General features: G+C 44.4%; 3 protein-coding genes and 2 pseudogenes across 8 annotated transcripts; 3 read left to right on the forward strand and 2 right to left on the reverse strand.

Annotated features, from left to right (window-relative positions):
• The first annotated feature begins 248 nt into the window (after nt 1-248).
• PTMA (prothymosin alpha) lies at nt 249-4,982 on the forward strand. 2 transcript variants are annotated; one of them, XM_036254688.1, is made up of 5 exons: nt 249-471; nt 3,113-3,184; nt 3,408-3,504; nt 3,992-4,065; nt 4,227-4,982. In XM_036254688.1, exons 1-5 carry the CDS (start codon nt 427-429, stop codon nt 4,272-4,274), a joined length of 336 nt encoding a protein of 111 aa, XP_036110581.1. In that variant the 5' UTR covers nt 249-426; the 3' UTR covers nt 4,275-4,982. The 2 variants fall into 2 exon arrangements, with proteins under 2 accessions (XP_036110581.1, XP_036110580.1); XM_036254687.1 differs by having other exon boundaries at nt 3,405-3,504; nt 4,227-4,329.
• A 14,927-nt stretch (nt 4,983-19,909) lies between these two features.
• Nucleotides 19,910-69,153, reverse strand: PDE6D (phosphodiesterase 6D). 3 transcript variants are annotated; one of them, XM_036254852.1, is made up of 7 exons: nt 64,420-64,483; nt 64,200-64,306; nt 61,512-61,796; nt 24,316-24,404; nt 23,626-23,751; nt 22,582-22,687; nt 19,910-20,523 (listed from the first exon to the last, which is right to left on the reverse strand). In XM_036254852.1, exons 4-7 carry the CDS (start codon nt 24,395-24,397, stop codon nt 20,442-20,444), a joined length of 396 nt encoding a protein of 131 aa, XP_036110745.1. In that variant the 5' UTR covers nt 24,398-24,404; nt 61,512-61,796; nt 64,200-64,306; nt 64,420-64,483; the 3' UTR covers nt 19,910-20,441. The 3 variants fall into 3 exon arrangements, with proteins under 3 accessions (XP_036110745.1, XP_036110744.1, XP_036110746.1); XM_036254851.1 differs by lacking the exons at nt 61,512-61,796; nt 64,200-64,306; nt 64,420-64,483 and adding an exon at nt 68,941-69,153; XM_036254853.1 differs by lacking the exons at nt 61,512-61,796; nt 64,200-64,306; nt 64,420-64,483 and adding an exon at nt 68,853-68,869.
• LOC118625734 lies at nt 57,954-58,444 on the reverse strand (annotated as a pseudogene).
• Nucleotides 69,154-69,532: 379 nt separating the features above from the next.
• COPS7B (COP9 signalosome subunit 7B) lies at nt 69,533-99,132 on the forward strand. 3 transcript variants are annotated; one of them, XM_036254674.1, is made up of 9 exons: nt 69,560-69,746; nt 75,576-75,721; nt 75,867-76,147; nt 78,024-78,201; nt 81,344-81,419; nt 84,359-84,447; nt 86,450-86,652; nt 89,025-89,130; nt 96,712-97,920. In XM_036254674.1, the coding sequence occupies exons 4-9, from the start codon at nt 78,040-78,042 to the stop codon at nt 96,868-96,870; spliced, it is 795 nt and encodes a 264-aa protein (XP_036110567.1). In that variant the 5' UTR covers nt 69,560-69,746; nt 75,576-75,721; nt 75,867-76,147; nt 78,024-78,039; the 3' UTR covers nt 96,871-97,920. The 3 variants fall into 3 exon arrangements, with proteins under 3 accessions (XP_036110568.1, XP_036110567.1, XP_036110566.1); XM_036254673.1 differs by lacking the exon at nt 75,867-76,147 and having other exon boundaries at nt 96,712-99,131; XM_036254675.1 differs by lacking the exons at nt 75,576-75,721; nt 75,867-76,147 and having other exon boundaries at nt 69,533-69,746; nt 96,712-99,132.
• Nucleotides 99,133-120,152: 21,020 nt separating this feature from the next.
• On the forward strand, nt 120,153-120,944 carry LOC118625065 (annotated as a pseudogene).
• Nucleotides 120,945-123,814: the final 2,870 nt, after the last annotated feature.

Genomic DNA, 123,814 nt, shown 5'->3' on the forward strand with positions numbered 1-123,814 from the left:
CTCCCCCCTTGGTGTCGGCGCCGCTGAGACCCGGCAAACTAAGGCTCTGAATGACAGTGCGGCCGGCGACTGCGCAACGCGGGACGCTCCAAGGCACTGCCGCTTTAAGCACGCTTGCCCATTGTTCGGATTGGAGCCAATGAGCGAGCGCCCGCTCCCTGCGCTCAGCCAATTGCACTTGGGTAAGGGAGGCCGGGCACCGCCCACTAATCTATATTAAAGGTTCTGGCGCCGCGTGAGTTCCCCACTGGCTGTTCTGAAAAGCCATCTTTGCATTGTTCCTGTGGCCGCCTCTCCGCTCGCTGCAGCCGCCTCCGCCGCGCGCCTCCTCCGCCGCCGCGGATTCCGGCAGCTTCTTCGCCAGAGTCTTCGAACTCTCCCTCTTCTTTTAAAAATCCGCTGCATCGGATCACCGGCGTGCCCACCATGTCAGACGCGGCCGTGGACACCAGCTCCGAGATCACCACCAAGGTGAGCTGGACGCCGCCCGCCCCTTCGGGGTCCGCGCGCTGTTGTCGCCGGAGCGGTGTTTGGCGCGCGGCGGCTGAGCTTGCCTGAGCGCACTGTTGCTCTCTCCCGCGGGGAGCCCGGCCTAGGCCTTAAGGCAGCCCACTCTTTGTGTGTGCGGGGGAGGGGGTGGGAATCGCCGCGGGCAGACGTGATGCCCGTCGTGGAGTGGGCCGGCACCCTCGGGGACCGGGGGGAGGGCGCGTGTGGAGGCTGAGGGGCTCGAGGGAAGACTGCTTCTCGGCTCCGGAAACTTGTTTGCGACTCGCCTGAGCGGCGGCGGGAGGACAGGGGCCCGACTACGGGGTCGTCGGCCCGCGGAGCGCACGGAAATAACTTTGAAACTCGAGCGCGTTTGGAATCGGAAGTGTTGGGGGGGCGCGTATGCGGGCCGGCTGCGGGAAGTGGCAGCTCCGTGGCGAGGGCCCGCCGGCGGCGCTGCTCTTTGTTTGGCGCTAGGCTGCCTCGTTTCGCGCCTTACAGTGAGTCCGAGGTTTATCTGCACTGAGCTCTGATAAGGTGGAGTGGGCGGCGGGCCGGCCGCGACGTCGATTTTCTACGCAGAGGTGTGAAGGTCTCCTTCTCCCTAGGTGCTTGGGGCGGCGGGGGTGGGCTTCCCTCTCGCGGGGAGTGCTCTGGCAGCAGCCGCCCAGCTTCAATAATTCATCAGCGGAGCCGGGCTAGGCTGAGGAGAGAGCCCACGCGCCGGAGGGGAGGAAACGGAAAGTGAAGGAGCGGCGCGCCGGGGCGACGATGGGCGCCCCCCGCGGCTGTCTGGGAGGATCGTGTGCGCAGACCCTCCGGGAGCGACGCGGGCGAACAAAAGCTGCGGCCGCGGTTGGCCCGTTGCGGGGTAGTACTAAGCGCTGGGGTTTTCGGGATCCTCTGCTGCGGGTTCATTGCCGCCCTCGGTTTTGAGGTCCTGCGTGTTTGGCGCAGCTCCGCTTCTGCGCGCCGCGTCGGTCCTGCTGCCCGCCCCGGGAGCGTCTCCGCCCTCGGCAGGAGCGCGACACTTTAAAGTGGACCAGCTTTTTTACCCTTAGGCCCTTGTCTCTCTGACGGGCACGAGTCACCTTGGCGTCTCCTTAACCCCAGTGCCCCTGGCGTCACCTCTGGCTCTCTCCCAGGGGCGACTCCCCCCGGCGGCGCAGAGCTTGGGATCCGGCTTTCCGAAGAGGCTCCCGCCGACCCCCTCTTGGGCCCAGCCGGGGACTAGTTTGGGTAGGAGGATTGGCCCTCCCCAGTGCAGGCGTCCGTGCTTGCTTTCCTCCAAGGTGATTTCCCGCTAGGGGCAATAAATAACCGCGTGGAGCGCGTCCCCGACGGCCTCGGGCTGTGATACCGAAAAAGCCCGGACTTCGAGGCGGCCTCCCTCGGGACTTTGCCCGCCAAATGCAAAGACGCAAACCCGCAAATCCGGGCCTGTGGGTTGGGGAGGGCGCGGGGGCGTCAGGAGCCCAGGAAGATTGGTGCACACCTCTCGTGCCCCGAAGGGCCTTCGCAGCCCTCGACTACGGGTCTCCAGGGTCAGGGGCTCACTCAGCGGCTCCGGGCCACGTGCTCTGCGCGCGCGGTGCGTGCCTAGGCCCGCGCGCAAAGCTCGCCTGGCGGGGGCTGCGCGCCTGCGCAGTGCGACCTCCCCGCCCCCACCCGCTCCCTGGGGCTTCAGCCGCCAGGGGGCGGGAGTGGGCAGCGCCTGCGTCCGCGTTGGGTGGGTCGGGGCAAATCGGGCAGACAGGTGCCCCGAGGCCGCTTTCTGGACGGCGCCCGGGGCCGCTCGATGCCTGTCTGTTGGCGGCTGGCCCAGCCGCACCATGTGGAAAAAGTTACGGGGCTTCAGGGCGCCCGCAGCTGCACTGCCCTTTGGAATGCCAGCCGTGTAGGCTTTGTGAGGTGTGTGGGAGGATTAGAGGCCTGGAGGGGGGTGGTGAGGCACTTGAGGCCTAGGCACTGGTTACCTTAGCCCGCACCCATTTCCACGAAACGGCCCGCGGCCCCCTGGGACGGTTTTCAGATATGGAGAGGTTGGCGGGTTTGGTTTTTCCCCCCAAAGGCTCGAGCTTGTCAGGTCCCAGACTATCAATGGCTTGGGCTTGGGCTTGGGGCTGGAGCGGAGCTTCGAGGACTGTGGTTGGAGAGCTGGCCTCCCCAGTTCTGCCTGTTAGCTCCCTCCCTTCCCCGGCTAGTCCACCCACGGGAGTTCTCCCGCAGTCGGGGTCCTCCCTCCGTTGCCTTACTTGTTTATGGCACATACCTGCTGCTTCCCAGAAAGGCTTGAGGGGCGGAGCTCCCTCTGCTTGGAAACTGGTCTGATGAGTGCGCGCGAGAGTGAAATGTTCCCGGGCCCGTCTGCCCAGTCAGACGGGTTTGGGACTGTGGTGCCACATGGCCTTTTTAATGTTTCTCTAAGGGCTGAGAAATCGAGCGACAACCTGACCACAGACTCTCCGTATCTGAGGCCTTTTTTCCCACTGGTTCAACGTGTTAAATGCGGCGCTTTTAACTTTGGACATCCAATGGGCACTACATAGTACCTGGAGTTCTGGGCTCCGTCACCAGCCCTGGGTTGCTTAAAGACTTACTGGTTCCTCCTTCCTTTTTGAAGGACTTAAAGGAGAAGAAGGAAGTTGTGGAGGAGGCAGAGAATGGAAGAGACGCACCTGCTAATGGGAACGCTGTGAGTGTCCACCTTGCCCCCTAGCAGCTCCTGGCCAAGTTCTTCCGATGATTTTGGCCTTAGTCCAGGGTGGGGGAGGGGGCTGGGCACTTCTGTGTCAAGGTCTGGTGGCACTTAAGGGGTCTGAGTTTGTAAGGCTATTGGGCAGGGTTTGGGGCAAGGGATGGGGGCAAAAGTGATGCTCTGTGATTGGCAATAACCTGGTATGTTTTCTGTTGAGGAGAATGAGGAAAATGGGGAGCAGGAGGCTGACAATGAGGTAGATGAAGAAGAGGAAGAAGGAGGGGAGGAGGAGGAGGAGGAAGAGGAGGAAGGTGATGGTGAGTAGCCTTGTGTGTCTCCCCTTTTGGGGGGTATCTTTCCCTGGCCTCTGGCACAGGGGGAGGAGTTGGGCGGCTCCCAGGATGGGGACCAGCAGACCACATATAGCTGGGCTTGTACCTGTAGAGTCAGGGCCTTCCTCATTTTAGGCTAATGGAAAGTTCTGCTATCACACCAGCTGGAGAGCTCCCTCCACCCACTGATCTGTGGGTCTGGCCTCTCTAGGTGCAGCTGCTTAGGCCTCTGGGTTCTCTTCTCCCATTTGAAGACAAATGCCTGCATGGGTGGTGTGGGTACCCCAACTGCCCTTTGTCAAGCAGTGGAGACAGATGCCTGGGACATTCCACCCTGGCAAATCTGTCCAGTTCTCCCTCCCTTCCCTCCTCTAGTTCTGGCTGCTACTGGGTGGGAAGGGGAACCAAGATCGCTCTCCCTGGTTGGCTGATTCCTGAAGGGTGTGCTTTACCCCTGGGTATGATTCTCTAGGTGAGGAAGAGGATGGAGATGAAGATGAGGAGGCTGAAGCAGCTACGGGCAAACGGGCAGCTGAAGATGATGAGGTGGGTTCTGGCTTTTGAGGGGTTGGGGTTGAGGGGGGCTCAACTGTATTTGGGGTGCTGGGTATCTCTGAGTTACTCTGGAGCTGCCAGCAGGAGCTGAGGCAGTTGGTGGGTAGGCCCAGTGGGTTGGAACAGGCTTTGACAATACTTTCCTTGCCTAGGATGACGATGTTGACACCAAGAAGCAGAAGACTGATGAGGATGACTAGACAGCAAAAAAAGGAAAAGTTAAACTTAAAAAAAAAAAGGCCGCCGTGACCTATTCACCCTCCACTTCCCGTCTCAGAATCTAAACGTGGTCACCTTCGAGTAGAGAGTCCCGCCCGCCTGCCTGCCCACTGCGGGCGGTGCCACCCGCAGATGACACGCACTCGCCACCACCCAACCAAAACCACAACGTGAATTTGCAACAGGGGAGGGAAAAAGAACCAAAACTTCCAAGGCCCTGCTTTTTTTCTTAAAAGTACTTTAAAAAGGAAAATTTGTTTGTATTTTTTATTTACATTTTATATTTTTGTACATATTGTTAGGGGTCAGCCATTTTTAATGATCTCGGGATGACCAAACCAGCCTTTGGAGCGTTCTCTGTCCTACTTCTGACTTTACTTGTGGTGTGACCATGTTCATTATAATCTCAAAGGAGAAAAAAAACCTTGTAAAAAAAGCAAAAACAACAACAAAAAAAAACAATCTTATTCCGAGCATTCCAGTAACTTTTTGTGTATGTACTTAGCTGTACTATAAGTAGTTGGTTTGTATGAGATGGTTAAAAAGGCCAAAGATAAAAAGGTTTCTTTTTTTTCCTTTTTTTGTCTATGAAGTTGCTGTTTATTTTTTTTGGCCTGTTTGATGTATGTGTGAAACAATGTTGTCCAACAATAAACAGGAATTTTATTTTGCTGAGTTGTTCTAACAAAGCTGTCTCAAGCCTGTTTTTTTTTGTTTGTTTGTTTTGTTTTGTTTTTTTAAAACCTGGGGAGGGGGCAAAGTGATAAAGGATGATCTTGAAACCAGCCCTAGCTCTTTATTGGGTAGGTACTGGACTGAAGATAACCAGTTTGGGAGGGGATGGCACAATGGGTGTTCCCTTTGGGCGGCAGGGTCTGGTGGGGGCTGAAGGGACCAAACTTACTGGATGCCAAGTGAACCTGGGTGCCCTGGAAGGTGTCTCTCCGTAGCCTGGGGCACTGGTGGAATGGGCCAGGTGTGTCCCTGCACAGACCTCACTGGATTAGCTGGTCTATGAGTGGCTCCCCCTGGTGGTGGTACATGGCACCCCATCCCTTAGGACTTAAATTTCCAAGACAGTGATACAGCCTTGTCCTCATTCTCCAGCCTCTGGCCTGGAGAAGCAAGTACTTTTGTCTGGCAGGCCACCCTGACCCTTGAGCATAGTTGGGAAATAATAGGTGGGTCCTTTTGACTATTGGGAGGAAGTATGACCTCAAGCTCCTGACCTGAGGGAGATGATGGTACAGCCCACTAAGAACCTGGGGTTTGTTTCCTAGGCTGGGATCCATAGGTGAGCTTTATGGGCAGAAGCCCCCTACAATCATCCATGGTCTGAGAGGACTGACAACCCAGCTGAGGTGCAGGGCTGATACGAAGGTGGAGAGGTTGCAGGGAGACCTAAAGATGTGGATCCTGCCACTTGTGCTACTGGTTGGGTGACCCTGGGCCTCCTTGGTCTCCTCAATAGTCTTAAAATACATCTCTGAGCCCTGATCAGTCTGGCTCAGCAGTAGAGCCTCTGCCCGAGGACCAATGAATCATGGGTTTTATTCCAGCCAAAGGCAGGTACCTTGGTTGCTGTTTGTCCCCAGGTTCGTCCCCAGCGTTGCTGGGGTCGTGTGGGAGGCAACCAGTCAATGTATCCCTCTCACATCGATGTCTCCCTCCCTCCCACTCTATCTGAAGATAAATAGAAAAATATCCTTGCGTGAGGATTAAAAGACGTCTCTGGTATCATGGGGTAAAAGTGAGATACATGGATGCAAGGAAAGTGGGGGACACAGACTCCCTCAGGAAGGACACTCCTCAGCCTGGAGTTCTTTGTAAAGATGGTTGTGGACAAAGACGGGGTTGGAGACTGAAAAGCCATGCACCCTCCCTACCCACCCTGCCTCTACAACACTGGCCAAGTGGGGGTTCTTTTTCTTATCTTGGAGCTAACTGGGGTGGGAGCACTGCTTTATTATAAGAAAGAGCCCCTGGGACCCCAGCCCCTCCTGATAGAACACATAGTGGGGTATTTCATCTAGAACAATCTATGTCCTGGACCACAGACCCAAGAATCTGACAGCAGGGGGGCTCCCCTGGGGAAGGCATTGGGGCTGGGACTAGAAGGGCCAGGAGTATGTAAGGAGATGGGAGGGGTTGGGGGGAGGAACGGGACGAGGGTAGGCCTAATGTAGGAGGGAGCAGAGGGCTCCGAGGGCACATGGGCAAAGGGGTTCAGTTATTGAGGTAGGATTAGGGGGAGCCATGGAGGGAATTTAAACAGGATAAGACCCTGGAAAGCACTGAAGTGACATCCACAGAAGCCACGGGGCCTAGGTTAAGGGAAGATGCTGGGAGGGAGAGAAGTGGGCACGTTTAAGACATCACATAGGGTAAAGCATCAAGACTCAGAGATGTGTTGGATGTTGGAGGCATTTCCCATCGAGGATCCCCCAGGCTCTGTCCTGAGCCCGTGAGCACAAGAAGGAATCATTTACCACAGGGAAGGGGAGATGGTCTGGAGCTGAATGGCAGCCTCACTGCAATTCAGGTGAACTGTCAGCAGCTGTTGAGTGCACAGGTCTGAAGGGCCGGAGAGAAGCCTGGGCTGCACCAGAGTCACCGAGGCCGAGGTGGGATAAGGTGAGCCAGGCCGAGGGCATAGCAAGAAGAGACAAGTCTCAAGTCACACCAGGGACCATACCAAGCTGGGCACTGTCCTTCCCAGTAAAGAAAAGCTCTGAGACCAGGGCTCCCTGTCACTCGGCCTACTCTGTGCCTCACCTCCCTTGCTCACCAGCCACATCAACCTCATGTCCACAGCAAGCCTCGTCCTCCCTCAGGGCCTTTGAACTTGCTGTTCCTGCCACAGGAATGTCTGTCAGACTTCTCATGACTCGCTCCATGTTAGGTCCCAGTGCCAATGTCATCTTCCCAGATGTCTTTCCTGGGTCCCCAGTCTAAAAAGGCCCTCCCCAGTCTAGCCCCCACTGCAGAGCAGTTCTCACAATGTGAGCTTGTATGCTTAACTGCTTGTGTGTGTTTGGTCTCCCACTGAGGTCAGGGGCCACTTATTAAATGCGTTTCCCTGCACCTGGTAAGTATCCTGTCCATTCTATTCATTCACTCATTAGGTCACATATGTACTGAAAGCTTTTTCTGTGCCTGATGCTGTTACAGGCTCAAGAGGTACAGAAAAGAACAAGAGAGACAAGGCCCCTCATGCTGACATGGCTGGTGGGACATTATGCACGGCCATTCCACACCTGTCTCCATCACATTTGTGGTTTCTGCCAGATGGCCACATTGTGGGAGGGCCTCGCTCTTCACAGGGGCTAGAGCTTAGCTGACCTCAGTGGGCCACTCAGGCCCCAGGATGCCTGTCCCCCATTTAGCTGTCCTCAAACTGCTGCCAGGGTCAGGATTAGATAAAGGCTTTGGTAGGAGGGACCCTCTGAACCTGTGTGACCACCTTACAACTCTGCATAGGCTGGGCTTCTGGCTTCTAGAGGTAAGACTGGCTGGCTGCTCTCTGTCCTGCTGCCCAGGGAAGCACAGTCTTGCTGATGTTCCCAAGGCCTGGAGCCCAGGGGCACCCTAAAGTAGAAGAAGGGTGCTAGGAAGGCCACATAGCAAGCAACACATGGAGCTGGGATCAGGTCTAACCCAGCTCCTTCAGGCTGTGGCCCTGCTCTGAACTACTACCCTCCAACCCCCCAGATAAGAGGTGAGAAACCACCCCATACACAGACATGGCACTTAATATGGGGCAAATAACGATCTTGCTGAGCCTTAATCTCTTCCTCTGCACAATGAGAACAATAGCATGAGGCATGAGTCAGGGCCCAAGGTTTCCTCTCTTGGGGTCCTACATCTGCACTGAGTTTGATGCACCCTCTGTGCAAGCTGTACCCCCTCACTCCACCAAAAGTTTGGCCTGGAATAGCCCTTGCTGCCTTCGGCAGAACCTACTTTTCTCTAGTCCTGAGCCTGGTACAAAATTAACCACAGCCTGGGGGCCTGTCTTCATCCTACCTACTCCCAAATTTTCCTCCAAGTGCTAGGACAGGGACACCCAGGGAACCCAAGTTGGAAGATTTATAAGAGATTGGCGCCCTCTGGTGGCCACAAAGGAACTGCAGGGGGCTCCCCTGGGTTCTGCTCAGTCCAGGACAAAGCCCTTCAGTGGGCCCCTGGCACAGGGACAGTATAAGCCACACCCCACAACAAGATCTTCCTTCGTCTCTGTTGCTGGAACCTCAGTCAGACATGACAGTCAGTGGTCATTTCCCAATCCTTTCCTCTGGGCAGCTGATGGCCCAACAAGGGGCTGTTCTTTTCCTGGGAGACCCCAGGTCTCTTCAGAGCTAAGGCCAGGGTTGGCTCCTCCAAGGTCACTGGTCATCCCTGGGTTTGATCCCCTGGGCTCTTCTTGTTTAACTTCATTAAATTGCTTGGTGTGCACAGCACCCTTCTAGCACCCTAACCCTAACCCACCTCTTGGTCGTCTCTGGGCCCTGTTATAGGACGCCTCACAGTGGCCGCTGCCCTGATTACAACCCTAGGCTCCTAGGCTGCTTGGAATTGGGGTTTGGCGGCCAGAGGCACCCAGCTGCACTCCCTGGCATTCTCTGAGCACCCTGACAGGCTACCCCAGGCCTCAGAGCCAGGGATCTGGTGTCGCCGCTCCACTGTGGGCGCTGGCACAGGGTCCAAAGGCCTCCTTTATGCTAGTCCTCCCAAGATCCTGATGCCCAGCCTGCTTCTGCCAGGCATTTATTGTGGCCTCCTGTGGCCTGGATGCAGGCCAATCCTGCTGCCTCAGGCCTCTGGCCACTCCATGGTCCCTTCCTGTGGAAGCTGCTTCATGGGGTTGGAAACCTGGTCCCAGCTTTACTTGGGGTCATCCAATTTTGCAGTGTGGCTGCTTATCCTCCCCCAAACCCAAGCCAGGCCAGCCAAGGAAAGGCAGGGTTGTTCCCAGGCCCTCCCCTGTAGAGACCTCAGCCTATGCTCACAGGGTCTGATATGAACTCAGAGGTGATGGAAGCTCAAATTAGGAAACAGTCTAAGATCACCTGGGACACTGATCTTATGTACTGGGTGAATGATATGCATTATTTATGGAGAAGGCCTGGCAGCCAGTTGCTGGTATGAGTTCTGTGAAGTCCTGAGTACAGTCAATGGACCCAGCTTGGAAGGTGCATGCCTTCATGGGCTCTCTGTCAAGTCTGCTGCCCGTAGCAACAAGAAGTGCCAGGCGGTCACTTGAGACTTCATTTCACATGCACCCATACACCCTTGCAGGAAGGAGCTGCTGGTGAGGATTCCAGAAGGTACCAGGGCACAGCTGTTGTTTTTTTTTTTTTTTTAATCCTCACCCGAGGACATTTTTCCATTTTTTGTTCAGATAGAGTGGGAGAGAGAGAGAGAGAGAAACATCGATGTGAAAGAGACACATCTAGTGGTTGCCCCCGCATGACCCAACCAGGGCCGGGGACAAACTGTAACTGAGGTATGTGCCCTTTGTGGGAACCAAACCCGAGTGTCTCTGGACCGCAGGCCGATGCTCTAACCGCTGAGCAAAACTGGCCAGGGGTGGGTCTTTGACATAGCAAGGCTCTTTAATACACCAAGGAGTTTCCAAGAGGAGGGTTTAACATGCAGCTTGTCCCAAATTTATTAGACCTGGATTTTTTTTTTTTTTTTTTACAGAAAACCTCATAATATATTGAAGGATATTAGTACCAAGAACAAACTGATCTGGCTCAAGGACCCTCACCAGGGCTCAGGGAATATTTGCTGAACTAAACAGATGATGGGAAAGCAATCCGTTGGGAACCAGTTCCACAGTCTGGCTCTTGGAACCCTGCATGGGCCTCATGCAGCCTTCCTCAGCTGCAAGTGATTTGGGGCCCTGTTTTCCCAGTGGTTCCCCTTGTCAACACATCCCAGGTATTAGTAGGTGAGGGGACAGCAAAGGGTGGAAACATACAAATCTTTCTGGAATAACCCTATATATCAAAATCCAAAATATATGCACTTTTTTGACCTAGAAATTCATCTGCAACTTATTTTAAGTAAACTTCTACCTTTCATACATAATTATTCTCTGAGTCTCTCTCCAATCTCCCAAAAATGTCCCAAGTCCAACTCTTATGGTTTCCACTGGAGCCCAGGGCCGTGGCCTGCTGGATAGGGATGCTGGGTAGCCACCTAGTCCCTTTTTTTTTTTTATCCTCACCCAAGGACATTTTTCCATTTTTGTTCAGATAGAGTGGGAGGGAGAGAGAGAAAGAGAGAGAGAGAAACATCGACGTGAAAGGTACACATCGAGTGGCTGCTTCCTGCACAACCCCAACCGGGGCCCGGGGACAAACTGCAACTGAGGTACGTGCCCTTAGCGGGAACCAAACCCAGGTCTCTCTGGACTGCGGGCCGACGCTCTAATCACTGAGCCAAACCAGCCAGGGCACTTTCAGTCTTGAAAGTGCTGAGGAAGGATGGGTTCCAGTCCCTTGGGGGAGGTGACAGTGGGTTCTACAATTCTGATCTTTCATCAACATTGTCTCTGGAGAGCTTTGAGGCTCCTTTACTAGTCAACCTCTCGGTAAGCATCTCTCCCCAGGAGCCACTCACTCCTTTCCTTGGAGATATGGTTTCAATCCATTTTAAAAAGAGAACATTGCCCTGGCCAGTTTGGTTCAGCGGTTAGAGCATCGGCCTGCAGTCCGGAGAGACCCAGGTTCGGTTCCCGCTAAGGGCACGTACTTCGGTTGCAGTTTGTCCCTGGCCCTAGTTGGTCGTGCGGGTGGCAGCCACTCAATGTGTCCCTTCACATCGATGTTTCTCTCTCTCTCCCCCCTCCTCTCTCTCCCTCTCACTCTATCTGTACAAAAAATGGAAGAATATCCTCGGGTAAGGATTAAAAAAATAATAATAAAATAAAATAAAAAGAGAACATTTACTGACCTTAGCATCAAATGGGTCCCATTATTAGGTGGGTGGGCTTTTTATTAATTTCCTGCTTTGCTTAGGGGTCTGCCCAAAACAGAAACATGAACATTTTTCAGATGTGGCATCCCCAGCGGCTACATGCCTCTCCAGGGAAACCATGGGTGGAGGCACAGTTTTCCTCAGCAAGATTGTTCGCTTCCTCCCAAACCCACAGCTGAGGTCCCAGAATTCTGTGTCATAACAATATTATTTTGGCCTGGGAAGGTTTGAGGATCACTATGGTCATAAAACCATTTCAATATCATAAAAAGCCTAATTTTAAGTGAATGTAAGTCCTCCAAGAAAAACTGGTTGTGACCTTAGCCTAACTGTACCAAATAAACCGGAGCTTGTTGCTGAATATAAACCAATTAGAAGTTGGCAGATATCTACTGGAAGAGATTTGGATTTCAATCCTTACTCAAGGCTGGGCCCTGAGAAAATATGTACAGCCAACAATGCACCATGAAAGAAAATAAGTGACCATTGTCAACCTCTTTAATAACATAAAACAGTAAAAGAACACTCCAAGTTCTCCAACTAGTTAGACTGATTGAACATGTACAGTGCCATTCTATAGTGTCTTGTGCACCATAACATATTAGATAGCATGTTGTTTAGCTCGAAAATACATGTGTTAGCCTAAAATAAAAGTAGTAATTAATACAAATTTAAAATTCAAGTGACAATAATTTTGCTTATCCTCTTATAATTCAGAAGAGCTATTTGGGATGTGTGTGTGTGTGTGTGTGTGTGATCTGAATAAATCAAGTCACTGAATAAACCGTTCTAAGAAATCTGAATAAATGTCTTCTTTTTTCTTTGAATATCTTCCCTTTAATAAGTACAAGAATTCAAAAGTATTCCATGAACCAAGAGTTGCCTAGAGTTCAGAAGTGGGTGGTCAAGACCTGTTTGTTGTGGCTAGAATGGTGATGTATGTTTCTAATCCTCTGAAAGGCATATTTTAAAACTAAGGGCTTACCCGAGGTCTCTGTTCACTATATCCTTAGTGTCTCAGTAATTTTTTCAGTTACTTATTTAAGGAAAACTAACTAATAATTCCCTTTATTAATAGTTAAGTCCAAATGACTTGTTAAGTATTTATGTACTAACAGTGGCTGTCATATTTTTTTTGCGGGGGGGGGGGGGGAAGACCATATAAATTGAGATACAAATATTTTTATTTCATTTATAATCACAATGACCTCCTAATGGGGTGCATGCCTGTTGGGCATGACACAGCTTCATAAACCTTGACATGAGGTTGGACACCATTATCTTCATTTCCTATTCACATTGATTTTTGAGGGGAGTTGCTTCTTATCACCAAAACCTTAAAAAACCTGGTTTCCCAAAGATGCCTCATCAAAAAGAATGTAGTGCATTCTACTGTTGAAACTGAACTATCTCGAGCTAATAGTTTGAACAGTGTATAACAGATGATCTGTATCACTCACTGTATTTCCTTGGGAAATTAAAAGATCCTACAGGACCCCTACGTGTTTGCTGCAGAGCCCTGGGGTGCCTTGGTGTACAGTTTCAGAATCAAATGTATTCACCAAATCTCTGCTTCACACTCCACTTCATTCCGCCCCTAAGTTTATTCAAAGCAATAGTTGAAGCTGCTGTTTCAGACCAAATAAAAGCACCAAAAGAACGGCAAAGCTAGATGATGTCTTCACTTTGAGGACCATTTTAACAGGGCATTTTATTTTTTTTGTTTTAATTTTTTCTCACTTTATTGATTTTAGAGAGAGAGGAAGTGAGAGGAAGAGAGAGATAGAAACATCGATGAGAGAGAACATTGATTGGCTACCTCCTGCATGCTCCCCACTAGAGATCAGGCCCAAAACCTGGGCAGGTGTCCTGACTGGGAATTGAACCAGCGACTTCTTGGTGCATGGGTCAATGCTCAACCACTGAGCCACACCTGCCAGATTTAACACGGCATTTTTTTTTTTTTTTTTATCCTCGCCTGAGGACATTTTTTTGTTTTTTGTTCAGATAGAGTGGGAGGAAGAGAGAGAGAGGGAGAAACATCGACGTGAAAGAGACACATGGAGTGGTTGCCACCCGCATGACCAGCCAGGGCCGGGGACAAACTGCAACTGAAGTATGTGCCCTTAGCGGGAACTGAACCCAAGCCTCTCTGGACTGCAGGCTGAAGCTCCAATCGCTGAGCCAAACAGGCCAGGGCTAACACAGCATTTTGAAAGGCACAAAACAATGACTAGGTCACTAAGCCAGAAGTTCTAAAAATAAACTTGGTAACACACAGGGGTCAGTTGACAAACGCACATCTTGCGGCTCTCAGATTGTGAAGAATGAATCAGAAGGGGAAGCGATGCCGTCAGTTGGACCAGCCCCAGATGGCCATAGGAACTGTGGAGGGGGCAGCTGGGATGGAGGACAGTAGGGGAGGTGTTGATGAAGCTAAGTCAATAGGCCTCAACCTACTGTATTGTGGGGCAGCCCATTCTTCCCCCCTAACTTGCTGAATTTCTACTCTTTCCCCCACACCTGGGCAGATGTTTCTATCCATCCCTCCCATCCAAGGAAATGTCACCTCTTTGTCCTGCTTCCTCCTCATTTCCCCTTTTCATCCTATACCAGGCTGGAAGGGGCAGGCTTCCCTGCCTCCTACAAGGCAGAGCCTTTCCTATCATATCCCAAGTTCTTGGTGGGAAACTTGACAACCAAGTGTGCACACCTGGTTCCTGCTTTGCTGATGATGGTTTAAGGGATTCTTTTCTTCCCAGTAGAGCTGGCTTTTCAGGCTGCTGGTTTGCTGAGGACACGTCAACCCTGTTTTGGTGGTTAAAGCTGAACACTGACTTCTTTCTGTTTCTTCATCTGCTCACTCTTGACTGATGCTGCCATTGTCCTGCCCTATTTTCTTCAGAGCACTGGTTATTATCTAAAATTACCTGCTTTCTGTCTTCTTTTATTAGAATCTAATGGTAGGGACTTCACTCATCTTGTCCAGTAAAGATCTCCATTTAGAACAGTGTCTGGTACATAAGAAGTGCTCAATAAAAATGTGTGGAGTGAATGTATAACACTTAAAGAATGCACACAGTCTTGGCTGGTTTTGCTCAGCGGTTAGAGCATTGGCCTGAGGACCAAAAGTTGCAGGTTTGATTCTGGTCAAGGGCAAGTACCTCGGCTATGGTTTGGTCCCGGACCTGGTTCGGCCGTGCAGGAGGCAACTGGTTGATGTGTTTCTCTCACATCGATGTTTCTCTCTCTCCCTCCCACTCTATCTGAAGATAAATGCAAAAGTATCTTTGGGTGAGGATTTAAAAAAAAGAAAAAAGAATGCACACATAAAGCCCTGGCCGGGTAGCTCAGTTGGTTAGAGTGTCATCACGATATGCCAAGGCTGTGGGTTCGATCCCCAGTCAGGGCACATATGAGAATCAACTAAACAATGAACGCATAAGTAAGTGGAACAATGCCCGGACAGTGTGGCGTAGTGGATTGAGCTGTTGTCCCATGAACTGAGAGGTCCTGGGTCGATTCCTGGTTGGGGCACATGCCTGGGTTGTGGGCTTGATCCCCAGTGGGGGGCATTAGGGAGGAAACCGATTGATATTTCTCTCACATCAGTTTCTCTCTCTCTAAAAAAAAATCAATAAAAACATATTTAAAAAAATAAGTGGGACAACAAATTGATGTTTCTCTTTCTCCCTCTCTCTAAAGTCAATAATTTAAAAACAAGGATGAACACACAGCATGTCCTCAATATATAATAGCTAAAAAATATATCCAAAAAACCACCAACAAACATTTTAGGGACAAGGTAGCTGTAAGAAAATGAAGAGCCTCAAAGGAACAAGGGGCAGGACACCCAGGGAAAGGGCTTCAAGAATCATAGAAGAGCCCTGGCTGGATTGGCTCAGTGGTTAGAGCATCAGCCTGCAGTCTGGAGAGACCTGGGTTCGGTTGCCGCTAAGGGCATGTACCTTGGTTGCAGTTTGACCCTGGCACTGGTTGGGTCGTGCAAGTGGCAACCACTCGATGTGTCCCTTTCACGTCGATGTTTTTTTCTCTCTCTCTCTCTCTCTCCCTCCCTCCCACTCTATCTGAACAAAATATGAAAAAATGTCCTCGGGTGAGGATAAAAAAAAAAAAAGAATCATAGAAGAGAATTTCCAGATGTCAGAAAAAGTAAAAAAAATGCCATGGAGCAGATAAAGCAAGAAGACTGGAATGGGCAGTGAGTCAGGGGCGTTCATCGATGCATCGAAGGAGAGGAGGCCACTGGCTGGAGCGTCTGGGTTGAGGAGAAACAGAGGTAGGGGGTGGAAAGAATAAGTGAAGAAATTCTAAGAAGTTTGGATCTGTAGGAAAAGAGAAAGATGGAGCAGGAGCTGAAGGTGATGTAGGATCGATGAAAAGCCTTAAAATTTTTATTTGGGGGGAATGACTGAAATATGTTTTGTAGGCTGAGAATTGAAAGAGCCAGAGAAGAGCCCTGGCTGGTTGCTCAGTGGTTAGAGCATCAGCCCACAAACCAGAGATGCCTGGGTGTGGTTCCCGCTAAGGGCACATACCTTGGTTGCAGTTTGTCCCCACCCTGGTTGGGGTTGTGTGGGTGGCAACCAGTTGATGTTTCTCTCTCTCTCTCCTGCTCTATCTGAAGATAAATGCAAAAATGTCCTCAGGTGAGGATAAAAAAAAAAAAAAGCCAGAGAAGAGAGAGGGCTTTCCTGATTATTCTGAATTGTGTATAATCTCTTTTTCTTTTAAATTACCGTATGACAGGCATTTATAATTACTTGTCATATCCCTCTAGAGACAAAGCTCAGTAGAGGCAGTCCTGTGCTTCGCATGACATCTTTATTGATACATATAATAGGCCTATAAGTGTGGCCTGAATGTGGCTATATCCCCTTTGGTAGACTTGGCTTCCTCTAACCACCCCCCATGCCCAACTAGCCAGACTCAGTGCTTCACCACATGCCCCATCACTGGAGACCAGTACTCTAAACATTGGCAAGTAACACAGATGGGGAGATGGATGAGAGGGTTTACTGCACACCACAGAGTAAACCTTAACCAAAATTCTCTAAATAGAAATCTATGCTCCAAAGGGTCTCTAAGTTCTCCCAAGTCTTTTCCAAGGCATGCCGCCTGGGATTCTCCTGTCCTCTCCTCCCCACAGACTCTGAAGTTCCTACTGATTGCCCAGAGCAAATGAACGCTTCCGCTCAGCCTGAACAGATTAGACTGAGACCACCCTTGCTCCTCAGCATGCTGCTTGGAGACCTCAGTTTACCTTACAGCCACCCGTGTACACATGTATGTCTCATATCCATTAAATGCCTCTCCAGTATTTCTCCAACTGTGGTCCACACACCCCCTGCATCAGTCACCTGGGCGCTTTAACAGGCAGATTTCTGGGCCCCACAACTACTAACTCAGATCTCTGGGGGTGGGATAGGTACCCATAAATGTCTGAGAACCAGTGACTGTACACTGTGCCAGGGCTGGTCTGCATGAGTCTCCTTGCGATGATATTCAGTGGCCTTTAATGTATCCACAAAAACCCAAGATCTCCAGGTATTTGGATGTACACCCACCCTACAAAAACTGACCTTGACCTACCAAGGGCCCTAGTCCTGTGATTCCCAGGTCCCCTCCTTTCGCTTGTGTTCACCCTTAGCCACTATCACTCCCCTTCTCCTTCACCATTCAGCATCCAGCCATCTTCCTGGCCAGCTCCAATCCCACCTGCACAGCTTGGAACCCCTGGATCAGCATTGTAACTTAATTGTTTCATGCTAAAATGATAAATATTTCCTGAGCATATATATCGTTACCCAAAGAGATGGTAAGCTTCTATGAATGACTAGGCTATAATTCTTTTTTTCCCTCAGAGCAGCTAGCAAAGAAGGGTGTCCCCGACAGTTCTAGCTGGATGAGCAACTGGAGGGCAGTGAAGGCTCCAAGCAGGTGGAAAAGCATTCTGGGAAGTCCTTTCTCTACTGGAATGTGTCCAGGCCCCTGACAGTTCTCCCTGATGAAATTCTGGGGAGCAAACATGGTTCAGGAAAAGGAAAGGAGATGGGTTCATTCTAAGAACAGATGGTATTTTCAGAAAGTTAAAGGAAACCTTCACTAATTTTTACCTCGTTGTTTTATCCAATCTTTGGTAATTAAAAATTAACTTTTAAAGCCCTGGCCGGTTTGGCTCAGCGGTTAGAGCACCCGCCTGCGGTCCGGAGAGACCCGGGTTCGGTTCCCGCTAAGGGCATGTACCTTGGTTGCAGTTTGTCCCCGGCCCTGGTCGGTCATGCGGGTGGCAGCCACTCGATGTGTCCCTTTCACATCGATGTTTCTCACTCTCTCTCTTCCTCTCTCTCCCTCCCACTCTGTCTGTACAAAAAAAAAAGGAAAAATGTGCTCGGGTGAGGATAAAAAAAAAAAAATTAACTTTTAAAGACCACAGATCTGCCCTGGCCAGTTTGGCTCAGCGGTTAGAGCATCGGCCTGCGGTCCAGAGAGACCCAGGTTCAGTTCCTGCAAAGGGCGCGTAACTTGGTTGCAGTTTGTCCCCGGCCTTGGTTGGTTGTGCGGGTGGCAGCCGCTCAATGTGTCCTTTTCATGACGATGTTTCTCTCTCTCTCTCTTCCTCTCTTTCCTTCCCACTCTACCTGAACAAAAAATGGAAAAATGTCCTCGGGTGAGGATAAAATAAAATAAAATAAAGACCGCAGATCTACTGTGAGGAACAGGACCATCACTGAAAGATGGGGATAATATACTAAAAATGTATGGCTCATCACCCACCCCCCTGCCCAGATGCAAACAGCCTCTTCGGCAAAAGAGAGAGAGCAGGGACTGGGAGCAGGGGCTATGCCAAAGAGGGCCCATTTCTCAGTGTACTCTCCTCTCCTCTGGCCTCAGACCTTACTACTCTGGGAACTGGAAAACTTTTAGTTGTTGTTATTTTATATTTACTGATTGTTTTTCTTTCTTTCTTTCTTTTCTTTTTTTATCCTCACCTGAGGACATTTTTCCATTTTTTTGTTCAGATAGAGCGGGAGGGAGAGAGAGGAAGAGAGAGAGAGAGAGAAACATCGATGTGAAGGGACACATCGAGTGGCTGCCACCCGCACGACCAACCAGGGCCGGGGACAAACTGCAACCGAGGTACATGCCCTTAGCGGGAACCGAACCCGGGTCTCTCTGTACCGCAGGCCGATGCTCCAACCGCTGAGCCAAACCGGCCAGGGCTCTTTCTTTCTTTTTTAAGAGAGAGAGAGGAAGAGAGAAAGCGAACAAGAGAAACATCAATTTGTTGTTCCACTTATTCATGTATTTATTGGTTGATTCTTACATGTGTCCTGATCAGGGATTGAACCCACAACCTTGGAATATTGGGATGATGCTCTAACCAACTGAACTACCTGGCCAGGGCCTAACTTTTGGTATTTTTTTTTATCCTCACCCGAGGATATTTTTTCCATTTTTGGTACAGATAGAATGGGAGGGAGAGAGAGGAAGGGAGAGAGAGTGAGAAACATCGACGTGAAGGGACACATCGAGTGGCTGCCACCCGCACGACCAACCAGGGCCGGGGACAAACTGCAACCAAGGTACATGCCCTTAGCGGGAACCGAACCCGGGTCTCTCCAGACTGCAGGCCGACGCTCTAACCGCTGAGCCAAACCGGCCAGGGCTAACTTTTGGTATTTTATAAAGAACAGTGAAGGCTACTGGTAGCTCAGAGGTAAGTTCCTTAAAAACACACACACACACACACACACACACACACACACACACACCCTTTTAAATGTTCTCTCCTACACCAGACTGGAAAGCACTGCAGAAAAAAGCATCATTCTCTCCCACACTGGCTTTCTCTGACCATGGTTTTGTTATTTTTTTAAATTTATTTTTTTATCCTCACCTGAGGACATTTTTTCGTTTTTTGTTCAGATAGAGTGGGAGGGAGAGAGAGGAAGAGAGAGAGAAACATCGATGTGAAAGGGACACATCGAGTGGTTGCCACCCGCATGACCAACCAGGGCCAGGGACAAACTGCAACCAAGGTACATGCCCTTAGCAGGAACTGAACCCGGGTCTCTCCGGACCGCAGGCCAATGCTCTAACCACTGAGAAAACCGGCCAGGGTTCTGACTGTGGTTTTTAAGGCCTCTCAGCAACCCACCCCATCTCAGGTGCTTTCCCAGTGTTCTCCAGTCAAATTCAGGGAGATCTTTTCTTCATTTTGTAACTTATTCTCTCACTTAGGAATATGAGTCTCTACTCTACCAACTTAGAACATGTACCCTTTCTGGAAACCTCTTAAACAAATGAACAGTATAAAGGAATAGAAAAAGTTAAAAACAACAACAAACCAACAAAGACAGAGTGTATGCATGTTGTGAAAGAGAACCACTAAATATCATGTCTAAAAGACAAGTGTTAAGGTCATAGGTCTTGTTCCGGTACGTTTCATATTCTTGGAAAGCTGGCACTGAAGCACTCAGGAACCGCCAGATCTATCAGCCGATCTCTGGAGTAAAACAGAGTTGTGACCCTACAGTTTGATAAATGTCTTTCTTCTCATCATGGAGCCAGGTTCGTGTTCCAGAAAAAGGAGAGATGAGAGCAGTGCCATGCTAAAGACTGTAGGAATATTTTAATTCATATGTTTCAATTCATTACATAATAATATCACAGTCTATTTTACAAGTTAAATGTACGAGAATGTATGAAATAGAAACGGTAGGAAAAGACTAAACATAGGTCAAGAACATGAATTTTTCCAAAGCCAGGGGCCAAAGGAAGATGTGTCCCCTGCAGGACCCAAGGAGGAGGCAGGGAGGGTGACAGGAACAGCATCAGCTCCTGCAGTGGCTCCTGGTGTGTGTTTGTCCCAGTTTACCCTGGGAAAGAGTCGAGGCACGCCCTCTGCCCTGGTCTGAGGTGGGGAGTTAGTCTGGTCAGTGGAAGATGGCTGCTTGAGGGAAAAAAGCCATCTGGTTACCTATACAGAGCTGGTCCCCTTGTGGCTGCAGGTGGGTTTTGTCGTAGAGAGCATTAGGGGCGGAAGTGTCAAAAATCAAATGTGTGGAGAAAAAAAGTAAACAGTTTCCTCCTTCCCCCCAAAACACAAATTCTTGAAATGCACATACATTCTTCTCTTAAACGTAGAAAAGTCTCACTCTGGATGTGCTTACGAGAAGATCGTCGTCAAAAAACTTTGTCTCTATGATAACATTCCCACTGTGAGTAAGAAGAGACAGCAAGAGAGTAATGTGTTAGGCAACAGATTTCTTTCCCACAAAATGGTTTCAATCTGGGTCTGCTTGGTCCATAAACATACATCCACCTAGAACCTTGGCTTGAGGACACTAAAATCTGTGTTTATATGGGGTTATAAGTCTAATATGACACTGAACTTATGTGACTAGGTTTGTCTTCCTCAAGTTCAGAAGTCAGAAGAGAGAACATGTCCTTAAGATCCTTAGTAGAGTGCTCTGCCCAGGGGAGCTTATAAATATGACTGACTTCTTGACACACATGGAAACCTGCAGACTGCAAGGGTGATATCTGTCCCTACAACACTGTTGTGGGTTGGCCTATCCTTCATCTGTTCTCCTCACTTTGGGTGATAGCACTCTGCTCTTCTTTTGGGGAATCACCCATCTCCAGTCCATTGAATGGCCCCTTCCTCACCTGACAAAGGGGTGGACACAGGATGTAATTTAGGCAAATCAGACTGTCTCCCCTGAGCAGGATCCTTCCCTATGGTTGCTCTTTGAGGAAACCATCCACAGATTCCTGCCATCTGCATCTTTTAAGCTGCCCAGAGCTTAGCCCTTTCAACTCTGTCATGTTAGCCAGGGTCAGTTTCTATGGTTTGCAATCAAAGAACCCCAAACAATATACCTGATTGGGTGGTCAGAGTAGAATTTCATTTTTCTTGGTGGATATCTCAGTGTTTTGAAACCAAACCACTTTTGAACTGAGTTAAGGGCAACAGAGGTACTGTTTTGGGGTTCTAAAATGTAATATATGACTTTAATAACCTAAATATATTTTCATAGATTTACTGGTTTTAGTACCTAAAAGAAATCAGGCCTGGCCAAGAAGTCAAATTAAGGTAAATAAAATCTAAAAAAATGCCCTTCTAGCCCTGGCCAGATTGGCTCAGCTGTTAAAGCCTGAGAACCAAATAGTCTCGGGTTTGATTCCCAGTCGAGGGCACGTACCTGGGCTGCAGGTTCAATCCCTGGCCCCTGTTGGGGTCCTGTGGGAGGCAAGCTATTGATGTATCTCTCTCACATAGATGTTTCTCTCTCTCTCTCTCTCTCTCTTTCTTCCTCTCTCCCTCCCTCCCTTCCACTCTATCTAAAAATCAATGGAAAAATATCCTCAGGTGAGGATTAAAAATAAATAAATAAATAAAAAATACCCTACTATATACTATGCTGTACTTTCCCAGGGTAATCAATAGCCAGCAGATAGAATATAAAAACACCTGCTGTTATAATTAAAAATCTATGAAAAACTTATAATCACTATTTACAAATTCAACATGGCTTTCATAAAGGACCTGTTTAGAGAGATGATCTAACATCACACAGTTATCTGTGTGAATAACTCATCACTAGGCGCTATTACTAAAAAATCTAAAAGACTATTATCTTTTCCAGAGAGAAAATGGTGGGTGGGCAGTTATTGATGGTGTTTTTAGACAAAGGACAAACTAATATTCTTTGAGCGGGAAGCACAGCTATTAAAATGGTAAGCTAGTCTCTGAAAAACTACAACCAAACATTATCCTCTAAAATAGAATTAGTACATTGCCAGATTCTGCTAAAGGCCATCAAACAAAGTACAGAGTACTTGAAGTTTGGTAGTTAGGAAAGAGAGAAAATGAGCATGGGTTAAATATAACATATAGTATGCCAGTTTCCTTCCATGTCATCTCACTTTATTCTCACTACACCTCTGTGAGACAGAATTATTAATTCTATGTTTAGAGAGAAGAATAAGGCCCAGAGAGGTAATGTAGATTGTCTGAGATTACATAGCTAGTCAGGTTTAATCAGGAATTTGTCTAAAGGTCTAATCTAAAGTTTTCTATCCTTTCAATTCTATCACACTGTCTTTTTCATATGACAAAAGTCAGTAACCTGTAAACTCAGATACCCCTGGATACTCTTTTACCCTCATTTTCAATGTAGGTTGCCTGCTCGCTGAAGGAGACCATGAGTCCCACCTGCTCGAATGCCTGCTTCTAGCACACTCCACAATTCCTGCAACCTGCTCACTCACGTTAGCACACTGGCAGGCATCATCTGGGACTCAGGCGCTGCCTCTATCAGGGATTGCCAGGTATTTGTGGAGTTAGGGATCACAAAGCCAAACTCGAAGAACCATTCTGAAGGAAGAAAGAAAAGCAGGTTAGTGGGCATCCCAGGTAGTTTCAGGGCTCCCTGTCCCCCTCCTTTAGAGAAAGCCTCTTTTTACCCAGAGAAACACCAATGAAGCCATCAGAAATCTCCCAGGGCATAGGTGTAAACACCAATGAAGCCATCAGAAATCTCCCAGGGCATAGGTGTAAAAAAGGACCCCTTTAGGCTGTTCTCTATGCTCTGGGGTCTAAAGGACTAGGACCAGTGGGCGAGTATAGTGTAAGCAAAGTTTTCTTAGAAGTAGGCTGTATGTAAATTATACAGAAATACAGAATAGGCCTTTTCACTTGGAATGTTAGCTGTAAGACACATATGTGCACTCTTACACTTCATGGTGAAAGCTCAATGTGGAGTGGCCTTGCTGGTCAAATCTGTATGAGACTCTATGGAGAGTACTGTACCAGGCTCTAATCAGCAGCTTCCTTGTGACCATGTTACGATACCATATCAATGACAAAGCAGGCACCAACACCTGGCCCACAGTGTCAGAAACCCTTGCAGTGCCAGCTTTGCTTCTGTTTGTTCTTATTAGGGGTCCCCAATCCTGCAGGGTGTTGGAATCCTGTCACAAACTGAATTGCACAATGAATGTTATTGCCCAGCCAGTGTGGCTCAGTGGTTGAGCGTTGACCCATGCACCAAGAGGTCACGGGTTCAATTCCCAGTCAGGGCACATGCCCAGATTGTGGGCTAAATCCCCAGTGGGGGCATGCAGGAGGTGGCCGATCGATGTTCTCTCTCATCAATGTTTCTATCTCTCTCTCCCTCTCCCTTCCTCTTTCTCTACAATCAATAAAGGAAAAAAAAAAGAATGTTACCAAAGCAGTGCTTTATAGTTCACTGGTTTTTGCCTTTTGTCCCTGTCACCCTAAGCCTGGATTTCAGGCATGGAGCAGCAGAATACCTTCTAGGCATTGTCCTTTGAAGTAAACTTTTTGTTCCAGGCGGAATTTTTCCATTTGCTCTGCTGAAGAGAAGTTCAATTCTCGAGATACTGCCTTGCATTTGAGAATTTTCTTGGGAACACGGGCTAGTAAAGAAAAAGAAATATTGAAGCCATTCTAAATTAAAACCACATCATTATGATGCTTCAAGTTTCTGGAAGCTGATTTAGAGAACCCATTGGTAATAGAATTACACTTTTTAATTAAAGAGGTCCCCAATTGGTCAAGTGTATTTGACTGAAAGATCATCAAGGCACATCAGATTTAGTGTATTTAAGGGCCTTACCTAGCTACTCTCATCAGGAAAGGGGCTGAATGGGCACCTACTCTGTTCTGTTGGTTTGAACGCCTTAGTTTTTCTTTTATTTCAGAAAGATAAAAATGCAGATTTTATTTTGGAAAAAAAAAGCTGAGATCTTAGTTTATATCTTTGGGTATGTTCTAATGCTAACATTTTAACACAAAGTGGGTTTTGGGAAGTGGGAGACAAAAACTTAAGAAGAAACTAGAAATCTCAATAACACATGGATTAACATGCTGTGCTTCCAGGGCTCACTCTTCTGTTAGGTCTGCATTGACTTAACTCCCTGATGCTTAGGCCCTGTGCACCAGTCATCACAGACCTGTACAGACAAAGGTTTAGAAAGTACCTTCATGCTCCACTCCAGGGACTGACAGGTCTTCTGTTCCTTGCCAGAGTATCTTCCCTGTTTCAGCATCCCGCAGGTTCATCCAATTTCTGATCAAATATATTGAGGAAAAATAAGGCACTGAAAGTGACTCCTTCTTTGTACTTGGCCTAACTGCTGAGTGCTATGCAAGCAAATAAGATTATATAGGAGAGTCCATAAGACATGTAAAGGAAGAAGCATAAAACCCGGAGGAGATATTTTCATCTACAACACAAGAACCCAAAGACTGTACACACCCAAAGAAAGAGGTAAAAAATGAACAGTGCAAATTAAAAATTTTCCAATCGAATCTTACCAGCCAAGATAAAAGATCTAAAGCAACAGATATGAGAAGTATCCCGGGAAACGGGATATCACCATACAGTGGAGATCTCAGTCCATAGGTTCTACTCACAAGTCCAGAGCTCTCAGGTAGCTTTTTAGTGGCCTGCTCTTTAATATGAGAAGTGAGCCAAGGATCACCAGAAACTCAAGAAAGCATTGACTATGAAGACAGACCAAAACAAAGAGAAAAAAGCAACTTAGAGGAAAAAGAGACTACAAAGGAAGATATAAATTTTTTAAATGGAGCATTAAAAACAAATAAACAGCCCTGGCCAGTTTGGCTCAGCAGTTAGAGCATCAGCCCATGGACCAAAGGATCTCAGGTTCAATTCTGGTCAAGGGCACATACCTGAGTCGCAGATTCAATCCCTGGCCCTGGTCGAGGTTGTGCAGGAGGCAACCAATCGATGTGTCTCTCTCACAGCGATGTGTTTTTTTCTCTTTCTCCCTATCTCCCTCCCTCCCTCTCTTTCACTCTATCTAAAAAAGTCAACGGAAAAATATCCTTGGGTAAGGATTAACAACAACAACAAAGATGAAATTCATAGAATGTGCTTCTATGGAAAGTAGAATTATACAATTAGGGGAAACGTGGGGGTTAAATTAGTGAGAAATACAGAAAATCTAAGCAAATAAGTAAAAATCAAGACATCAGGGTAAAAAGTCAAAGGCAGTACTGGAAGTAAGCAGTGGTCACGGTAACCTACGTGGCTTCACTGCAAAGGGTGTTGACATAGTCATAATAATAAAAGCAGACTACAGATCCAATACAGAGATCCTGGGAGGCTAGAGGAAAAAGAGTAAGTGTGGTCAGGTGTAAACTGTTGAGAAAGAACATAGTGGGAAGTCAATAACGCCTAGAGCAAGAATATTAAGATATAGCCACAATGTGCTATTTAAAAACATCAAGATAAATACCAAATAAATCAGCTAGAAAGAGTTGAAAATAGTTTTCTCTGGGGAGTAGAAAATAGGAGTGGGAGGACATGGAATGCTGCTCTTCATCAGAAACCGGGGAGAACCATGACTCACAATAATGTACACATCAAACTTTGATAAAAATAAAGATTAAATTTAAAAAAGATAGACCCAAGTTTTTTTTTTGTTGTTGTTTGCTTATTTTAAACACAATGGAGAAATCATTAAAAGAAAAGAAAATTAATATTATCCATGCACGGAGGCTAAGTATGAGAAAGATGGTTAATATTTGTAAAGAGACTTAGCTTCAGATAAGTACAGTTGATATAGCTCATGTTTTTTTTTTTTTTTCCTGTCTGGCAACCAAATCCTCTTCCCAACAGCATGTTGCAGCTTCCTTTCCCCAGTTGGGAGGCAATGACTGCTTTGCACTATGGCAACTAGAATATCCAGAATCATCTTTCCTGGCCCTGGTGTAGCTGGAGGCAAGCCCATGACCTAGGCTTGGACACCTGGGTACCTAGTTCTGGGGCTCTGAAACTGTAGTCACATAGGCCTTGAGGAAAAGCCAGCAGTTCAGGGTGCGGCAGCAGGTGGTGCCAACTTGACCTTTCCTGCAGTGTGGCCATTGTTGCAGGCCCTGGTTCTCCACTGCCAGTCAGTTTTCAAAGCCCCAGAGAGCCTTTGAACCTTTCCCATTGTTTGGGTAGCTTACAGTGGAGCCCTGAACAACACAGTTCTTTAGAATCATTATGCATGTAATAGTACTACATTTAACCCTCTGGAGAGATTCTTTCTGTATTCTGCTGCTATATAAGAAAAGTCACAAAAGATAACCAAAGGTTATCCAGCAGAGTGCCTTGAATGTGATGGGTACACTGGCTTCCTGTGCCCTCAACCTGCTTGTGCACTGTTCCCCCACTTAAGCTTCCCACTGCTTTGAAGTTGTGTTGGCTGTGCTACTCTCTGCCTGTGTGTACAATCCTAAAAAACTCTCTTCTGTGCGTATTATATTGCTGGTACTACTGCTCTTCTACACCTAGGTGGTTTTCTCTCCTCTGCTTCATATTTCTAAGCTCCACTTTTCTAAAACAACTAAATTCAAAAGCAAGTCAAAAGTACACATATTTGCTTAGCTCATGTCTTACAATCAAATTACTACAAATATGCTTACCCATTTTGGGGTCTCCATGTTAAGAGAAAGCTTCCCCAACTGGAGAAATAAGATAATAGATATTACTACTCTAGCAAGTCCACTCTGAGCTCAGATCTAAACACAACAGCCTTAGATATTTAAGCCCAAGGTTTTCAGAAGACACAATACTCACTTGACCTCCTCTGTATATGCTTTTCATTCTTTCTCTACAGACAGTCTCTTATATACCAACACAGCCACAATGGCACCAGCCTTTCTTTCTTTTTCTTTTTTATTAACCCTCACCTGAGGATATTTTTTCATTGATTTTTCTTTTACATAGAGTGGGAAGGAAGGAAGGAGGGAGAGGAAGGGAGTGAGGGAGTGAGAGGGAGAGAGGAGAGAGGGGAGAGAGAGAGAGAAACACTGATGTGAGAGAGACACATCAATTGGTCAATTGGTTACCTACCACATGACCCTGACCAAGCCGGGGATCGAACCCACAACTGAGGTACATGCCCTTGACCAGGAATTGAACCTGAGATTCTTTGGTCTGTGGGCTGATGCTCTTCCACTGAGCAAAGCTAGCCAGGGCAACATCAGACTTTCTTAAATGACAAAATTAAAATTACTTCTAAAATTCCAGACTCACACCAAGTGGGGCATTCCAGCAAAACTACTACAATTAAAGCCTTGGAGAAGGGGCTCCCCTGACAAAACAACAGCTGGATCAGACCTAGCAGCTTTCAGAAAAACATTACTGCCACTGGCCCAGGTTAGCAAAGAAAAGCCTCAATAAATAATTCAAAATTAAAGAAATAAAAACAGAGCTCCATCCAACGGTGATGGGACAGAGACTACTTAGAGCCCCTCCAAGTTCTATAATTTTAGGGGTGAAAAGGAAGGCTCTTAGTTCATGGTGGAGATGTAGCCATTTGGGAACAGCTTTATAAATCACAAAAATACAAATCCATGATAGCCTATTAGTAAAAAGAAATAAAAATTATTGAGGTAGGTGTCTTAAAATAATAGTAAGAAAAGCTGGTCCTCTAAAGAGGAAGCATATTTGGCTCAAAATGTTGGAAATGAAAAGTAAGCTTTGATGGTTGGTCATCATCTGGTTAAAAACATTTTTGTTTTAATAGCCTTTTGCCAATGAGATTTTTCAGAGAAAAAAAGCCCGAGTTTTAAGACTCAAAGGTCAAGTCACTTCCAATCTTGAGAGAGGAGAGGATTAGGTGGACAAGCTTTAAGAAGAGGGCTGGAGGACTATTTATAAATATTACCTTCTGGGTCAGTCAGGTCTTACATGACCAGACTACCTGGCGTCCATCACCCAGAATGCCTGACCAACAGATAAGCATCTAGGACGAACTAAGAATGCAGAACTGATTAGTTTCAAGGATGTGACTTTACTATAAGAACTTGTAACTTTCCTTTCTTCTTCAGAACACTTCTGGGTTTTTGCTTAATTGTATTTCCAAACTCTAAGACCTTTGAATAAATCTTTGTTTATTTCTTTAAAAAAAAAAAAGCTCCCTTGTGATTTATGCACAGTACAAGCACAAAGGCACACTCCTTGACTGTGGGATGCCTCAGATCAGAGGAGAGCTGTCCTTGGTGGCCTCTTATTTGCAACCAAGCAGACAAAAGAAGCACTCTCATATGTAAAAATAAGAACATTTTATAAATACACTTCAGAGCTGAAACAATAAACTCCAGAGCAAAATCAATAGTTTGTAAACTGTCAAGCCTTAGGATAGATTTTAAAAAAGAAAGCAGATGAAGATAAACATTATGGAAGAATAAGAGGCACTTGGCTCACCACGGAAGGTTACATAAGTCCTCTTATGTTTTAAACAATAGATGTGATCTGGTTCAGTCCAGGGCAGGAGCTGGGGACAGACCTGCAGCAGAGAAGGCATTCATGGAGGAGGTGGTGGTGGTGAAGTGGAAAGAGAAGATTTGGGGTATGGAAGAAACCAGTTAGATGAATGGGGTACTAGGTAAATTTCTTCTAGAGATGTGAATGCAGGAATTGGAATACGGATTTAAAATATTTTGTGCCACCTAGAAGCATTTTGGAATGAGCACACTGGCTCTTGGAGTCTTAATTAGTTTTAGATGGAAATGGTCAACATCAATTCTTTTGTGAGGATATTCCTTCCACTGATTTTTTTAGGGAGAGAGGGGGAGAGAAAGAGAGACATCGATGTGAGAGAGGTACACTGATTGCCTCCCACATGTGCCTGACAGGGCTGGGGATTGAACCTGCAACCCAGGTATGAACCCCTGACCGGGAATCGAACCTGAGACCTTTCAGTGCACAGGCCGATGCTCCAACCACAGATCCTTATTGTCCAGGGCAACATCACTTTTTTTTTTTTTAATCCTCATCTGAGGACACTTTTCCATTGATTTTCAGACAGAGTGGGAGGGGAGAGAGGGAGAGAAACATTGATGTGATAGACACATCGATTGATTGCCCCCCCATGACTCCAACCAGGGCCGGAGATGGAACTGCAACTGAGGCCCGTGCTCTTGACTGGAATTGAACCCAAGACCCTTTGGTCCATGGGCAACGCTCTAACTGCTGAGCCAAACCAGCCAGGGCAACATCAATTTTTATATATTAAACAGAACAGATCCACTTTGCATGCCTGTTACCTCAATGGCCAGTTGAGGGAGGAGGAAAGAATGAAGGAGATTAGGGGAGGGGAAGAATGTAGAGAGAGGGAACGTGGAAGGCAAAGATGGGAAAGAGGAAAGAAACACAGAACACACACAGACGGAGAGAGAGAAAGACATAAGGGAGGGAGTGAAAGAAAAAAAAGATATTCAGGAAAAGAGACAAAGAGAACCAAGAGACAGGAAAGAAGGGAACAAAAAGGAAGAGCTCGGGAAGTTTAGAGATCAGATTCCAGTTTTTCCTACTTTAATACTGGATTATAAGAGTTTTCTTGGTTACTGGTTTTCATTGAATGGTTTGGAATTGATGGGAAGAGGAGGAAGACTGTGCACAACTGTTTAGTCCCTCTGAAAATGCTAACTGGCTGATTCATAGTTTCCTTAATTTATCATTTAAACTGTGGTACTTTTGAGAATGAAAGAGGGTGCTAACTGGACAGCACACTTAAATGAGTTGGTTCATATAAAGTGTCTAGAACAGTGCCTGGGTATTGAGTAAGCAGTGTGTTAGCTATTATTTTTTATTTTTAATCCTCATCTGAGAACATTTTTTCATTTTTTTTTTTTTGTTGTTGTTGTTCAGTTAGAGTGGGAGGGAGAAAGAGGCAGAGAGAGAGAGAGAGAGAGAGAGAGAGAAACATCGACATGAAAGGGACACATCGAGTGGCTGCCACCCGCATGACCCAACCAGGGCCGGGGACAAACTGCAGCTGAGATACGTGCCCTTAGCGGGAACCGAACCCGGGTCTCTCTGGACCGCAGGCTGACGCTCTTAACCGCTGAGCCAAACCGGCCAGGGCTGTTAGCTATTATTATTATTATTATTATTTCTTTATCATCTTTCTATCAGCTTCCTGATGGTTTTCCTTGCTTCTGTTTTTGCCTCCTCCTCCAATCCATTCTCCTCACAGAAGGAAGTGGTTTCTTTAAACTGTAAATTAGATGCCAACCTCCATTTTCCTTTGCACTTAAAAAAAATTGAGTTCCTTCCACAGTTCACAAGTCCCCCCAGTCAAAATGCTCTAGCCACAATGGACTCCTTTCTTTCTCCAACACACTAGAGTCTCTCCTGCCTCAGATGCCAGCCCAAGTGCTTTTGCCTTTAACTCTTCACACCCTCAGATCCTGCCTGTGGCACCTTCTCAGAGACTCTTGAGACCACTAGGTCTACAGTGGTCTCTGAATCCTGATCTGCCTGACTCCTCAGAAAATCACTAGAAAACAATGATTCACTCCCCCTTCTTCACCACTGGCACTTGCTATTAAGATAGCTCTCTTAAGGTATTCTCTCTCTTTTATACTGTTGATACGGTAATCTCACAACTAATTTCTCTCCTTCAATCTCTAGTCCATTGTTTTATAAGTGTGGTGTGATGATCTTGTTAAAAATGTTGTTTCTAAGGCTTCATCTCAGACCTATTTAATTAGAATCTCACCAGGGGCCTGGGAATGCTCATTTTGAAAAGCAACTCTTATGTGCAATAATGTTGAAGAATCACTTGTCTAGTCTTTTTTTTTATTTTTTTATTCTCACCAAGGACACTTTTCCACTTTTTGTTCAGATAGAGTAGGAGGGAGAGAGAAGAAGAGAGAGAGAGAGAAACATCGACGTGAAAGGGACACATCAAGTGGCTGCCCCCCACACAACCCAACCAGGGCCAGGGACAAACTGCAACTGTGGTACATGCCCTTAGCGGGAACCAAACCCAGGTCTCTCTGGACCACAGGCTGATGCTCCAACCGCTGAGCAAACCAGCCAGCGCCACTTGTCTAGTCTTTATAATCTAATACATTATGTCTAGAATTACATTCCTAAAATACAAACTGGATCATAACATCACTTAGAAAACCCTCAAAAGATTTTCATTGTTCAGAGAAAACTTTCTAACTTCTTAGCTTAGCACTTAAAGTTCTTCATATTGTGTCACAAACATCTCTCCCATCTCCCTTTCCGCTTCACACCCCTTGTTATACCTCACTCTCATCTAGGCACAGTGACTTCACCATGCCCTCATGCTCCTCTGTGTGCTCTGGGCAACTCGGACACTTGTCTGAAGTCTCTCACTAGAAGAGTCAGCAAAATCAAAAGAGTTGATTTGCCTTTTGGAGACCCAATCAAATGTTATGATCACCACACAAGGCCACACCAGACAAGCTGATAGATGGAGGTGGGAAGAAACTTTACTTTAGAGGACCCCTGTGGGGACAACTGTAACAGAGGAAAAGTAACACAGACACGGTAATTATCACAGGCAGAGGTTGGCTACAGTTTCTCCAGATGTGCCAACTGCAGAGCAAAGCCATCTATATCATCTCAAGAAAATCTCTCTAAAATACATCAAGTGTGACTAGTCCACTTCCACCACTGAGAGAAGGAAACACGCTTTGTCTTTTTTATATAATGCCATAAACTCTGCGCAGCAAAACTTGTTCCAACAAATAGCAGTTTCTCATTGTATGATGGGACTAAGAGAAAAGCAATAATGCAGAAATGTTAAGTGCCCTAAAAAGTTACAAAGCTGAGAAGTAACAGCCCAGGATTTGGACTGCTGGTCAGACTGTGAAGCTCAAACTTCTCCCTCTGTCTCCTGCTGCCTCCTGCCCCATGATAAGGAAAAAGCAACAGTAAAACAACCACCCTGTTCTTCCTGCTCTGCCTTCATCCTTCTTATCCTTTCCTCCAAAGATTAAAGTTCACCCTTGTTTCTAGTATACATTTTAAAATTACCGTGTGTTTTTCTTAATGAAATAAATTATTTGTAAAGAGACCCAGAAAAACTAAGTCTGAAACATGTCTATAGACACCCAACTGCTCAAACCAATGGCAACTCTGATTTCAGTCATAGGTCCATGAAAGTGATTCACAGGGAAAATATAGCTTTTAATCCTTTCAGCCATTAGCAGTTCTGTCTCCCTTAGTTTGCTCATTCTTATATATCCTGAGTTTTATGGTCATTGGATGGTGTAGAGTTGAAGACAAATATTAGGTAATGGAAGAGGAATATAAGTTTTTAACAACAGATTAAAAGAAAACTTTTGTATTCAGGGAAGAAAATCAGTCAAAAAATGTGCAAGGAGAAATAAATGTGCTATGTGTCAGGTAAGCCATGATTCATGCTTACTAGAAACACAAACACTAGAAGCATTCTTTTTAAAGTCAGAAGTAGTACAGAGAACACATTATTCTGGAGGTACTAGGCAATATAACTATAAGAGAAAGAAATAAGAAATATAAAAATTGGAAAAGAGAAAGTAAATTATCATTATTTGCAACAAGCGACACGATGCCTGGAAAACCCAGAAGAAATGAAAAGCTGTAAATAATAAAGAAGTAAGATTGATGGGCTCAAAATTAATATACAAAAGGTAATATGTCGCCCTGGCCGGTTTGGCTCAGCAGTTAGAGTATCGGCCTGTGGACCAAGGAATCCCAGGTTCGAGTCTGGCCAAGGGCATGTACCTTTGGTTGCGGTTTGTCCCCGGCCCTGGATGGGGTCATGCGGGTGGCAACCACTTGATGTGTCTCTCTCAGATCAATGTTTCTCTCTCTCCCCCGCCCACTCTGTCTGAAGATAAGTGTAAAAATATCCTCGGGTGAGGATTAAAAAAAAAAAAGTAATATGTCTTGTATATTAGAAATATCAGAAAATGTAGTAAAATAAAAAAATTCATTTGCAAAAGCAACAAAAAAGTTAAACACTTAGCCCTGGCCGGTTTGTATCAGCAGTTAGAGCGTCAGCCTGTGGTCCCGAGAGACCTGGGTTCGGTTCCCGTTAAGGGCATGTACCTCGGTTGCAGTTTGTCCCCGGCCCTGGTTGGGTCATACGGGTGGCAGCTACTCGATGTGTCCCTTTCATGTCGATGTTTCTCTTTCTCTCTCTCTCTCTCTCTCTCACTCTATCTGAACAAAAAAATGGAAAAGTGTCCTCGGGTGAGGATGAAAAAAAAAGTTAAACACTTAGAAATAAACGTATATAAGTTGTAAGCTCTATCAGAAAAACTTTAAATGCTACTGAGAGACACACAAAAAAACTTAAATAAATGGAAAGGTACATCCTAATTCTGAATAGAAAAAAAATAATGTCATACTCCATAAATTAATGCAATGTAAAATTGTAAAAAATGTAAATTTAATGCAATCCAAATAAATGTAACTATAGAATTTTTTGAAAACCTGATAAACTGATTCTAAAGTACATATAGAAAGTATGAGAATCATCAGGGAAATTCTGAAAAAAAAAAAAAAGAGTAACAAGAAATAAGTTAACAAATATATACTTCCAGATATTAAAACTTACAAAGGCATAGTAATTAAAATAGTGTGTAATGATGAATGTGATGAGACAGATCAATAGAAGAGAATATAAAGTTCACCTAGAAAACAAAATCATAGGGAATTTAGTACATGTTAATAGGGACAATTTAAATCTGTGGCATAAAGATGAACTATTAATTAAATAGTGTTGAAAAAAAAGGGTAGCCATCTAGAGAAATTAAATTAAATCTCTACCTCACTCCTCCCATTAAAATGTATTTCAGCTAGATCAGATTTTAAAAAGGAAGAATGGAAGGGAGGGTGGGAGAGAAGGAGGGAGAGAGAGAAGATGGGAGGGAGGGAGAGGAAGGCAGGTGGGATAGAGGAGAAAATTACTAAGGGAAAATGTAAGAATCTTTCTCATAATCTGGGAATGGGAAAGGTCTAATGACAAAAAATCCAGAAGTCTTTAGTTTAGAGGAAGTCTCTTCCTTCTCTGACCAAACTTGCAGAATGCAGAAGTCTTACTTCAGTGCTACTGTGACATTGTCGTATTCCTTCCACTTAAAGCCTGCAGAGGCTCCCTACTTCTTTTAGTATATAATTTATTCCTCCCTCTGATTAAAACAAAACAAAACATTACTCTAGTTTTTAAACTGGAAAAATTTTTTGGCCGAGGGAGACTTAGTTTTCACTGCATAACCTTTAAAAAAAATTTTTTTTCTTTATTGATATGAGTGAGAGAAAAACATCGATGAGAGAGAACATCGATTGGTTGCCTCCTGCACGCCCTCCACTGGGGATCGGGCCCACAACCTGGGCATGTGCCCTGACCAGGAATCAAACTGGTGACCTCTTGGTGCATGGGTCAATGCTCAAGCACTGAGCCACACTGGCTCGGCTGTATAACCTTTTATAGTGTTCGAAAAAACTTTAAATCTGTCCATTAACTTAAAATAAAAGCATAAATAACTGATAAAGATTATTTCTTAATTATTAACTGAAGACAGGCCTACGTTTTCATATCCCAGGTCACTTAAATTTCTTTCTCTCATCGGAAGCTTTTTAGGGATGATTCGATCTTGGGTTCCTTATTACTCTAATATACAGTAAACCCTCTTCCTGCAGGAGAGGATTCCAGCAATGTCTGTTGAATTTGATTAGATTAATCTTTGTGGCAGCTTCCGCCATGCTAACTTGGGCGTCACTGGTTTTATTTCACAGCAGACAGAGGCGTGAGTCTTTTTTAAACAGAGGCAGAATTACCAGGCCACATATTTGAACCTCCTGGCTAAAACAGACAATATAATCCTACCTCCAAAAACGATTCAACAATTAAAAATCAATGTCCACTTGCCAAATGGCCCCTCCCCAATGCCTATTTCTTATCTTTTTCCTCTGTTTGATTTTTTAGTACTGCTCCTCTAACACTTCCCTTTATTCTGAACTCTCATAGTGCTTTTAGCAGGCATTCTGTGTACTAGTTACTGACTCCCTAATGTGATTATAGACTTCTTGAGGGCAGAGGTGTTTCCTCTCATTAAATTGATAGCAAAAGCAAGAAATCTTTGGCTGTAAGTTTCTGGCATTTGGTCATGTCAATCAGTAACTTTTCCACTGTACCAAAAGTATTTAGCAAAAATTTTCCTTTTTCTTTTGGGTAATATGGCTAAGAAGGATGAACAATTATTAGAAATTATTAGATTTGAGATGCTCTATATAGGACAGTCAATATTATTATTTTTTTCTTTTTTATCCTCACCTGAGGACATTTTTTTTGCATTTATCTTCAAATAGAGTGGGAGGGAGAGGAGGAGGAAGAGAGAGAGAGAGAAACATCGATGTGAGAGAGACACATCGACTGGTTGCCACCCACATGACCCCAACCGGGGCCAGGGACGAACTGCAACCGAGGTACGTGCCCTTAGCGGGAAATGAACCTGGGACCAAACCGGCCAGGGCAATATTAATTTTTTATAGGGTATATTTTCTTAGGAAGAATTTTCATTTTAGAATTGTTTGAATTAAGGCAAAAAAGACAAATTTTTAATTGGTATTTTATTTTTTATTCTACTTTGTAAAGTCCCAATTAATTTACATCTTTTTCATGGCTCTTATTAAGAGGTATCTTAGAGCAGCGATTTTCAGTGTGTTGAAAGAATTTTTATCCTGTATTTTATTTTACTTTTTTTTCCCCACAAGAATTTTTAAACATGCTATACCTGACTATTTAGTCAGGGACAGTGACCTCTTTTTCCTAGATTATCAAATAAAAAATGACAACAGCCAACACAACAATAGCCATCTGGTGTGAACGAATTAATATTATACCTGTTTTTTTTTTGTCAGATCAGCAAAAAAATATATTTTTTGGTGTGCTGCAGAATCTAGTAATTAGCTTGTATGTGCCATGAGATCAAAAAGGTTGAAAATTGCTATCTTATAGTTATTGTACAGTTCTTATTTATCTAGCACTTGATTCTTATTTTCAGTCTATTTAAAAAATAATCAGATTTGAGAAATATCCTTTCCTGTCATTTTAAGAACAGTTTAGAATTATAAACTTTGGCAAATGGAAATCACTTAAAGATGCTTCAAAGTCGTCCTGGCTGGTTTGGCTCAGGGGTTAGAGCATCGGCTCGCGGACAACCACTCGATGCGTCTCTCTCATATTGATGTTTTCTTTCTTTCTCTTCCTCCCTCTCTCCCACCCACTCTATCTGAAGATAGATGCAAAAATGTCCTCAGGTGAGGATGAAAAAAAAAAAGATGCTACAAAGTCAAAACGGGGGCACATTCCTAAAGCTGTGCCAGAGAAGCCAAGATCATCAGCTCTGTTATCACGAAACTTGACCAGATGCAAAAGAATCATTTTTAAATGGGATATTATTATAAATAAATAGCAGAGCCAGGCTCGTTTATATTTTCTCCTACTTTTAGGGATTTGCTAGTTTTAAAACATAACTGAGTACATCTATTTGCTGGTCATCTGAATGTACACATTTAGCTAGAAAAAGGTACATCTAAGATTCTGTTAAGAGCCCAGAGAGAGAATGCTTTTTTTATGCAGGTGAATTTAATTTTAGCAATTTAAAACAGTCATGTGAAAATACAGTTTTTTTTTTTGGTAAATTAAATGATTTACAAAGCTCTGCAGGAATTTACTGTTTTAAAGGTACCAAATGAGTTATCTAATAAATGGAAAAACTTTTCTCTAATATTAACATTTGAAGTCCTAATTTTAGAGTTGTAAGTGAATTTCTGTAACTGTGATTTCTTAAGGCTGGGCGTAGCCACGATAAGTCTTCATTGTGATAGGGAAGAAGAATTCCAGTCATGTTAGATGATAGCAACTTCTAAAAATTATATACCATTTAGACACATTCACATTACAGATACCAAACCCCCTAAAAAGCCATAACTCAATTAGTCACACCACTGTAATATCTTTCCCTACCAAACAAGACCTCTCTCTTAAAAAATCTTTTGAGGCCTGTGGTCCAGAGAGACCCGGGTTCGGTTCCCGCTAAGGGCACGTACCTTGGTTGCAGTTTGTCCCTGGCCCTGGTTGGGTCGTGTGGGTGGCAACCACTTGATGTTTCCCTTTCACATTGATGTTTCTTTCTCTCTCTCTCCCTCCCACTCTACCTGAACAAAAATATCGAAAAATGTCCTCAGGTGAGGATAAAAAAAAAAAAAAAAAAATTCGCCCTGGCCAGTTTGGCTCAGCGGTTAGAGCGTTGGCCTGCGGTCCTGAGAGACCTGGGTTCGGTTCCCACTAAGGGCGCGTACCTCGGTTGCAGTTTGTCCCTAGCCCTGGTCGGTTGTGCGGGTGGCAGCCACTCGATGTGTTCCTTTCACATCGATGTTTCTCTCTCTCTCTCTGTTCCTCTCTCTCCCTCCCATTCTACCTGAACAAAAAAATGGAAAAATGTCCTCGGGTGAGGATAAAAAAAAAAAAAAAATCTTTTGATGTCTTCATAAAGTTATCTTTTTTCCTTTTTTTAAAGCCAAAGACTCTGAAATGCATCACTGTCATATCACTGGCACATTATAATAAGTATACACTTTCAATATTACCTCAAGCAAGGGCCAAGATCTACCGGAAACAACTTCTAAGGCATCACTAACTTTATTTGATTAAGAGAATCTGAAATTCTATGCTATATTAATAATTGCTGGCAGAGATGGCTGCTGTCAATTTGCTCCTGATACATTATTTTCCTTTGTCTCAGTCAGAGCCACAGGGGATGGTGACAGGGTTTGCTATTGACTTGTAACAACAGCAGAGGTTATGGATTCCCTCCCCTGCCTAATCTGACTCCTGGGTCTTCCCCTGGAAACCATAAAACTGGAGACAGAACATACCAAACAGGACGAGTAATCTGCTATTCCACGAAACTCTCAGTTGGCTACTTGGGGAACATGGAAATATCAGTCAGAAGGAACAAAAGGAAATTTTGTAGAGCTGGCTTTTGTAAGAAAGTTCACTAGCTTCCTTGTTATCTTTTGCTCTTTGCTCAACATATCATTTCTTTTAATACAGATCTACTGAGTCTGATCATAAATAATATAACTGAAAATAGCTGACTGGTTACCTGACTGTTTTGCATGGTTATGCGCCAAATGAACTCTCAGGGTAATGCTAGAACATATGTTATCCAGGTAGAACAGTAGTTATTGGTATTGTATCAATGTCCATTTCTGATTTTGATAATATACTATGGCCATATAAGATGTTATTATTGAAGGACAATGGATGAAGAACACATGGGAACTCACTGTACCATTTTACAACTACTTATGACCTAAAATTATTTCAAAATGAAGTTTAAAAATTAAAAAACAGACAAAGACACCCATATGTACATCTACACTACTAGTTTCTAAGACAACATTTAGGACCGTAAAGCTACGCTTTTCTTTATGGCCTTCAAAATCCCATCGTTGTTTTACTTATGTTTAAACCTTATCATTTAGGTTTTTCCTTCATAATATCAGAATAAAAGATATTCCAGTAATAAAATAAAATTGTCAATAGGGAAATTAGGCAAACAGAGGTCAGGAGGGGGTTTCTTGTCCTCTTTTGACTGAGAGTTTATTTCTCACCCTGAAAATTACAAGAATTACAAGGTTTCAAGGTGGGGAGAAGATGCTGAAGAGTTCATAGTTGTGGAGACAGCTGCTGAGTTACAAATAGGCAGTGGTGGTTTTGAACCAGAGTAACTAGAAAAATAATGGTATTTTATAAAAAATTAAGAAATTTAGAGAGAAAATTAATTCTATTTTAGAGAGGAGAGGAAAAGTATTGATAACAGTCTGGTGAAGGAGGATGCTAACTGGGAGGCCCTTCAAGAACCTTAAGGATAAAATTAAAAATAAATAAAAATAAATAAAAAAGAAGTTAATATAGAACATGCAGATGGCAGAGGTGGAAAGTACACTAAAGTATACTTCAGACTACAATAATCAGTGTGGCCCTGGCTGGTTTGGTTCAGTGGTTAGAGTGTCAGCCTGCGGGCCAGAGAGTCCCGGGTTTGGTTTGCAGACTGATACACTAGCAGACCTAGCAGTAACCCCAGCATATATTAAGACTTTAATATATGCTAAATTCCAAATCAGTGAAAAAAAAAAGATTATTTCATGTTCCTTACTATAATATACTCCAATTAGCCTCAAGAGTTAGAATATAAATAAAATACAGGTGAATATTTATATGAACTACTAATGAGGAAGGCCTCTTTAAGCAGAAAAGCAAAAGAAGAAATCATAAAAAGAATAAAGCACATATAATTTCATAGAAGAAGTTCAAATCTGAGTGGTTTTAGCAGAGAGGGAGGACACTAGGGTTGGGAACAGAGATAAAAAGAGACTGGTTTTGCCCTGGCTGATTTGGCTCAGCGGTTAGAGCACTGGCCTGCTCTAACCTGGGTTTGGTTCCTGCTAAGGGCATGTTACCTCAGTTGTAGTTTGTCCCCGGCCCTGGCTGGGTCCTGCGGGTGGCAGCCACTCAATGTGTCCCTTTCATGTCGATGTTTCTCTCTCTCTTTCTCTCTCTCTCTTCCTCTCTCTCCCTCCCACTCTATCTGAACAAAAAAACGAACAAATGTCCTTGGGTGAGGATAAAAAAAAAAGAGAGACTGGTTTATTCAAATGGTTTTAAATTTTTACAAGAAGAATATATTTGTACATTACCTGAATTAATTAAATTTAATTTAAAAATATTTCAGAAAATAAAAACACGCCCGGCCAGTGTGGCTCAGTGGATTGAGCGTCCTCCTGTGGACTGAGAGATCCTGATTTGATTTCCGGTCAGTCAGGGCACAGGTCTGGGTTTCAGGCTGGATTTCCAGTAGGGAGTGTGCAGGAGGCAGCTGATTGATGTTTCTATCTCTCCCTTCCTCTCTCGCTAAAAAAAAAAAAAAATTAAAAAAAAAAGAAAAACACAGAATACCTTCTATATTTCAAAGTCATACAGTTAAACCACATGAAAAACTAGAAAAATATTTATAATACAACAAGCAAAAAGGCAAGGTCTTTACTATATAAGGAACACTTACATAAGAAAAAGATAAACCGGTTCAAAAGAACACTACCCAAAACATAGGGGTAACACAAATTATCACCTAAGTGGCCCCCTGAGCCTGGCCCTTACGGTAGGTAAGGAAGAAAGAGCTGCTCTCCCCAGGGTTCCTAGAGAAACCTGGTCTCGTTGGGGGTGAGTCAGGTTTCAGTGAGGGAGGCAGATGGAAGGGAGGCTCAGTGAAAAGCTCCAGGAGGAAGGGAATTTTGTTTAGAATGAAAAGGGGCTTTCAGCCCTGGCCGGTTTGGTTCAGCGGTTAGAGGATCGGCCTGTGGTCCGTAAGACCCGGGTTCAGTTCCTGCTAAGGGCACATACCTCGGTTGCAGTTTGTCCCCGGCCCTGGTTGGTTGTGCGGGTGGCAACCACTCGATGTGTCCCTTTCACGTCGATGTTTCTCTCTCTCTCTCTCTCTCTCTCTCTCTGTTCCTCTCTCTCCCTCCCACTCTACCTGAACAAAAGGTGGAAAAATGTCCTCGGGTGAGGATGATAAAAAAAAAAAAAAAAGGAGCTTTCTGACAGGGTGGTCCTGGGGAGAATTGGGTGGAGTAAAATGCAAGGAGAGAACATCAGAAAGGACTAGTGCCTAGAGGAGCCTGCATTTTGGGAAGTACAGGAAATTCACAGAAATGAGAATCATGGAGTCACTTATAGCCTATTCTCATGGTTTCCAATTTTGGCAAAATTATTTTGGTGCCAAAATTGCTTGAGGGCTTTGTCTCTTTGGGCATTGACCTTCATGACTACCCCCTACCTTCCTTTCCAGTCAGTCACCAAGTCCTGCTATTTCTTCCATTGAAATGCATTTTCACGTTGTTGTTTTTTTGCCAATCCAATCTGCAAACTACTGCCAAACTATTGTTTCTAAAATATCAGTTGGATCATGTCACCTTCCTGCTCAAACACCTCTCAATGCTTTCTACAGTCACAGGATCAAGTGCAGATACAAACCATTGTCTGACACCCTTAACTATGAGGTGTCTTCAGTTCACCTCAAAAACCACCTGCTCCAGCCATAGTGGTTCAATCACTGACCTGTCCTTATAAAAAAGTGACACTGTCCCTTGAAACCTTACTTTATGATTTTCCTAAGCCTGATGCACACCTGAAACATCCTTTCCTTTTTGCTTCTCCATATTCTAGCATTTTTCATATTAAGTTTCAGTCCATTTCCTCCTGCTGGTAACCAGTATACAATGTGGTTAAAGCACAGGCCTGGAGTTTCACAGCCCTGATTATAATTATGGCTCTGCCATTTAATAGTTTCGTGACCTTGGGCTTAGTTTAAGGCTTAGTTTGTAACTCCAAATTGTAATAAATACTTATATGATTTTTTAAAAAATCGTCACCCGAGGATATTTGTCCATTTATCTTTAGATAGAGTGAGAGGGAGGGAGGGAGGGAGGGAGGGAGGGAGGGAGGGAGGGAGGAAGGAAGGAAGGAAGGAAGGAAGGAAGGAAGGAAGGAAGGAAGGAAGGAAGGAAGGAAAGGAAGGAAGGAAGGAAGGAAGGAAGGAAGGAAGGAAGGAAAGGAAGAAAGGAAGAAAGGAAGAAAGGAAGAAAGGAAGAAAGGAAGAAAGGAAGAAAGAAAGAAAGAAAGAAAGAAAGAAAGAAGCATTGACATGAGAGAGACGCATCAATTGGTTGCCTTCCACACGACCCTGACCAGGGCCGGGGACGAACCACAACCAAGGTACATCCCTTGACTGGAATCGAAACCACAACTCTTTAGTCCACGGGCCGATGCTCTAACCACTGAGCAAAATGGCCAGGGCTACTTATATGATTTTTGTGAAGATTCTACGAGAATTAATGTATGCAAAACTATACATACACAGTAAGTACTTACTAGATTAATATTAATATTATTGTCAAAATCACTCTTTTCTCTGAGTGTAAAGTCTTTCTTGTGTGCACTGCTATTTTCTTACATTTAAACTTTTTTTTTAAATCCTCACCCGAGGATATTTTTCCATTTATCATCATATAGAGTGTGAGGAAGAGAGAGAGGGAGGGACATCGATGTGAGAGACACACTGACTGATTGCCTCCTACATGACCCCAACTAGGGCCAGGGACCAAACCGAAACCTAGGTATGTGCCCTTGACCAGAACCGAATCAGCGACTCTTTGATCTGAGGGCTGACACTCCAACCGCTGAGTCAAACCAGCCAAGGCACATTTGATCTTTTTATATTTAGGACTCGTTTCCTAGTACTTTATACATTTCATCTCATTAACATTTGGTGTGCCAAAGCCCTGTATATGGTGCTTTATATACACAAAACCCCATGAGTTAGGCATTGTTACCTTTATTACATTACTTTCTGGGTGGGAAAATTAAGTTTTTCAGATATTAAAAACTTAACCTAATATTAAACAGCTAGTTAACAGTGGGATGAAGATGCAGGTGAATTTCTGATCGACTAAGTTTTAAGATTGAAATTGCCTGGGATTTCTATGGATGATCACTGAGCAGCCCTAGTGAGCCAGTTCTGTCATCCTTCGCTTACCTGGAGAGCTCCCTCAGGGAGAACTGATCACTGTCACTAGATCTGGCTTCAACATCACTCTCCAAACAGCCAGAGCCCATGCTTTCCTCCAGGGAGTGCCATGACTTTCAGAAAGAAAGCACACTAGAAGCCCCATGCTTTGTTACAAGAGAGAAGAAGATCATGTCCAAAGTGAGAATTCATGCCATCAGGCTTCAAAAACAAAAAACAGGTTTCCATCAGCAAAAAGCATTCTTTATATTCCTTTAGTTTTCTGAGGAAAAGACAAAGAGAGGCTCTTAATAGAAAGAGCCAAGCCTCTGAGTACAAAAGAGGCCAACTTTTCCCAAAGGTAACATTTAAAAGAGTGTGAATCTTAAGAGTCAGAAAGACAAAACCCAAAAGGGCATGGGAAGGACAGACCCCACAACTATTTATTCTTTACTCTGATCTATTTATTCCATGAGAGTACAACAACACACAACTAAAATTTTTTTGTAAATTTGAACACAAAAATGAGCCACTCTATTAACAGATACTGCAATTATGTTTACATACTGATTTCTTGCGGCATCATCACACCTTAGGCCTCTTTATAAATCTATAGTTTCCCAACTAAAAAATCATGGCCTCTGAGCTAAACCCACAAATTTTATCTTGCTAACTCTCATACTGATTTGGCTGATAAAGTTTAAACAACTACTCCAAAACAGCCAAACAAACAAACAAAAAACTAACAGCCATAAAACAAAACAACAAAAAGCAAACTTCTCATGTCCGAGAGAGTTAAAGGCTTAAAGGGTAAAAAACAACAGGATTATCTACTTAGGAAATAAACATGCCTCCCCTGCTCTACTGTCTCTAACCACCTAGGATGCTTTGGAGGTCAGAGGAGTGTAATATACATCCCCATCAGCAGGGGACAGCCCACTGTCTGCCTTTGGAAAATCTGGCTGTGCATTCTCTAAGGCTCAGTATATGAAATTCCCTCAGCTGGGAGGCTGGGATTCTGAGGTTTTCCCTTTGTTCATCCATATGGAGTTTCCTCAAAAAATTAAAAATTGAACTGCCATTTGCCCCAGTGATCCCACTTCTAGGAATATATCCTAAGAAGCCTGAAACACCAATCAGAAAGAATATATGTACCCCTATGTTGTGTGTCACAGTAGCACTATTTACAATTATTAAGATCTGAAAACAGCCCAAGTGTCCATCAATAGATGAGTGGATAAAAAAGCTGTGGTACATATATACAACGGAACATTATGCAGCTATAACAAAGAAAGATCTCATATCCTTTGAGATGACATGGAGTGACCTGGAGAGTATTATGCTAAGCGAAATAAGCCAATCAGAGAAAGACAAATACCACATGATCTCTCTTATTTGTGGAATATATAATGAACAAAAAAAGCTGATGAACAAAACAGACCTGGAGACTTAGAAAAGAGTATGTATGGTTCAGACTGACAAACCTCAGAGGAGAGAGGCAGCAGGGAGGGATGAGATAAACCAAAGAACTTATATGCATGTATGGATAACCAATGGACACAGACAACAATGCTTGATGGGGGGCGGGATAGGGAGGAGGGTATCTTCAGGGAAAAAGGAGAAACATCTGTAACAAAAATAAATTAATAAAAAAAAATAACTAAAAAAATATTCCAACACTTTTTGTTATTCTCTCCTACAGGTCAAAAACAGATTACATGAATCAGACTAATTAATATTGTTAAGATGTCAATACTTCCCAAACTGACTTACAGATTCAACTTAAGCCTTATCAAAATCCCAGCTGGCTTTTTTGCAGAAATTGACAAACCGATTCTAAAACTCATATGGAAATCAAGGGACTCAGAATAGCCAAAAAATCTTAAGAGAACAGAATTGGATGACTCATACCTCCTGATTTCAAAACTTACTAGCTCTGGCTGGGTGGCTCAGTTGGTTGGAGCATTGTCCCATATACCAAAAGGTTGCAGGTTCCATTACCAATCAGGGTACATAACTAGGTTGCAGGTTCGATCCCCAGTTGGGAGGCAACCAATCTCTCTCTCTCTCTTCTTCTCTCTAAACATATCCTCAGATGAGAATTTTTAAAAACTTACTACAAAGCTATGATAATTAAGTCCGGCCGGTGTGGCTCAGTGGTTGAGTGTCAACCCATGCACCAAGAGGTCACCAGTTCGATTCCAAGTTGGAACACATGCCCAGGTTGTGGCCCTGGTCCCCAGTTGGGGGCATGCAGGAGACGGCCAATCGATGTTCTCTCTCATTGATGTTTCTATCTTTCTCTCCCTTTCCCTTCCTCTCTCTTTGAAATCAATAAAGGGGAAAAATTTAATAAAAAAAAAAGATAGTGTGGTACTGGCATACATATATATATATATATATATATATATTCAATGAAACAGAATTCAGAGTCCATAAATAAACCTTACATTATGGTTAACTGATTTTCGACAAGGGTGCCAAGACAATTCAGTGGGAGAAAGAATAGTCTTTTTTGAACAAAAGATGCTGGAACAACCAATATCTACATGCAAAAAATAAAGCTGGACCCCCAACTCTCACACTATACATAAAAGTTAGCTCAAAAAAGGATCATAGATACAAATATAAGTGCAAAAATTATAAAACTCTTAGGGAAAAAATAGGAGTAACTCTTTGTGACCTTCTGTTAGGCAAAGTTTTTTTAAGATATGATAGACAATGAAAACACAAATGACAAAGGAGAAAATAAATTGGACTTCATCAAAATAAAAAAAAACTCTTTATGCTTTAAAGGACACCATCAAGAAAGTGGAAAGACAAACCACAGAATGGAGATATTTTAAAATCATACATCTGATAAGGGAATTGTATCCAGACTATACAAAGAACTCTTACAACTTAATAATAAAACAATCCAAATAAAGAATGGGCAAGAATCTGGACAGACATTTCTCCAAAGATATACAAATAGTTAATAAACACACGAAAAGATGCTCAAATCATTAGTTGTCAGGGAAATGCAAAACCACAAGAGAAGGTACCACTTTACATCCTCTAGAATGGGTATTGTCAAAAAGACACAATAAAATATGTTGAAAATGTAGAGAAACTGGAACCTTCATACACTGCTGGTGGAGATGTAAAACGGTGCAGCCACTTTGGAAGAGTCTGCAGCACCTCATAAGATTTAAACACAGAGTGACCATACGACCCTGTTATTTCACTCCAAGGTATATGCCCAAGAGAAATGAAAACATGTTCACACAAAAATTTGTACATAAATGTACATATCAGTATTACTCAAAATATCCCAAAAATGTAGAAACAACCCAAATGCTCATCAACTAATGAATGAATAAATAAAATGTGGTATTATCCACACAATGGACTATTATTTGGAATTAAAAAGGAATTAGGTACTGATATATGCTACGACATAGATAAACCCTGAAAATACTATCTCAAGTGAAAGGAGCCAGTCACAAAAGACCACATATTCTATGATTCCATTTATATAAAATATCCAGAATAGACAAATCTATAGAGACAGAAGTTAGATTAATGACTTCCCAGGGCTGGGGTGGAAGGGTAGGGGAAATGGGGAATAATTGCTAGTGGATCTAAGGTTTCTTTTTGGGGTGATGAAATGCCCTAAAAGACTGTGTTGATGGTTGCAGAACATTGTGCATATAGTGAAAACCAATGAATTGTACATTTCAAATGGGTGAACTGTATGGTATGGTGGATTATATTTCAATAAAACTGTTATATACATTTATTTATTTTTAAATTGTCAGCTTATAGATGGTATTTAAAAAAATTTTTTTCTTTATTGATTTTACAGAGAGAGGAAGGGAGAGGGAGCAAGAGATAGAAACATCAATGAGAGAGAACACTGATTACCCGCCTCCTGCATGATCCTCACTGGGGATTGGGCCCACAACCTGGGTATGTGCCCTGACCAGGAATTGAACCAGTGACCTCTTTTGTGCATGGGTCGATGCTCAACCACTGAGCCATACCGGCCGGGCTGTTATATGTTATATAAATTCAAAAAGAATTATAGAGATATCAAGAAAAGTGCTTCAAAATTAACAAAAGGGTCATAAAATATTTCAAAAGGCAAAAATTTAATAAAAATCAGAGAGACAATTACTAAGCATGTGAAAAGGGAGTCTGTAAGAATACAGAGGATCTAGCCCAAAGATAAAATGTATTCTTGGTCTGGATCTATTCTAAAAACCAAAACCCAAAAACACATTATATGCCAATTATACCTCAATAAAACTGAAAAACAAGAATAAAAACAGCATGCTAGAGTGAATCTAACACAACCTGTTTCACCTTTTTTGCAGTTTTATTTTGTAAATGACAAAAAAAGTCTGGTCTGCATATGGACTCTGTAGATATATGAAAGCTTAATAGTAGTTATTTTTCATGCCCAAATACACCTTCCACTCTAATGTTTTCTAAACCACTGCTTTAATAATAATAATAAAGAAACAGAATTAGGCTATCAAATCTATTACAGCTATCAGTGAAATCCATCATTCATTTGTATAGTATCTTAAAGTTTATAAATCACTTTTACACTATTATCTCAGCTGACCCACTTGGAGCAGGTATCATTTGTCCTTTTAAAAATGAAGAAACACCCTCAGAGATATTAACAGACTTATTTAAAGCCTCATAACTAGTGAGAGGTAGAGATAGATTAAAACCCAGGCCATGCTCTACTAAGCCACCTTCTAAGTTTATGAAGAAATCCCTCTTTTGTATAGAGTATTCCTTTATTTTAATTTTTTCTTGGTGAATTTTCTCTCATATATATATATATATATATATATATATATATATATATATTTAATCCTCACTTGAGGATATGTTTTCCATTGATTTTTTTTTTAAGAGAGAGTAGAAGGGAGAGAAGGTGGGGGTGGAGAGAGAGAGGAAAAGCATGTGAGAGAGATACATCAATTGGTTGCCTCCCACATGTGCTCCAAGTAGGGCCGGGGATCAAACCTGCAACCCAGGTTTATGCCCTTTACCGGGAATCAAACCCAAGACCCTTTGGTCCTCTTAACTACCGACCCACATGGGCCAGGGCACATATATTTTCTGAAACAAATTTTAATAATTTTTGAGGATAATTTTCCTAAAGAATTTTTTTTCTTTATTGATTTTTAGAGAGGGGGGGAGAGAGAGAGAGAGAGAGAGAGAGAGAGAGAGAGAGAGAGAGAGAGAGAGAAACATCGATGAGAGAGAACATTGATTGGCCACCTCCTGCATGGCCCCCACTGGGGATTTGGCCCACAACCTGAGCATGTCACTGACCAGGAATCGAACCTCTTGGTGCATGGTTGATGCTCAACCACTGAGCCACACTGGCTGGGCCAATTTTAATAATTTAAAAAAATGTTTTCATTGATTTTTAAGAGAGAGAGGAAGGGAGAGAGATATTGAAACATCGATGTTAGAAAGATACATCCATCAGCTGCCTCCTGCATGACCCCTACTGGAGATTGAGCCTGCAACCCAGGCATGTGCCCTGACCAGGAATTGAACTGAGACCTCTTAGTCCATGGGATGATGATGCTCAATCTACTGAGCCACACCAGCAAGGCTGAAACAAATTTTAAATAGCAATTTGGTTTATATTGAAACATAGTTTAATATATAGTATACAATATATATTCTACACTAATCTCAATCATGTATTTCATTTTTTAAAAATAAAAATTTTTATATAATTTTAAATAGGTTTAATAATTATGTCCCTTCTAGAAAGTGCAGAATAATCATCTAAGTTGTTAAACACTGGTGTTAAGTAGTGATCAACTTTTAATTAGTTTTTTAAAAAGAGAAAAGAAAAAAATCAAGTTAACTCAGATTTGAATAAGACCAAACAGTTGTGGATTATAACAAGGCTGAATTGGACACTTCATTTGTGCAATATTTACTGAACATTTATGAGTGTTAGGCTCAGGGCTAGGATATACTATGATCAATAAGACACGCTCCCTGGAGTTCTCCTCCAGATAGGAAAAACCACCAGGTAAAAGAATAATTACAATGCAATGTGAGAAGGACTATCTAGAATGAAGGCTTGTACAAAGTACCGTTTGGCTTGCTTGTGATCTGGTCTTGTGAGATAAGATAAATATCAGTGTCTAAAACATGCCTCCAAAGCTGAATATACACTCACGAAACTGTATCACCTTTCAATACTGTGCCATGCCCAGGAGTCTGGTCTCTTCCTGATTTGCATATCCAGGTAAGATAGCCAAGGTCGATAGCACTACTGTCTCAAGTTAAGGCACAAACTCAGATCAAACACTACTCAAAGGAAACATATATCCCTAGTCAACACTTACAGCTACTGAAGTCTTTACGTTGTGAAGTGCCTTGGAATCTTTCTCTTCGGAATGCTAAGTTTAAAAGACCTGTTAGTCAGAACTATAATTTTGAACCTTTTATATACAAATTCTGGTGGAGAAAAGGTTAAATGAGGAAAAAAGGTGACAAATAATTTTTCTCCTGAAGAGTAAGCTACTTTGCACCTTTAAAAAGGTTCACCAACTGCATGCAGAATGTATCTCCTTTCTTCTGCTTGTAAAGGGATCATTAACAAAATTATTCTCTTTCTATATAATGCAACTTAACTGGGTTAAGGACAAAACAAAAGTTTTTAACTTTTTTTTTTATCCTCACCCAAGGACATTTTTGCATTCACCTTCAGATAACGCAGGAGGGAGAAAGGGAGGAGGAGAGAGAAAAACATCGATGTGAGAGAGAACCACGATCCCAACCGGGGCCAGGGACAAACTTCAACCAAGGTACGTGCCCTTAGTGGGAACTGAACCCAGGCCTCTCTGGTCCGTGGGCTGACGCTCTAACCACTGCGCAAAATGGGCCAGGGCAGACATTTTTTATTTTAAGTTATAGGACTGGTATTTATTCCCAAAGTTTGGGAAATAGGATGTACTTAATTTTCTTTGATTACAATGTAACTTGGTCAACTACACACCATTGGGGTTCTCTAAAGATTTTCCAGCTTTCCACATTATAATGTACATATTAATGCAGAGGATACAGTAAGAGATATTAGTTGTCTTGAAACACAATTCCAACTAAACCAAAAAGGATTTGAAGAGGAAGTTTAGAAATATAATTCCACCCAGCAGGACACATAGGTTGCAATTCAAACATCATTAGAAACTCTCCTGAGGCAGTATCTTCTGGGACAGTGAACTTCTATGTGTTAGGTTTAAGAGCTCAAACAAATGCTGGTACTCAATTGACAATAGTCGGAAAAACTCTGGGAAGATCTGATCTGACCTTGCTGCAGTTTTGACATCTCCCTCTGAACATCTCCCCTTCTGTGGACAAGAAAAGCTTCAAACACTAAAGGTTTCCAAGAGTTAATCAATCAGTCTCTCAAAGACCCCAGTCAGTATGTAAACATACTTTTTAAGGTAAAAATCCAATCCTCTTGAGCCAGGATTCACTTTAAGCAATATTAAAGCCTGTGTAAATGATGTTTAATAGCATGAGGAAATATTTGTAATATACTGATGTGTGAAAATAAAAAAAAAATTAAAAAGTAGTTCACAAAACACATAGAATCTGATCACATTTACTAAAAAGTATATATACACATATGAAGATTCTTAACCAAAAGAATTCATGGCTATTATAGAAAGTCTGGAAAATAGAGGACAAAAAACCCCAAACAGCTATAATTCTATAACCCAGAGATTACCATTTACTATTTTGGGATCTATATTTCCAATATTTTTCTATACATATATACATCCTCCCAATAAATGTAATTGCAAAAAAATACAGTTTCTTTTAGTCATTAGTCTTGCCTTGATTTATACATAATGATATCCTAAGAAATCAGGGAAAATTATAAATTCATGCACAAGAGTGGTTCTCAACCATGGCTGCATATTAGAATCACTTGGGGAACGTTGGAAACTCCCAATGCCTGGACCACCCCCCAGACCAATTAAATCAGAATCTCTGGAGATGGAACCCAGCATCTCTCTTTTTCAAAGTTCCCCAGGTGATTATGCTGAACAGCCAGGGTTGAGAACCACTACTTGATAGTCCCCCCCCCCGCTTTGATCCAAACAGGGTTTACAGCAGTACTTTCTTACACTTTCATGTGCATACAAATCACATTCGGATCTTGTAAAAATGTAGATTCCGGCTCAGTAGGTCTGGGGTAGGACCTGAGATTCTGCATTTCTAACTGGCTACTGGTCCAAGACCAGACTTTGAGTAGCTTTCAGGTTCTGGAAAGAAACCCTTTTATAGAACAGAAAAAAAAAAAATTCTAAACACTGAAGCCCATATTTTATACCACCAGACAGGGGGAGGGGTTTACAGTGGATAAACAAAGAATTGATACTGGGAGTTAAAAGATTTTTCTAGGAAATAAGTTCTTATAAAACTAAAAGTTTGAAATAACACATTTTTAAGGGAAAACAGTCATTGAAGCTTAAATATTTTGTGTTCATAAAGGAGAGAAGGCGAGCATGGGGGAGAAGAGAGGTGGGCAGTGAGGGAAAAAGATCAAATGTTTAAAAAACTGTTGTGGAAAACAAAATAACCCTTGGCTACAGTGCTGGAAAGGGTTAGATAAAACACTATAAGGGGACTTGCAGAATTTATTTCTCTGCCAAAAACATGTTTGGGAACCAGTACAGCTAATAAACTGAAGTTGGTGCACAGTAATAACCACCTTCCATCAACTCCCTCCTGGGGACATAAGAGACCTCAGGAGTATAAGTCTCCCCTGGCAGTGCTTTAGGAACCAACAACAAACAGTGGACTATTTGCCCAAATGTGACTTTTTGTGTGCAGAGAGAACAACAAGAAGCTCAAAGATGGGGTCTCTTTGTAGCTTTTTGGCAATACCCTTCTTCAAATTTCTAAACATCATAACAAAGTAAAAAAGGAAAAGATGTTTTTTCCTTGAGGGTTTTCCCATAGAAATTGAAATGGTTTAGCTTATTTTTAGACTGACAAAGTAAATATTTTAAAATACTCATCAATTCCCACCAAGTCATTATTCCTCCAAAATAATTTCTCAAAACAATAAAATAGGAAAACTTTCATAATAAAATTATCTGGAGTAATTATATGAATCAGCTTGTACACTTTATCAGACAAAGTGAATTTCTATTTAAATGAACAGAAGAAACTAAAGGGGAAGATTTTACCATGAAATGGAAATAATTCTGTTGTTAGATGATTCATGTTACATATCTCTTGGGTATAAGAAATCTTTGGCAGTAATATATACAATAGTAACTGTATCACTGATCTTTATATTCAGGGCTTATTTACTGTAAAATGATGATGGCTAACATGTACTGAGTGCCAGATACTGGCTAAATGCTTTATCCAGCTCTAAATTAATCCTTACAAACCTATGAAATAGGCAGTATTATTAAAGCCCTTATAAGTATGAGGAATCTGCAGTTTGGGAATGACAAGTAACTTGCTCAAAGGTCACAAAGCCAATAAATCATATAGTTGGTTTTCAACTGCCTAATTTCAACATCCATTCTCTTGACATTCATATGACATGAAACAGCTATCCTATATACCCAGTCTATACCAAGCAGAGACTATACTCAAGACCCGGGGATAGAAGATGAGTAAGTCATGATCCCTAAGCTCATGGTAGAGGCCAAGCAGTCCCTCCAGGACTTGAGGCTAGAAAGGCACTTCCAAATACTGTAGAACACAGGATGCCTTTTGGTGTTGTGGAATGCCAGCTCAGATTATGCTGTTAGTGTATTCCACAGGTCAGAACTCATTCACTTTTGGGGTCCTTGATTCTTGGTCTTTTATTATATATCCTTGATTGGTAAAAGACACATTTACAGCCCGGCCAGTGTGGCTCAGTGGACTGAGTGTTGTCCCATGGACTGAAAAGTCCCAGTTTGATTCCCAGTCAGGGCACATGCCCAGGTTGCGGGCTTGATCCCCAGTGAGGGGTGTGCAGGAGGCAGCCGATAGATGTTTATCTCTCAACATCGATGTTTCTATCTCTTTCTCCCTTCTTCTCTTTCTCAAAAATCAATAAAAACATATTTAAAAAAAAACATTTACAAAGAGGACATGTTGCATGACTAGCGACACTATTTTCTTTAAAAAAATTTTTTTTTTCCTTTTTTGATTTTAGAAAGAGAGGGAGAGAAAGATAGAAACATCAATGAGAGAGAACATCAAATGGCCGCTTCCTGCATGCCACCTCACTAGGGATCGGGCACACAAGCTGGGCATGTGTCCTGACCAGGAATTGAACCGGCAACCTCTTGGTGCATGGGTCGACGCTCAACCACTGAGCCATACCGGCCGGACCAGAGACACTATTTTCTAGCTTAGGCAAGCTGTCCAGAAATTATGGAACCACATCAAATTGTGTAAGATCAATAGCCACAACAATGTTCAGGTAACGGATCTAATACCAGTTGGGGAGTTGGTCTCTTCCACATTCAGATGGCAAGGGATACTGACAGATAATCCGTCCAGTCAGGATTAGGAGAACAAGTATTAGCCCAAGACTGAGGTTCTGATCTCTCTTCTGAGTTTCTATAAAAATCTCCAAAGGCTAAGGGAAATCCCACTGATTGCTTTAGCCTAACAATGGCTATAAAGTTCAATAATTCTTAACCTATGCTTCATTACCAATGTAGACAGATAAAGTCCTAATTCTTGCATTTCTCAGAGTTGGCTTCCTAACAGTCTTTTTGAACTTGACCATTGTAGACAATATAAGGCCAGGGAAAAGGTGAATGTATTTCCAGCCTTATCTGGCACCTGGCTAATTAATTGCTTAAAGTTAGTCCTCAAAGGAAGAGAAGGCAATGTAAAAAAACCCTGAATATTTCAGTACCTAAATTCAAGACATATGCCAAGTGCTATACTAAGAGTCCCTCTTTTCTATTTTTCTTCTTTTTTTTTTTTCATCCTCACCTGAGGACATTTTTGCATTTATCTTTAGATAGAGCAGGAGGGAGGGAGGAAGAGACAGAGAGAAACATCGATGTGAGAGAGATGCATAGACTGGTTGCCACGCACACAACCCCAACTGGGCTGGGGACAAACTGCAACCGAGGTATGTGCCCTTAGCAGGAACCAAACCCAGGTCTCTCTGGTCCATGGGTCGACGCTCTAACCGCTGAGCAAAACTAGCCAGGGTCTTCTTTTCTATTTTTCAATCTTGTCATTTAATACTGACACACACATGAAACAGTGGTGCTCTCAGAAGTTGAATACCTTTCTCAGGAACTCACAGCTAGTAAATAACATAGCTAGCATTCAAAGGTCTGAGAAATATATAAAGTTTAGGCTTTGTAAATAGGTTTGTGAAATGTTGATTTTTTTAAAAAAGGGTTATAAGTTAATAGAGATGGGTGAGATAGGAAGACAGTGTCAAGTAGAAAGAGCAATTTGATACAGAACAGGAAATCAACAGGCTACTGGGAGGGCAGCAGGTATAATAAATTACTGTAAGCCTGGGGTAAAGAAGTCAAGAGGGTAAATAAAAGTTTATTGGAGGGAGAAAAACAGTCTGGTCTCTGCTATTCGGTTCATTCTTCAGAGTTACCTCTTATGTCAGCCCCTAGATGCACCTTATCCTTCAGTCATGCCTAACTGCTGTACTTCCTAAAGACATTATATTCTTGTGCTTCAGCGCTTAGCATACACTGCTCCACTCTGCTTAGAACAAGCATCCATCCCTCCAGTATGCACCTTAATGACCCAGTGCTATGTCAACCTCCTCTCTGATTATGGTGCCTGATACACTCTGAGGCAAAGCTATTTGATCCTTCCTCTGTGCACCTGCACACTTGTTTACACCTGCATCATGGTACTTATCAGAATGCACTGCACATATAAGTTTGCAAGTCAAATTCCATTGGCACTGTATTATTTATCCTTCCTTCTTAGTGCTCAGCACACAATCGGCACTCGAATATGTGTTGAACCACACTGAGTATCAGAGGGCAAGTCAGAGGGGTTGATTAGAATTCTCTTTCTGGCTGAGCAACCAGAAAGCAAGGCTCACTAAAGAGTGTTTAGAAGCTAAACCAGGAGAGCTACTCATTCAGGGCTCTGCCGACTGTAGAAAGGGCAACTTAGAAATGGAGCTCAGCAAAACACAAAACCAAAACAACCAACGAACTGAAAAACAAACAAATAAACCATTCTCCCTAAGAACAGCGTAGTCAGTCAATGGAATTGCAGGCTAAAACCACAGAATTTAAAAGCTCATTCTACATTAAGTTGAATTCATGACTTGGCAGAGTACCTGTAACTTATATATGGGCATGTGGTTCATTACCTATTGTCTGAGGAACTTCAAGGTAAGTAGAATTTTCAGGAAAAGTGGCTGACTAAGCATATAATGGTGTATGCTAATGTCTACTATAGCAGGCTAGAGCAATATGAGGCAAAGCTTTAATCTAAGGTCACAGGCTTAAAGAAAAACCTCTCCTTTCTCATTCCCCTGGGGTGGAAGCAGCTATGACTAGCAGGAAAACAAAGGGAGTTTCTATTTAGAGGTATCCTGAGCATTTTCATCATAGGAATGCCTTTTTTTCTTTGCTTTCCTATTTTTTGTTGTGGCTTTTTTCTTCTTGTTCTTTTAACACACTGCCTTTATGATCTCTCCCCTCTGAAACCCTCTCCTTCTTGCTCACTTTCTGAACTCATTTCCTTTTCTTACCCTTACCTTCATGAATTTTTAAATATCACTTCTGTCAAAGCCCTTCTTCTAGGCTTCTTCTGCACAAGCATTGGTTATACAGAGCATCCTGTCTTTTAGTACATTCTTAAGCACCAATTCTAATTCATGGACATTTAAACATCTGTCTCCAACAAAAATTTCCATGATTTTCCTTGTGGTGTTTTACTTATTTATGGGGGACAAGGTGAGAAAATATAAATGGTTTCTCTGAGAAACCAGGTTTCAGTATCCTTGAAACATTATATGCAGCACAGTAATCAGTGGTGAGATCCCTGTGAAATAATACTGTGGTCCTGGCAAAGGTACTATGCTTGGAAAGCATACAATCAAAATTCAAACTGGCCTGGGAAACAGTGGAGGTAAGTAGTGAGAAAAAGATCACTATTTGAAACATAACACAGTCTTTTCACTAACAAAGTCAAACAATGAAACAAACCTTTCTTTCTCTAGTAGGTTTATTATTCTACTGATATGTGCTGTTATGTACCTGAAACTGGTCAGAAACAAGCTAGAGTGGATATATCCAAAGAGATTCTTAGAGACTCCCTTTGCATTTGTATTTGCTTCCCAGAATCTCCTGATTGAAGAAGAGATAATACAAGGGCAAATTCCCAAAAGGATCAGCCATTGTTTCCTTTTTTTTGATCAGTGACTTTGTTTTTAATTATCTTAAGCCTTATGATCACACAATCTACAATTTTATTTTTTAAATAGGGTTTTATTGATTTTTTTTTTAGAGAGGAAGGGAGGGAGATCGAAACATCGATGTGAGAAACATCAATTGGCTGCTTCCTGCACGCCCCCTGCTGCTTTCTGCAGTCCCCTACTGGGGATCCAGCCCAAAATCCAGGCATGTGCCTTGACCAGGACCTCTCAGTCCATGGGCCGATGCTCATGCCACTGAACCACACCAGCCAGGGATAATTTATAATTTTATGTTGATGGTCTGTTCTCCTCTACCTGAATCCTTCTCGAGAGCTGGCAAAAGCACCATTACCAATAATACACATATACAGTAATTCTACAGTTATTTTTGAATAGCTGTTCAAGACAATCCTAAATTATAATTTGTCTGACTTAAAGAATTCACAAAGCCCTGGCCGGTTTGGCTCAGTGGTTAGAGTGTCAGCCTGCAGACCAATGAGTCGTGGGTTTGATTCCCATCAAGGGAACATATTTCCGTTGCGGTTCATCCCCGGCCCTGGTTGGGTCGTTTGGGAGGCAACCAGTCGATGTGGCTCTATCACATCAGTGTTTCTCTCTGTCTCTCTCTCTCCCTCCCACTCTATCTGATGATAAATGGAACAATGTCCTTGGGTGAGAAAAAAAGAATTCACAAAGTTTCCTACTGTACCTAGTCATGCTAAAGTTTTTTTTTTATCCTTACCCGAGGACATTTTTCCATTTCTTGTTCAGATAGAGGGGGGGGGGGGGGAGAAGCATCGACGTGAAAGGGACACATTGAGTGGCTGCCACCCGCACGACCAACCAGGGCTGGGGACAAACTGCAACCGAGGTAAGCGCCCTTAGTGGGAACTGAACCTGGGTCTCTCTGGACCGCAGGCCAATGCTCTAACTGCTGAGCCAAACTGGCCAGGGCTAGTCATGCTAAATTTTAAAAGCATTTGACCTTATAGATCATCTATAAAATGTGAGAAGTATTAAATGTTCTTTATTTGGTATTATACACACACCACACTAAAACACATTTCATTTAGTAAAAAATAACAGTTTAGATACAGGGACTTTTAATTAAATTGGCACAGTTAGAACAAAAAGATAAAATGGGCACTGCCAGTTCATCTCCAGCCCTTGCCTTTTTTTTTTTTTATCTTCACCCGAGGACATCTTTTCATTTTTTGTTCAGATAGAGTGGGAGGGAGAGAGAGGGAAAGAGAGAGGGAGAGAGAGAGAGAGAGAGAGAAACATCAATGTGAGAGAGACACATCGAGTGGCTGCCACCCACACAACCCAACCAGGACCGGGGACAAACTGCAACTGAGGTACGTGCCCTTAGTGGGAACTGAACCCAGGTCTCTCTGGACCGCAGGCCGACGCTCTAACCACTGAGCAAAACCGGCCAGGGCCAGCCCTTGCCTTTTAACATGCTAATGAACACAATTTGAAACAGAAGTGAGTCTTGCTGGTCTAAGATACAGTAAAGGAATGCCCTCAATATTTAAATTAATACAACCAGTTATATAAATCTAAATATAAAACCAATCTCCTAACAGGTTTTGAGATGGTACTCACCATCTCTGTGAAAAGCTGAACATTATGAATCAAGTCCAAGCATATTTTTAGAAAGGAAAAAGAGTGACAGCACTTGCTGAACCAAAATTACCATCAAAGTAAAAAAGGTGACCATATTCATTTAACCACAAGCCAATCTTATTTAAATCAGGGTAGCCCCCAAAAGAAATATTCTGTCAGCCATTCATGATCTGAATTCTGGTGTATGAGATCAATTTAAATATGGTACACATAAAAAAAGCCATGAGACATTTTTAATAAATAAGGCAGTGGCCAACTATTACTCATTAGTAGCTTTTTTGAGATAAGCTATCAAGCCTGCCCTTTCCGCTCTCTTCTTAATGTCAGTGAAGATCATTTTTTGTTCCAGGGGTGTACCTCTTGGGATTCTCCAAATACTCCATCAGTGTAGCCTCTCCCCAGGTTATGCCTTTTGTTCTTGTTGGCATCTGTTTAAGAAAATCCAGGGGCCTGACCTGTCTTTCACCCAGACCATGGAAATTTGGCCGTATTGTGCTTGCCTCCCTTTTCCACAGTATGGCACATTTTTAACAAAAATCTTCTTGCCTTTCTCAACATTACCCATTTCTAAACTGCTCTTTTATCTCACGCAACACTGAGACTCCCACACACAAGCTGGATGTCCCGCTCTCCCAGCCATTGTTTCTTATATGTTATTTGGAGGCACAGGAATATTCCCTTGAATTCTATCAAAATTCAGTAAGAGATCCTTCAATTTTACCTAGTTTTAGTTATCATTATTATTATTATTATTATGTAAATCCTCACCTGAGGACATGCTTAAGGAGAAAGGAGAGAGAAAAACATTGATGTGAGAGGGAAACATCAATTGATTGCCTTATATATGTGCCCCAACCAGGGATTGAACCCGCAAACCAGGTATGTGCTCTGACAGGTAATCGAAACGGCAACCCTTTGGTGCACAGGATGACGTTCAACCAACTGAGCCACTCCGGCCCAGCAGAATTTTACTTACTTTAAAAAAAATGCTACACTATTGAGAGGGAAATCAACTTCCTCAAGTTATAACGCTCCTAATAAAAGCAAAGCCAAAGATGATTTTTGGCTTTCAAATGGGACATATGTGTCATGTAGGGGGCTTCGTTTGCTATCACTCCAACAGCCATAGTTACTTCCCAGACTGGTGAAAAAAGGCTTCAGATGTTTAAGCTGGAATAAAAAAACAATCACTAAGATTCTGGCTTTATCAACATCCTGAAACATGTCACCTACAGATTTGCAAAATAGAAAGCAACACTGAACTTAAAGCAAAGAGAAATAAAAGTTAACAATGTAATAATAAGCATAATACATTTGTAGAGCTATGGTTTTTAAAGTGAGTTGGCATAGCCCTGGCCGTTGAAACGTCCAGGCTCAGCGGTTGGAATGTCAGCCTGAAGACTGAAGGGTCTTGGATTCAATTCTGTTCAAGGATGCATACCTGGGTTGCAGGTTCGATCCCTAGCCCCTGTTGGGGTCGTGTAGGAGGCAACCAATTGATGTGTCTCTCTCATATTGATGTTTCTCTCTATATATATCTCTCCCCATTCCCTTCCACTCTATCTAAAAATCAGTGGAGCCTGGCTGGTGTAGCTCAGTGGTTGAGCGTCAAACCATGCACTAAGAGGTCACCGGTTCAATTCCCAGTCAGGGCACATGCCCAGGTTGTGGGGGCCATGCAGAAGGTGGCCAATCGATGTTTTCCCTTATCGATGTTTCTAGCTCTCCCTCTCCCTTCTTTTTCTCTAAAACCAATAAAGAAAAAATAAAAATCAATGGAAAAATATCCTCAGATGAGGATTAACAAAAAAAAAAAAAAAAAAAAGTGAGCCCTGGCCGGTTTGGCTCAGCAGTTGGAGCGTCGGCCTGCTAACCAGAGAGTCCTAGGTTAGGTTCCCGCTAGGGGCACGTACCAAAAAAAAAAATAAATAAAAATAAAGTGAGTTGGCATATATTATTTCACAACATCTCTGTAAGGCCTATGGAGCAAGCATTGTCCCTCTTTAATAGATGTTAAGCATCTTGCACAAAGTCAGATAGTTTAAATAAGTGATTTCCATTCTTAATGTTTTTTTTTTTTTTAATCCTCACCCGAGGACATTTTTCCATTTCTTTGCACAGATAGAGTGGGAGGGAGAGAGAGGAAGAGAGAGAGAGAGAAACATTGACGTGAAAGAGACACATCGAGTGGCCGCCATCCGCACGACCAACCAGGGCCGGGGACAAACTGCAACCAAGGTACATGCCCTTAGCGGGAACCGAACCCGGGTCTCTCCGGACCGCAGGCCGACACTCCAACCGCTGAGCCAAACCGGCCAGGGCCTTAATGTTTTTTTCATTGAGTTTTTAGAGAGAGAGGAAGGGAGAGGGAGAGACAGAAACATCAGTGAGAGAGAGAAGCATCAACATCAATCTGCTGCCTCCTTCATGGTCCCTACCGGAAATCGAGCCTCCAACCCAGGCATGTGCCCTGACTGAGAATCAAACCAGCAACCTTTTGGTACATAGGCCGATGCTCAACCACAGAGCCACACCAGCCGGGCATGATTTCTATTCTTTTTTTTTTTTTTATCCTCACCCGAGGACATTTTTCCATTTTTTGTACAGATAGAGTGGGAGGGAGAGAGAGGAAGGGAGAGAGAGAGAGAAACATCGATGTGAAGGGACACATCGAGTGGCTGCCACCCGCACGACCAACCAGGGCCGGGGACAAACTGCAACCAAAGTACATGCCCTTAGCGGGAACCGAACCCGGGTCTCTGCGGACCGCAGGCCGACGCTCTAACCGCTGAGCCAAACTGGCCAGGGCATGATTTCTATTCTTTAATAAAATCTTTCCACCTACTCAAGCTACTTCCTTAATCTCTGCTTTCCTAAATCACCCGATTTCTTGAAAAGAATAATTTATTCTTGGTTACTTTATTTCTTATCCATTTTCTAATTTTGGCAGATTATAGTTTGTTTCCTCAAATATCTACTATTCTTAAAAAGACCACCAATGACCTATAAGGTATCATGGGACTCTCAGTAAAATTTCAAATATTCTTTGAATGAATAAAATTTCCAGTAATTCCAATAACCCTTTTTTCAATTTTCATTTTTTTCCATCACCTTTTATCCTCTCTATGCTCTCTACCACCTCCACCCACCACCCTCCACTCCCACAACCATACTATTGTCCATGTCCATGAGTTCTCTTTCTTTTTTGCTCCATCTCCCACCCACCCACCCACACACCAAGGACTTGTTTTTGATTCTCATTCTTGATCTCATCTCCCTTCTAAAACCTTCTTTCCTCATTTTTCATGCCTTCACTTTCCTTTGTCTGCTACTCTCCAGTATCTGAAAAATTAAACTGTTCAACACTTACTCATCTTTCAAGATCCCAAATGCCAATTCTGAAGTCTTCCACAATGCCTCCAGCAGGAGTCATTCTTTCCCTGAGGTTCAACAGTACTTTATACTACTAGGCACTTATCACATTGTATTCTGATCATTAATTTCTCTTTTTCTTTCCCTTATACAAGTTCTTTGAATAGGAAAACTGGTTTATCATTCTGTATCTCTTGTGTTCAGCAGATTACCTGGCACTTAAAGACCCTGCTAACAAATGTGTGAATGAACCGCCAGTAAGTGGTAGCACCACAGCCAGAGCTCTCTGACTTCGCTCTTCCCGCAGAAGATGGATCAAAAGCAAAGGCTTACAGTTCAATTTCTCACCTCTTATTCCACGAAAGTTATCAGGCTAGAGTCCCAAATTAGGCCTTTTAAAAAAATCTTCCATTTAGCTGCAATCTGTTCATGAACCATCATTTCCAAATAGAGCTGTCACCCAAATAGTGGTGCCACACATGGTAATAGTCTGAGTTTCCTGTGATTTGCCTGTCCACTTCTTCTCCACCATGTGAGAGGTGGAGAAAGTGGCCATCTGCAAGCCAGGAAGTGAGCCCCTACCAGGAACCAAATCAGCTAGCACCTTGATCTTGGACCTTCCAGCTTCCAGACCTGTTGAGAAATCCATGTCTGTTGTTTAAGGCACACAGTGTATGGTATTTTATTTTAGCAGCTCTAGCTGACTAATATATGTTGTTTAAATACTTTCTGGAAAATGTCTTTTTTTTCCAGGTAACTCTAATAGTTAGAAAATTCTTCCTTTTCCCAGGCTAAATCTTGCCCTTTGTATCTGAGAGTTGAGGGAAAACAAAGAAAATAGGGAATATGACAATGGAAGAGAATAATTTTCAAGTGAAAAATAAACCTGTGACTTAAACACTGAGGAAAAATTTTAAACTCGAAATCAGTAATACAGCAAAAAAAATTATTTCTCTTGAGAAGCATTATGGTATATCATAGAAAACAGCAGTTTCTAGAAAGACAAACCAAGGTTTCAATTAAGGTTCTGCCGTCATCTGGTTATCCTCATCAATCCTTAATTTTCTATTTATGAAGTAAGAATAATAAGGTATAGAGTTGTTGTGATAATGTATCAAAGTGCTCTGAAAAACTGAAAAAGACTATAGGAATGTAAGATATTGTTAGGTTATCCCCTTTCTTCTTGTGGCTATATTTATAGTATTATTTATATTAGAGCAATTTATATTTAGTTCTGTACACTTTATCTAAATTCAGAGGCAATGATTGCTCTCTGTGACTGAATCAGTGGATCTATAATGCATTAAATAAAATACTTCATCAATAGTATCTTAGAGTAGTCTGAAAAACAAAAAGGAAATAGCTTGCCTTAATAAATTCAAATCACAAAAATGTTTTGCCTATTTTAAGTGTAGTACATATCTTAATAGAAATACTTGAAGAAAAGAGTTCTTGTTAACCAAGAAACATTGTCACCAAATCAAAGAATTGCAGTGTTGGAAATGATTTGAATCCTCTGAAGATCATCCGCTCTAATACCTTATTTGATACACTCATAATTTCCCTCTGCAATACTCTTGATGGACAGGCATCCATCTACTGCTTAAAATACTTTCTAAAAAATGTAGGGTTTTTGCAGGTAACTTTAATTGTTAGAAAGTGGACTAAATACACTCTGTCCCCTGTAACTGCTATCCTTGAGTCTTGTTTTTCTGAGAGCCACCCAGAACACATTTAATTATTTTTCTTTAGAATCGTTTTTTAAACTTTAAAGGATTTAAAAAAATTGATTTTAGAGAGAGGAAGGGGGAGGCCCTGGCCAGTTTGGCTCAGTAGTTGAGTGTCGGCCTGCGGACCAGAGAGTCCCGGGTTCGATTCCCACTAGGGGCATGTACCACCAAAAAAAAAGATAGAGAGAGGAAGGGGGAGAGAGGGAGAGAGAGAGAAACATCAATGTGAGAAACATGGATTGGTTGCCTCCTCCATGCACCCTGACTAGGGGTCGAACCACAAGCTGGGTATGTGCCCTGACCAGAAATCGAACCTGCCACCTTTTGTTGTACAGGACAACGCTCCAAACAACTGAGCCACAATGGCCAGGGCTAGTTTTTTAAACTTTAGAAGAGAGCCCTGGCTGGTTTGGCTTAGAGGTTAGAGTGTTGGCCTGCGGACCAAAGAGTTGCGGGTTCAATTCCGGCCAATAGCATGTACCTCGGTTTCGGTTTGTCCCCGGTCCTGGATGGGGTAGTGCAGGAGGCAGCCAATTAATGTGTCTCTCTCGCATCGATGTTTTTCTCTGTCTCTCTCCCCTTCCTGCTCTATCTGAAGATATTTGAAAAAATATCCTCAGGTGAGGATCAAAAAAAAGATAAAAACACTTTAGAAGAGAATACTCATGGCCCAACTCTTCATCTTCAGGTTAAAACTTCTCAGTTCTCCAATTACTGAACATATGGCACACTTCAAGTCACTCTCCTCTGGAGCAGGTCCACTTAGCTGTGTGACCCCTCACTGTACACTAAACAAATTCCTCATATGTGCCCTGGACAGTGGTTAGAGCTTTGGCCTGTGGACTGAAGAGTTACAGGTTCGATTCCTGGTTAAGGGCATGTACTTTGGTTGTGGGTTTGATCCCTGGCCCTGGTCAGGGTCATGTGGGAGGCAACCAGATGATGTGTTTGTTTCTCTCTCTCTCCCTCCTTTCCTTCCTCCCACTCTATCTAAAAAAAAAAAATCAATGGAAAAATATCCTCGGGTGAGGATTAAAAAAAAATCCTCATGTGTGTTCTTACAGTGAGACTATCACCTTCTTTGTCATAAACAGTGTGCTTCTTGAGTCTAATCCACTGAGATCTTTATGGAGACTGGACTGTGTGTAGAAAAAATATATATGCTTTTCCTCTCAACTCCAAAATTACCAGCAGGTCAAAAGCAAAAAAAGAATACTGTTTTTAAAATCTTGACACTTTGGAATTTTAAGCATTCAAGCAATGGTTGGAACAGTCATATTACTAGATAAGATGGCCGTTAAAATACCTTCCAATGATGCTAAAGCTCAGGAATAAGGACAGATCTATACATTCCGAAGTCAGGTCCTTCTTTATCATGGGGATTTGTTGATGTAGAGTGCTGGCAAAGGAGGCCTGTGAGGCGAAAGTGAGGTTAAACCTAATAAGGACATAGAGCTGTCAAACCTCAGCTAGCACTTTATCAAATACAGTGATGATATAACCAGAATTTTCCATGAGAGTCTTACCATGTTCTAGTCTATTTCTTCAGTAGTTACTATAATGTTTTACTGTAAAACATGCACAATCCTGGAAAGAAATTAAGAAGGTCTGAAGAAGACTGTAAATATCTAATTATACTTCAAGTTCCTCCCCAAAAATGTGAAAGCAGGAATGCCTGTTTAAAAAATTCTAAATAAGCCCTGGCCAGTTTTGCTCAGTGGTTACAGCGTTGGCCCACAGATCAAAGAGTTCTGGGTTCGATCCCAGCCAAGGGCACGTAGCTTGGTTGTGGTTATCCCCAGCCCCAGTTGGGGTTATGCAGGAAGCAACCAAATGATGTGTCTCTCACATCGATGTTTATCTCTCTCTCCCCCTCCCACAGTCTGAAAATAAATGAAAAAATATCCTCGAGTGAGGATTAAAAAAATAAAAATTCTAAATAACATGATCAATAATAGGACATTATATTCACTAATCCATTCAGGGTAACAGTAACAACTTCTCAGAGTCCATTCATGAGTGTGCTGGAAAACAAACTACCAATCACAATCTACATTAAGTCCATGACTAGACAATCCATGATCAACAGTGCTTACTGACTGTATGGGTAGTATGTTTTGGTTGCTTTCCCAGAACTTGGGCTGAGGGACAAAAACTATATTTTAGGAAATCATAAGTCTTAAACTCATTTTTAACACTTGGCCAAGGCACCTATTAGGCAATACCGACATTCAAGAAAAGTTTGACAGTCCACTATTCTTAATAAGGAAATCTAAGTGAAAAGAAGACATAAAACCAACTATTTTGATTGGAAGTAAAGTCAAAGATCAAATGACAAAGAAGATATGGGGGATCCAGTACCAAACTATAGAAAAGAAATGCAAGAACACAAGTGAAAGGTACTTTTAGAAACCTTCTGAGCCAAACTAGTTCTTTTTTGGCCATAAGTTGGAATGTGATTAATTCCTAGAAAACAAGATAAACACTAGGTATACATCAATGCATATTAATTGAACCACTTCTTTAAAGAGGCAAAACAGAAATATAGTTTTTCTCAGTAAGAAAAGAGAATAGCATGAAGACATTGGTTATATCTCAGAAAAGTAAGTGGCTTTACAGTAATTTTATCTCTCATTATTAATAATAATTAATAAAACAAGTAATAACAGCAGTTAACATTTATTACTTACTTACTATGTACCAGACACTGTACTAAGCATTTTATATACAGTCTCATTTAATCCTCATAACAACCCTCTGAGGAAACGATATGAATACTGTGAGTTTCATAGTTTGAGTGCTCTTCGTAGGGTCACAACAACCCTATGAGATAGGTACCATTTTTATCCCCATTTACAGATGAGGAAGTTGAGGTAGCAGTTAAAGTTGCTCAGGGACACAAAACCAGGAGTCTAGGGCTGGGATTCCAATGCAGGCAGCGTAGCTCTATAGTCCAGCATAGCTCTTAACCACTAGGCTATATTTATTACCTCTCCAGGGATCTAGGGATTGAGGGAAATACAAACTAAAACAAGATATCATTTGTTGTCCAAACTGGCCAAAATTAAAAAAACCAACATAGTCAATGTGAGAAATGAGTACTGTCAACACTGTTGGTAGGAGAATATAATGGCAATTTTTTTTGGTAGTAAAAACTCTTACAGAAACAGACACTCTAAAATAAAATTCAGAAAACAATTTGCCCAATACAAGGTGGACAATAGTCGGGTAGTTGTTTTTTTTTTTTTTTTTAGAGAGAGAGGAAGGGAGAGGGATCGCCTGCAACCTGGGCATGTGCCCTGACTGGGAATCACTGTCAACCTTTCAGTGCACAAGATAACGCTCAACCAACTGAGTTACACAGGCCAGGGCTCAGGTAGTTTCTTAAAGAAACAATTTTATTTTTCTTGAAGGTAGTATCAAATCCTAGAACTCCTTCCCTCTTTTTTTTTTTAATTCTCACCCGAAGATATTTTTTTTCCATTGATTTTTAAAGAAAGTGGAAGGGAGGGAGGGAGAAGGAGAGAGACAGAGAGAAACATCAGTGTGAGAGAGACACATCAATGCCTGACTGGGGCCCTGAAACAAACCTGCAACTCATGCCCTGGCTGGTTTGGCTCATTTGTAGAGTATCGGCCTGAAGACCTCTAGGACTCCAAAGGGTTTGATTCCTGGCCCTGGTCAGGGTCATGCAGGAGGCAACCAAATGATGTGTCTTTCTCACATCAATGTTTCTCTCTCCCCCCTCCCTCCCTCTCACTCTATCTAAAAATTAATGGAAAAATATCCTTGGGTGAGGATTATAATAACAAACCTGCAACCCAGGTATAGTGACTTTGACCAGCATGTGTGGGCAGACACTCTAACCACTGAGCAACACCAGCCAGGGCTCCTCTTCTTTCTTAATTCTCAGATGCCAATAAAAGTTACCGGAGGATGAGCATTCCACTGCTCCCATGCTAACTTTTAAAATATGGCTGGCCCCCTTGTGATATAATCATCCCAGATCAAACTTTCCCTGAAAGTCTGTTTCTTGACTCATTAAAGCCATCACTGACTTGGTTAATTCACCTTCCCTTCTAGTGGGCCAACACAGGTTTTTCTTTCTTTTTTTTTAATCCTCACCTGAGGATACTTTTCCATTGTTTTTTAGAGAGGGAGGCGGGGAGAGAGAGAGAGAGAGAGAGAGAAAAACTTTGATGTGAGAGAGACACATCGATTGGTTGCCTCCTGAACAACCCTGACTGGGGCTAGGGATCGAACCTGCAACTGAGGCATGTGACTTTGGGAATAGAAACCAAGACTCTTTGGTCCGTGGGCTGACACTCTAACCGCTAAGCCAAACCGGCCAGGGCCAGATATTTCTCTTTCTATTGTTTTCCATATTTGTCCTTTAGCCTCCTTCTCAATAGATTCAAGAACCAAGACTGAAGGTGAAAAGCTCAAACTTTCTATTTCTGCCGTGTTCAAAAGCCATCAAAAAGACCCTTCCCTATTTTTAGCAATATGTTAATTCCAATTCGGGGGGAAAATATTGCTTCTGAAATATCACAGTTCCCTACAGTCTCTGGTTTACTGTCTACAGTATACATGTTAAATAACAATGTAAATTACTTAAGGGAAAAACAAAACCCGTGTCATAGCTTTTCTAACACTTCAGTCGTCCTATTCTACTTATCGGTGCCATTGTGAAGAGAAACACAGAAAGGCCCGTGGAGCTGTAGAAGAGGCTGTTACTAAACTTCACTACATACAGGTCCTGAAAGTTTATCACGAATGGCGGTATGAAAAGGTGGTGATGCCTTCCATTCTTCTAAAACACGCATCGCAGGTCAGCTCCCCCTGCGAACCTTTCATCTGTACCCCCCAAACGCCCCGTAACTTCTTTGCACGTGTGTGCTACCAACTTGCTTCCCGATGGCGGCAAAGCCACTAGAATCTGCAGGGCTGACACGGGCATCGTGAACAGCGCCTTACTGCGCCTCCACCTCCGGGGAGGAGCCCAGAAGTGGCGACTACGTTTTCACTGAGGGGAACTGAAGAATGTTCCACGACCTGTGCCTGGGGTGCAAGAAGAGATCAAGGTCGGCAGGCAAGCGAGACTGCCCATCTGTCGTCCGCCCTGCATGGTTACAGACGACCGCGCCATTCAAGCACAAAGCTTCCTCGCCGTATTGAGATGAGGTTGCGCCGACGGCTGCCCAACAGGCCCGAGGCGATGATTTCCACCCCGACGCGGCACGTCCTACCGGGTCGCCAACGCAGCCGTCACTGCTGGACAGCTCCGCCGAGTCGGCGGGGTCACCGCACACAGGCGGGCGAGCCGGGACTCGCCGGGGCCCCGGTGCAAACGCTCACGGCTCTCCTCCCGCCGGAGGGAAAACGAGGGGCCGAGGGAGAAGCAGCACAGTCCAATGCTCAAAGGGCCCAGACGGAGTGGAGATGAGGGCGGTCTCGGACCGCTCCTCCCCCTGCCCCTGCTCCAGCCGAGGAGCCACAAGTGAGGAGGAGAAGTTGTGGACACGAGACGGGGGTGGCGTGGGGACGGGGAACCCGAGCGTTTAACGCAGGCGCTGGCATCTGCCCCACACAAGGTCCCTCGCTCCGAGTCACGGTTCCCTGCCCCTCCGGGGGCTTCCCGCCAAAGCGGCTGCTGGGCTCCGAGGCCAGCCCGCCGCGCCCCCTGGCCCTTCCCCGCGGGCCGCAGCCCGCAGCCCCTTCCCGGCCGCGGGGGGCGGGCCGGGGCTCGGACCCAAGCTGGCTCCCCGACACCCGTTTCCGACGTCCGGCGCCTCTCCCGGCCCAATTCCAGAGCTCCTCTGCCTCCCCCACCCGGGGCTCCCGCCAACCTCCCCGTCCTCCCTCAGGGCGCCCCTTCCCCGCCTCAGCGCCCGGTCCCGTCGGGGGCGCGGGATGCCGTTCCTTTCCTCTCCGCCGCCGCCTCTCCTCAGGTGCCCACCTGGCGCGGCCCCCGTCCCTGGCCCGTCTCCTCAGCGAGCGGCCACCTCCCAAGTCCTCCCGGCCCCGCCCCGCTCCCGGGCGGATACAGTTTGAAGCCCCTCAGGATCTCCCTGGCACGCTCGTCCTTGGCTGACATGATGCGGCAGCCGCCGCCCGCGGCTTCCTCACGCTGGCCCGACGCAGCGTCGCAGACGATGCCCCGGTGCCGAGGACTGAGCCGCAGTCCGGCCTGGAGACCTCGGGCGAGCAGCGGCAGCGGCCAGACTCCGACCGGCCTCTCCCTCCCCTCGGCTCCCGCTCCTGATCCCTTCTCCTTCCCCTAGCCTCGGAGTGCCCGCCCCAGAGCCAATAGAAAGCCCGCCCCGGCGATTGGCATCCTGATGAGCCAATAGAAACACTCAGCGGCTTCGCAGGGGGACGAAGAGCGTTGATGCAAAGGGCCCTCCCCAGGAAGTCCCGTAGGACAAATTTTTCAGTCGTTGTTGTTGCCTGGAGTTGGCCCCAGCGTGTGGTTGGCTTCAGATCTGCAGAGGCTCCAGGGGCTTGCTCCCGCCGCTGGGCGCTGAGATGACGGTACGTTGCTCTGTGCGATGTGGCAAAGACTACATTTCCCAGCATTCCAGGGGCACACAGGGGAACCACAGATCCCAGAGCGCAAAGAGGCTCAGGGACTACAAATCCCAGCATTCCATAAACCCTGTTCCTCTGTAACTTAGACTCCAGTGTGCCGCGCAGTGTGCGCAAATTCATAAACCCTCCTTCAGCTTTGGTGGTTTCTGAATCCCGAGAGTTGAAACCCAGCGGGAAGACCCTCTTCACTCTCAAAAAGATGACAACCCACAGAGAGGTAACTTCTGTTTACATGGAACTCAGAAGTCTCCTGCAAATCATGGTAAGGCTGCAAACAAACAAAAACACTGAGTAAACCATGAAAGATAATGTAACAAAATTGACTCCTTCAAATCATGCTGGTTTGTTGGTCTCGGGGGCCTTTTACGTGTTTTGTGGAGGTTTCTATTGTGCTCCTGTGTTGGACTGGGAGAGAGTGATTGTATTCCCAGAACAGCGATGCAGGAAGGGACTTGAGAGAATTTGCTAATCCGACCCCTGTTGTTTTACATATGAGGAAACTGAGGCCCACAGAAAGGAAGAGATTGTCCACCGGTCACAGCAAGTTGGGGCAGAGTTAGAATTAGGCCCGAAGTCTGGGCTCTTTGCACACTAGGCTGGGGATATTTTTAGCAGCATGGCTATGTGATTATTATTCTCCTTGGTGAAATTTCCCCATCCAGGTTGAAACACCCAGAGGTTAGGTAAGCATTTATTTGGTGGATTTCCTGTAAGTGTGATGTTTGTTTATCTTAAGTCTGTGTAGGACTTGGTGTTTTGATGAATTCTTTGTTGCTCAAGGTGACATTTAATGAGATTTCAGGAAGTAGGGAGAATTGTAGTGTAAGCTAAGGTTTCCTTGGAGATCTCCTATTTATTTTCCTAGGCCTTCCTTCCTCTTTTTTCCCCTTTCACCCATATGGGCACCCACCCAATTTTGTCTTGCATGTAATTCAACAAACAGCTTTCTCAGCTTTCTTTATTTGCCAGGCCCTCTGTCAGTAAAAGGTGAAAGACATGGTCACTGCCACCAGAAAGATAGTCATCTAGGTAGGGAAATAAGGAGAGTCCACTGGGATTCGAGATGGACTGTGATAAATGGCATTTAAAAAAAGGACATCATGCCCTGGCTGGTTTGGCTCAGCAGTTAGAGCATCGGCCTGTGGTCCAGAGAGACCCTGGTTCGGTTCCCGGGGCATGTACCTCGGTTGATGTTTGTCCCTGGCCCTGGTTGGTCTTGAGGGTGGCAGCCACTCGATGTATCCCTTTCACATTGATGTTTCTCTTTCTCTCTCTTCCTCTCTCTCCCTCCCATTCTACTTGAACAAAAAATGAAAAATGTCCTCGGGCGAGGATAAAAAAAAGAAAGAAAGGACATCAGAATACTACAGAGGCTCTAATGAAGAGATATATTCCAGCTGACAAAACTTGATAGAGGAGGTGGCATTTGAACTTGAAGGATGAGTAGGATATTTTTTTCTCTGTTAAAAAAATTTATTTTTATTTTTATTTTTCCTTTATTGATTTTAGAGAGAGAGGAAGTGAGAGGGAGAGAGAGAAACATTGATGAGAGAGAACATTGATCGGCCGCCTCCTGCACGCCCCCCTCTGGGGATTGGGCCCACAACCTGGGCATGTCTCCTGACCAGGAATCGAGCCGGCCACCTCTTGGTACGTGGGTTGATGCTCAACCACTGAGCCATACTGGCCCGACTCTCTGTTAAAAAATTTTATCTTTAGATTTTTAACATACAGTAAGGGCACAATTTTTGCATATGTGTACACCTGTTTCACCCCTCCCCCCAAGTCAAAGTATTCCAGCACTCCTTGTGCCTCTTCCCAGTTAGTCCTGTATTCTCCCATCCCAATAACCACTCTTCTGACTTCTGTTATCATAGATCAGTTTTGCCTATTCTTGAATATAATTTAAATATAATACAATATGTGTCTTTTTTCATTCATCAGTATTTTTGTGACATTCATCCATATGTATGTAACAGCTTTTTTTTTTTTTAATCCTCGACATTTTTCCATCTTTTGTTCAGATAGAGTGGGAGGGAGAGAGAGAGAGAAACATCGATGTGAAAGGGACACATCGAGTGATTGCCACCCGCTCAACCCAACCAGGACCAGGGACAAACTGCAACCAAGGTACGTGCCCCTAGCGGGAACCGAACCTGGGTCTCTCCAGACTGCAGGCCGACACTCTATAACTGCTGAGCCAAACTGGCCAGGGCTTGATTGTTTTTTTTAAAATTGATTGTTGAGAGAGGAACATCAATTTGTTTCACCTATTCACCAATTCATTGGTTGATTCTTGTATGTGCTCTGACCTGGGATCGAAACTGCAACTTTTGGTATAGCCAGTTGATGCTCTAACCAACCGAACTACTAGGCCAGGGGTTGTAATAGCATTTTTATGTTTCTTTTTCTCAACTTGTGCATTCATTTCTAGGAGAGGAGTTGCTGGCTTGTATGGTGATCAGCAATAGTAGATATTGTCAGTTTTGCAAGTGTTTGTACCAATTTTCACCTTCTCCAGCAATGTAAGAGTTCTAGTTGAAATAGAAAAAATATATATAAAAAAATAAAATAATGCATGATTATTATTTTTTTTTAAAGTTGTAGTTGACTCTTATCTTTGTCAATACAAGGTGTTGTCATTCTTTTATTTTTAGACATTTTGGTTAAATGTGGCATTTCATAACATACAGTTCTTATTTACAATGTCTGGTGTTGAGGGCCTTTCCATGTCCTTATTGGCTATTTATTTTATTTTATTTTTGTTTGTTTGGTTTTTTATCCTCACCCAAGGACATTTTTTCCATTTTTCATTCAGATAGAGTGGGAGGGAGAGAGAGAAACATCGATGCGAAAGGGACACATCGAGTGGTTGCCACCCGCATGACCCAACCAGGGCCAGGGACAAACTGCAACCGAGGTACGTGCCCTTAGCGGGAACCGAACCCAGGTCTCTCCGGACCACAGGCCGACACTCTTAACCGCTGAGCCAAACTGGCCAGGGCCTTATTGGCTATTTAAATGTCATCTTCTGTGAAATACTTGTTCACATCTTTTGTGTACTTTTTTTTACTGGGCTGTTTGTCTTCTTATTGACTTATAGTTCTTTATACAGTCCAGATGTGAAGTTCTTTGTCTGATATAGGCTTGCAAATATCTTTTCAAGTTTGTAGCTTGTCTTTTCACTCTCCTTACTGGTGTCTATTGATGCATAGAAATTCTTAATTCTAGTGCAATCGTTCAGTGTTTACTTTTACGATTAATGCTTTTTACAAAAAGTTTAAGAAATCTTTGTGTACAGTGTTGGTAGGATTTTATTAAAAACATTTCTTAACCATAGATATGAAAGGATTCAGAGGTGTTGAGCAAAGGTCATGGTCAGGAGTGTGGAGTCCACGCTGGGCCGTCTTCAGTGGTACTCTTCAGTCGCTGCTCACATTTGAGTTCCTTGTAAGAAGAGCAGTAGTGGAAAAGCACTGAAGCTGCCAGCACCATAGAAACCCCAGGGACAAGTTGCCAGTACCATAGAAACCCCAGCTATGCTCCCTTTCTTGATATTGATATACTTGTAATATCGTAGTAACCTCTTTGAAATTCTTCAGCAGTGCCTTTAGGGGTGGAGTCCCGCATCAGTATCCAGCTTGGCAGCTCCCCTATTTTGACATCCCTGAGTTTCTTCTCCTTAGTGGTACTACTGATGCCATCTTTGACTCTGGGGTGTTGTTGGTAGGATTTTAACGGGTAAATATGAGGGAAGAGATTTGCAAAGAAGACAGATCAAGCCTGATGCCCTGCTGTGAGTGAGGGAAGGTAGGGTGTAGGTTGTGTAGGACATGGGAAGGCCTTGAGTTTGGGCTGTGCAGAGGGTGACAAAGCCAGGAGGGTAGGCAGGAGGCATACTGCAAAGGGCTTTAGCTGCAGCCTTGGAGTCTGGACATTGTTCTGGAGAGAGTGGAGGCACTGCCAGAATACTTATAGACTCAAACAGAACTTAGTTGTCTTCTTTCCACCACCAAACACCACCTCCAGACAGCTGTGCCCTCCCCCGACAGAATCCTCCTTCCCTTTCTCTGCTTTCACTGGTCATCAAGTCTGATAGCTTCTACGGTCTGAATGTCTCCAACATCCTTTTTTTTTTTTATCCTCACCCGAGGATATTTTTTCCATTTTTTGTACAGATAGAGTGGGAGGGAGAGAGAGTGAGAAACATCGACGTGAAGGGACACATCGAGTGGCTGTCACCCGCACGACCAACCAGGGCCGGGGACAAACTGCAACCGAAGTACGTGCCCTTAGTGGGAACCGAACCCGGGTCTCTCCGGACCGCAGGCTGACGCTCTAACCGCTGAGCCAAACTGGCCAGGGCCCAACATCCTTTCTTTTACATGGCCAACCGCCACTACTTTTGTTCAAGATCTCACAGTCTCTTATCTGGAATATATCAAGTCACCTCAAGGATTTCCCTACTCCAGTTAGTTCCACATCCAATCCATTCCTATAATAGCTGGTGTGATTATTCTAAAATGGCCATTATTCATACCTCTCCACAGCTTAAAAAATCCTAACTAGCTCCCCAGTGCCCTTAAGATCAAAGAAATACTCTTTTATATGGCTACACCCTTTGTGATATGCTTGCTTATTCTTCCAGGCACAACTCAAGCCTTACCTCCTCCAGAAGCCTGCCTTAAATCACCTCTCCCTATGGAGAGCCTTACCTGTACTCCCAGATGCCCGTGGCAACCATCTGTCATAGCAAAACAGGCCTGTCTCTCCCAGGGGGCAGTGAGTTCCCTTAGGTAGGAACTTTGCTGTATTTAGGTATTTATTTGGTATAGTGCCAGGCCTGTGGTTTTCAAGACCCTGGATAATGTGACTTCAGCTCTGTGTCCCTCATTTCTGAAACCTTGGTTCCCGCTATTCTGGGTTTCTTTTCTGCATCAGTATATGTTGCATTGTGCCAGCCTCTGTGACTGTGATCACTACCTCCCTTTCTTCCCAATTTTGCCTTGAAAGTGCCTGTTTTTTCTTCCTCAACATACTCTCTCCTGTGCTCCCAAAGTGTTGTCTCTCATAACACTTAACATGAAGCTTTTAAGGGCAAGAAACTTGTGTTTTCTTCATACAACCTTCTAGAACATAATAGGTGCTAAAGAAAATTTTTAAATAAATGAATGGGTTGGTGTTAGGCTCCTTTGCATCTGTCCTGTCTGATGCACAAAAGGCAAACAGAGGTCTTTTTCTCATCTTGAAGAACTGATAGTCAGTCATCCTCCTTGGGGGACGCCCACTTGAATCTCATTTTTGAATGAGTTTTCTTTCTTCAAAACTCTAAGGGTTCCCACCAGACTTGCAACAAGGGGATCAGTGGGCAGTGGCAGATTGTCCTGGGCTCACCTTCCCTGACTCTCCAGGGAGCTGACAGCAGCCCCGCCTTGGCTCACTTCTTCCCCATGACGTTCCTAGGGAGCCAGAGCAGCCCGCCTAGGCTCTCTCCTGTTGCTTCTTCTGTCCTAGGCCCTTTCTTGTTTTACTGTCCCCAGCTTTAATAAATGTATTCTCAAAAACAAACAAACAATAATACCTGAAAGTCTGTGGGGTATACTGTACTTTAGAGGAATCAGCTTAAGTATTCAGTTATGTAGCAATTCCCTAGCCATCTTCTAGGGGAGTTGATAAGTCCCAAATGCAGCCACAAATGTCATTTTGGTCACAACCCATCTCTTGCTTGCTTATTTATTTATTTATTTATTTATTGTTAATCCTCACCCTAGGATATTTCTCCATCGATTTTCAGATAGAGTGGAAGGGCGGGAAGGTGAGAGAGAGAGAGAGAGAAAGAGAGAGAGAAACATCAATGAGAGAGGGACACATCAATTGGTTGCCTCGCCTACGACCCCGACCATCCGGGGATTGAACCTGCAACCCTTCGCTCTGTGCGCCCCAACACTTTAACTGCTGAGCCAAACCGGCCAGGGCTCTGTTGCTTATTTTTTAAAAACGTTCTGAATAGAGGTCAATAATATAGTCTTTGGCTTCAGATAGCCTAGGTTCCAAAGCAGACTTGGTTACTTACTGGTTTTTGGTTTTTTAGGTTTAGCTAATGCACCTGAAAAATGGGGATAATATTACAGGCCATAGAGTTATGAGAATTCAACAAGACAATGTACAGCACTTGGCACATGGAAAAACGATGAATGAACAGTTGCTATTGGGCTTAACATGTCTCCATACCCCAAGGTAGGTAAGGTCACCATAAGAAGCACCTGGCGGGCAAAACTCTGCCAAAGGAGTGGATTTCAGGTTCAGGATGGTGATGGTGATGGTGTCGGTGATGGTGACGGTTTGGGCCCCACCACCGCTTAGGATGTATTCCCTTTCTCAGGCCTCTACCCACCCCAATTCCTGGGCTACAGTCGGGTAGGAACCTCTTCCCCTGGCCGGGCCCCACTGGAGGTCTGAGGCTGTGAACACAGCGAGGGGAACCTAGTGTGGGCGGAACTCGAGTGCAGCAGCGGTAACCTTCCCGGGGAGCAGTAAGGGCGATGGGTCGGCGGAGGTAGAAAAGCGTCGGACGCCCGGCCGATCATGGACGCTTGACAACCTGCGGGCAGGCGCCGGGAGTCCGAGACAGCGACCTAGAGGACCGAGAGGTGGCGAGGACAGGTAAGGGCCAGCGAGAAGGCGGGACCCGGCGGGCCAGGATAGTCGGGGCTGTCCGGCCTCGTGCCCGCCGCCGGGAAAGCCCGCGGCCACACTGCCCCGCCCCCGCCCCGGAGAGCGCGCCCCGCGGCTCCTCACTCAGCACTCGCCGCCCTGTGTGGAGCACAGCGCCGATCCGCCCTCTCGGAAGTCCATCCCAGCCCGAGACCCTCCGCTCCCGCGCCGCGGCTGCTCTCGCTTCTCCACTTCCAAAAGCTGCCTCTTTGCCCTTCTGCTATCCATCAGAACAGCGCCCCCCCCCGACGGGAATTCATCACCTCTGTGTCTCTAGCCGCCTCCTCGGACCGTCCCACTCCAGAAGAAAGCGATTATCTGCGCCTCCTCACCTCTCTGCTCCCACGGGCTTTGCTCCATGGGCCGAAATTTTTTCTTGGAGGCACAGACATTTTTGTCCATTTATCGAATCCCTCTCCACCCCCAGTCCCTTCCATTCAGTCTCTTCACACGTGTCCACCTGGGAAGGAGGTTTTCGTTCGTCCTCTCCTAACCATCGCCTAACCCTCTTCTTCCTCCCACCTTTCCCCCTTTTCTCCTCTTCCCCTCTCAACAATCTTTATTCCCTGGCACTTCACTTGTTTTGTTTCCGACAAGACCTTTCCCTAATACTGTAAAAGGGCTGCTGCAGTTCTGTGTGCCTGCGTCCCCAGGAAAACTTAGTTTCTTTTGTACCAAACTATCCTCCTTTGACTTGTTCTCTGCTTCATTTTACTATAATTCTTCTCCTTCCTTTTGTCATACTGCCCCAATACGTATCATTCTTGGAGGAGTGATCTTTTTTGCAGAATTCCTGTTCAGTAGGTATGCAGTGTGTGTGTTCACATACACTCAACCTATGATTAGATTATACCGTTGAGGGACTCTCCTGTCCCTAATGTCTTCAGGATGGCAATATACTATCTTGTTTTCTCAGACCTTTTTATTGTTTTCTCGAGGTTTCACAAATTCTGAAGTCAAGTTTGGTAAAATGTCACATATCAGTAGGAGGCCAAATTGAGGGAGTTTTTTTTTTTTTTTTCTCAAATGGAGTAGGAGGGAGAGAGAGGAAGAGAGAGAGAAACATTGATGTGAAAGGGACACATCGAGTGGCTGCCACCCACACAACCCAACCAGGGCCAGGGACAAACAGCAACCGGGGTACATGCCCTTAGTGGGAACCAAACCTGGGTCTCTCTGGACCGCAGGCCGACGCTCTAACCATTGGGCAAAACCGGCCAGGGCTGAGGGTGTTTTTTCATGGACTTTCACACCATGTATTTTCTTAGTTTGAATATATTGCTGCTTATCTTTCAAGATCATTTTCCCTCTTTTTCTATGCTTACATGACTTTTTTGGTTAAATGAGACATCTTTCTTGGTCTGTTTTTTGTCTTATCTCTGACTGTAGGTGGGAGTCTAATGACACAGAAGAAGCTGTAACTGATTGCTTTTGCTTACATCTGTGTATGGGCAATATTCTCTTTTTCTTAATGAGTCTGTAAATGAGGTGGATATGAAACAGCTACTGAGAAACTCCTGTGTGTTTCTTTAGGTCCTGGTTAGGTTTAAGGGCTTAGAACATGCTGCCTTTGGGAGAGGGTCAGATGGGAATAAAATGACTTTTACTAAGTATGTTTCAAACTTCAGAATAAGCATAAAATCCCTTTAACTCCAGGTTCAACCCTGCCCATCTCACTAAGTGGTCACTGCACCTGGACTCAGGAACTGTTTTTTTGTTTTTTTTTAATACTATAAAATTATTCTGTTATCTGATCCAGGATTAAATAAGCATAGATTTTGCAAAAGAGAAGGGAAGATGATGGAAACACTTTTCTTTTGGACAGATCGTAAGGCCAGAGAATGGCAGGTGAACAGAAACCCTCAAGTAATCTCCTGGAACAGTTTATTTTACTAGCCAAAGGTACTAGTGGCTCAGCCCTCACTGCTCTCATAAGCCAAGTCTTGGAGGCGCCTGGAGTGTATGTATTTGGAGAACTGCTGGAGCTGGCCAATGTGCAGGAGGTAAGAACAATTTCTTTATCTAAACAAATTTTCTATTTTCTTTGTTCTAAGCCTTTCTTTGAGTCTCCAGGTTTCCAAGGAATTTCAGTGCCAAAGCATTGTGGACCTGTGAGGTACCCTTTTCAGGGAGGGATGGGAATTGGTGGACAGGGAAAGAGAGCAAGGATGATGTCCTGGACTCCTTCTAGTCAACATTTTCATCTAAACTCGAGGTAAAATTAATTGCTAATAATTTGAAATATAGGGGAAAATCCAATTGAACCTAGTAAGTTAGAAACAGAGTGTAAGCATGGACTGATATTTAACAGGGGTAATTTCAGGTATTCTTAGGGACAAAAACCTCTAATACAAATATAGACAAGGAAGACTGGTCAGGTACATAATAGCAGAAAAAGATTGCTATTGAACCTGCCATAAGCATGAATAAGGAACATATTGTTCCTGTGGAAAAGGGTAACGTTGTGTAGATTTGTAAAGTAAAATTGTAAAAAGGATATGACTGACAAGCTGGAAAGTAGTCCGTTTTGCCTTGTTTGCTTCTTTGTTTGATTGTATTTATTAAAACCTTGAGTATCCAGTTTTGGTTATTGTGCCTTAAAAATGAGATGATCCACCCTGGCCGGTTTGGCTCAGCGGTTGGAGCATCGGCCTGCAGACCAGAGAGTCCCGGGTTCAGTTCCTGTAAGGGCATGTACCTTGGTTGCAGTTTGTCTCCAGCCCCTTGTTAGGGTCGTGTGGGTGGCAACCAATTGATGTGTCTCTCTCATATCAATGTTTCTCTCTCTCTCTTCCTCCCTCTCCTTCCTGCTCTGTCTGAAGATAAATGCAAAAATGTCCTCGGGTGAGGATAAAAAAAAAAAATGAGATGATCCAGTGAAGAATGACCAGGTAGAATAAAGAGCTGTAAAGCAACCTATACTTTTCAACCTCTACTTCCCAACCTCGGTATCCCTGGGGGATTGGTTCTAGGACCCCCCTCCCTCTGATGCTCAAGTTCCTTATGTAAAGTAGCCTATTGTTTGCATAAATGACAGGGTAAGCCTACATACCACTTCATTCACATGGATTCAGCATAGTGCTTGGTGCATGGCTAATTCAAGGTTTGCTTATTGGAACTTCCTAGGATGTTTCCCCCCATATATATATATATATATATATATATATATTTTTTTTTTTTTTTTCCTGTATTGATTTATTAGAGAGAGAGGAAGGGAGAGGGAGAGAGAGAAAAACATTGATGAGAGAGAATATCGATTGGCCACCTTCTACATACCCCACACTGGGGATTTGGCCCACCAACTGGGCATATGCCCTGACCAGGAATCGAACCAGAGACGTCTTGGTGCATGGGTCAACAGTCAACCAGTGAACCGCACCAGCTGGGATGTAATCATCTGTTTGAAAATGTGTGAGCTAGATTTGATGGTCTCTTCCACCTCTGATTTAGGACCTCAGGAGGTTGTTAATAAACCTGAAAAGGTAGACTGGGGTATTAGGTTGCCTGCTCTAATTGGGCTGCTTAGCAAATCATCTTTATCTTTCCATAGATTTTTTTTTCCATATGTAAGCTGGGAATAAGATAATTGCCTTTTAGTGGTCTGAAATTACGGATGTAGTTCTTGGAACCTTTTTTTTAAAAGATGGTTAAAATTGAGTAGTATTTCATTGGTGTCCACTGAATGACTTGGTTATTCCTGCTTAGACTTTACTGAGTTTGGTAAATTAGAAGAGTAACGGGTCCATATATATATTTAAAAACAAATTTGTTTGTTTTTTACTCTTCACCCGAGGACATCCCTGCATTAATTTTCAGGTAGAGCAGGAGGGAGAGAGGAAGGAAGAGAGAGAGAGAAACATCGCTGTGAGACACATCAACTGGCTGCCACCCACACGACCCCAACCGGGGCCATGGACGAACCACAACCGAGGTACGTGCCCCTAGCGGGAACCGAACCGAGGACTCTGTGGTCCGAGGGCCAACGTTCTAACTGCTGAGCCAAACCGGCCAGGGCACGGGTCCATATTTGTGAGTAAAAGAAACAACCAAGTCACGGTGATTGATAGCATGGCAGAGCAGTTCAGGCAGAACAGTAGCTCTTGTTTTTCTTCTACAGATAGTTCTTTGACCACCAGCATTAGTGAGGAATAAATACTTTTTTTTTTTAATCTTCACCCGAGGATATTTTTCTGTTAATCTTCAGACAGAGTGGGAAGGAGAGGGAGAGAGAGAGAAACATTGATGTGAGAGGGACACATCAACTGAGGACCTCCCGCACGATCTTGACTGGGGATGAACCGCCACCGAGGCATATGCCCTTGACTGAAATCAAACCTGGGACTTTTTGGTCCGCAGGCTGTCACTCCCACCACTGAGCCAAACCAACTAGGGCAAGAATAAATAATTTTAGTGAACATTTTTATTTTGGGTAGCCTGATATCCTGGTTTCCTGTCCCAACTTGGCTCTTCTGTCATACCTTATGCTGTGCTAATCTCTCCCAGTGTCACAGTCCACATAAAGTCCTGAAACTTAGAACAAACCCTGCACTTTGTTCAGTTTAGATTGTTAGTGGCTTGTGTTGTACCTGCCAAACTGGTGTGTGGATGAGGCTGCTTCACTGATCATTTAAAAACATTTTTTTCTTTATTGATTTTAGAGAGAGAGGAAGGGAGAAAGAGAGAGAGAGAAACACCGATGATGGAGAACATCGATCGGCTGCCTCCTGCATGCTCCCCACTGGGGATTTGGCCCATAACCTGGGCATGTGCCCTGACCGGGAATTGAGCCGGCTTCCTCTTGGTGCATGGGTCGATGCTCAGCCAGTGAGCCACACTAGCTGGGCAATTCACTGATCATTTTAATGGCAAGGGAATCTTGAGAAAACATGAACTGCTTGTGTGTGTGTGGAAGCAAAAGCAGTTCCTTGGTCATACTGTGTGAAGTGCAAAACGTATTCCTGAGCGAGAAAAGTTAAATTGGGAGCTTTAATAATCTTAATGATTTTTTTCCCAAAGAATGAAAGCTCTGGAAGGGACCAGCTAATAAAACAGTACAGAACTGTTGCACATGGTTACCCACCCTCTGATTGAACACTGGAGTTTGGTAGACAGCTTGGTCTGTGAACTGTTTCTTTTCCTCCTCAGCTTGCAGAAGGAGCGAATGCTGCGTATTTGCAGTTGCTGAACCTGTTTGCCTATGGAACATACCCAGATTACATAGGTGAGTTGGTTAAGATTCTCCAGAGACTTTTCTTAGTTATGTCTCTCTGTTTAGATGTTTTGCTTCCATGAGGATCACTGAGGTTTGGGATATAAAGCATGGGGTGGGAACTTTTTGACCTGGCCATTCCCCGTTTTACTTTGCCCTGTAGGTGATCTTACATGAGGACTCTCCCTTCTCACCTTTTGTTTCCCAGTGGGTAAAATGGGGACTGTTTATGCTAGTCTGTAAATATAGCCCTTGGTTATTTTCCAGATAAGATTCTTGAGGACTGGTGTTTGTAGAACACTTGGAGTGTTGTGAAATGTCAGAATACCCACTTGTGAAGTATTTAAGCACTTTAAATATTATCAAAATAATAACACTATACTGTATTGAAGAACATTTGGAAAATAGGGGGTAAAAGTCATTCATAGTTGTACCAGCATTAAACTGCTGATAGCATTATGGTGCTGGATTTTCCCACTCTGCTTGGGTGTTCTATATGTATAATTAGATTATGTATACAATTTTGTATCTTTGGTCATTTATTTTATAGGCATTTATTCATGTTTTAAGTCTGGAGTCATTTTTAGTATTTTATAACCTCATACTCCATAATCTCCTTGGTTCATTCATTCTCTTCTGTAGGTCATTTGAGTCATTTAAAATTAGAATAATAAATATCAGGATCGAGGTGCATAAATGTCCAGATGCTACTTACCTTCTACCCAAGCCAGTTTTGTCTGGCTTCCCTGGTTTATTTTAGTGGCATGACAAGAGCCTGATAGTTTATTTTAGCGGTGTGACTCAGGACCTTCCCTACTATATCCCTGACTTTCCCTCTTTCTCACTGTCTTTCTTGCTGGTCATTTCTGCTTACTCTTAGCTGCTGTCAGACTGGACAGTTTACCACTTGCCAGTTTTTCCTCTGTTTTTGTTCTCAGTAAAGAGGCAGCATTATACAGACTCTGGAACCAGGCTGCCTATGTTATATTCTAGCTCCACCTCCATTGGTCATGTCCTTTGGCAAATGAAATAATCTTCTGTACCTCAGTTTTCTTCTCTGCAGTAATCCAGGTCCATAGTCCTCTGCCTGCACTCCTTAGGCTAGATGTTTCAGAATTTAGAATTTGGGGGAATTTAAAAAAGTAATATGATGCATTTGTTTTTTTTTTAATTCTCACCTGAGGATATTTTTCTATTTATCTTCAGACAGAGTGGGAGGGAGAGAGAGGAAGAGGAAGGGAGGAGAGAGAAACATCGACATTAAAGGGACACATCGACTGTTTGCCTCCTGCATAACGCTGCCCAGGGCCAGGGACAAACCAAAAGCAAGGTACGTGCCCTTGGCCGACGCTCTACTGCTGAGCCAAACTGGCCATGGCTGCGTATGCCTTTTTATGCAACACCCTTGATGGGTGTGGGCAGCATCTGTAGTCAAACACAGTCATGATTGTTTTTAATGCTCACCCAAGGATATGTTTTTTATTGGTTTTTAGAGAGAGGAAAGTATTGAGAGAGACATCGATTGGTTTTCTCCCATACATGCTCCAACCAGGGATCAAACCTAAAACCTAGTTATGTGCCCTGACCAGTAATCGAATCACAACCTCTTGGTGTATGGGACAACGCTCCAACCAACTGAACCACCTGGCCAGGGCCACAATCATAATTTTGTAGCAAAACAAGTGAATATTCACAAGTGGGATAAAAAACCCACCTTAATTCAGGTCAGGAATTGCTACCAGATGAATTTTAACACCATGCTCAACAACAAAAAATGAGTTTGGATTCACCTTTTTGGAATTCAGAGTATGGATGAGGAATTGAAAGCGTTTAGAATTTATCTTCTGGGGTTGTTGCGAGGACTAACTGGATGTGTGTATGTGCGTCTGTATCTGTGTGTGCGTCTACACTAAAGAAAGCTTGCCATGTACGTTACCTGTTGCTGCCACCGTGGCTGTTGTTAGCATCATTGCTGTTACTGAAATTTTGCCCATCCTTCAAGGCTCATCTCAAACTTTGTATTATTTTTTATTTTTTCATTTAAAAAAATATGTTTTTATTGATTTTTTTACAGAGAGAGGAAGGGAGAGAGAGAGAAACATCGATGTGAGAGAGATACATCGATCGGCTGCCTCCTGAACATCCCCTGCTGGGTATTGAGCCCGGAATCCAGGCATGTACCCTGACTGGGAATCGAACCAGGACCTCTCAGTCCATGGGGTGACATTCAGTCCACTGAGCCACAACAGATGGGCTGTATTTTTTTCCCCCTCTCCTGTACCTCCCCAATGTGATTGGGTTCACTTCCTTTCTGTCTTTCTCTCACTCCTCCGCCTCTTTTCCTAGCTCGCTCTCCCTTTCTCCCTCCTTTCCCCCTCTCTTCACCCTTTTGCCCTCTCCTGGTAATTGGTACCTTTCTTCTGGTAGTTCTGCCTTGCATCTGTAGCTGTTGAAACATCTGATTGTAACAATGAAGACAAGTCCAGGGCTACTGAGTCAGTCACATAACTCCAGGTGGTTGGTGCCCCTGGAAGTGTGTAGCACAGCAGCCTTGACAAGATCTTATTCATCCTCAGTGCCCCTGAATCATTTAAGACAGTGCCTTGCATGGAGCAGATGCTCAGTGAAAATGTGTTGAACTTGCTTGAATGTCACAAAGGGCACAAATAATATTATTCCATTAAGGTATTTGTCATCATTTTGTGCTTTCATGCCTGGATTTTCAGGGGATTAAGCTCCTTGTGTGTAGAGACTGAGTCTTGTCTTCTTTGGAAGCACATGGTCTTCCAGAGAAGACAGGAGGTGCTCGTGGAACATTTACCTAATGAGTAAGTGCAGAGTCATGACTGATTTAGTAGTAGATTTGGTGTGGGAAAATGGTGTGCTTATTCCATAAAGAAATCCTAATTTTATTTTGTGTCTTGATTTTTGTGGTGGGTGGGACTGAGCAGCCAACAAGGAGAGCCTGCCAGAACTGAGCACAGCTCAGCAGAATAAGCTGAAGCACCTTACCATCGTGAGCTTGGCGTCGAGAATGAAGGTATAGTCCCGAATCCTTTCCTGTCTCCCCACTTCAGCACAGGTCTCTCATTGGCATCAGTGTGGGAATTCCCAGCTACACACAGTAGAGTCATAGCATAAATGCATAAAATTTGCTTGGCAAAGGACAAAAGAGAAAAAGATAATTAAAATAGTGTTGATGATTCCTCACTCTCCCATTTAGGAGAAATATGCCCAGGAGTGATTGTGAATCAGCAGGTCTCAGTTCTGGCATGCCGTGGTGCCTCACGTGGTGTGAGCATTTTGCCATTCTGAAGGGAGACTGCTGTCTAAAGACATGTATTTTTCAAACAGCAGGGCACCCCAAGGCAAGTTAATGACTTCATTTATTGCTCAGTGTACAGTGAACTGTGCTAATGCTAGAGGAAAAACTTGCTATGTTGGACTTACTGAGAAATAGATTTTAATATGCTGCCTTCCTTGGGTTTTCAAGGTTAATTATACTAATCAGAATTTTTGCCTTACATGTTAGCTTTAGACCCAAACCTTCTGTAAGCTGTCACTCCACTATATCTGAGTTCTCTGCCCTGCTCACTTAAGCAGCCTTGAACCAGCTGCTCATAGTCATTAGCAAAGAAGATCCAGATTCGGTTAGTTTATAGTTGATTTGGCTCTCTGCCCAATCACAGTCTGAGTGTCTGGGGCTCGGCCTTTGAAAAAGTTGCTTTTTGCACTTCCCCTCTGTGATCGGAGCTTCAGAGTTACATGTTTATTCTTGCATTGCTATTTCAATTGCTGAAATCACTTTACCTGATTGAATCTCGAACTCCTAATTCTCAGCCTGGCATTTCAGATAGGAGGCCTATTTTGTTAAGAAATGTTGATTACCATTTTTTATTTTTTTTGTCCTGATCATGGACTTCTTAAGTGTACCAAAGAGTAGGAGTAACTTTTTCCTTTATTTCTACAACCTGTCTTTGTAAGCCCTCCTACTGCCCCTGGATTTCAGACTTAGTCACAGAAAACCCCTTTTGGTATGTTTGCTGTTAACTCTCTTGTCTGTAGCCATTTCCCCCTGTCAATTTCTTCAGATTTGATCACTGTGTTTATTTTCAAACTAAAAGTAATGTGTCAGGATTTGCAGAAAATTAAACATTTAGATATTCAGTTGTCTTGGCGTCATGCAGAATGTTGTTACAGCCCAGTCAAGGACTGTTGTTGGGAATTGACATTAGTTGCAAGAGTCTGAAAAAACAACTCTAAGCTTGAGGATGGCCTCTGAGCTGGCTGTACTGCTGACCACCTGTAGGTGGATGTGTTAGCCTGGATGTGTTTTTGTTTTTTAATCCTCATCCGAGGACATTTTTCCATTTTTTGTACAGACAGATTGGGAGTGAGAGAGAGGAAGAGAGAGAGAGGGAAACATCGACGTGAAAGGGACACATCGAGTGGCTGCCACCCGCACGACCAACCAGGGCCGGGGACAAACTGCAACCGAGGTATATGCCCCTAGCGGGAACCGAACCCGGGCCTCTCCGGACCGCAGGCGGACGCTCTAACCGCTGAGCCAAACCGGCCAGGGCAGCCTGGATGTGTTTTAGGTTGAGCTCTGCCATGTAAGCTCCCAGTTCTCCTCCCCAGTGTCTGAGATTGTTTGGAGTTTTATGATGATCTGGCATTTTATGCAATGTCTGCAAGCTTCTAGAAGGTTGAAGAGCAGCATATACTGAGTATTTTTCCTTTCTTTTCTGGAAAGAGTCTTTGGCATCTCTGAGTTTGCTTCAGAGAATGAAAGCTGAAGGCGGGGCAAAGTCCAGGAGGCAGAGAATCCTGGAGAATGCATTCCTAGATGCTATGGGTCTTGTTTGGATCCCACAGATCTTACAGCTCATTATCCATCTCTTGTTGCCATAGGTGTTAATAATTATCACTGCACTGCATTTCCCAAAGCCCTGAAGCAGCCGTTGGCTATGTTGGTAATACCTGCATTTCTTTAATGTTTGCCAGTGGTTTTTATAAATATCACATGGCCTTATCTGCAGTGTATCCCCTACTCCGTGCTGCTGAAGGACCTGGAGATGCGGAATCTCCGGGAACTGGAAGACCTCATCATTGAGGCTGTCTACACTGACATCATCCAGGGCAAGTTGGACCAGCGAAACCAGCTGCTAGAAGTGGACTTCTGCATTGGCCGTGACATCCGAAAGAAGGATATCAATAATATTGTCAAGACCTTGCACGAGTGGTGAGGCTGAAAGATGGAGGAGTCCCTTCTCTTTAGGGAGGGGGTATCTAGCTTCTGTGTGGGGAAATACAGTCTCCAGGTATTAGCTGGAGCTGGCTGGGAGCTGGGGCTTTGGGACAGTAAGCCAGAGAGTGAGGGGCTACATTCGTGGCTACAGCTGTATGGCAGCAGGAATCACTTCAGGCCTCCTAGTGCCTTGGTTGTAAAATAGTTCTTGTCCTGGTGCAGTTGGGGACTATTTTATGGTGGGCTGTAAAACTCCCAGGGTTGGCACAGGGAGCCTCCGAAGCCTAGCCATGTGACACGGATCCTGTGCTTTGCAGACTCAGCCTCAGAGTTTGACCAAGCTCAGGAAGTTAGTGTTGGTAAGATTCTTTGGGTAAGAAAACCTGTGTTCAGCATCAGTAACATTTGCCTAGTGTTTATAAAATGTAGTGAGGGATAGTGAAGACAAGGAATGGGTTATTCTAAGTTGAAACACAGACTCACACTGTGTTAGTATAACTGTATTCTGGTATGTAAAAAGAAGTGGGGTATTTGCATGTACTCTATTTTAATAGAACTTCATGTTTGCAAGAGCTGTTTCAGGTTTTGTAATGTTGTGAAGTTATTTAAATAATTTGGGGCTTATACAGCCAGATGGGCTTAGTCAGAGATGAGGTTTTAGCTGAGTTTTGAAGGAGGGCCAGGGTTAGAGTGTGGTTGGAGGTGAGGAGAGTATGTGCCCTGGCAGGCTCATGGCATTTTGGAGGTCAGGAAGCAGAGTAGGCTAGCTTTTTGTGCAGGGTGGGAGGGAAATTATTTTCTATAAAATAGATGAAATCTCTGGCTTATCCCCAAGAGGAGTATATCCAGAGATGAATGACCCAGCTTTGACTCCCTGGGGTCTAATGCCACCCTCCCACCAAGTTTTCCTCACTTCAGCTACTATTGGACCCCAGGGCATGTGCTGCCCACCCCTTACCCCAAGTTCTAGCCCCGGTGTGACCCCAAACACCTACCCTTGACAACCTCTGACCAAAAAAGGAGCTTTCAAAAAAACTTAATACAGAATAAATGGGAAATAAACTTAGAAAATACCCCTAACATGAAAATGGTCTGGTGTATACAATCTAGCTTTTCAACCACTGCACTTGGCTGTCAGGCTGTTTTTTAATCCTTACCTGAAGACATTTTCCCATTTTTTGTTCAGATAGAGTGGGAGGGAGGGAGAGAGAGAGAGAGAGAGAGAAACATCAACATGAAAAGGACACACATCGAGTGGTTGCCACTCACACAGTGTAACCAGGGCTGGGGGAAAAACTGCAACCGAGGTACGTGCCCTTAGCGGGAACCGAGCCCGGGTCTCTCTGGAGCACAGGCCGACACTCTAACTGCTGAGCCAAACCGGCCAGGGCTGTCTTAGACTGTTTTTGAGATGACTGACACAGTTTTCATGTCCATAGTCTGGCTTCCCTTGTTTTTAGCCCCCAGGATGTTTCCACCCAGAGGTGCCATCCTAACCCCCGTTGTAGGATGTTTATTAGTCCAGAATCTTAAAACTTGTGTTCAGGCATTGGAGTTCATGTTGAAACAAAATTGGGATGTAGCCCTGGCCGCTTTGGCTCAGCGGTTAAAGCGTCGGCCTGCGGTCTAGAGAGACCTGGGTTCGGTTCCCGCTAAGGGCACGTACCTCGGTTGCAGTTTGTCCTCGGCCCTGGTTGGTCGTGCGGGTGGCAGCCACTCAATGTGTCCCTTTCACGTCGATGTTTCTCTCTCTCTCTCTCTCCCCCCGCCCCCACTCTATCTGTACAAAAAATGGAAAAATGTCCTCGGATGAGGATAAAAAAAAAAAAAATTGGGATGTAGACCAGTACCACAAATAGGGCAAAATGTTCACAGCTATTGAATCTTAAGTGAAGGATATGTGGGTATTCGTTATACTATTCTTTCAACATTTTTCAAAATTTTCAAAATTAAAAGTAGGGCAAAGAAACTGAGGGGGATGACAGTGAGGAAGTAACTTAAATGTCTACTAAAAGGGGCAATCTTCACAGTAGGAGCTTTTAGAAAATAATTTTTTCTATCAAGAAGAGTGTAAAGTCCTTTTCTCTTACAATATGGAAGACTTTCCCATGGGATTGAGAGCTTGGAGATTAAAGCTGTATTCTAAGAAACTACCCCACATCCTCCATGTTTGTCTCCACGTGCCCTATTTTATGTGCTCTATGTTAGAAACGCTTGTTTCTGGGAAGGAGTGCGGGGGTAAGAGCCCTGTAAAGGGGATGTTACAGAAAGACCTGTGAGGAGTTGGGATGGGGGGTGGGATTTTGGATCCTGGCGGAGAGCTCCCAGGCCTTTCTGTGGCTCAGGATTGGTTATCTCCTTTGCAGGTGTGATGGATGTGAAGCTGTTCTGCTAGGCATCGAGCAGCAAGTTCTGAGGGCCAACCAGTACAAGGAGAACCACAGCCGAACTCAGCAGCAGGTGGAGGCAGAGGTAAGGAAGGGGACTTTGTTCCCCTGCTCCTGGGGATCCGTTTGTTTCTTCATCTTGTGAGTCTTGTAGATGAAATAAGCAGTCATCAACAAATAGGCACTGGTGCTGGAGTGGAAGTGAGTGTGACACGGTCTCTGTGCAAGGTGCTCTCCATCTCCTTTCTGCCTGCCGGTTGGCAGAGTGGGAGCAGCCTTGGAGAGCACAGAATGTTGTGATTCCTCAGTACACATGCACTTTGCAGCTGAAGAGCAAAAGAAACAAATTTGGGGATGTACCTTAAAGATTGCTATAAGGAGGTGCCAGTCTAAACTCTTCTTAGTTTTGTTCTGTGGTGTGCAGCAAGATATCAGCTTCCCTGGTTGAATTTGCTTTGGACAGCACTGTGAAGCAGATCTGATAAGCCACTTGAATTAATAAACCAAGTCAGTGGGGTACCTGAAGTCGAGCCAGTAAATAAATTATACAAAGTAGATGTTAGCCCCCTACAGCCAGGTTGTGTTATAGCAAGAAATGTATATCCAGGGAAAACTTTCACGTATCTTTTCTTCAACTTATGGTGGAAACAGAATGACCGTTTTGAAGATTGGACTATAAGAACAAGAAAATTCAAATTCAGAGATCAACACCATCAATATTTTATTTTCTGGAAAAATAGCAAAGGACTATGCAAAAGTTTTCTATGAAGGAGTAAAATGTTTTTATACTACTTTATTGTTTTAGAAATAGATTTAGAATTATTAGTAGTAGTATTTTTAATCCTCACCTGAGGATATTTATCTATTGATTTTCAGATATTGGGGGGGGGGGGGTAGAAACATTGATGTGAGAGAGAGACATCGATTGGTTACTCTTGAACAACCCTGACCAGGGCTGGGGATCGAAGTACATGCCCTTGGCCAGAACCGAACCCTCGACTTCTTTGGTCTGTGGGCTGACTCTCTAACCGCTGACCCAAACAGGCCAGGGCAGATTTAGAATTACTGATGATGCTGTAGCCCTTTACTCATAGATCATTGTATGTTTGCAGGTATGTAAAAAATTGATACTTAAAACAGCATCTTTAAAATTGCAGCAATCCTCAGAAGTCAGTAAAACTTATCATTGATGTAAAAGGGATACTTTTTTTTTTACTTCATTTTAACTTTTAGTATCAATAGAATGTCTTAAAAATTGGTACATTCTCCCTCAGAAAAATGTCTGCTAAGAAATAATTAGCCCTGGCCAGTTTGGCTCAGAGTTTAGAACGTCGACCCGCAAACCAAAGAGCCCCGGGTTTGATTCCAGCGGAGGGTACGTACCTTGGTTGCAGTTCGTCCCTGGCCCTGGTTGGGGTTATGTGGGTGGCAACCAGTTGATGTGTCTCTCTCAACATCCAGGTTTCTCTCTTTCTCTTTCTCTCTCCCCCCCCCCCCCCACTGTCTGAAAATAAATGTAAAAATATCCTTGGGTGAGGATTAAAAAAGAAAGAAAGAAAGAATATGGGTTATAAAAAACAAAAACCAGATGGCTAGAAGGGTGGTGGTTACCAGGCACAGGGGCGGGAAGGGTGCAGTTGGACAGGGGCACATGGGGCTACGGGCCCTGGTACTGCTCTACTTCTTAAGCTGTGTGGTAGGTGCAGGGTTCATTTCATCCTTCTCTAAGCTACGTGTATGTTACAGCCTTTTTAAATGGGTGACATATTTCATTCTAGAAAAAGAAGAAAGGGAAAACATTTGGTGGATGAAATGCAAGTGAAGATAAAAGTGTGTGATTGTGGTTTTAGTGACACCTGGTTGTCACTTTTAGCCTCTTGGAGGGACACAGGCTCCACTCTTTGAGTTAATGGGCGTTTGTTTGTATACCTGTAGCCTGGACATCTATGGAGTGACCTCAGAATTTGTTTGGAGCCCTTAAGATCAAAATGTTAGCATTGGGTCCTGGCCAGTGTGGCTCAGTTGGTTGGAGCATTGTCCCGTACACCAAGAGGTGGCGGGTTCGATTTCCAATCAGGGCACATACTCAGGTGGCAGGTTCGATCTCCAGTTGGGGTGCATGTGGGAGGCAACCGATCAATGTTTCTCTCCATTCCTCTCACTCAAATCAATTTTAAAAATTTACTTAAAAAATGTTGGCATTGGAAATCCTTTTCTAGTGTGATAGGGCTTGAAGTATTAATGGTATTTAATGAGTTTTATAAACCAGGTGTCCAGAAGTGTGGCAGAGTGGGGCCCAGAATTAAGCTAAGGAACATAAGTAGTGTGCCTTTTGAAGGGGGGAATTTATGAACTATTTCCCCTACTGTGTTCTATGTATCCTTGAAAATAAAGCCTGTGTCTTTCTTGTCTTTGTAAGATTAACTCCTTGTCTCATGCCTACCCCATAGTAGTGGCTCACGTGTTTATTGAACTGAATATTTCTGGCACAGCCTATAAGTGTATCAGAGAATTGCTAAACTCTGCTTTTCATGAACTAGAGTGAATTCATTTTGGATATACACACACTCTTCTATGTACTATACATACTCTTTAGACATTCAATCCATCATAAATTTTTAACCCTATTTTTAGCCGAAGAAGTATGAACTACATTTCATTTAACTTTAGCCAAAGACAAATACAACTGTGAAAATAAGCCTGCTGCTTCTCTAATAAGCTGTGTTACTACCACCTTCTTGAATATCGTGGCCTCTTCTCTGACCTGGGAGTGATGTCTGAATAAAGTAAGAAGGGCTAATCACTCTGTCCTCTCCATTAAGTCTAATCTATAAATCAAACCCTGGAAACACATGAGGTTTGGAGGTGAAATATGCCCGCCTGACTGGGGTAGCCTGTGTGAAGCAAACTATCTTTAACCTGGTCAGAAGCTTGATCACTGCTGGCTGCCCCGTCGTGCCTGGATTGTTGCCAGTGTGTGGTAGGTGGCAGGCTTGGATTGTGGTGGTTAGCCAAGAGCAATGAATGATACTAGTTTTAGAATTTCTATGGTTCAAGTTTATTTCCATGGTGAATGGCATCTGATGAAAGAAGGTAGGTGTGAGCAGACACTTTAGACACTTGGCTTATGTTGAGTCATGACCAGTACTTAGACAATGGTGTGGATTTTTAAAATTAGGATTATTTTTCGGAAAAAGAGTCAGGACACATGGATTTGTAGTCAGATGCAAAAATATGGCTATGGACAACCCTGCTAGCAAAACCTAATGCCACCACCAGGTGGCAGTAAAGATTAGATTAAGTTTGAGAGAAAGAAATTTGAGGAAAAGGCTAAAGACCACCTTCAAGCCCTGGCCGGTTTGGCTCAGCGGTTAGAGCGTCGGCCTGCGGTCCTGAGAGACCCGGGTTCGGTTCCCGCTAGGGGCGCGTACCTCGGTTGCAGTTTGTCCCCAGCCCTGGTTGGGTCATGCGGGTGGCAGCCACTCAATGTGTCCCTTTCGCGTCGATGTTTCTCTGTCTCTCTCTGTTCCTCTCTCTCCCTCCCACTCTACCTGAACAGAAAGTGGAAAAATGTCCTCGGGTGAGGATAAAAAAAAAAAATAGACCACCTTCAGTACCAATGAAAACAATCTACTGATTTAATAATTGTTTAGAAAATCTGGAACAAACCATTATGAGAAGAGAGGGAGCATGATCAAAGCCTAGAGCCTTGTCAGTTTTTAAAAAACTGACTTTTAGAGAGAGGGAAGGAAGAAGGAGAGAGAATGTGAGAGAAACATGGATGTAAGAGCAGAACATCGATTGGTTGCCTCCTGCATGCCTCCTCCTGGAGATTGAGCCCGCAACCTGGGCATGTGCCCTGACTGAGAATCAAACTGGTAACTTTCTGGTACATGGGAAGATGCCCAACCAACTGAGCCACACTGGCTGGGCAAGTTTTTCCATGTTGTAAATGTTGATCAGGCTACTGAGTGTAGGTTGCTAAATATTTGTTGACTGAAAAAGAAAATCTGTAAAGAACAAAAGTATAATTCTAGCATATTCTGCTGGCTTATGCTTCTGTTACACTTGGCTTAACTTTTTTAGCCATTCTTATCACCTGAGTTGGTGATCTTTTCTTATTTGTCCTTAAGTTAGCTAGCTATTTCTCAAAGGGAAAAACTTGATGTTTTCCCCTCAAAACCTATAATAGCAGCTTCCTTTTGGTGAGTTGTAGCTTCAAGAGCCTTCCCTCTTGTTTTTTTTAATCCTCACCTGAGGACATTTTTCCATTTTTTATTCAGTCGGAGTGGGAGGGAGAGAGAGGAAGAGAGAGAGAAACATCAACGTGAAAGGGACACATCGAATGGTTGCCCCCCGCACGACCCAACCAGGGCCGGGGACAAACTGCAACCGAAGTACGTGCCCTTAGCGGGAACCGAACCCGGGTCTCTCTGGACCGCAGGCCAACGCTCTAACCGCTGAGCCAAACCGGCCAGGGTGAACCTGGACTCTTTGATCCACGGGCAATGCACTTACCACTGAGCCGTACTGGCCAGGGTGAGAGCCCTCCCTCTTAATGCAGTCAGCCCCATCACTAATTGCCTAAGAATATTCTCCTTTTTGCCTTTCACAGAAATCATACATATTAATAAGTTACAGTTCCAGCATACCTGGGGAAGGTAGAACAGTAGCATTGTGAGCTATTTCACTGTCCCCAAGCAAGTACTCTGGAGGGGAGGTAATGATTGGTTGAAGCGTCGAAGCATCTCCTTGTTTGTATTTGATTTTGGAGCATGTTTTCCTTCATATTAATTTGAATTTGTGTATGTCTGATGGTCTGTGGAATAGCTATGGCTACATTTACAAAGTAGGCTTTGTTTGAGTCATGTTGGTAATAAAGCAATTGGACAAAGGAGCTCTGCTTTCCATGATGTAGAAAATCCCCCAGGAGTTAGAGTAGTGGTAGTCCTGAGGCTTGTTGGCATTAGAGTGCACCAAAGGGTGCCTCCTGGTTCCTTCTGGAGAGTGTTCTCTTCATCTCCCAGCTCTTTTCCACTGTGGACTCTACTTCCTGTTGTCTGCCTTTGCTTGGCCTCGCAGCTGAGACACGGTTCTGCCTGGGAAGCTCTTCTCTCTTCTTTTGCCTGAATATTTAAGAACTGGTTGCCCTGGCCAGTTTGGCTCAGCGGTTGGAGCGTCGGCCTGCGGTCCAGAGAGACCCGGGTTCAGTTCCTGCTAAGGGCACATACCTCGGTTGCAGTTTGTCCCCAGCCCTGTTTGAGTCGTGCCGGTGGCGGCCACTCGATGTGTCCCTTTCACGTTGATGTTTCTCTCTCTCTCTCTCTCTTCCTCTCACTCTATCTGAAAAAAAGTGGAAAAATGTTCTCGGGTGAGGATAAAAAAATGGTAAGGAGGGCTTCAGTTTTGTCAGCAGGTGCAGTCCCACCTGAAAATCCCTGGGACCCATGTTTTGAAGGGTTTAATAAACTCCAGGTCATCATGGGTAATGGACAGGATGGCCTGCAAGCCAGGCCACTCAAGGAAGAAAATTAGAAGGGATCAAGGACATCAAGTCTGTGGGGGAGTATTTGTCATCATTTGAAGGGTGGCTAACTGGGCTTCTCAGGATTGTTTTATGAGGCCAACATAGGTTTAATTTGTGGACCTCCCTGAGCAGCTGCTCTTGGATCCCAGAAGGCACCATCTACAGTTAGACCTGCCCAGTTATTGCAAGAAGCTAGTTGACTCTTAACTCCCCTTCAACTATGAGAGTTCTTGGTTCAGTAGTTTCCTTTGCGAGTTCTGTGTGCTCAAAATGCTAATAATCGAGCTGACTTGAGCAAGGCATATCTGTAATACAGCCCAGTGTGAGGCCCACGTTGCTGCCCCTAGCCAGGCTGAGAGTTGGTGGAGGATAAAGTGTCTTATTTCTTGAGCTAAGAAACACTTTCCCAAGAAATCCTGTTTCTCTATGGAGGACTTCCTTGCCTTTGTCAGTAGTCTTATTGGAGGAGCTAGATGTGAATGTCAGAAACATGAAAGAGACGGGCACGTGAGGCTGTGTAAGAGGCAGAGGTAGTGCCAGACAAGTACAGGTTGAGGGGAGGCAGGTTGGTGTGGGCTAGAGTGGTCAGGCAGGTTTGTAGGAAAGGTGCTGGACTCTGCAGGGAGGCTCACGTGTTTAGCTAAGGAGGAGGCTCACCCAGGCTAGAACAACAGGGTGCAGGAAAGGCGAGATGCATGACTGCTTCTGGCTGTGACAGCACCGAAAGGTCGCCTGTTTGATTCTGGTCAAGGGCACGTACCTTGGTTGCGATTCGTCCCTGGCCCCGGTTGGGGCCGTTTGGGAGGCAACCACTCGATGTGTCCCTCTCATGTCAATGTCTCTCTCTCCCTCCCCCTTCCCTCCCTCCCACTGTATCTGAACAAAAAATGGAAAAATAGCCTCGGGTGAGGATTAAAAAAAGAAAGAAAGAAAAATGACATACTATCTAGTTGTATTCTGCAGGTGACACTTCTCCAGTGAATGTAATCTTGTCTCACTTTCAGGGTGTTGTTTCAGCTCTGCACTTGAACTGCCTCTTACTGAAGCTTCTGATAGATACTGTTGACAACTTTTGACCCTGACAAAAGTTGTAGAAATCCAAGCCTTCTTTCCAGTGAACATAGAATCCCCCTTCCTTTCTCACCAGCAAATATATACTAACTTACTCTGCACCAGCCTTCTCTTTCTTCCTTCCAATGATTAAAACAAACCCTAATGCTTCCTCTTCTGCTTTTCTTCCTCTTAGCTGAAGGGCAAAAGCATCAAAGGTCCGTTAGAACTGGTGTTAGGGAATATGTACATAAACAGGCATAAAGTTGGTACATTGCTTTTCAGAAGGCAATATAGCAATAGTTATTAAACTGAAACGTGCACACTCTTTGATCACTTCTAGGACTGTGTCCTCCACAGATGTTCACAGAAGTATGAAAAGGTAAACAGAAGGCTGTCGTAGGAGCTCTGCACATGGTGAAAAACAAAGTAGGAGCTAATTTGAAGATTGTAGACTGTTCATAGTAGAATGGAACATAGATGTTACAGAGGATGTGTGTTCGGATGTGGGAAAGGGTTCAGGAGTGGCTCAGATATATTCACTCCTTTGTTAAGTGAAGAAAGCTATCCCGAAAACAGTAGTGCGATGGCATTTTGCCAATTTTTTTTACTACATTTTTGTCATCACTTGGGGGCTGAAGTTCATCCTCTAGTTGTTTGTTCAGGAAGGGCTTTGGGAGCTATATCCCCAGAGTTCTTGTGAAAATATTTGGTTTCATACATGAACAGCAGTAATCAGCTGGGTCTAGAATTCTTGGCCACCCTTTCTTTTTCTAAGGCCATTGTAACCACTGCTTTCTTTCACTGTTGGTGTTGGGCCTCTTTGCCAGATGGGCCACAGCCACGTGGCTTTCCCCATCTCTTCAACCAACCAACCAGACATTAGTTCCATGTTTTGCTTGACTCATTACCACATATCTTCCATGAGTAGTGCCTGCTTGTTTCTCCTCATCTGGGTAAGGTAATTTCAGATTTTCTTGTGGAAGATTATGGCTTCTTCCCTGGGTGGCCCCCATTATAATGAAAACAAGTTCTGGTGGGTTTCTGGTGCTTACAGGCTGAGTACACAAATTCTGTGTCTCCCTCCAGGTTACCAACATCAAGAAGACCCTCAAAGCTACTGCATCCTCCTCGGCTCAGGAGATGGAGCAACAATTGGCTGAACGGGAGTGTCCCCCTCACACTGAGCAGAGGCAGCCCACCAAGAAGATGTCCAAAGTGAAAGGTCTGGTCTCCAGCCGCCACTAGGGCTGGCTGGGGCAGCTGGCACTCACCAGGCCTGGGTCAGGTGGGGAGGGGACACCAAGGGCCTATTTCCTCCTCTCTCTACCTTCGTGAGTTCCAGACCTGCCCATCCCCTCACCAGCGCCTCCCACCCTATTGGTACTGTTTCAGAAGAACCGTTAACTCCTTTTCCTCACCCACACCCACCTTCCCCAGTTGTTCCCTTCAGACTCAGGGGCTCCACTGATGCCATCCCGACAGTGGCAGACACTGCCCAGCTTCCCTCCCGGAGGTTCTTGTCTCTGTTTAAGGGCTTGTCTCCCAGTTTTTCTTCTGCTCCATGTTATTTTGTCAGGCTGGTCACAGCAGAGGCAGCTTTAGCTGGCCACAGGGATGGCCGTGAAGGAGGCTCTGCTCTGAGTGAGGCGGGGCCCTCCTTCCGCCCTGTGCACCACAGCACCCACACTGGTGCAGGCACTCTAGCCGGGGATCAGAACGCTTTGTTTCCCTCTCCTGCCTTGTCCCTCGTTGGCAGCTCCGATCATGCCATGGGGGGATGTGATGCTGGGCTGTTTACTAAACCTGCGGGTGTTCAGCCTCTTAAGCCCAGCTCAAATCTCTCATTAGTTGGGAGCACTGGGTTGACTAACACCTGATATCTGAGGACCAGTGGAGGCTGCTGTGGGTCTGCTCGGTGGCAGAAGCGTCTTCCAGCTTGGTGTTCTCTGCCGCCTCTGACTCCTCTGACTGGTGTTCGTTGTGAAGGCCCAGCTGCCCACTGGGGCTGCCTGCCAACACTTGCTCTCCCAGGGTCTTTAATTACTCCCGGCTGCATCTGTGGTGGGGATGGTGGTGCCGAGGCCCCTTTCTCTGGGGAAGGACCTGTTGCTGCTTCTGTCTTTCTTTCCACCCCTCCTTGGCTGATGACCCAGAGCCCTCTGATGATGGCATTCTCCTGGCAAGAGGAAAGGACTTGACTAGCCTTTCTGAACTTGAACAGTTTCAGGTTATATTTTAATTTTTTTTTTTTGTACAGGTTCTGATTCTAATACATTTCAACATGCCTTTTCCCCCCCTCGTGTCAATATTTGTTATAGACGAATCGCCGGGGATTTTTCACCTGGTTGGAGGGTGGCGTGTGTGTATGTGTGTGTGTTTTTTTTGTTTGTTTTTTTTTAAGGGGAAGTGGAGGTCTGGACTGATTAAAGTTCACTGAGGGCAGAAGCACATTTTAGAACAAAAATAAAGTGTAGCTTTACTGTATGTGACTGGCGTGCGGGGGGGTTGCATAGCTGGTGCATCTGGGGGGCTGGGAGTAGGGGCTTAGGGAGACATTGTGCTGTTTCAGGATCTGGAGAAAATGCATTTCTCCTTTCTGACATGTCCAGCAGCTGCCTCCTGTTGATCAAATGTTAACCAAGTTATTCTCGTTTCCCCTCTAAGCTGGCCCATGTGCCCATATAACATTATGTCCAACGGGAGAGTTTAATTCCCAAAGTATGTTTCATGAAACCTCTTGACGGCTGCTCTGTGGAAAAGGGGTTCTGTTGTGAAATAAATTTGGCACATCCTGCATCCCATATCCTCACTGGAAATTTCATTCTTATGATCTCAGAGAAGGCCTGGGGGAGGAAGCCTGTTCCCACACTGATGTCACCACCAAATCCTTTTTGGTGATACCTAATGGAACACGTTTTGGGGAAAAAATTTTGGAAACGTTATATTTCTCAAAAATACCTCCCAGCCTTATAGGATTTTCTACAACTACTGTCATGTGGTGCTCAATGATGGGACATAACTCTGAGAAATGCATCATTAGGCAGTTTCGTCATTGTGCGGAAATCATAGAGAACACTTACAGCAACCTAGGTGGCCTGGCCTACTGCACACCTGAGTGTGGTCTAGCCAGTTGCTTTTAGGTTACAAGCCTGTACAACATGTTACTGTTCGGAATATTGCAGACATGGAAAAGGTACAGTAAAAATAAGGTATTATAAAAGTAAACAGTGGCACACCTGTGTAGGGCACATACCATGAATGGAGCATTTAGGCCTGGGAGTTGCTCTAGGTGTCAGTGAGTGTGGTCAGTGAAGGCGAAGGCCCAGGACTTGGCTGCGTACTGCGGTAGCCTTTACAAACACTGGACACTTAGGTGCACTGAACTTACAGAAACTGTTTTTCTTCAATAACAAATTGACCCTAGCTTACTGTAACTTTTTTACGTGATAAACTTTTAAAAACTTTTTGGCTCTTCTGTAATAACACTTAGCTAAAAACATGTTGTACAACGGTGCTAAAATATTTTCTTTATTCTACAGCATAAGCTTTTTTCTGTTTTTAATGTTTTATTTTTCTTTTACTTTTTAAACTTTTTTGTTAAAAACTAAGACACAAACACACACATTGGCCGAGACCTATACAGGATCGTCAATATCACTGTCTTCTACCTCTACGTCTTGTCCCACTGGGAGGTCTCTGGGGGCATTAAGGGAATGGAGCTGTCATCTCTGTGATAACAGGGTCTTCTTTTGGAATGCCACCTGAAGACCTGCCTGAGGCTCTTCTTGAAGAGGTGTCACTCTTTTCAGAAAGCACTAAGATGCTATGACAGTTCTGTCGTCACCAGGCAATAGGAATTTTTCAGCTCCCGTATAATCTTAGGAGATCACTGCCCTGTGAGCAGTCTGTCATTGACTGAAATGTCATTTTGCAGTTTATGACTGTATTCTTCCTAGACCCAGAATAGGCACACTTGCTCTCAGCAAGTCTTTGATTCTTGTCTTTCCCACTAGGGAGTAGAAAGGACATGTGTGGCGTATAAAATGTGTGAGTATTTATTGTCCCACAGCCCTACGGAGCTGTAGGTTCATCTCCGCAGTTCTGCTTCCTTAAAAATAGTAACAATAATGAGAACACATTTGTAAAGTGTTCTACAAAGTGTCTTCATGGATAATATGAATCCCTTTCACCCAGACCCTCTCCTGAGGTTGGTAAGGGTATCATTGCAATCATCCTCACCTCACGTATGAGACACGAAAACGCAGAGATTCAGAGTATGCCATGATCGCCCTGGCCGGTTTGGCTCAGCGGTTGGAGCGTCGGCCTGTGGTACACAGAGTATGCCATGATCAATGCAAAATGAAGATGCTTGGATCTGCCTTGTACATCCTGCCACCTTCTCTGTGTTACATTCTAATTAGAGTCTGCTCCCCAAACTGACCCTTGGCACCCCGCTTGTTACTCTGAGGGCTTATCTTCCTTCTTTTTTGTTTTTTGTTTTCAACTTTAAAAAAAATATGCTTTTGATTTTTTAGAGAGAAACAATGATGAGAAACATCGATCACCTGCCTCCTGCACGCCCTCTACTGGGGATGGAGCCTGCAACCTGGGCATGTGCCCTGACAGAGAATCGAACTAGGACCTCTCAGTCCATGGGAGGACACTCAATCCAGTGAACCACACCAGCTGGGCTCATCTTGCTTTTAATTGACACACAGCACACCGCAGTCTCTGCTTTCCAAACCCATCCAGCCACTTTATAGGGAAGCTGAGAGTATGGGGATGGAGCTCCAGGAATTCTTGGAACAGCTAGAATGTTTCTTTGCTCCATTGGAACTCTGGTAGGAGGCCTGGCCTCTGGGCTCTGCAGTCTCCCATCTGGCCTGCTGTGACAGCAGGGTTTAGGTCTGAAATGTGCGTAGGTATTTTACGTGTAAACAACGTTCAGAAGAGGGGTTCTCATCCACAGGGATTAAATAGAATTCAATAATGTTTAATATAACTACCTTGGTAGTAGAGCCTATGGACTGGCTCTAGCCACCTTGAACCCTAAGCTGTCTGCTTCCTGAGGTCCTCTTTGGTCTTCTTTACTTTTTGTCCAGATGAGAGGCATTATGGTTCCTATTTGGTTGACATTAGGGATGTGGTCAAAGCCCTCAGTGTGGCCTGTTCTTGTGTTCCAAATCTGAGATGACCACCATTGATAGTAGGATTTTGTCTTGAAACTTTTGAGTTGTAGGAAATGGGGTGGGGACTAAAAAGATAAGATGATAAACAAACAGCTTGTATAATTTTACTTATTTGCTGTTTTCTTCATCTCTTATGTGCTGAGTTACCTGAAATCAAGCCACATTCCAATTCTTGTACTAGAGTCATTATTCTAACAGCCTGAAACTTCAGACTTTTTTTTTTTTAATGCAGTAATGAGCTACTTTTTACCGGGCCTGAGGGACTGTCAAACTACTTAGGTGTCTGAGTTTCAAGTGTAGCCTGCTCTGATCAGTCTGATTGTACCTCTGTCTTCCTGTGGATTCTGTACTGCCATGAGACTGCTTCATTAAATCTTTTTTTGTAGTGATTCTTGAGATTTACAGATTGAAATATACTTTTTATTTTACATAAATTTGACTTTACATCTCCTTTACATTACCTTGAGGGCATTGACTTGACCTCTTAAACTCATTATTAGGTTGGTTATCATGACTTGACCTTAGGAGAGTAAAGTGGTGTTAACAGTGTTCATTATTAAAAGGGGACATTGGGTCTGTTGGGGATGAGAACTGTTGTCCTTGGTTAAGGATGAAACTCACAAGGAAGTAAGTGATGGGGAAAGCAAAGATAAGAGGCAGCTCACCTCTTCCTGGGGTCATATATGCCCATCTTTGCATTGCTTTTTCCCAGCAGAACTTCATACTTTTGAGTCATAGGTAACGGGGTAGAACCACAGGAATGACTCATAACCTATGGAGAATGTATAAAGGTCACAGTGGAACCCTAGCAAATATCTCCAACTGTACCCTGAAGCAGGACATGCCCCTGAAGAGATTTTAGAATCGGAAGAGAAACATGGAAAATCTAAAAGAGTGGGGCCTCATACAACACCTCATACAACTGTCAGTGTGGTGCCACTGCACGGACATTGTCTTCAACCATACTGGGTCCCCAGCTGGCGGGCCGTCCCATCAGGTGTCCCTAGTCAGCTCACACTCATTCTCCACTGCTGTTACAAAGTTTCACCATTTTTTCCTTTTATCTTCAGATAGAGTGGGAGGGGGCGAGAGAGAGAGAGAGAAACATTGACATGAGAGAGAGACATCAGCTGGCTGCCTCCTGCATGACCCTGACCAGGGTGGGGGACTGAACTGCAACCAAGGTATGTGCCCTTGACTGGAATTGAACCCGCAACTCTTTGGTCCACGGGCTGACACTCTAACCATGGAGCCAGACCATCCAGGGCAACCACTCTCTCTTTAAAAAATTTTTTTTCTTTTAAATTTTTTTAGAGAGGAAAGAAGGGGAAGAGAGAGAGAGAAACATCACTGTGAGAGCGAAACACCAGTTGGTGGCCTCCTGCACACCCCCTACCGAGAATGGGACAGGCAACCTTTCTGCGCACTGGACCACGAGTCACACCCACCCCCCTCCTGTCACAGGGGATGACTGTATTTTCCTACTTAATAGTGAAAATAAAGAACACTAGGTGGGAAAACCGTCAGTTTTCACTTACAGAATCATCCACATCCATCCTTACCTCCCTTGTTCCTATCGGGTGAAGAGGTGTCCCTCCTTCCCGGTAAGGGTGATTTGTCCCCCTACATGGTGTTGGCCGCCTCCCCTTTTCTCCCCAGGGTTTTCTCTTGTGTGCCTCGCTGTAATGCCTGTGTGTGAGGAAGAGCTTTCCACGCCGAGGAGACTGAAGCTGATGTCCCTTTCTAGCCACCTTTTTTCTTCAACAAACAGGCTTGAGAGCTGCCCACCCTTTCTGTCTTCCTTCCTTCCTCATTCACACCTAAATGCTTTGCCTCGTGGCTTCTACTGCCAACCATTAGTTCTTGTCCAGGAGACCACTGAGCTAATCTTTTGAATTCTTACCTGGCTTGATCTTGATGTTACAGTTGACACTGTTGAGTGTCCTTCAAGTGTTCTCTTAGTTTTCATGGCCCCAATCTCTAGATTTTCTGTGTGTTTCTCTGCCTATTCTAAAATTTCTTCAGGGGCACCTCTTCCTTTTGAGGTCTTTGCTAGGGTTCCATTGTGACCTAATTTTACTTCTGTATATTCTCAATAGGTTATATGATTCACTCCCATAGTTCCATATCCATTTGTAACACCCAAATCTCTACCTCTGCTTCCTTCTGCCAGTGAGTAGTCAGCAGCCAACCAGGCATCTCTACTTGCCATCTCCAGGTCTATCATATAAGTCAGTAAATGGTGCCCACCATTAACCAAGGGTATTATTTTGTAGGGCTGCTATAACAAAATACCACAGGATAGGGGCTTAACCAATAGAAATTTATTTCCTCATAGTTCTGGAGGTCGGAAGTCTAAGATCGAGGTGGAGGCAGATTTGGTGTCTTTTAAGGTCTCTCTCCTTGGCTTGCAGACCAGCACCCTCTCGCTGTGTCCTCCCTCAGCCTTTCCTCTGCGTACGAGCATCCCTGATGTCTTCCTCTTCTGATAAGGACACTCGTCTTATCTGGTTAGGGCTTCACCTTTATGGCTTCATTGAATCTTAATTACCTCCAGAAAGGCCTATTCCCAAATACTGTGAGTATAGGGGAGAGATAGAGGGAAGGGTTTCATTCAACAAAGACAGCCGGTCAGCTTCAAGGGAGCCACCAGCTTGGTTCTCAGTTCTGAAGTGCCTGCCTGCTCGGCTGCTGGGAGAAGATGGGGCGCCTGTCCTGAAAATGCGGCTGTACAAAGATGGTTCTCCTGGTTACAGTTTTCTCACAACTTGACTGCTAACTTCTTTAGGAAAAACTAGAAGTGGAATATTTGAGATTCATAGTGGTTGGAATTTTTAAGGCCACTGGTAAAGGGAACCAAGTGACACCCCCAGAAGGCCTTGCCAACTTACACTCCCCCCTGCTGTGCAAGCCAAATAGTCACAATGGGGTGCCGGGGTGCCAGAGCCCGAGTGGGTTACAGAGGGTGGTCTGCTGAGGTAATCACCTTCTGTGTGTGCCCTGTTGTGACAAGCACTGCCTGAGCCCAGGACAGCCCTAGATACCATTATTTTCCCTTATCACCAGTCTGATTGAGGGAGTAGTAGTACCTCCTTGATGTTATATCGTTCATTTCTTTAATTACCAATGTATTTCATATGCTGCTTATCCCATTGCATTTTTTTCTTTTGTGACTTCCTTTTCCCTTACTCAATTTGCCACTGGAGCTGTGGGTTTTTTTGTTTGTTTGTTTTTTACGGATTTCTGTACTACCCAGAAAATACCAGCAGAGGGCAGCAGTTCACCAGGGTGCCAAGGTCTGGTGCTGGAATCTGAACTTTAAAGGTGTATTTTGCACACAGGAGAGCCTCAGTCCTGAGATGTTGACATCAGTGGACTCAGGGGAACTTAGGACAAACACAGACAAGGTGGTTAATTTCCTTTCCAAATTGAGTTGTTTGTCTGAAAGACTATGGGTGGGTCAAGACTGTAGGTTCCAGAGTAGTAACTGAATTCTGATAGGAGACATTGAGGAGCCCTTAGATGGAGGGAATTTTCTGTGTTGTACCACTGCACGAGTCCTAGGTTGTCTCGTTGGGAAATTGACGCAGCTGAATAGGGAGGGCCTGAGTGGTGATGCAGAAATGTGAGGTTAGGGAAGGGGTAGGATCTGTGAATGCTGCCCAGGCTTCTTTTCACACTAGGAAGCTAGATGAGCCTCAGGAAGATGTGAAGTCCCTGAAGTCATGTGCAGAATTGTCTATGCACTTACATCATTTAAAACATTTTAATTTTGAAACAATTACAGAGTCAGAAGACGTTGGAAAAAAAAAAAGGCCTTGTACCTTTCACCCAGTGTCCCCAGTGGTAACATATATAACTTTAGTAAAAGAGCTAAACCAGGACCTTGACATTGGTACAATTCAGGCCTTATTTGGACGCCATGAATTTTACATGCTATCGTGTGTGTTCATGACATTGTGGACTGTCATTTTTGGACTTCTTGCTTTGTGCAAAAAGTATACCCATTTGTTTAAGTTATCATTAGTAGAGCTTTCTGTTACTTGCAGCCATCATATTCTAAACGTACATGCCATTGCAAGGTACAGAAAACCTAGTGCAAACTGTTTTCATTAAAAAGAAAAAAAGGAAGGGGAAGAATATTGCTTCATGTAATAAAGTCCTGAGGAATAACTGAACTGGTGTCAGAGGTTCATGAAGAGGGGAGGTGTCTGAAAAGAAATTGGAGGTGCTGTTACCAGGGGGAGGGGAAATAGATGCTGAGCAGTAAACCACAGTTACCCACTACCTCTGGCAGAGGGTTTATGTCCCTCCCTGGTCAAATCAGCTGTGGCTGGGAGGACAGGATCGTACAGTTCAGACACGTCTACTGGGATGGGGATGCAGTTCTTGCAAAAGGGAGGTGACAGCTGGGCAGATACCCCAAGAGGTTTTAGCATAGTAGTGGTTCATGTCTCTGAGGTACTTCTGCAGGTCTCCACGTGCCTCAGGACATTAGCCTAGTCGGGGTGTCTCTAGCCATCCCCACTGGCCTGATGTAGGTCTGCAGGGTTGAAACAGGGTTGTGGGTTTCAGCTGCATATGGTGGGTGGGACTTGGGATATATTTAGAGAGGGCCCCGCCTCCATCCACACCATGCCCATTGGCTGCTCCTTACATCCTCAAGCTGCCCAGTACAGACATCAGTTTTCTGTTCTACTCTTTCTCACCCCCACCATTAAGTCCATCCATTCCAAGTGGACCCAGAGGTCTTTAGAGAGACTTCCTAGGGCAAGGTTGCTTCTAGTGACCCATGATATGCAGGTTTATGGAAATGGTCAACATTTCCCAAAGTGGACTGTTCCTATCATTGGGTATGTGACTTATTTTAATAGATATGCATCAAATTTCAACCATTTCTTTAAAAAAAATCTATTTACTGTAAAATAAAAGGAGATATAGAAAAAACACAAAACAGGCAGAATTTAATATATTATTATAAGGCAAACACCCCAAGTACTCTCAAAATCCAAGAGATGGAATGTTGCAGCCACCAACAGCAACTTTGTGTCCCCTGTCCCAGTCACAGCCCCCTGCTGCCCACTGCAAGAGTAACGACTGCCTGGCTTTTATAGTAATTGTTTATATTTCTTCATAGTTTTATCATCCAACTGCATCCCTAGAAATTATGGTTCAGTCTTGCCCACTTTAAAAACTATATCTTTTACCTCTCTTAATCTACAGTTTCCCCCTTCATCCTTTTCTTTTCCTGCCTTTTATGCATTGAAGAACCCAGGCAATTTAACTGGAGTGTTTCCCACATTCTGGATTTTCTCGCTGTCCATTGAGGGGACAGTCTGTCTGCTCCATTGCCCTCTGTATTTGCTGTTCATTGTCAGCGGATCTAGAAGCTCGATTAGACAGAGCTTTTGTCTCTGGCAAGATTCTAGGTGGAGGGGGTAGGAGTGGAGAGGAGGGGGTCACTGGGGGAAGAAAGAGGGACATCTGTAATATTTTCAACAATAACAAAGACTCTAGGTGGCCACATAATGTCAGGCTGCCTCTCCTCTGTGCCGTTCATAGCCATGGCTGCTCAGTCCCTAGATCCATTAATTCACTGGGGGTCCACAATGCTGACATACATTGTTTTCATTGTGCTGTGATTCACATTTTATTGCTTATTAATTTTGTCATTCTACACAATTTATAAGCAAATAGGCTTTGAGAAATACGGCGAGTGTTAAACAGATGATGGCAACACTGATGAGACTGTTCCAGTATTTTGCGTAAGGTAATGAGAAGAGCCACAGCTGCCACCACTACAAAATGATGGCATTTTAGTCCCATCATTTCTTTTTCATTTAGTTGCTGGAATTCTTTATAAACAGATGCTGCCTTCCATCTACCATGAGGTTGCCCAGTGGTAAAGCTCATTTAGGAGAGGCAGGGTAATGAGTGCTTCCTCTTTCCCCTGCATTTACCAGTTTGCAAAACAGTGGACTGGTTTCTTATTACCTTCTGGAGGTGCCCAGTTGATTTCCAGTATCATTATGGACTCGTGGACTGAAATGAATTTAGTGAGTTTCAATTGTTGCAGTTATTCCCATGATGAAAGCTCCGCTTGTCCTGTCTTTGGCCTGTGGGAACCTCTGTGTTCTACCATCTACATACAGCCTCTCTGGGGTGACTTCCACGCTGTGTTTATGTCAAGATGTCCCAAACTCCTTTAGAACATTTTCTCAGGTCTGCAATCAGTCATTTCTCCACATCGCCCTTTTGTTTCTTTAAATCCTCACCCGAGGATGTTTTTATTGATTTTAGAGAGGGAGGAGGTGAGAAAGAGAGAGAAACATTGATGTGAAAGAGAAACATTGATCAGTTTCCCATACGCACACCGACCAGGGGTATAACCTGCAACCTTTTGGTGTGCGGGACAATGTTCCAGCCAACTGAGCCACCCAGCCAGGACAACATCGCCCTGACTTTCAGTGGGAAATGGCATTTTGTGACCACATCATGGACTCCAAGGATGCTCAACTTGCTGGGTTGGTCATTGTTTCTTGGCCTTTTCAGTGGACAGACTAATAGATAAAGGTAGAGTGATAGATCAAATACCTCATAAATTCATACTGCTATTTCCAATTAAACTTTAGGACTACTTGCCCAGCTGTTGTGGCTCAGGTGGCTGAACATCGACCATGCATCAAGAGGTCGTTGGTTCGATTCCTGGTCAGGGCACATGCCCAGGTTGTGGGCCACATCGCCAGTGGGGGGCATGCAGGAGGTGGCCGATCGATGTTCTCTCTCATCGATGTTTCTATCTCTCCCTCTTTCTTCCTCTCTCTAAAATCAATAAAGAGAAACAACAACAAAAAAATTAGGACTACAGATTTTTTATTTAATCTTTTAAAAAAATTACAGCTCTGTTTCCTTTCACACTGAGAATCATGACTTTTTGGACACAAGATAATCATTAATATATCCCATAATTACTCATTTGTTGCAGGCAACATTACACACACAGCAGGGAATAATAATACTCATGCTCCTACAACCAGAGTGATAACTAGAAATAGCTTTTAAGTTCTCACTGCAATTTTTATAGCCGTTCTATATCTACATTGATCATCCTTATATACCATATCCCCCCCCCCTTTTTTGGGGTTAATTTTCACCTGGGGACATACTTTCCATTGATTTTTTTTTTTAGAATGAAAGGGGGAGAGAGAGAGAGAGAGACATTGATGTGAGAGACCGGGGATCGAACTTGAAACCTTTTGGTGTAAAAGACGACGCTCCAACCAATGGAGCCACTGCGCCAGGCTTCTCTCTTCCTTTTAAACCTCACATAGTTGGGTTCTAAAACTAACTATATTTTTAATGCTCTCTACTAGTTCTCATGCTGATGTCTGAGACTTGTTCTAGAAATAAACTCCTTGGCTCACACTTTTACCCACTTCAGTAGGTCACACTATTGTGTTCTGGTACAAAGCAATGCAGTTGAAATGTCTGATCAGAATCCGATTTTTCCCTGGCTGGCTTGGCTCAGTGGTTATAGCGTCGGTTCGCAGACCAAAGAGTGGCGGGTTTGATTCCAGTCAAAGGCACGTGCCTCAGTTGCAGTTTGTCTCTGGCCCTGGTCAGGGTTGTGCAGGAGGCAACCAATTGGTGTGTCTCTTTCATGTTGGTGTTTCTCGCACACAGGCTCTCTCTCTCTACCCCTCCCTCCTATTCTATCTGAAAATAAAGGAAAAATATCCTCAGGTGAGGATTTAAAAAATAAATAAAAATAAAAAGAGAATCCAATTTTCTTTCCCTTTAAAAGTCACTTGTTCCTTTTCTCCTTGACGATTAAAGGATTTCCCTCCTTTAGTAGCCACTAAATTTATTAAAATATGCCTTGGTCATTCTGAGTTGATTTTCACAGGTCTATTGTGTATCTTTTAAAATATATTTACCAGTTATTAACTTATTATGTCAGCTCCCAAATCCATTCTTCATCATCACCTCTGCAATAATGGAGCTGGACTCTACTTCTCCTTGGAGAGCTGGCTCGATGTTAAACTTTGTCCATGGAGGTCGTGCAGGCACTGGAGGAGAGGGTTTCTCTTCGGAATTCTAGTGTAACATGGACCAGGCTTCTGCAGGGCACACAGCTCCCAGTGCTCAGCTCCAGCAGCTCCTGGTGGTCAGCGGCACAGGGCACCTCCCCATGGAGGCCTTTCCTTGGCGCCCCCTTGAATGGCTTCACAGCAGACCACCTTTCAGTGAGTCACGCTGTGTCGTCTCCCACGGTCTTGATCTCCACCCTGGGATGGCGGGGCTTTCCTTGGTTCCTCTGCCTCAGCCCTAGGTGTAGAGGCTTCTCCCTTTATCCGTTACTCGTTTATTCTTTAGAGTTCCTTTTACTCTGCCAGCCATCCTGCCGTTACTCCAATCCCCTGTTGTGGTTAGTAATTCTTTATATAGAACTTTCCCAATTTAAATTACTTTGTGGTTTCTCTGTCCTAAATGGGTCCTCACTAATGCGATGTAGTATCAAATCTATTTTAAAATTTTTTGAATTTCAGGAAAGTGTCTGTCTCCCTACCTCTGTCTGTCTCTGTCTTTGTCTCTGCCTCGCCAGGGGACAGTCCCTAATCCTCTCTGCCCCAGTGCCCCAGCTCTTCTCTAAACCCCGGCACCTGGCTTCAGCTTCCCATTTTTCAGCTGGCAGGTGGGTCCAGCCTGCCCAGTGCCCCTCGAAGCCTCACTACCCCGCCTGCCACTCAGTGCCCCTTTACTCAAGGACTCCACTCAGCCCTTTGTCTATTTCAAACTCCCAGAAAGAGAGGGAAATTGCCTGGCTGCTTCAGGCCAGATGGTTCATTAGCCAGGGTGGCTGTGGTCATAGGGAACCGTGCCTTCCAGGGCATGGAGGCTCCTGTGAAAAGGAAGTGCAGCTGGAGGAAGTGCTGCCTGTTACCTGGGCCCCAGCCCAGCCCCTCCTCTGCCTGGCACCTCCTTGTTCTTCCCTTGGATCCAGGTCTGGAGGCACCCTCACCCCACTTCATCCCTCAACAACCATCACTTCTACTTGCTCTGCCCTGCCTCTGGCTCTGGCTAACAGTGCTCTGCTTTGGTCCTCATGACATCTTGTTGTGTACCATGAGTTTCCTGGTCTTTTGTCTGCCTTCCCATCTAACACCAGTTACCAGGGTTGGGGCTTTGGTCCACTGCTCCATCCCCGGTCCCTGCAATCGTTCCTGGTGCTCAGTGAGGTCTGTAGAATGACTGAGATACACTGTCATCCTCCCCAGTGGGAAATGCCTGAGTCCTGTTGGGGAGTTGCCCTGGGGCCATTTTGAAAGCTCAGGGACCAAAAGGCCCCCAGTGGTGGCTGATTCCCAGTCCCTGCCTCCCACCCTGCCATCCATGCCTCTCACCCAGCCCAAACCTCCCCTCCCCAGGAGGAGAGGTGGGGAAAGTGATGTCTCTATTTTTCCAGATGTGCTTCAGAAGAATCATTTGGGCTCGTTTCCCAAAAATTTCTGTTGAGATTTTGATTGACGTTACTTTTACATAGTTGACATTTGCGGAGAAACTACGTTCTTACACGTTGAGTGTTGACAGGAGCATGTTGTCTCTTTATTTTCTTGTCGTCTTTTAAAACTCAGTTTTCATATAGTTTTGCGTATTTATCATTAAGCTATTTTAGGGCACTCGACTTTGTAGTTGCTATCTTACGTGGCTTCCCCACACGTTTGTTTTCTAATGTTGATACAGAGGAAAGGAGTTGATTTGTGAATGTTTATTGTGTATCCATTCACTTTCATTCAAATCTTATTAGTCCTAAAAGCTTTTCATTTAATTATTTTAGGAATAAAATTACATTATGGACAAATGATCACTTTATCTTCTCTAGTCGAACCTCTTTTTCAGCTGTTTCTTACTGCGTTCGTTCAGCAGAGCGGATCCTTTCTTAAATAAACCTTTTGTGAGGGAAGATGTTGAGGACTCCACAGAATATTTAAAGAACAAAACCAAGAAAGTGACATATCTCAGTTTCTGGGATGCTGCCAATGCAGTACTTAGAGGAGATTAATTGCTCCCAGTGCTTATATTAGGGAGGGGAGAAAAGAGAAACAGTAAATCAAATTGATACTTGATGAACTTGGTTCCCTTTGAGTTACAAACCAAGAGAAAGGAGAAAAAGGAAGTAATAAATTTAAACAAAATGGGGGAAGAAGAAAGGGTTGATAAACTTAATCATATGTAGCACGTGGGAGGAAATGGCCCCGACTGGGCATCAAAGCCACAACCTTTCGGTGTGTGGGACAACGCTCCAACCAACTGAGCCATTTGGCCAGGGCTGGCTGGCTTGCTTTTAGTGTAAAAAAAAAAAAAAAGGAGAAAAGGTCAAGTCCTTGGTTTTGCCTGCCCTCAGGCCAGAGAATTTGGGATCAGATACCCTGGGCTGGGTGGAGTGGGGCACACTCACAGTGTGGGCACAGAGGGGAGACTGGCTATGTTGGGTTCACACATTCTTTTCACACTGGTTCCTTAGAGGATTTCACTAAGTCTATTTGAAGGGAAAGTTCTCTTTCAGTCAGTCTTAAAAATACTAATACTGTAAGCCATTAGCTAAGTTCTAAAAAGGAACAAATGCAAATTAGCAATACACTGGAAAAAGGAATGAACTAATACAAAACATGTTTTACAAGCAAAACAAGGAGATCAGGTTCTCAGCAGTCTGCTTGTATGTTTTTATAACAAAATGGAAATTCATATCTTCCCAGGGGCTCATCATTTATTCCCCTCCACTCAATGTAATATGCAGCAATTTTTTTTTAATGGAGAGGAAAAAGCTCTCAGCTGCTCTTTTGAACAAGCGGAGACAGAAGGACATCTTGGAGCAGCTCTGGGTCTGCTGGGAGTCACTGGGTGGCCCTTGTGTTTTGCAATGGAAGGAGCGTGAGCTCCCGTCTTCCAGGTGGGGGCTGCTGTAGAACAGGTGTAGCAGGTGCTGGCCTCCCTGGGGTGCAGAGTTCTGGCACAGGCAAACCAAGAGCCTGTGGGAAGGTAAGAACTGAGACCCCAGCCCCTTTGCCTGAGATCTGAAGTTAGGGAGGCCTGGGGGGGTCATCTGGTGGGCTTGGCCAAGTTGCCAGGGCTGCGATGCTCCCAGTACAGTGGGAGCTGAGGCTGGGATCTGGGGCTAGGCCACCTGCTGGCGTGGAGGTTTGGGGAGGGTCCCAACCTTGTGAAGATGACCTAAGGAAACAGGTCTTGGAGCCCGGATGAGGGGAACCCTTGGGTCAAGACCAACAGGGCATCACTGCAGTTGTCTACAGCATCCTGCAGACTTTGGGACCCTTTTTCAGCAGTGACACTGGGTGGCAGCCTCAGAGGCAAAGATGGCAGCTGCCTCTCTGCCTGGCATAGGTACGTGCTAAGGAGGCCTCGAGATGGAGGTGCTGAACTGCCCGCAGGAGCTTGTGGGCGTTGTCATGTAGGCGTGGCGAATGCAGGTTCCCTCTTAGCTCCTGGGACAGCAGGGCTCTTCCGCCCAGTAAGAAGTCTCCTGCTTCTGCATTTGCCACACACTGCACCTCGTGGCTGCTCCTGAGCTGGTGCTGGTGGACTCATGCACGACACCACGCGTGGGCACCCATGCTGCCAGGCTCTGTGCTGGGCACTCGAGACATGTTTCCCCAGCCCTGCAGCCACTGCGGGAGGGCCTGCGGCAGACTCCTGCCTCCAGGGACAAGGGTGCTCAGCTGCCTCAGGTGGGGCTTCATCACCCAGAACCCCCAGGGCTCTGTCCCCTGGGCTGTTTTTATTTTTAATATGTTTTTATTGACTTTTTTAGAGAGAGGAAGGGAGAGACAGAAACATCGATGAGAGAGAAACATCGATTGGCTGCCTCCTGCATGCCCCCCACTGGGGATCAAGCCCGAAACCCAGGCATGTGCCCTCTCAGTCCACTGAGCCACACCAGCCGGGCCCTGGGCTGTTTTTAAATGTCCGCTTTGTCCCAGTTCACTGAAGATGCCGGATGGTCAAGGGGGTTTACCTCACTGCCACAGAAGCTGCATCACTGCATATTTTCTATTCTCATGAATTTACAATTTCTAAATGAAGATAAGCCAGTGTAAAATTGGGGGAAGAATAGGCTTTATCTATTTGTTAATCTTCACCCTAGGATATTTTTCCTATTGATTTTTTTAGAGAGTGGAAGGGAGGGAGGGTTGTGGGGGGAGAGAGAGAGGAAGAGAGACATCTGTGAGAGAAACACATTCCTGCATGTGCCCAGACCATGGCCAGGGATCCAACCTACAACCCAGGTATGTACCCTTGACTGGGAATTGAACCCGTGACCCTTCAGTGTGCAGGCCGATGCTCTAACCGTTGAGCAACACATGTCAGGGCTCTGAATATTATGGTGTTGAAAACCCTCTAGGTCTCCATCACCAGGAATGTCCCTGCGTTTCTCTTTTGAAAGCCTGTAGCCTCCAGAACATCTGCAAAGGTGCACCGCAACATTCCCTGATTCCATTTTTGGGGTCCTCCCTTCAAACAGCCTCCTCGTTATGTGAAACAATTGAACTCTCCCCACACTGGGCTCTGGGCCTTTCTGGGCACCCGAAACCCAGTAATATTCTCTGATAAACGAGGCATCTCTTTCCTGCTTTTCCCCCAGGAGCCCACACTGACGCCCAGTGGGCAGCCTTCCCCTCCCCCACCCCAGGCAAAAGTAGCTGCAGTCACCTGTTTTCTTTTATAACAGGACAGAGAAGTGTCCTGCAGCAGCACCCCCAGCACGGGACCACGGTGCCCCCGCCCTGGAGGTGCTGCTGTGGATTCAAGGCAGCTGTCAGAGGTCTTCGTCCTGTTCCGCTCCCCACCGGGTCACTGCTCTCAGTGCCTGCGCCCCGGCCGCTCTCCCGGCTGCCGGACTTGCTCCTTGTGCTTCCCAGTTCAGATTTCTACAGGGAATCTGGGTTAGTCAGCTTCCACTCCCCTTTCACGTTGGCACCCACGGGTCAGCTGGCCCTGGCCCATCAGCTGTGGCCGGGGTGGTATGGCCATGCTTCTGGGCCCTGCTGCTTTCCGAAAGGACAGGGTGGGCATTGCCCTGGGAGCAGAGGGCCGGAGTGACTGCAGCACAGCCCTGTTTGCCCCAAGCCACAGCTGCTCAGTGTCAGAGGCAGGTTGCTGATCCAGATTCATTTTCATAGCTGTCAGCCCCCGATTCAGACGTAGGTGTGGAGGTACAGGAGGGTACGGAGCAATTCTTTGGCCAAGACTGAAATATGGCCAGAATGGGGGAAATAAGAAAGTGCTGTTTTTCTATCACTCCTTAAGTAGATACATTTCAACCACCCAATAAAGAACAGTTATCAAGCGCCTAAACAAATAAAAAACCTCTCACTGAAGGATAATGTAAGAAAAAAAGCCAATAAATCATTACCCGAATGTTTGAAAAGTGGCGTGAATTGCATATTAAAAAGTCAAGGGAATGGAGTGAGGTCATCTTACAATGGCAGGAGGGCCCTCGATGAGAGCCAGCTGTGCTCAGGCTCCACACCTGGCCCCGCGCACGGGCCAGTCCACGTGAGACGAGTCCAGAGTGAAATGAACCGTCCCGGGAGCCGCAGGGAACAAGGCCCTGGCCGGGCAGAACCTGCCGTGGGAATGGGTGACACTAGCAGCTCTTCCAGCTCTCCGCAGCTCGGCGCTTCGGAGCAGTCCTCAAGGGCTGGCAAAGCTGGCCATCCTCTTGTTTGTTTTGTGAATTTTAGTATTTTTTATCCTCACCCGAGGACACTTTTGCATTCATCTTCAGATAGGGAGAGAGGGAGGAAGAGAGAAACATCCATGTGAGAGAGATACATCGACTGGCTGCCACCCACACGACCCCTCCTCCCCCAAGGGGGGGCCGGGGACAAACTGCAACTGAGGTACATGCCCTTAGCGGGAACCAAACCCGGGACTCTCTGGTCCGAGGGCCGATGCTCTAACCGCTGAGCCAAACCAGCCAGGGCTTATTTTGTGAATTTTAAAATGGCCTCCCAATCTCTTCTTCTTCCCTGGGTCTCATGGTTACTTCCTGTTCCAGGCACCTGCACGATAATCCCCGTTTCCCCTGAGTTTTTTTTCTAAGTCCCTATAGTGAGCTTTGTACCCATGGCATCCTCTTGAAGGGGGACTGTCAGTGAAAGCATTCAGTGATTTCAACCAAGACTTCCTGGATTTGAATCCGCTCTCTAATTCTCACCAACCTGTGCCTTGATGTTCTCATCTGTAAAGTGGGGATAAGTATAGTAATCACCCAATAGGATTCACATGAGGATTCAATGCGAGGATTTACGTTAATTATTGGAGTCATGGTGCCTGGTACACAGTAACTGCCTACTAAATATTAGCTGATTTTATTGTGAAGTAGAGATAGGAGAAGAGCTGCATGACACATTGTTGGCTCACACACCCTAGCCATCTTGGCCATTCCAGGGAAAGGCACAGAAAGGAAAGCTAAGGGCTGCCTGGTCTGGGACTCGGCATCTCTCCATGGGTCTCAGTCCCTTCCAAAACAGCATGGCTCAGAGTGATTTCATAGCTGTCCTCCACCACTGCAACAGTGTAGTGATCGTCCACTCATCTGTCATGGACACTTGCCTTATGGTCATCAGATATTCATTGCCCTTTTTTTAAAACAGCCCTTGATATCTTTAGGGGGACTTGCCCCTATCCCATTGAGTGCAGTCTTCGGGGAGCAGTAGGTTAGGAAGTACCCAAACTCATTGCTGAAGAAGCCAAAGGGGTCTTCAGAACTCATCATAGAACTCAGAATTGCCCACGAGTTCTAGGGGCCTATGCTCCATCCATCAGACTCTGCTGGAACTCTGAGATAGGAGGAGAAGCAGAGAGACCCAGGACAGAGGAGAAAAGGGTCAAGTTGGCTCACTGCAGGTGCCGTGCCACCGTAGTCCCTGCTGTTTCTGAGCTGGTTTCTCCTGCCTTCTTGTCAGCCATCTGAGCTACTCCAGAGCTGTCCTGTATGCTTCCAGCTGGCCAGGGTCACAGTCTGTCTTGCTTCCAATCAAAGACCTTGAACTGAAATGCATTCGTTGAATTCTAGTCGGAGTTGTTCACTCCCACAGTTCTGATGGGTTAAAAAGTATGAAGACCACTGTGGTGCTCAGGTAGCTCCTGACCCATGAATTGGGACCCAGATGCAAGGTTGCAGAATAATGAAAAGGTCACAAAACTTGTGTTTGTATTCTGTTTCTTGTTCATCTGCACTCTCCCTAAAAACCTTCCACCTGTCACATAATCCGGGCTAGGAATCACTAGACCTGTCAGGAAATTGCAGGTCTTCCAGACCCATGGACTTGCAGAGGTGGAGTTTGAACCAACGACTCCAGACCTTCTTCAGCACTCCTTTTATCATACCACATGGCCACCTGTGAGCCAAGAGCTAACGCTGTTGGTTAGTAGATAACCAAATCATTGTTTCCAACCTCACATCCATGCCTTTGGCTGCAAGGTGCTGAGTTGCCTCCCACTAGAGTAGGAAGAGTGTAATTCTCTGCTCTATGCACGTTGGGCTCGGCCCTGTGATTTGATCTGATCATTGGAATCTGAGCAGAAGTGACAAATCTGCCAAAGAGTATCTGTGTTGCCACCGACCCTTCTTGCACTTTCTGCTACTTACCATGTGCAGAACATAGCCCAGGTGGCCACTGGCCCCAGAATGAGAGACACCTGGGGGAGACTAAGTGCTGCCCAGAGCCTGATGGAGGGCTGCCCCAGCCCACCCACAGCTCCGGACTGTGACCTGCTGCTGCTCGGAGCTGCCGAAGTTTGTTACCCAGCGTGACTCAGGATGAGCCTGCCAAATCGATGTTCTCGAGCTCACAGGAAGAGCTCAGTGTGAACAGCAGGGTGCGTGGTTCCAGATGCCCGGCAGGCTGCTGCCCAAATCCACTGCCTAACTCACCCGGTTCCTGCAGCCAGGGCTCTTCTCACCCCAGTTCTTCAACCTCAGCTCCCTCTTCTTCCCTTTACTAACCCTTCATTCCAGCAGAGCTGAAACCTAGTGCATTCCTACCCCTAACTCCTCTGCTCCACCTGGTTGTCCCCAACTTCACGAAGACAACCAACCCAGTCCCATCCACCCCTCCTTTCTCCGAACACGTGTCTGAGTGGACAGAGAGCTCAGATGCTTCTTTCCTCTCACGTCCTCTCCCTCACTCTGGTGCCCCCTCCACCCCTCTGGGCTAGAAGAAGTGTCTGGTGCAGCCCTGTCTGTTGTCACCCAGGTCCCTCTGACGTGGAGTCCTGGCTGTCCTGCACCACCCCTGGGCCTCCCCTGAGCACTCTCCCTGGTGCACCTGCTGTGTGACACTTGGTACAGAGGAGAGCATGTTGGAAGCAGACGGGAAAAGCCCTCGAAGGAGCGACCAAGACAAAGGAAAGAGGCTGCCTTGGGGCTGTGACAAGACCAACCTGGATGCCAGGCCGGAACGGAACCTGAGAGCTCGCTGGAGGAGGCCTGGAGAAGCCCTGCCTTGCCTCGACCAGCAGCCGCTGAGGGCTCTCGAAGGCCTTCTGTCCCTGGAAGGGGACATCAAGAAGTGAATACACTCAAAGGACAGGGGCAGGGAGGACCTGCCTGGTCATGCCAACGGAAAGTAGCCACCTGGTTTTCTGCCCAATGGTTCTCTGAAAGTATTTTACCGAGTAAGACTTTATACCTGGCAAGAGTGGTCTAGAAGTGGGTCACTCAAGTAACAGAGGAAGTGCTCTTGAGGTCAGTGCAGTTCCTGACGCCCTGACTCAGAACATCAAACCACCGGAAAAAACCAGACACGCAAGACTGCAGGCTGCCGTTCAGGCGGGAGAACCTGCAGCCCTCCGGGGCCCAAAGCCAGAGAATGTGTGGGAACAGAGTTTTATTGCAGGAACCTAAATTTAACCAGCTGGAGCTCTTTTTAAACAATCATCCTATTCTTATATTTAGAATAAATTATGCATCTTTTAGCAGGCAGTCAGCGTTTCATTGTTAAGACGGAAGATGGAACGGAGTGTTCTTGGCCAGGCTGCTCCCAGGACCCAGGCTCCTTGTCAGGATTTCTCAGCATGTGGTAAAGACATTTATTAGGGCAAATGTGCTTCAGGCCTGACAGAGGGGAGGCCCAGGGACCTGCACAGCAAGCAGCTGCCAGCGCTGAGCGGCACAGAGGAAACCTTTCCAAAGTGATGTCATTATCTCCTGAAGTGCTACCGGCGCCTGGGGGGAGTGAGGAAGTTAGAGAAAAGGGGAGTTTTCGAATGTTCAGTGAATTTACCAAAATCCATTGGTGAGAGATGCTAAAATGCTTCATATAACCAAAGCAGTGTGAAATGTTTAAAAACGAGACAGTTCCAATGAATTAGTCCCCCCCCCAAAATAGACTTTAGAATATATAGGAAATCAACATATTATGAAAAGGGGGCGAAAAAAGATCATTCCTTAAAAAGATCAACAGACTATGAAACCTTCTGGCCAGTTTTACAAAGCAAAGTCCTAATTAGGAATGAATACAGAGAAATAAATTCCTGAGGCAACTCCTGATACCAAAACCTGACAAATCAGCATGAAAAATTTATGTTGATCAATCTTTCTTACTTCTGAATATTGATAAAAAAAAGTCCTAAATAAAATATTAGCAAATTGGACTCATCTGTGTATTAAGCCACAGTTTTCTGATAGGAGTGCGAGTAGTTTAACAATTTGGGAAATTTAGTCTTGTAAATTGTCACATTCATAGGATACAAGTAAAAAAAGTTGTACGTAATTATCTTCAGCGCTTCTCAAACTGGAATGCGTGGAGGAATCACCTGGGCGAAGCTCCCATGAAAACGCAGGTGCTGACTGTAGGGCTGGGATGGGACCTTGTGTATGCTCTGCCGACAAGCACCATTATGCACAGTAAAGGTTCAGAAGCAAAGCTCTAGCTCAGTTCTTAGCCCTGGGGAGATGGTATAGTTACCAGGAGAGTTTAATTATTAGTATTTAAAAAATTGTTTTAATTGATTTTAAAGAGAGAGGAAGGGAGAGAGAGAAGATGGAAACATCAATGAGAGAGAACATCAACTGGCCACTTGTTGCACGTCCCCCACTGGGGATCAGGCCCACAACCTGGGCATGTGCCCTGACCAGGAATCAAGCTGGTGACCTCTTGGTGCATGGGTCAATGCTCAACCACTGAGCCACACTGGTTGGGCTACCAGGAGAGCTTTAAAAAATGCTGATGGCCCTGGCTGGTTTGGCCCAGCGGTTAGAGCATTGGCCTGCGGTCCGGAGAGTCCTGGGTTCGGTTCCCGCTAAGGGCACGTACCTTGGTTGCAGTTTGTCCCTGGCCCCGATTGGGGCCGTGTGTCTCTCTCACATCGATGTTTCTCTCTCTCTTCTTCCCTCTCTCCCTCCCGCTCTAACTGAAGATAAAATGCAAAAATGTCCTCGGTGAGGATTAAAAAAAAGATTTGAGGTGATTCTAATGTGAAGCCAGGATTCAGAGCCACTGACCTAGGCCAATGCTGAAAAAACACTGGATATAATCGAACATCCATTACTGACCAGAATGCCCAGAACGCCCCAAACAGGAGGGCGATTCCTTAAAGGATTTACTGGAAACCAGCAGCAAACAGTGCATTTCATCAAGTAAAAACAGAGGCCACCCCATTAAATGAACAACAAAAGAGAAATGCCCACCATCATGGTAACTGCTCAAAAGCTCTAGATGTTCAGATGATGAGATTAAGTAAGAACAAGGAAGTCAGTGTACAAACTTGAAAATAAAAGCAAACCATGGTGGCCTGGCCGGTGTGGGTCAGTGGACTGAGCATCCTCCCGTGGACTGAGAGGTCCCGGTTCTACTCCTGCCTGGTCAGGGCACATGCCTGTGTTGCAGGCTCGATCCCTAGTAGGGGGCTTGTGGGAAGCAGCCCATCAATGTTTTTCTTTCAATGTTACCATGATGATTTCCAGATAATGATTACCCACCTAAAAAATAAAATCGGTTTAATAGAATATCAAAACAATAAGAAACTTAGTGTGGGCAGATACGAGGTAAACAAAAATCAAGGGCCTTTAAAAAACACCACGAAATATATTTTTATTGATTTTAGAGAGAGAGGAAGGGAGAGAGAGAAACATTCATATGAGAGCAAAACATTGATCATTTATTGAACGCGGGGACCTCTTGGTATATGGGACAACATTCAACCAACTAAGCCACACCACCAGCCAGGGCTCAAGGACCTTTCCATGTATCAGAAATTAGAAATATTTCTTAAAAACGTTTTGTAGAGTCGTGCAGCTGAGGTGAGGGTATGGCGTGTCGCAGATGCAGACCAGAGCACAGTGGACCCCCAGAGCTGTTTTACGACAAGAATGAAGCCTGGAAATCCATTTGCAATTCTAGCATGACTGCTGTCCAGACCAAGATAGCAGGCGAGCGTTGGAGCTCCCTTGTCTGCCTGAGGATAAGCCCTGTTATCTGTTGGATATTGGCTGCAGTACTGGGCTGAGGAGATGATCTCTCTGATGAGGGGCACTATTGGGTGGGCATCGACATCAGCCCTGCCATGCTGCATGCAGCCTTGGACCGAGAAGCACAACGAGACGTTCCGCTGGGGGATCTGGGCCGGGGCATCCCCTGCAAACTCGAAGCAGTTGGAGCTGATTACAGCCCAGGCCACCAAGGTCGGCTTTACTGGTGGGGTGGTGGTGGAATACCCCAGTCGTGCCAAAACAAAGCAGTTCTCTCTCTTTGTTTTCTGGACCATCAACATTTCTGCCAAAGGGGCTGAACGAAATTAAGGATGAAGAGGAGGCCAGGGAATCCACATTCACGCAAAAGAGGAGGCCCTACAGGACTGCGAGGAGTGGGTGGTGAGGAACCGCGTCAGTGGGTGCTGGAGAAGAAGGAGCGCCACGGACTGCAGGGCTTGGGAGTCAGACCCGACACGCAGTGCACGGCGCAGGCGCAGGCCCCTCCTAAGCAGATGGTGCTTGGAGTGGGAGGGCGGGGTCCACACCTGTGGGCGGTGCTCCCAGCTCAGGCCCTTGCCTCTGGAGAGTTTTATAGATTGAAGTATCTACTTCATCAGTTGACAAAATAGTGTTTAGAAAAGTTATAATAGTATTTTCTTCATTAAACAAAGTTCTGAGAGCATGTTATTTTGTTATAAAGGCAATAAACCACTTTCTGTGGACAAAAATAAATTTTAAAGTATTTTTTAAATTGGTATTTAGAGACAGAGGCAGGGAGAGAGAGAAAAACATTGATGTGAAAGCAAAACACCCATCGGCTGCCTCCTGCACACTCCCTACCGGGGATTGAGCCAGAGACCCGGGCATGTGCCCTGACCGGAAATCAAACTGGCAATTTTTCGGTGCCGGGGACAACGCCCAACCAACTGAGCCACATTGGCCAGGGCTAGAAAATATTCTTTAAAGACTCCTTTAACAATAGCAACCTGTATAAAATATATCCTAAAATATTTCATAAGAAATGTATGGCACACATATGCTATACACGACAAATTTTTACCAAATGATGAAACTTTTACCAAAGGACTTGAATAAATGAAGAGACATCCTCCTTGCAGATGGAAAGTCTTAATAGTATAGAAGTGTCAGTTCTGCCCCAAAGCAATAAACTAACATAATATTTATCAAGAGCCTGATATAATTTTTAAAATATTTATAGAGCATTTAAAAATTCATCTGGAAGAATATTTTTATAAACATAGAAAAACAATATTTGGAAACAGCAATGAATTAAGGGGGAGACTTATCAGATATTTTTCATTGAGCTATAATTTACATACAATGTAATTAATACATTTTAAGTGTACAGTTTGAAGTTTTGATAAATGTGTCCACTCTTGTAACCACCAAACCAGTCAACACCAACCCCGTAGAACATTTTTATCTTTCTGGAGGATTCCCTGAGGCCCCTTTACAAGTCAGCCTCCCCCCCAGCCCCTCCTGCCAACACTGGGCCTGACCCAGGCTACCACTGATGTGTTTTCTGTTGCTACAGAGTAGTCCCACCTGTTCTAGAATTTCATCTAAGTGTAATCTTACAGAATGTTCTCTTTGGTGTCCAGCTTCTTTCACTCAGCCTGCTGTCTGTGAGCTTCACCCCCTATCAAATATTAAAACATGTTATTGTGCCTATTGTAATCAAAGTAGTGTTATGGCAGCATAGGGATAAACAGACTGATCAATGGAATAGTATAGAGTCCAGTCTAAGTTCAAGTGGAACTTTGGTAGATGAAAAAGGTAGCAATTAAGATCAGTCTGGAAAGTTCAGATGAGCCAGTAAATGGCTTTGGGACAACTGGCTCATCATTGGAGAAAATGAGGTTAGGTTCTCTATTGTTTATCTCATGCTGAAATAAAAGACAGATGGGTTAAATATAAAAATTAATCTATCAAAGAAGAAAAATATTTTATAATCTTGAAGCTCGAGAGCTCTCTCTAGCATTAAACAAAAGCTAATATGTATATGAAACAAAAGATTGATAAACTTGACCTACAAAAAGTCTAAAATGTTGACCTGGCAAATAAAATCATCGAGGAAAATAATTTTAACATACATAACAGACAAGAAGCTACCAAAGATTAATTAGTAGGCAATTACCCAAGAATAAAAAGCTCATTTACTGAGGAATAACTCCAAATGGCCAATAAACATAAGAATGAGGTTCAAAAAAATACAAATCATAGCACTTGTTTAACTATCTGATTGACTATTGGTAACTGATTGACTTTTTAAAAAAAATTAAGGTATCCGCTTTTGGTGTGCGGAGCCAGACATCTATTCGTATTCCTTAGGATGGCTGAGTTTTGAGTGATATTTTACAAAATGCTCTCGTGTGATCCCATGTGATCTTCATAGCAAAGGAGGAGACAGGAGAGTGAGGCGCTATTCTGATTTTACAAATGAGGAGTCCTAGGTTCAGTGAAGTTACTTTCCCCGGGTCACAGAGATAGGAAGTGGTCAAACTGCGGGTCACCTTGTATGTTTCTGAATTTTTACGGCAACATGGCTTTCTGAGAGCCAATGAGCTTAGCTTTTTCTTCATTGAATTTTCATCAGTTCAAAAGCTTATGAGTTATTAATGCTAACATATTATGCTCTCATTCAGGGAAGATAAATTTATTTTTTTAATCCTCACCCGAGGATTTTTTCATTTTTTTGTTCAGATAGTGTGGGAGAGAGAGAGAGAAATATCGACGTGAAAGGGACACATCGAGTGGTAGCCACCCGCACGACCCAACCAGGGCCGTGCAGCCGAGGTACGTGCCCTTAGCAGGAACTGAACCCCAGTCTCTCTGGACCGCAGGCCCACGCTCTAATCGCTGAGCCAAACTGGCCAGGGCCAGGGAACATACATTTAATGTTAATGCCACAGAAATCTCCAATCTTGTTTTTTTTTTTTATCCTCACCTGAGGACATTTTTTCATTTTTTGTTCAGATAGAGTGGGAGGGAGAGAGAGGAAGAGAGAAAGAGAGAGAGAGAAACATTGACGTGAAAGGGACACATCGAATGGTTGCCCCCCGCATGACCCAACCAGGGCCGGGGACAAACTGCAACCGAGGTACATGCCCTTAGCGGGAACCGAACCCAGGTGTCTCTGGACCGCAGGCCGACGCTCTAACCGCTGAGCCAAACTGGCCAGGGCTCCAATCTTGTTTCTTAATAAAACATTAAATCCATTATGGGAAGACACAACGGATAGATTAAATGTCTTAAGAGTGAAAAATGACTGCGTTATATTACTTCTTTAGGACTGCAAGGAAGTTCTGAGTTACAGTGCCAAAGGTACTTTTAAAACTTGTGAAATTGCCCTGGCCAGTTTGGCTAAGTGGTTAGAGCGTCGGCCTGCGGTCCCAAGAGACCCGGGTTTGGTTCCCGCTAAGGGCATGTACCTTGGTTGCAGTTTGTCCCTGGCCCTGGTCGGTCGTGTGGGTGGCAG

The sequence above is a fragment of the Molossus molossus genome, unplaced genomic scaffold (assembly GCF_014108415.1).
Source record: "Molossus molossus isolate mMolMol1 unplaced genomic scaffold, mMolMol1.p scaffold_m16_p_11, whole genome shotgun sequence".
Taxonomy (NCBI): Eukaryota; Metazoa; Chordata; class Mammalia; order Chiroptera; family Molossidae; genus Molossus; species Molossus molossus.

What these genes read in the sequence shown, in the direction of transcription:
- PDE6D (XM_036254851.1), bottom strand. Translation starts at nt 68,990, where the DNA reads ATGTCAGCCAAGGACGAGCGTGCCAGGGAGATCCTGAGGGGCTTCAAA. An exon ending in ATCCTGAGGGGCTTCAAACT is followed by an intron (nt 24,405 to 68,940) that starts GTATCCGCCCGG and finishes ATATTTGATCAG; the next exon opens with AAATTGGATGAACCTGCGGG. An exon ending in ATGCCTGCCAGTGTGCTAAC is followed by an intron (nt 20,524 to 22,581) that starts GTGAGTGAGCAG and finishes TCTTACTCACAG; the next exon opens with TGGGAATGTTATCATAGAGA.
- PTMA (XM_036254687.1), top strand. Translation starts at nt 427, where the DNA reads ATGTCAGACGCGGCCGTGGACACCAGCTCCGAGATCACCACCAAG. An exon ending in GCTCCGAGATCACCACCAAG is followed by an intron (nt 472 to 3,112) that starts GTGAGCTGGACG and finishes TCCTTTTTGAAG; the next exon opens with GACTTAAAGGAGAAGAAGGA. An exon ending in GGAAGAGGAGGAAGGTGATG is followed by an intron (nt 3,505 to 3,991) that starts GTGAGTAGCCTT and finishes ATGATTCTCTAG; the next exon opens with GTGAGGAAGAGGATGGAGAT.
- COPS7B (XM_036254675.1), top strand. Translation starts at nt 78,040, where the DNA reads ATGGCAGGTGAACAGAAACCCTCAAGTAATCTCCTGGAACAGTTTATT. An exon ending in AGCTGGCCAATGTGCAGGAG is followed by an intron (nt 78,202 to 81,343) that starts GTAAGAACAATT and finishes TTTCCTCCTCAG; the next exon opens with CTTGCAGAAGGAGCGAATGC. An exon ending in AGCAGCAGGTGGAGGCAGAG is followed by an intron (nt 89,131 to 96,711) that starts GTAAGGAAGGGG and finishes GTCTCCCTCCAG; the next exon opens with GTTACCAACATCAAGAAGAC.